General features: G+C 32.2%; 1 protein-coding gene across 1 annotated transcript; it reads right to left on the bottom strand.

Annotated features, from left to right (window-relative positions):
• Nucleotides 1-35,448: 35,448 nt before the first annotated feature.
• LOC129944699 (putative uncharacterized protein DDB_G0291608) lies at nucleotides 35,449-117,955 on the bottom strand. The gene is made up of 3 exons (XM_056054325.1): nucleotides 115,709-117,955; nucleotides 63,807-63,893; nucleotides 35,449-39,252 (listed from the first exon to the last, which is right to left on the bottom strand). The coding sequence occupies exon 3, from the start codon at nucleotides 39,087-39,089 to the stop codon at nucleotides 37,104-37,106; it is 1,986 nt and encodes a 661-aa protein (XP_055910300.1). The 5' UTR covers nucleotides 39,090-39,252; nucleotides 63,807-63,893; nucleotides 115,709-117,955; the 3' UTR covers nucleotides 35,449-37,103.
• Between the last annotated feature and the right edge of the window lie 26,224 nt (nucleotides 117,956-144,179).

Raw genomic sequence — 144,179 nt, forward strand, 5'->3', positions numbered from 1 at the left:
CGCTGCATAATTAACATAAAAGATAAATAAGACCAACCATATACCAGTAACAACATGGCGCGCACTTTTAAAGCGCATATCTCGAATTCACTTGCTGCTGCTGATGATGGTATATGATTCAAGGAATTCTTCAAAACCTCCATCATGATTTGCATCTCCACTTTGAAGACTCTTCAAGACTCCCGCAGCTGCTTGAACGCCCCACAAATACAAAAAAAAATCACTAAATGTCGGCTTCATCACATCGAAACAATATACAAATACTAAAACTTATGCGGCCACAAAGTAAAGTGCATCTCTCGAGACCATGTCAAGATCATAAGTAAACAGTTCTGACGCTATGGCCGTTCGGCAGCGGCGGGTGGTGGTGGCTGTGGTGCAGCATCGTCATCATTACCAATTCAATCTCAGCTCCAAGAATCCAGGGAGGACCTGCCCATCAGAACACAGGCCACGCACGTAACGTGTAAAAGTGAAACACGTCGCTGGATTTGGAGTGGTTTTCAAACGAATTAGTGTCGTCCGCGCGTACTTGGTGGTCGATGAATGTTCTATGCATGGTGGCAGCGTCGGCGCAGCGGTGTGGGCCGTCGGTTGTCCAATCCAAGAACTACAAACACAAACACACCGATCAGTGAAACAATGCCATTAAAATTATATTTTTTTCTTGTAACTTTGTATCTCGTATCTCAAGAGCTTATACACGGTGTCCCTGCCCAGGTGCACTTCTGCGCTGAGATAATTCTATATCAAACAAAGTACATCCCGGTGCACAGCAACAGTAACAAAATCATCCTCATTCGAATCATGGTGTTAATTTCAATTGGAGCAAATGTATCGCAGTTGAATCTGACTTCTTGCATCTTAGAGAAGACCAGAGACGAGATGCAGACCGCCGCGCCGCCGCCGCACCGGTCAGTGTCAGTGCCGATGAAAATGGATGGCGTAGGCTGGTAGCAGTTATATCAACCGCGAACTGTTTTATTATCATTTCCTTGGATAGCAATAAAAATTTGACGGTCCTATTAAGAAGAATTCCCTAATGAGCAGAGGACACATGAATTACGTCCGTCATCGTCGTGTACATCACATAAAAGAGGGTCACATCCAATCAGGCGCGTCGTCGTCGGTGGCGGCGGGCGGCGGCTGTGTTACATTTATTCAAGAGAACTTTGTGTATTTTGAATCCAAATATAAATCCAAGTTGTCGTGTTAATTTCCACACAAATCTTCAAATGTTGTGTGATGTGATGGTGTTTGTCTAAAAAGTTATATAGTCACTCTACTTGCCTTGATCTCGAGATGGAATTAGCCCTTCGCGCTAATTGCTCCACGAGTATTTACGTCATGTTCATGAGCAAACATATCACAAGTGTAGTCTTCCGGAACTCCCCCAGGTATACGTATAATTTTGCTAGTAAGTGGAGTATGGATATTATGTGGGTATATGTACCATTGAAAAGTACTTGCTTATTGAAGAAACGTGTTACAATGGCAATCAACGTGCGTCGTGTGTGGGATCTCAGGTCGCCATTATATGCCCAACGACAAAAAATAGGATTAAGAGGCTTTTGTTGACTTTCCAATGATAATTATATAATAATTGCATTTTCCAATAAACCTTAGTAATTGTGTACCGCTAAATGAATTGAAAGAAAAAATAACGATGATATAACTCGAAGTTATTTGTGGTATAGTTATCATACTCAAAATGACTTTTAGAAAGATAGTACTAGATTTTAGAACAATAAATATTATTTTGATTAATTACTTTCAAGAAATTCAAGTTAACACTACAAATTTTAATGGATAAGAAAATTAAGGGTGATAAAAGAGCCGAAGTCAAATAACAATTTTAAGCTCATGTTTATCTTCACAAGAAAGAGAATGTTTGCTTGTCAAACAAATTGTGGTGTAGCACATTTCGATTAAAAATGTATACGACAGTTATCGATAGTTTAATGATGGGAATTTTTATTTTATTTTGTATTGGAAAATTGTTTCTACTCAAAAAAACGTAGTGTAAGAACAGTTCTTTAAGGAAAATACTATCATACCAAAAAAACAAAGGGGCTGGAATGCGACCCACACTGATAACTTCCCATCCCGTCTGTCGATTTGTCTTGCTTAAGAGTTTGTCTATATGTACTCGTATCAATTTTTACCAAATGTGCATATTATTTTTTATGAAAAACGGACTGTTGGATTTTTAGATAAAAATTACTGAATATCGAAAACAACATTTTCTGTGAAATAAAATAAGTTTGAAGCCAATATTTTTAATTTTTGAAAAGCTATTTGAGTCAAAAGTAAATTTTTAATAAGTTTTAGTATTGTTTTTTTTTTTGAGTTTTATTTTTTGTAAGAAAAACTGTCTATTCTATTTTTTTCAAAATGTTATCGAATGTTAAAAACAATATTTCTTATAAGATAAAATTAGTTTTAAGATAATATTTAAAATTTTTGAAAAGATATTTGAGTCGAAAATGAATTTTTACCAACTTTTGTTAATTTTTTGTACAAAAACTAACAATTCGATTTTTTTCAAAATTTTACTGAATGTTAACAACAATATTTTTTTGAAAATAAAAGTAGTTTTAAGCCAATATCTACAATTTTTGAAAAAATATTTGAGTCGACAATCAATTTTTACCAACTTTTGTTATATTTTGTTTGCTTTTCAAAAATTAAAAATAATGTCTTCAAACTTCTTTATTTCACTGACAATATTTTTTTCGATATTCATTAGTTTTTTTTTTATAAATATCCAAAAGTCCGTTTTTTCATTAAAAAAAATAAATCTTCAAAAAATATTACTCAAATTTGGTAAAAATTGATGTTCGGTTCTTGATATCTCTCAAATTAATTTCATTCATCCAACTTGTGAAAATTAAAGAAATTGTACTAAAATTGGTAAACATTTGATTTCGACTAAAAATCTATTTAACAAAACTAGATTTTCAAACTAAACTATTTCCTTATATGAAAAATATTTTTGGTAATTTTAAAATTTTTAAAAATAATTTAACTGACAATGTCTTTAATCCAACACGAAAACCAACAAACTTTTAAGCAAGACAAATCTACAGACGAGATGGGAAGTTATCAGTGTGGGTCGCATTCCAGCCTCTTTTTTTAAAAATTGCGCCAAACTTTAAATAGTATTGAATGTCTTGAATGTTTTGAAGATATTGATGTCTATGTTGATTATTTTGAAATACCAAATTTTAGTCCCAAAAACATTCCTGCTGGGGTTCCTCACGGATCATAGTTATCCCCAACTTTGTTTAATATCTTTATCTCCGATTTCCCAGGCTTTCCAAATTGTGAATTTGGTATGTATGCAGATGACATTGATATTTTCTCTTCCGATGAAGATTTGACAATATAATAAATATTATTCAAACTGATTTAGAAATTATTTTCGAGTATTAAAAACTGAAGCTATCTCTTTCACCAAGGATTTTTTTTTAATTTTTACCCAGACGTAATATTAACTTAAATAACTGTGATATACTCTGTCAAGTATTTAGGTATTTACTAAGATAAGAAGCTGACCTTCAAGGAACACACACAAACGACAGCAAATAAAAATGACACAACTCATATGGCCTTCAGTGCACCTAAAGCACTCTAAAGACTTGTTATCTCAAAGCAGACTTCATATTAGCTCCCTAGTAGGTGTCCTTACGGGACACTGTCTTATAGGCGGACATGCAATACGACTTGGTGTAGCCTCAAGTTACTTCTGCAGGAACTGTATGGACGAAGAAGAAGAGGACACAATCTCTCACCTTCTCTGCACTTGCCCTGCTCTTTCACTGAGACGCAAACTTCATCTTCATCAAAACTTTTTTGATAATCCAAAAGCTCAAAATGGTTCGACTAGTAAGAAGTAATTCTCCAGATCCATGTGGTATCACAATGGGCCTTTTCTTTTGGCCTAAAAATTTACAAATATTAAGATATACACATGTGGTTTAAAAACTAATTATTATTTTTCAGTAGTAAGATAAAATTTGATATCAAATCTCTATGCTGTGCAATGACTTAAAAATATTGTAAACACTGTAACTTTATCTTTGCAAATAAAATAAACTGACACTGACAACTTTCCATCTTCGCCCGTCGCTTTCTTATAAAATAATCTTTGAATTAGATTGCTGGGACATGAAACGTCAATAAATGTCAACATTTTTAACTCTACAAATCGGAGCGATTACAATAACTTTTTTATGGAAAGTTAATAAAACATAGGTATTAAACTTTTGTATGAGTTTTTTTGACTGAATGTTGCTAAATTTAAAATCACTTTATGTTTTTCTATAGTTTTAATTACATGCCAGTAGTTGGACAGACTTTTGAAAGATAGTGCCTCTAGTGTTGACGTGTGAGCTCTGCACTATTCTTTCAAGCACGATGTTAAAAAATCACATGAAAGCGCATTACCTTGTCTAAAACCTCTTTTGACATCAAAAGGTTCTGTTAAGTTGTTTCCAACCATTATGGAACAGCGTGAATTCTCCATGGTCATCCTGCACAAAGGGACTAGTTTGGCAGGGATGCCAAAATTATTATTATTATTATTAAAATTATGCTGCCATATGCGGCCTTGAAATCAATGAAAAGATGGTGGGTGTCGATTTGTTGTTCTTTATTTTTCTTTTTCAGGATCTGCCGTAATGTGAATATTTGATCAACTGTGGACTTTCCTGGTCTAAAACCAAACTGATAAGGACCTATCAGGTTGTTGACGATGGGCTTTAGACGTTCACATATTAAGGCAGAGAAGATTTTATAGGCGAGTCTGAGTCGGGAGGACGGAATTGTTGGCTTTTGTCGTCTATGTTGAATGGATCATCCTGCCTGACAGCGGAATTCAGTTCAGTTCGTCGTCGCCGTTATACAGTCTGCAGAAGTGGTCCTTCCATATCCTCAGCATTGATTGCGGTTCCACTATGATGTTTCCACTTTCGTCTTTTCAGCCTTCGGTTCAAGGTTTCTGTACCTGTGAATTTCGTTTCACCTGTTCATAAAACTTTCGAACTTCCTTCCTGCTTTTAAACCTCTCAACATCTTCGACAGCACGCTTCGCATGCCCTCTCTATTTCCTTCTGAAAAGTCGGCGTTCCTCTCGCCTCTTCTGCTTATAGAGCTCATGAGCAGCTCTCGTCCTTTTATGCAGACGATGGCTGCATTTGCCTGCCGACATTCCTCATCAAACCAGGGGTTCCTTGTTAGTGGCTGTTTGAAACCCAGCACATCAGAGGCGGCTTCTCTGATTGCATCTTGGCAATGTTGCCACTGGTTTTCGATACATTGTGTTGACGGCAGAGAACTTCGAGAGAGGTTACTTGTAACTCGGTCGGAAAAGGATTTGGCGATCTGTGGCGATTTTAGTTCGACGTTGTACCTTCTGCCAGCATCTTCCTGTTTTGCCTTGGGTCTTTGAATCCGAAGTGCTACCTTTGCTACAACGAAGTAGTGGTCCGAGTCCATAATGCTGGAAGCGTGTCTGGCGTCGATCGCAATATGGTCAATCTGGTTGACGGTAGATTGATCTGGAGAAGTCAAAGTTCCTTTGTGGATGTTGAGGTGTGGAAAACGCGTACTGGCTACAATGACGTTTCGGCCCGCAGCAAAATCTATCTTGCAGGCTGTTCTTCCCTATCATTCCACCAAAGAAGTCTTCCCTTCCTAGCTTTGCATTAAAATCGTCTAATACTATTTTAATATCGTAGCTAGGGCACTGCTCATATGTTTTGTCTAGGAGCTCGAAGAACATATCTTTGGTGTTGTCGTCTTTCTCTTCTCTGGGGGCGTGCGCGCATATCAGGCTAATGCTGCCGAAATTAGCCTTGATACGTATGGTCATAAGGCGCTCATTGGTACACCTATAGCTCAAGACTTCTTGCCTAAGTCTGGGCTCCAATGACGAAGCCGCATCCAAATAAGCGCTGTTAGTTTTTGTGGTAGCAGTCACCATAGTAAATTTCATCCTCTTTTTGCCCGGCCCATCCCATTTATAGTGCTCTAGGGCCTCCGCTAATTCTTCGACCGCACGTGGTCTGTTAAGGGACCTAACATTCCACGTGCATATCCGAAGTTCGTTGTCCTTAATTCGTTTGCGTTGGTTGTCAACAGTTAATCCGTCCGTATCCGAAACTTGTTGGTGCTTCGCAACTATGAAAGCTATTACAACGACGGCACAACCCCCAACCTGGAGGGCCAGATCCTAAGTATAACTCTAAGGATGGGGAGCCGGATAAACCGTTCCTTATAGGCCTGGGCTCCGAATAAGTCGAAGAAGGATAAGGAGAGGTGCCTTAGTGGAAACACCTCTCTCGTTTGCTGCCCCAACAATTTTCCACTGGGGTTGGAACCCAATCTTCAGTTCAGGTACTAGGCACCCTATGTTCATCACGGGGAGGTGAGAGCAGGAGTTGATAGACAGAGGTTGGTTTTGAGAAAAACCAGAGGACGCTTTTGTCCTCTTAAATGTACATGTCTACTATTTGATACCCTTAAATTAAACGCAAAACTAATAATGTTAAAATTATACTCACCGGTTTTAAGGACAACTTAACACATACATATGTACTTTACTTTGTTAAGTACAGCCAGATACATCGGTTGATTTAAATTAGAGTTCAAATTGGTTTCCCAACTGCATTATGAACCATATTTTTAAAATTATGAAAATAAAACACAAAATTTATGATTTAATTTGTTGATTTGTTTTATTATATTTATAATTTCGTTCGTATCTTACATTTAAATAAAATTGAATCTAATAAAAATAGTTTATATTTTTTAAAAATATACTATTTATAATTTTCTACCAACTCAACAAACATAAAACACAAATTTATAAAATGATAAAATCAAAACGTTGCTTATTATTTCATGTTTATTTAGCAAGAATAAAAATTCATTGTTCGATTCTTATTGAATATTTTGTAGTTAAAGTCAAGATTTTCAAAATATTTAAATTTTATTTATTTTAACAATTTATTAATAGAGAAATATATTTCTTATTTGCATTTTTTCTATTGAGCTGAGTTTCAATTACTTAATGCTTTTGCGATTATGTATTTTTGTAAGTTGTTAACTATTTTGAAAAGTTTTTAATCTTGTTATATTATTAGTTTCATAAAGGACGAGAAAGATTTTAAATTTAATTTGCTTGTTGTATTCTTAACTTCTTTTCAAAATTTTTACATATGGTATTTTTAACTTATGTATTATCAAAAAAATATAAATTTTTGAAGCTTTTACAAAACACAAACAATTTATTTTTAAAATAGTAAAACATTAATTTAAATATTTATATATTTTCTTGCAATTAATTTTCATTTTGCTTAAGATTGTCTAAAAATTTTATTGGATTTTATTTTATCTATTAAATTTAATTTAATTAAATTCTTGTTTAATAAAAAGTTACATAATATAAATATTCTTTTAATGATATTGTGTTAATTTAAAACAATAATCAAAGAATTTTTTTGTTTAACTGTACATAAAATGATTGTGCTAACAAAGGTTTTTAAATAGTTTCATCAAATAAACGAATTGAAAAATAATTTTTGCTAAGTCTGTACTTAATATCACAATTTGTTTTTGGTTTTTATAATTAATTATTTTGTATTGCTTAATTTTACATACTTACAAAATATTATTTCAAGGCATTTTCGTAATGTTTTTATTTGAATTTAAAGAAACAAACTAACTAAATTTATATTGCTTTAGATAATTATTATTTACAATTCACTCTTATTGTTAATATAAGTATTATATTAATTTTATAAAAAGCTGTATAAAAATACGGAAGCTATGTATGTTATAAGATTTCCTTTGAGGAAGTTAGAATTCATTAAAGTTTTTATTTATATTTAAAGTTTAAAAATTTCTGGAAGCATTTTCTTTCATATTTAACTGGATTTAGAAAAAATCTTTTAGTTTTTTAATATCATTTATTTAAGATTAGGAAAAAGTGTATATTAAATTGCTTTAAAATGTTATTATTGAATAATAATTTATTTCTTAGCTACAAGATTTTAAATTTGATTTAAAATGTATGTTAATTATTAAATATATAGAAATATTTTTGTAAGGCACCTCCGTGTGACGGAAAGTTTTTTTTATATTTTACAAGTTTTTGTTTGCATTATTGCGCAGTTTTTTCCTTATTTTAATAATATTGCTAGTAAAGTTTTATTTTATTTTTAGTACCACTCAAATGTGTAAAAAGTCAGAAACATGTTTGGTCACATTACTTCTATCAAAAAAAATAGTGTTTCTTTTATATATTCAAAATTGTTAAGCTGTTTTAATGCATCTTTGCGTGAATTAAATTTTTATTTAATATATCACTAGTGATAACCGGAATATCCATCACTCTAAGATCTTAATCAGCATTAAATAAAATCAACAAAAAAGTTAAGCATGTCCTTGTAGGAAATTAGCAAATATCAACCTTTTGCGTCATAAAATAAAAATACATCCTTTGCTTCTACTTCAATAACCATCACGTTCGGTCCTCATAAAAATTATCCTCATCGTATATCTTACCTATATGCTATACCTTTATAAATCTCACATCACAATAACGTGAGTGAGTGGCTTTGCAAGAAAACCCAAAAACAAGGTAAAATATGTATACCTAGCTATAAGGCTTCGTTAATAAATTCCACTAAATCCTTAAATACACACAAAAAATATTGTAGGTAGGTACATTTCCGCTTTAAAATACAAAAAAAAATCAAAGGAACTTAAAAAAAATCTTATTAAACTAAGCCAATCATAAAAACCAGGGTAGCAGAAAACTGAAAAAGCTTATTTTGGGAGCACGTCCTTTGCACCATTAAAGCCAAACAAAAAGCAGAGAAGAATACGTGTGGTATACAGCAACTTTCATATGTTTTAGGAAGGATTCTGCTTGTTATTCGTGTTTTTCTTTTGCAAGGATATGCATGCAAAACATTAAAAGCAACAAAAACAAAAACGAAATAAACTGCATGATGCAGAGATGCTCTTGCCGACAAACGGGGGCGCATGTAAACTACCATGTTCGCTGGAAATCATCAAATCAACAAAAAAAAGTATAGGCACCCAAACCTCTTGGTCCTAACGTCTATGCACATGAGAGTCTACGATTGTTTCAAGGAGGGATAGTGAAGGCGAAAAAAATCTACAAAGGCTTCTATCTCAACAAATGCAAAATGAAAAATTTGATTTCCAGGAGCGCATTTCTGACAAATGACAAGGGCTACAATATACGACCTTATGAAAAAAAACCCTCCGTATCTCAACCTTACCTTTGGTGGGTGACAGTAAAGTTTGATATATGTGTTTTATTAATTTTTATGGGAAAAATGTAAACGGTATTAAGGTAAGATTCTTGGTCATAATGTCTAATTGTTTTGATAGAATCGATTTTGCAATGATTTTATAATTAAACTTCACTCTTGTCGGTAACTTACTATTATACACTCACTTTTCTGGTAGTTCTCTTACCGAAACTTGCAACAGTTATATACGTTCAAGTTCAAATACAACATATCCACAAGGTCTGATCGCAAAGGATTAGCTACAATGGGCTCTCAACAGCTTTAAACCAGATGGAAAAATACCAGCCGAATTACAAAAGACTTCTGATGTAATTGCACCAATCCTTGAGGAAATTTTTACCAGCAGTCTTTACCTGTTCCATGTTCCCTTGGCATTCAGAGAAGATAAAAAGTTGTTTTTATACCTAAAGCAGGTAAATGCTCTCAAGTCAATCCTAAAGATCTACGACCTATTAGTCTATCATCATTCCTTCTTAAGGCCTTGGAAAGATTGATTGATATCCACGTATCGATACAAGACAACATGCCTACTGTAAAGGTAAATCGGTGGAAACAGCTTTACACACTTTAGTATGCACCATCGAATATTCCCTCCATCATAAAGAGTTCACTAAGGTCACTTTCCTTGACATTGAAGGTGCCTTTAACAACGTGGGCACATCTGCACTAACATTTCTAAATGTAGAGAGTTCACTTCAGGAGTTAATTCATTTAATGCTTACTAGCAAAATAATTAACTCAACACTGGGCAACTCTTCTAGTAGATGATTCGTTAGTAGAGGGACACCGCAAGGTGGTGTTCTATCCCCTCTCCTCTGGAACCTAGTGGTGAATGAAATCCTAACTAGTCTGGATGCGGAGGGTTTAAGAGTGATAGCCTATGCGGACGACGGTGCTATAGCAGTTTCAGGAAAGTATCTTAAATCCTAAAAGAACTCTTACAAAATGCCTTGGACAGACTAATACTTTGGGCTGATCGGTGTGGAATAGGTGTTAACCCACATAAAACCGATTTGGTCTTATTTTCAAGGAGATACAAAATTCCATTTGTCAAATCCCCCTATATTAATGGAATCCAAATAAAATTCTCAGACGAGGCTAAATACCTGGGTCTTGTCTTAGACAATAAACTAAATTGGAAACGCAACGTACAGGAAAGAAAACTATTGTTGCTCTCTTTTCTTGCAAAAAAGCTATTGGTAAATAATGGGGTAATCAGACCGATTTTAACGTACGGTATGGTGGACTGCTTTAGAGAAAGGTATAAACAGGGATAAGCTTAATAAAGTCTAGCGGATCGCTTCGCACGACCCCGTCCGCGGCACTGGACACCTTGCTCTACCTTACACCTCTTGACATATTTAGCAAACAAATAGCTGCAAGCTCTGCTATTGGTCTCAATGCTTCGTCGCAGTGAACTAACAACAACATTGGCCACTCCGTAATTCTAAGGTACTTAGAATCAATTCCAAAGCACACAGACTTTTTGGAAGGATTAGTCAATCCATTTACATGGATGGGTCAAAAACAAAAGAACGGGTTGGTGGAGGTGTGTACTCTGAAAGAGTGAAATTAAGTCTCTCATTCCGAGTTCCCAAACATTGTAGTGCGTTCCAGGCGGAACTTTTGGTGATAAAGGAAGTCCTGTCCTGGCTTAAAGAAAACGTGATATATCAACATGTGGCCAACACTGGATTTAAAACGTTCAAGGTGCTAGCTCTCTCTAAGCAGATCGCATATAAGCTCGATAATAGGTGTCATAACCAGACACTGGCTAATAGGAAAGTACGCCACGAGCTAGGCTTATTCCTAAATGACTTTTGCAGATGCTGTATGGACGAGGAAGAGGATTAAACGGGTCTTCATCTTCTGTGCACATGCCCTGCTCTAGCTCGAAAACGCCAGAATTACCTAGGAGAATTCTTCTTTAACGATCCGCAGACTATGCGAAATGTATTTTATTGAATATTAATAAAAAATTTGTTGAAAAAACTTAATTTTGAAATACTCGGATAATATTATGTTAAGGGAAATGGTTTCTGTATTTGAATGAACTTATCAAATGCACTATTTTTTGTCGGTAAGCTAGTTTTATCCTAAGACACGACTCATCCTAGGACAACTCATCCCGGAAATGAAAAATATTTCAAGCATACTTAACGAAAACAATTGTTTGTGTTTTCAACTAGTTCGTTGAAAGCTTTTTTCCTTTGGATAGCTTTATTTTAATTTCATATGAGGAGAACCAGGATGGAAAATAAATTATCTGAAGAGAAGAAAGAGGCAGAAAATGCATTTTTAAATTTTAAAGCGATCGCCTATTGGTTGTGTAGTTAGGTAGGTGTCTAAAACGGATAAAGAATAGTTCATTGGCGTTCTCAGTTTTTTGCAGATAGATAGATAAAGACATGTTCATGATGATAATGAAGGAATTTTATTGGTAGCTTGAAGGTGCTTTCTACAATCCAATCACATTCCTCCTTTTCTTCAAGTTTTCAGTGCTAACATGGAGTTATTACGTTAAGCTTACTTTTTCGTTAAAGTTTAAAAAGAAAAAGAAGCATATGAATAGGTATAAGAAATTGCTATTCATGTGTTGTTTACTGTCAGGATCTTGTGCGTTTTAGATTTTAGTTATGAAATGACACGTAAGCAGTAGTTGAAGAGGTATATAGTATAATGTGTATACGTTAAAAAAAAAAGATCCCAAAAGAAAATACATATACTCTTTCTAAATTAATTTTGTATATATAAAATTTTTCAATTTTGGTTTAAAAATAATTTTGGTATGTATTTGTTTAGTGATTGTTGAAATGTTTAATCGTTTTTGAGATACAGAATTTTGAAAAAAAATCAATGTTTTTTTTCAAATCCAAACAAACAAAATTTTCAATTTTGGTTAAGGCATTATACGAGCTTGTTCAAAAAAATTATTAAAATTGATTTATAAGTTGCTGAGAAAATAAAAAAAAAATACAAAAAACGGTTCTGTAAGCGGTACCTTTCGGTTGCAATACAAAAATATATTTTTCTTACTTCATTTTTAGAAAAAATCTATCGGTTTGTTTTTGAGAAAATTCGAATTTTCGTTTTTGGATCAACTGTTAGTTTTGATCTTTAAATCTTAAATGAAAAATCTTAACTTCCAAGTTTGAACTCAACTTACCCAATGGTTTAGGTTGAGCGTGGACAGGCGGACGGCATCGGGGAACCCACTTTTTTCGACTTTTCTACCATCGTAATATCATGTTTGATGAAAATCTCGAGTTCGAAATTTTGCACGAATGCAAAAATTTCCATATAGTTCCTATATGTAGCAAGTAAAAAGAGTAAGGAACATGCAAAGAAGATTAAGTGTAATGAGAAAGGCATGAACCTTAACTTTCGGTGGAACAAATACGTCCCTGTAAATTGTTCCTGTTAGGTATATGACCTAAAGGACTTTAATATAGGCTCCTCTGGCCTCTGACTTTAGTCACCGACAATGAATCTGTTATTGTCCACCCTCGTCGTTGTTGGCACAACCTAACGCCATCGCCCGCCATCTCATTGTTGACTGCATTATAAAGTCAAACTACCAACCTAACATATGTACATATATATACAGCACACAGAAGGAAGACACACTCAACTGTGAAGTTGGGTCTAGCAGGATAGCAAACAAGGCAAATACTAACATATTCCCACGTTCCTTCCGCGTCAACACCACCGAGCGGCAACGCCAAGGAGCAAAGACGTCGACCAGCACCACCCTCTCGCACCCACTTATCTACGTACCTTTATATGGAGAGGGTGGTTACTGGTTATAGTGATGGTGATGGTGATAGTGATGGTGATTGTGACGGTGGTGACGATGACGGTATAGTGACGACGACGGCGACAGCGGTGGTGGTGCATTGCAGGTTGCGGCTAATGTTTGACCCTGTTTCATCGACTGTTTTATATTCATGGGCAATCTGCATGTAGAATGGAGCATATATAGGATATCCTTAGTTTGTTTGTAGTCTTCCTGTTTACTGTTTTAGAGAAAACGACCGGACCGACTATGACTACAACTAACACGATAGACACACAGAGTCACCCAGTAGATATATGAGTACGAGGACGAGAATATCCTGGAATATTATAGGTATGAAGAGAATCCTGTTGTTTTGTTTGTTCATGCATACATTAGCAGACAGATGGTTTCAGCTTTAGCACATTTTTACTTCATTTTTTTTTTGTTCTTCCTCCTTTCAAGTTATATTTGTTGCTGTTTTGTCATCCTAAGTCTAGAAGAGGTGCAAGGATGTTGAATATACGAATATGTAGACATTGAGGCTAGCTAAAGAAAGCTATCTACGTGCTGGCATGCTATAAGGCTCATTGAATTTTATGCACAAGTTGTATAATATAACAACCTTCCTAAAACAGACCGAGCGAACGTATATGGAAAACTTCAAATTCCCTAATCACGAAAGGATTTTTTGTGCTCGGACATTTTTTATATCTTTTTGAGGAAGATCCAGACGAATACATATTTATAGTTTTTGGAGAGAATCTTTTTGGCAAAAATAACAAAACATAAAAAAGGACGAAAAGGGAATAAAACTAAACTCAGTAAACTGTGTCCATCACCTTTAAGGATAAGAATTTTATAGTTTTTTGATTAATTTATTAAGGAATTCTTAAACTCGTGTCTGACGTGTCCGATTGCGGAATGTTGTTGAATCTAGATGTGTCATATATCAAACTAGCATGTCTTTTTTTAAGTAAAACTTTAAATGTTAAATTTCTGCCCTGGAAAAGGAACTTCTACAACGACAAAAATTGCGGAATCTGAGACGCTCCTAGTCAATACTTGTTTCAACAAATTAGAAAGTTTGTGTTTGTCATGGATTTTTTTTAAACTATCAATTTTTAGCGTCACTAAGCAAGAGTTGGAGGAAGCTGAAACACATCTCCGGAAACCGTAAACGGTGGCACGTAGTCGTAGTAGAGGCCCTATGTCCCTTAAGCTTTTTCCAACTGACTTAACAGGTCTAAGTACCTAAGAAAGTAATGTATTTTTTTTTAACTATCAAATTTGAATCAAAGCTTAATTTTTTATATGAAGTAAAATAAAGTAAATTGATCAAAATTCTAAAATTCATCTTAGTTTTCGAGCTATATGCGAAAAAACTTTAAACTAGAATGGTGATCAATGAGAAAACGATTCCTACAAGTGTGTTTAGATTCATGTTGGTAAACAAAAGTTCAATTTAAATTGTCTTTCTTTCCGATAACCTACTTTTTGTTTAGTTGCATAATTTACGGTCGCATCTTAAATTTTAACCTTTTGTTACAACAATTATGTGACATGCTCCTACATCGTCTTCAAGAAAAGAAAACAAACAAAATTACAACAAAAGCCCAACCTGGCTACCTATGTCTTAACTTGTGTTCAATTTATCGTCGGCAATTAAAAACTCTTAAGCATCTGCAATCAGTCAAGAGAATTCTCGGAGTTTACACCCATAACACTTGTGGTCGATTAGTAACTGCCGTTTAAAGTCGTCGTCGTTGTTGTCGTCGTCGTCGCCTTCATCTGCCACCACCGCCGCCACCATCACCCATCATCTGTGTCAGTTAAGTCGGTTGTTTTTGGACCGGCCCGCGGCAGCTAGTCGGAACATAGTAAAGCGCAAAACGCTCAACCAAACACACCATGCTCCCGAGACGCTGTCATCAATATTGTCATCATATCATTGTCACTGTGGCGTTTGTTTGTCACTTGGCTCTTTGCTGTTTGGCTCGTGCGACCACATCGTGTTGCCCCCAAAATAATGATGCGCCCTAGCAGTCACCAGATAAAATGGAAACTAAGTTGGACTTTGTGCTGATGATGGTGCCCGATTGTATCGTGTCGTATGTATGAAGCGCACCCTTTGATTTGTCGCCCATCTGACATAATAATGCAGTTGAACGGGAGCATACTGCGCGGTGCAGAGCGGCACGGCGACGATGGCCATTTGTCATCTGCGAAGCACAAATCATCCTGCCATTGTTTGTACTTGGTTTATGTGTGTATACAATATATTGCTGATGATGTTCTTTGGTGCATTGTCTCCTACAAGCTCCGATAAATTTATTAACAGAGATTTTTGCACAACAAAATAATAACACAACAATTTCTATGAAGAAAACAATGCGACATGCCGTCGTCGTCGTGTCGACTGCCGGCCGGCGGACCGCTAGCTGCCGCCAAAGTGACGGACAAAAAAATCAACAACCGTTTTGTGGTATGCGACAATGCCTGGCCCCCAATTTAGATTGCTTGATTGTGATAAGTGAAAACGATCACCCTTTGAGAATTCTACCCTCAACACGCTACACCCTCAAAATTATTACAATAAAAAAGGTTGCCACATATACTGAGTTTTACTGATGACTATTTATAGACAAGAAGACACAGTTTGACAAATTAATAAACAAATATCACAAAACGAGAAGTTTAAGGATGTTTTTAATAGTTGACATAACGAGACGTCAAATCAATTATGGTTTATCTGATTTTTTTGAAAACCCAACAACCAACCAATAAGTGTCTGTCTCTTTTCATCTCAGTGACATCCTTCAACGTAATTTGACAGTTCATAATATGACAGATAGACAAAAAACTGTTTTTTGACACTATATTTCGTACCAAATGTCACCCAGAATTTCTAAGATCACTTCTTTAAGGATCAACTATTGGAATTTTGGTAACTTAATCCCCACCATGACAAAATTTTGTTGTCATTCCATCTCCTATGGCAACCCTATTCATCGGCAATCAAAAACTCGTGCAATATTGTTTGGATACTTTATATAGGTACCAGTGCTGTCAGCTTCAAAAGTAGATAAATAAAACAACTCTTTTGCTTTATGGTCTCATCGGAAAAATGAGATTACCTCGTGCTATCATCACCACTTGTCTTGTTCGTCCTTATTCTGTTGTTATAGGATTCGTCCCATTCCCCTCTCCCTAGAAATTTGCTACTGTGTTGTATTCATCACCAACAGGAGAATTTACGTTCAACATACTATATACGACCGAATTCAACTCAATTGTAATGTGATGGCGGGCGTTCGCTGGGGCAAGCAACATAAACCATAACCAACAACAACAACAAATAACAATAGTATTCAAGGAGCACACTATGGGCCACTTCTCATTGTTGTCGGGTGTCGTTGTCGTCGCAGTCGTCGTCGTATAGTCGTTCCTTTGATAGAGCATCCAATCCATTGTGTAAAGCATGATGCCATTCTGCAACAAAAGCATGATGTATGATACAGCATGGGCTTATGGTCTGCCCCAACACCAAATGAATTAGTTACCGAGTGACGGTAAAATGTCTTGATTTTTGTATTTAGGTTTTTTTTATATATAAATATAAAGCAATAAGTACGACCAAATGATTAATTGAAACCAGCTCGGGACCATAACAATTAGTTGTGGTATTTTGAGAGATATTTAAATCACATTGAATAGGCTCTGATAGATAATAATGCCTTCACAAGAGGAAGATATGTATGTTTTGCATACATAATTCATCGATGAAGATGAAGATGCTTCGAACTTATAAGTTTTAAGTTAAGTCAGTTGATGGGATATTTGTACGAATTCAGGAATTTAATACATGCATATCTATGTACTTGTTTCATGTTAGTAGGATAGAACATTAAATAGGTCATTTAAGATTGAGGGTAGAAAATGTCCTGAAAATGAATATTAATATTCATTGACATATAATTTTTGTCAAACATAAAATTTAATATTAGTCAAAGAAATACTTTGTGACAAACGAATATAATTAAACAAATGTGCGAAACTGCGAAAGTGACCCTATAAAAGTTGAGGAGCTCATTAATTAATACAAAATTGAGGGCTATCATTTACTGCACTTTATTGCAAAACTAAGGCAAACTCTCAAGTTACTTGCTAAGGTCCCCAAAACTGTTAAGTTCGTTGGGAACTTCTTAAAGGGCATAGGGTCTCTAGCACGTCTATGCACCATCGTGTGCTGTTTCCGGAGATGTGTTTCAGCTCCCTCCAGCTCTTGCCATAGTGACTCTGATTCCTCCTTGACTGTCCTGCGCCATGTGCTCCTCGGTCTTCCAGCTCTTCTTCCTTCTTGTGTGAACGGATTCCAATGCATTGCTTGGCCTGCCACTTACGCCTTTGTTTAATAGAGTTTATAGGTTTCAGGCCTGTCGCTCTATGAAGGACCTCATTGGATATTGCTTTCTTGTAATGGCTGAAGTAACCTTTAAGGTGCTGCGCCCATAAATAAGCACAGATTCGACTTTTGTACGAAACAGTCATAGCTTTGTTCTTAAGGTAATAGAATTATTCCTCCAAATTTTCGACAGCGTACCATGCGCCGCTTTTGCTTTGCTGATGCGACAGATGACTACTTCTTCGGTTCCGCCTTCCATGGAGACGATACTTTCAAGGTATTAAAAGCTCTCCACTTTTTCCACCAATTGCGAGGAAACATTTATTTGAGAGGATGATCTGGTTCCGAGGCTGATCATTTTTGTTTTGCCGGAATTAATGTTCAGCCGAACGACTTCTGCTTCTCCCACCACACTTATTGCCATTTGATATTGGCGACAGAAAAGGGCCCTGTCTGATACCGCTACGGATTTCAAAATCCTCTTACAATCTACAATCGTTCAGAACGTGACATTTTTATCCATCGTATGTTGCTTTTATAACAGCAATTAGTGTTTCTGGAATGCCTCTCTTCCGCGAAGCTAACCCGATGTAATCCCTGTTGACGTTATCAAAGGCCTTCTCGAAGTCGATGAACAGCAGGTGAAGTGGTGCTCGATATTCACCGCACTGCTCAATAATGATCCGCAGGGTGTTGTTCGGCATCGAGTGTGGCCTCAAGGTGCTCTGTGATGCGAACGCAAATTCCTCTCCAGTTTTCGCACTTTGTAAGATCTCCTTTTTTGGGAGCTTGACGATCATTCTTCTTCATTTATGAACGGATGAAGCAGTTCGCTTGATGACGTTGGCACTGCTTGTAAAAGTCCGCTGGAATTTTATCAAGACCTACCGATTTGTCGTTCTTAATGCTTGTGTAGTGTACAAATTATTTGTGGCTTATCAGCAGCTAGTTGTTTTTAAGATAATTGATTACAAATTTAAAAAAAAATCGTATACGACCCGAGGTCACTCTAAGGAAATTTGTAATTTATACAAATTTCCCATACAACAATGGCGATCAATGCTCAATATTTAATATAATATTTTGAAATTAATTATTTAAAGAGGTGAGGGCTAATTTACGTTTTACTTTTACTAAATTTAGAGTAAAAATAAGAAACCTGAATAAGTACATTTTTACTTGCGACCTGTAGGAACTATGTATAAGTATTGCATTCCTAAAAAATGTTTAACTCGAGATTTTGATCAAACATTATATTACGACGGTAAAGAAGTCGAAAAAGTGGGTACCTCGATTTCTACCGTCTGTCTGTCCTCGCCCCTGCACCCTAAACATTTAACGTTTTTTAAGGCTAAAAATAACAGTCATTGAACAACGACGTCTTGGATAAAACGTCACCATGGACAGCTACAATTTTGAGGTAGTAGGACTTTGTTTACCTAGGCGCCGCTATAAGGTCAGAAAACGACACTAACGCTGAAATCACACTAACTCTTGCAAATCGCTGCTTCTTTGGACTTACGAGAAGTCAATTGAGTAGTAATGTCTATAAGCCTTCATCACCCCGGTTCTCTTTATGGCCTGGACCCTGTCAAGTAAAGATGAGAGGGTCTTAGAATGCTTCGAGAGAAAAATTCTTCGGGGACTTTTGGGCCCGCACGCAAATATGAAGAATGAAGGAGAAGATATAACGACGAACTGTACGGGCTGTACAGCGACACTGACCTAGTTAACAGAATTAAAGTCCAACATCTAAGATGGCTGTATCATGTAGAGCGAATGGACATCATTCCAGCCCGGAAGGTCTTCGAACACAATCCCGAGGGACGGCCGCGTAGTAGAGGAAGCCCGCGACTCAGGTGGCGCGCGCAGGTGGGTGAAGACCTAAACCAACTTGGCATGCGAAACTGGAGACAGCTAGCTAGGGACCGAGCTGGCTGGAGACGCATGATGGTTGAGACCCAGGTCCGCCTCGGAAGTAAGAAGTAAGTAAGTAAGATTGTCTATAAAAAAAAAAAAACTGTTTATTTGAATTTTCTCAAAATTTTACCAGAAGATGGGAAAGTACATTTGATAAGTGTAAAGCGCGTGTTCAATATTAAATTTAACTTAATTTACTTTAAATTTGGCATCACCTAGCATCTATTACTTTCTTCAAAACTCCCAAAGGCTTTATATCCCAATTATAACTATTATTGTCATTTGTCTGTATGTTTCATATTGTAAACATTTTTCACTTCCCATAGTAAGTTATTATAATGGGTCCGATTTGTAAAATTGAAAATTTTGACATTTCTCGACGTTTCAACGTCCCTATAGTCGAAATAAAAGATTTTTAGAAAGATGCCAGTGCGTGCGTGTATACGTATGTTAGCACCAGAAGAGATATGGACTTCAAATAAACTTTGATATACAGATAAGAAGACAGAAAGATGCAGAAAGGGCTCTCAAGAAAATTGCGTTTGTGGTTTTTTTTACCATAGCAGTTTGAAAAAAGGTGAACATTTTGGTTAACCCTAAATATCTTACGAACCAAAAACGCTAGGGACTTGAATTAAATTTTATACAATATATTGTAACGTGATATCAAAAAATTATATTTTTTAAAAAAAATTTGTCACCTCTTAAATTTTACGACTAAAATATATTTTCATGTCCAAAACAATTTTTTATATTTTATCTTTTAAAAAATATTTTTTTTCAACATTCTGAAAAATGTTGAGAAAAATCGAATTGACAGTTTTTTTTACAAAAAATAAAAACCTAAAAAAAAAAATTGATAAAAGTTGGTAAAAATTGATTTTCGACTCAAATATCTTTTCAAAAATTTGAGATATTCAAACTACTTTTATCTTTCAAAAAATATTGTTGTTACCATTAAATAAAATTTTGAAATAAATCGAATTGACAGTTTTTGTACAAAAAATTCAAAAACCTAAACAAAATTTAACAAAAGTTGGTAAAAATAGATTTTCGACTCAAATATCATCTCAAAAATCTGAAATATTTTCTTCAAACTATGAAATGACTCAAATATCATTTTAAAAATTTGAAATATTTTCTTCAAACTAATTTTTTCTTATACCTAACATATATTGTTTTCAACATTCGATAAAATTTTGAAAAAAATCAAATCAAAAAAATTTACTTTCAAATCAAATAGCTTTTCAAAAATTGAAAATATTAGCTTTTTATATAAAAATCCAACAGTCCGTTTTTTCATAAAAAATAAAATCTGCAATGAATAGTACGCAAATTTGGTAAAAATTGATACGGGTACACATAGACAAATTTTGAGCAAGTCAAATCGACAGACGGGATGGGAAGTTATCAGTGTGGGTCGCATCCCAGCCTCTTTTTTTAAATTTTATATGTCGAAAACGGGTCAATCTTAACAAAAATGAAATTTAAAATTTATGTTACAAAATTCTTAGAAACTGTATACTAAAAATATTGTTAAGATAAAATTGACATTTTTTCATATATACAAAATTAATTCTAAAAAATAACCGCTTTAACGATTTTCGAAAAAAAAAAATGAAATTTTTTGATTTATTAAATGGCATTTAAATTTTTAAAAACAAACTAATTTTAAAAGTAAATATTAAAATATAATTTGTTTTTATAAGAGAGAGTCTTTGAAGTTCGTCCAATTGTTTTGTATTGATTTACTTGAATTTTGAACCACAACTGAATGGTTTTATTCAAATGTATGTATGCTTGCCAATGACAGATTGTATGTTAGATCACTGTTTGTGACATTTCGGGAAATCAATACCTTTTATATTTGTGACCAAATATACCTACAAAAGCTTATTTTTTGTCAAAATTAACCCAAAAGTCTTTAAAGAACATAGCAGCCAGTTAGTTAAAAACTACATCAAAGATAATAATGTTCAATCTATTGCGATCAACCACCACTAAAGAGAAAATGGATCGAATGGAAAATATACCTACCATAGTTTGTCTTCTTGTCGACATCCACTAAATGTCCAAATGGTTTGGATTTTATGCAACAGTATTGTGCATTCAACATGTATTTTATGGAACTTTGCTTTAAAATGTTCTTTTCTTTGTCTCCTATCCTACTTGTTTAATTTTTATTTTAAGAACTTATGGGCCTATTACTTATTTTCCTTCAATGTAAATCATTTTGACACACTTACAAAACAAAAAAGACACAAATACTTTAAGAACAACAACAAAAAATAATCGAACCAAATAGTTAAGTACTATGATAAGCTCACAAATGTTTGGTTATGTATGTATATGCACAGAATAACCATCACAATTTCATCGGGCATTAAGGGCCATTAATATTAAAATCTGTTATTCAGAAAATTGTAATAAAAAAGTCGCTACAATTTTATAATAAACGAGTGTAAATGCACATTAATCTGTTTTTGGTTGGTATCATTTGGACTTTTTTATGCCGACAACGAGCTACGACTACACAAAGCAACAACACAACACACACCCCTTAAACTACAATAATTTTGTTTTTCAATAATAAAAACCTCAAATACACGCCATTGTTTGGTTAACACCTTAGTGCTCATTAAAAGCGTTACAGCAGTCAAATTATGCCACCGAACATATTTTTTTCTTCACCTTTTTATTTCCGATTCTATTTGTTTTTGGTTTATTGTTGAGTGTGTTTTTTTTTAAATTAAATATTTTTGTTTAATTTATGTGAATTGCATGCATATTAAAATCAAAAAGAGTGACGACTCCTAGTAGTATTTTGTATTTCGTTGTTTTGGGCCTCAGGGCTTTGAGTAAAAAAGATTTATGGATTTCTTTAGACACACGACTTTTTCAAGTTTTTTATTATTATGTATGTCCTTAATGGACAACGACGAAGACGCGGTGCTGTTGTCGACTGAATATAAGTTTCTTTTGTTTAAATTTTTTATGATTTATTTCGGAAATATTATACTGGACATGGAGAGCGCGGTTTTTTTTTCGAGAAAGAGACACTAGACACGCCTTTCAGTTAGAAGGGCGGGATTTTTACAAGACAATGAGGAACTTTTAAAAAAATGTATTTAATTTGCTTTTCCATTATATACTCTTTATTAGTAAAAGTTGAATATAACTTTATTATGTTGAATCTATTAAAGTTGAACTATTTTGTGATTAACTAATTTCATTCCTGGAGACATTTTCTTACTACTTTCTTAAATCATTTTAATTAAATTCTTTCATCAATATACGTACAGATCTTATTATTATTGATCAATTTATGTAACAATGGTAGAGTAGTCCATCCATCCATTAAGGTTTTAAGCAGATTTGCATTAAGCGAACATTTTTTTTAACAACATAACCAACAGTCTAAAAATCAAATTTTCTCAAAAACCGCCGAATTGATTTTATAAAATGTTCTGCATATTTTTTTTTGTTTGGCTTTTTCAGTAATATAAATATGTTTTTGTATTGCTTTAAAAGGGTACCATTATTTGGTCTTTATATTTTCTCAGGAACAAGGTAATGAATGGAAGTTGGCTTCTTTCGAATAGATTTCGCTGACTAAAAAACCGATTCAAAAAAGTTTCTAAACAAGCTCTTTTATTGTTCATATAATATTTGTTATTCTAAATATGTTTAATTTTTTGACTTTCTAAATTTTTCAAAATGCAATGTTTTAAAAACCGGTCTTCATTTTTTAACGAAATTCAAACACCAAACGTAAATTTGTATACACAATTAATTTAACAAAAATCCACACATTTAATATACATTTGTAATAATTAATTATAGGAAGTTATTGGAAACGGACCGATTCGTTGAATTGAACATTTTGACATTTCTCGAAGTTTCAAGATCCCTAGTTCGGGAAGTTCTTTTGTGTTAATAGCTTCAAAACCAGTAGAGATATCGACTTCAAATAAATACTCTCGCATAAAGATGCAGAAAGAACTCTCACAAAAATGTTCGTGTGGTTTTTTCTACCAAAGAAATTAAAAAAAAATCCTGGGGTGCACCCCACACCAATAACTTCCCATACGGTCTGTCGATTTGTTTTGCTTAAAAGTTTGCATGTTTTCGTGTTCGGTTAAAAAAGATGTTAGTTGAATTATTCTTAAAAAATTCAAAACTACCAATAATATTTTATATAAAGAAATATTTCATATAAAGAAAAAGCCTAGTTTAAAAATCTAGTTTTGTTAAAAAGATTTTTAGTCGAAAACGAATTTTTTAAAATCTAAGTAGCATTTCTTAATTTTTTTACAAATTGCATGAATGAAATTAATTTGAGAGATATCAAGAACCTATCATCAATTTTTAATAAATTTTTGTACTATTTCTTGTAGGTTTTATTTTTTTATGATTTTGTTGGATTTTAATAAATAAAAAAAACACTATTTTCTGTGAAATAAAAAAGTTTGAAGACAAAGGTTTTAATTTTTGAAAAGCTATTTGAGTCGAAAGTAAATTTTTACCAAGTTTTAGAATTGTTTTTTTTAGGTTTTCATTTTTTGTAAAAAAACGGTCAATTAGATTTTTCTCAAAATTTAACCGAATGTTGACAACAATATTCTGTAAAATAAAAAAGTAGTTTAAAGCCAATATCTCAAAGTTTTGAAAAGATATTTGAGCCGAAATCGATTTTTACCAACTTTTATTAAATTTTTTGTTTAGGTTTTTATTTTTTGTAAAAAAAACTGTCTATATTTTGCTAAAAATCTTAACAAATGTTGAAAACAATATTTTTATAAGTTAAAATTACTTAAAAGCCATAATCTCAAATTTTTGAAGAGATATTTGAGTCGAAATTGAATTTTTAGCAACTTTAAGTAATGTTTTTTTAGGTTTTTATTTTTTATAAAAAAAAAACTATCAATTCGATTTTTCTCAACATCTTGCCAGATGTTCAAAACGTTATTTTTTGTTGCCCAAAATTATTTTGGAGATGAAATCAATTTTTATCCGTAAAATTTTGGAGATGACTTTTTTTTTCAGTTTTTTTGATTTATAAAAATTGGATTTTTTTCAAAAATATACTTGTTTGGTATCACGTTACAATATATTCTATCAAATTTAATTCAATTCTCTAGCATTTTTGGTTCATGAGATATTTAGGGTTAATCAAATTTGTATTTAAATTGTCACCTTTTTTTAAACTGCTATGGTAAGAAAACCAACCTCTCGATTTTCTTGATAGCCTTTCTGCATCTTTCTGCCTTATTATCTAAATAACTAAATTTATTTTAAGCCGATATCTCTTCTGGTTCTTGAGCCGTGGTCGACGAGAAAAATGTCGGAAAAAATCGGACCCATTACAATTAACTCTAGAGACTTAAAAAAAACTTTAAAAAAAAGACATTTGTCACCTCGAAAACTGTACAAACAAAAAATGATTTTGTCTCCAAAACAATTTTGTGCAACGAAAAATAACGTTTTTAACATCTGGTAAAATGTTTAGAAAAATAAAATTGAATTTTTTTATAAAAAATAAAAACCTAAAAAAATTTCTCCTGGTCTGATGTTATATTGTGTGGAAACATTAACAGTAATTTTTAGTTGATACTAGTCTTCCTGAAGGGTTGAGTATTTTTGGTTTGCAATCAGTAAATACTACCACGCCAACACATTTCTCAGGAAGCAGTTCAACGTTGCTCGATCTGTTCTGGTTAAGTGATATTCAAAAATTTGCACTTTATGACCAACTTTCTGCACCAGGTTTTTCAAGACATGACCTGATATTTCTTGCATTCGATTTTCATATTTCTTCATATTTAAGAACATTCCGTTACAGGGACTTACAAAATATTAATTTAAATGCATTGGAACACCAAGCTAGAAATGTAAATTGGGAAGCTTTGTATTATATGCATTCAACAACGGAACAAGTACAATTCCTTAACGAAAATATTAAAATCTTGTACGATGCTCATGTTCCTTTAAAAACAGTAAGAACTGACGTTTATAGGCCTCCTTGGTTCACTTCCAAAATACGATTTCTTATACAGAAACGTGATGAAGTGGTGGAAACGATATAGACTACTGGAAATAAGACAAGTTTATTGCTCCCCAAGGAATAAAGTGATACAACAGATAAAAGCTGCTAAGGCCAAGGTTTTTTTTTTCTACACGTTAAGGTTCATCTTTGAACAAGCGTTAGCTGTGGAAGAATTTAAGAGAAATAGGCATTGGTAAAACAAAAGGTGACGCTGTTGACAATATCGATGGCAACGTCTTAAATCGTAAATTTGTTTTGTTACCATAAATATCCGTTTCCATCAACGTTGAAAACTCAAACAATGTAAGACTGGGCGAGAGGGCCATTACTTCAGCATTAAGTTTTGGTTTCACCACCATAAATAAATATAGTAGAGAGCCTTTTATCTTTAAAATCTAATGTTTCTGGCGTTGATGAGATTCACCCCATATTTTTAAAAGTTATTTTGCCGATTCTCTTACCATACATAACTCATATTTTGAATTACATTCTTACAACAAGTGAATATCCTCCTCAATGGAAACTTGCAAAAGTCATCCCTATCCCAAAAAATTCAAAAATGGACGATTTTAGGCCCATATCCATTTTGCCTTACATCTCAAAAGTTTTGAAAAATTGGTACAAAGACAAATGAATGCGTAGTTTAGTCGTACGAATCTATTAACGCCAAGCTGTATTACCTCGCTCATAAATGTGACAGAAGATTTGCGACAATCGATGGATGAAGACAAAACCTTTACTAACCTTTTCCAAGGCATTCGATTCCGTAGACTTCTTTGTTCTGTGCAACAAACTTCATAATTAGTTTAGTTTCTCATCCAATGCTGTAGATTTAATAAAATCTTACTTGAGTGGAAGAATAGTTGATATAAATAACAATTTATCTGAGTTTTTGTCAACTACTAGGGGAGTTCCACAAGGGTCAATTTTGGGTCCACTCTTGTTTTCATTGTACATTAACGCACTTCCTAGTATTGTAAAGTACTGTACAATCTGTATGTACGCCGACGATGTGCAGTTGTACCTAAGTTGCAGAGTCGGTCTCATTGAACATCATATAGCTTGTATAAACGAAGATTTGGTTGGTCTCAATCTCATAGCCTCCTATTAAACCCTTTGAAATCAAACTGTCTCATTATTTCACGGAAACCATTAGACTTATCCTACTTTCCATTGGTGTTCCTTAAAAATACTCCAATTATCTACTCTGAGACAGCTAGAAATCTGGGTATTGCTTTTAATCGCTGCTTGACGTTGGATAATCATATACATTCAGTCATAGGAAAAACGTATGGTGCTTTACGTTCCCTTAAATTCTGTCAATCTTTTACCCCTATCAAAACTCGAATTGTGCTGGTGAAAACATTAATAGTGCCAATTCTTATTAATTTATGGGTGTGAAATATATAGTTCGTGCAGTTTTGAAAGCAAGCGTAAATTAAATGTAGCTTTTAACAGCGCAGTTCGTTATATATATGGTTTACGAAGATATGAGCATGTTTCAGCGTTTTCAGTTAAGCTTTTCAACATGACATTTAACAGTTTCCTAGAGCTTCGTACTCTACTTTTGTTTTTGACATTTTACTAACGCATGAACCCGGCTATTTGTTTGAAAGAATACGAACACCTACTTCGAGTAGATCCGGACAACTCATTCATCCGCGGTACTCATCCTTAACATCGGAGCTCCAATTTTTATAAATAGTATTCGTCTTTGGAATAGTCTTCCACGCGATATTAGGAGTTTTGAAGATCCGCGAAGGATGAAGATAGAAATTAAAAAGCATCTATCGTCTTTAGATGTTTGAGCATTAATTATGATTAGAATTAATGTAATTAGTTTTCTTCTTATTTTTCTTTGTTTTAGAATAAATTGAAACTACTTTGAATTATCTTTTATACTATTTATAAAAATACTTATTTGTAATAATAGCTTTTCACTACCTTATAAGATATTGTATCGTACTGTGTTAAGCAAACGATAATAAATTGTTAATTGTTGTTAAAATTGATTTTTAACTCAAATATCTTTTTAAAAATTTACGATAAGGCCTTCCAAATAATTTTATCTTATAAGGAATACTGTTTTCAACATTCAGGAAAATTTTGAGAAAAATAAAATAAGCAAAATTGACAAAAAAATTAATAAAAGTTGGTAAAAATTTACTTTCGACTCAAATATCTTTTCAAAAATTAAAAATATTTTCTTTAAACTAATTTTATCTTAAAGAAAATGTTGTTTTCAACATTTATTACATTTTTTATAAAAATTTAAAAGTCCGTTATTTTTAGTAAAAAAATTAAATCTACAAAATTTGATCAAAATTTATGTTCGGTTCTCGATTTCTCGTGAACAATAGAAGACAGAAATTAGTTTCATTCATCCAAAATATTGTTGGTAATTTTTAAATTTTTAAGAATAATCGAACTGACAATTTTGTTAACAAAACACGAAAACCTTCAAATTTGTAAGCAAGACAAATCGACAGACGGGATGTTCAGCTATCAGTGTGGGTCGCATCACAGCCTCTTTTTTAAATTCAGATACATTTCAACCTTCGTGCAATTTTAAAGGTTTAGAGTCCTGGCAGGGGCATTTATCATTCGGGTTTAACATGCTTGCATGCGAATTTTTATTTAGAAAGTATTCGAATGCTTTCCGGATAAATTTCTAAAACTAAGTTTATTGAATATTTGAATACAATATCTTGACTTCATTTTGTCAAAAAAACACATTTGAGTTTAATCTCAAAAAGCCAATAACCTGATTTAGAATAAAATATACAACGATGAAGAACAATCACAAGCTCTTTTAAATCAATAAATTTAGACTAAGATAATTTTTAAATGAAAAGATTGAGTCGTTAAAAGTTTCTGACAACAAGATAAAAGTTTCTGACAACAAGATCTTTATCTAAATTGTTATCTATCCACCAATCGCAAATGGCTAAAAATGTTAGCAGATTCAATAATGTCGTTAAAAGTATCGTATGTAATTTACATTATAACACGATATTTCTTTTTTTCTAACTTTGGTCATCTTCTGATGATGGCTCTCATCTTACGCACAACCAAGCCTCTTTATAAGCTCCAAAGTATAGCTATATGAATATGCGTTGTTTTGGTTGTCACCGTCATGGTTGTCAATAAACATTTAGCCATTTGTAGTTCGTGAATATTCATCTATATAGCTATAATCTATATAGACAGGCTTTTTCTATAGCCAAATGACAGCCATTATTAGAGTTTAATTGGATTTGCCAATGGAATAAAATTGGTCAAGTAATTTTATTCAGGTGTCGTGTATAAAAGTAGTACATATGAACATAGATACACATTATATTTTTATATATTTATATAATAACGGTCAATAAAGTGCCAATTTAAATGGAAAAATTATCTGCTTATAGATTAACACTGGTACACACTAATACTTGACATATATCGTAATAAAAACGAGTAATTTTATTTTTATTATAGAAATTTAGTTATTTAATTTATTTACAAAACTAACGTTTAGGCTTAAGTCATTCAAACTAAAAATGAAAAGAAAAACTGTTTCTTAACAAGTTAATGATTTTACACGATGGCTGCTGTCGTCATGAATAAGTAATGTTCACGTCAATTTATGCTATAAGATTATTTTTTATTGATTCTAGTTCATAAAGGTCCTAAAAGTACACGTTTGCATAATTTGAATATAATTTAAGTCACTTTTCTTTATATTTGTCACACACGCTTGTCCCTTTGCAGATTTTAACTGAATTTTGTTTCGTCCTTAGTCTTGTTTTTTTTCTCCAGACAATTTGAGAACTTTAATTTTTAGTTTTCAAATAAGAAACCATAATTTTTGTATACTTAAAATGTCACCTATTTTTTAGAGCTTCTTTAAAATCGCCTTAAGCATAAAATCATAAAATTTCCAAAAATCTTCTAAAAAATGGCATCAAAAAGGCAATAGTCGCTTTCAAACGAAATCAATTTTTGGTGTAAATTTCTATAGAGTTATCAGACGCTTACAGAAATTCTAGAACATTTCTTAGTTTTCTTTGCTTAAATTCGAGAAAAAAACATTCTTTTGATCTGGATAGCTTACTGTTTTCGAAGGGCAGAAGAAAAAGTAGGTGTAACATTAAAAAGAAGTGAATTAGGTCCTTGGAACAATATTAAACCGAGTTTATTCGTCTATCATTGACCATCGAAAGAATGCTTTAACGAATCAGCAAAAAAAACAAAGTTAACAATTAATATGAACTATAAGGTTAGGTTAAAGTGGCTGTTGGTTGGGAAGTCCAACACACTTAGACCAAAGTATGGTCCGTTGTGATACCACATGGACTAGTTGATCGGCTTAACTCCTCGAACCAATTGGAGCTCCGAATGAAGCGTAGGAGACAAATAATGTCAGAATTTTTTAGATCGCAGGTACCGTTGAATATGAACTATTACAGAACAAAAAATAATATAAAGACCTTTACGATAGTAAAGCACTGGTTCTAAAACAAGCATTTTTATCCCACCTTATTTACATTTAAAACTATCGATGGAAGTCAATATTTATAAAATCAAATGTACACAGGTTATTATATCAGCCTGGGTAATTTAATTTTTGTTTATAATTTACAGGCATCAAAGGGTTATTAGTACCCTTTATATTTAAACACAGTGCGAGCATTAGGAAAATAGGGAAGGATTTAAGAGGAAATACCAGTCACATTGGTCTTAAAGTTCTGAACATCAAAATTGGAGGGAAATACAAAGTTTACCAATGCATTCCACATTCTCGATGTGCGATTTAAGAAAGAATCTCTATACTTCACAGTACGCCCGAAATTGAAATTGGCTAATTTGACAGAACATTGTTTGTAAAAATATCGATAAATAACGAAAGGGGGTTTTCTAGCGACATAAAAGTTTCGATTACAGTTCTATCGCCTATCATTTTAAAGCCCCTTTTTGTGTTCTATCCAAGAGATTTAAACTTCTTTAGGTGCAACTGCCCAAAAATGCGAATCATATTCAAGCTTTGGACGGATGAAGGCTCTGTAAATTGCAGCCAGATCAGAAGGGGTGGAAATTCTAAGAACCTGGCAGCATTTTTGACTATATCAAATATATGATAATTCCATAAAAGGTGATCTGTGATACACATACCGAATACAGACAGATGATTAGTTTCCTGGATGCAAGTGCCCCATATAGATAATGGTATCGATATGGTGTGTAACGCTTTAACGACAGGAGACAGCTTTAAGTTTTTGGAGCTTTGAATTCTACACGGTTTCTGACTCCCCTGTCAAGATCAGAATTTAATGAGCTTATCATGCGCTGCCGTTTAAGTTCCACATCCGAAGAACAAGGATGTGAATCTAGACACGAGTATGAAAAGCTGAGGGTACTGTCGTCAGCGAAACAGTTGAATGGATTAGAAGTGGCAGACATAAGATCATTTATGAATATAAGGAAGAGAGTCGGTGACAAAACGGAGCCCTGGCGCACACCAGCGTTTATTTTAAATGTTCAGAAGAAAGCAAATAAGGTGCATCACGGTCTACCACAATATCTAGAAATTAATTATCTAGAAAGTAAAAATCTCGAATATGAAAATCTCGAAAAATAAAAATCTGGAATGAAAAAAATCTCGAAAACAAAAATCTAGAAAAAAAAATCTCGAATGCAAAAATTCAAACATACATTCTGGATAACTTACTTCTCCTTAACAAACTTAAAGTTGACAAGTAAAGTTATCAATCATACAATTGCACATTTTACACAAATGCACCTGTCTTATTGTTTGCAAAAATTTTGTTTCTTGCTCAGAAAATAAAATATAGGGTAAGCTGATGTATTTGTGTTTTATTGACTTTTAACTGTTAAAAATACAAAAAAAAAATCTCGAATTTAAATTTTTTTTGAGATTTTTTTCTAGATAGAGTCTTTCGAGATTTTTGTTAGTTCTGGATTTTTGTGGATTCGAGATTTTTGCGTTCTAGATAATTTTTTTTTTATTTTCGAGATTTTCGGCATTCGAGATTTTTGGCATTCTAGATTTCGTCATGATCCCGGTGCATCACTTTCGCGATTAACGTTTTGATCAAGAAATATTAAGTCATTATTAACACGTCTTTGAGAGATTGCATTTGAAGAAGCAGAATAAGATATTCATAGTGAGGCAGATCATAAGGATCATCACAACGAAGAGCCTTTAGGGCAAAAGCTAATGGAATAATGTTCAATTGATTCAATATGTGTTCTCCTCCGAAGCTTATGCAAGATGAATACGAACATGGCAATTGCACAAAGAAAGAGTCCATAGGGATCATTGAACTCCTTTGCCCAGCGTTTTATAAAACCAAGCATAGAACTTGCCTTATCGACAGTAAAATTAATGTGATGTGTAAATTCTAAGTTGGAACAGAAATGAACACCTACATCTATAAATGTGAAGACGCGATAGAGTTTTTGCTGTGATATACAATAATCAAATACACTACCGATACGTTTTTTATTAAAAGGTATCGTCTGGCATTTTAAAGGGTTTTTTTCCCCACACAAAAATGTGAAACTTTCAATGTCGGCTTGTAAAAGAAAACTATCATGGGTGGACTTTATTATTATAAAAATTTCAAGTCATCATCAAAAATTAGAACTTCACTTAAGCGTGAATACATCGTTAATAGACAAGATAAACAAAAAAGGACCAAGATGGCTTCCCTGGGGAACACCTGATTGTGCAACAAAAGGTTTTGAATGAAAATTTCTAAATTTTACCTCATAGGATCTGGATAAAGGTTTGATTTGATCCAAGATAAGCAAAATGATGGAAAAAGAGCTTTAAGTTTAAATAAGATAATTTCGTGGCTATAAGCTGTTCATAAAACTTTAGTTTATGTTTAAGAATGTGAGGAGATTTGTAAATATTGATCTTTTTTTCACAAAACCATGTTGCTGTTCGCAAATGAATTTCTTTCTTAAAATTGCTACACTTTCACAAACAACTTGTACAAACAATTAAGGTATGCAAGCAAGCTTGGCAATAGGCCTGTTTGTAATATCCACCTTGTTACCTTTCATAATAATTGGTGGTAGAAATAACATCTTCTATATAAAAAATTATCTGTTGTTAAAGAAAGTTTGAATATCAGCGTAAGGGGTTCAACGTAATACATTACTACACTTTTTTAATACTATGGGGGAATACCATCGGATAAAAGATCTAGGACCGTACTTTGTAGCACAGGGATTTGACTACAGCTATTTTGCGAAAAGAAGTGAGTTATGAAAATATACTTTATCAACTACTTCTTGGCTATTAACAAATGATTCACAGAAATTGGTTGTAACAGATTTACAGATATCAACAGTTTTATCTAAAGAAAGGTTCTTGTAAGTGAAAATCCAGTAGTTTTTAATTTCTGCGGCAAGAAGGATGTGGAATCGCACTACGCGCAATACAATATAAATTACTCAAATATTTATGTAAAAAGAGGCAGGGTTGCGACACACATTCATAACTTCCCATCCCGTCTGTCAATTTGTCTTGCTTAAAATTTGTCTAAATGTACTCGTATCAATTTTTACCAAAACTGCGTACTATTTTTTGTAGATTTTATTTTTTATGGAAACAACGGACTGTTGGATTTTTATTTAAAAATGACTGAATATCGAAAACAATATTTTCTGTGAAATAAAATAAGTTTGAAGCCAATATCTTTAATTTTTGAAAATCAATTGGAGTCGAAAGTAAATTTTTACTAAGTTTAAGTATTGCTTTTTTTAAAGTTTTATTTTTTGTAAAAAAACCTGTCAATTCGATTTTTATTCAAAATTTTATCGAATGTTGAAAACAATATTTCTTATAAGAAAAAATTAGTCTAAAGCCAATATTTCAAACTTTTGAGTCGAAAATCAATTTTTCGGTTTTTAATTTTTTGTTTCGGTTTTCGATTTTTTTCAAAATTTTACTAAATGTTGACAACAATATTTTTTGAAAGATAAAATTAGTTTAAAGCCGATATCTACAATTTTTGAAAAGATATTTGAGTCGAAAATCAATGTTTACCGACTTTTATTAATTTTTTTTAGGTTTTTATTTTTTGTAAAAAAAAACTGTCAATTCGATTTTTATTTGTTCGCCCCAAGTATCGAACCAATTTTTACCAACTTTGAGTAATATTTTTTTTAGATTTTTATTTTTTGTAAAAAAAACTGCCAATTCGATTTTTCTGAAAATTTTATCAGATGTCAAAAACATTATTTTTCGTTGCCAAAAATTGGTTTGGAGATGAAATCATATTTTAGTCGTAAATATTTTATAGGTGACACCTTTTTTTTTCAGTTTTTTTGATTTATAAAAAAAATGTTAAATAGATTTTTTTTCAAAAAATATACTTCTTTGATATCACGTTACAATATTATATAAAGTTTAAATCAAGTCTCTAACGTTTCTAGATATTTAGGGTTAACCAAAAAAATTTTCACCTTTTTTTCAAACTGCTATGGTAAAAAAACCACCCACTCAATTTTTTTGAGAGCCCTTTCTCCATCTTTCTGCCTTATTATCTGTAGAACAAAATTTATTTGAAATCGATATCTTTTCTTGTTCTTGAGCTATGGACAATGAAAAAACGTCGCGAACGTACGGACGTACGAACGTATGTACACAGGCACGCACAGACATCTTTCTAAAAATCTTTTATTTCAATTCTAGGGACCTTGAAACGTCGAGAAATGTCAAAATCTTCAATTTGACAAATCGGACCCATTACAATAACTTCCTATGGGAAGTTAAAATTTTGAAATATTGGCCCTAAACTAATTATATCTTATACAAATTATTGTTCTCAGTATTCAGTCAAATTTTGGGAAAAATCGAATTAACAGTTTTTTCATAAAAATGAAAACTATAAAAAATAGTACGCAAACGCAACTTACATTCTTAAAAATTGGTTTCCACTAAAAGTCACTTTAACTAACACGGAAACCTACAAACCTTTTAAGTAAGACGAATCGGCAGACAAATTTGGATGTTATCAGTGTTGGTCGCAACACCTAAGAGGCTGGGATAAAAACATAATCTGAGAAATAAAATACATAAATAAATAGTTGAAGGCAATATTTGACGTTTCATTTTTTTTTTTTTTCAATGAAATAATGTTGGTACCATTGATATTTAAAGCGAATGGCTAAGTTTAAAAATAAATTCGCTTTTACATTCGAACTTTAGCGAAAGTTCCCTTCGCTACTCATAATGAGGGCATTTACATTAGTCACGAAACGTTTTTAATCTTATTTTAGCTCTGATCTTAGTTAAAAATAAGTTTAAGAAGACATTTTGACCTTTTTTATCCCAAATAATCGTTTATACGTTTTATCCCTTTGAATAAATGGCATATGTTTTGTGCAGCATTGATTAAGAGTACTGAATACAAAACAATTTCACTCAGATAAAATTTTGTAAAAAACAAAAACTTTAAAAAGCTCATATTAAAAAGTTAGTGACGTTAGATAATTTTGTACTCACAAAATTCTTTCCAATTTTTTCTCAAAAACCAAATTTCATCAAATAAAATATTAAAGGTCTAAAAAACATGTGCAATTTTATTACACCTCAAAATTATTTTCCGTTTTTCAATGTCTCGAACAAATCATACGAAAAGAAACAGCAAAACGAAAAATGAATCCAACTGTAAATAAGATGAAAAGAAATCAAAGCAAGAACAAAAATCCAAATAATAACACAAAATATATTTTTTTATAAAAAAAGAATTAATTATTTTATTTTTGAAATTAAGCATATTGTTCGTTTTTTTTTTAAATACTAATCATAACCAAAAACATTTTGTCTTTTTTTTATTCAAATATTTTATCATTTAAAAAATGAAAATTATAAATATAACTTAATACCATTAATTAAACAACTTAAAGTTTATTACAAAATTAAAATTAAAGAGAACTCAAAATTCTACATTCACACATTATGTCTTTTTTGTTTGTTTTATTTTAAAATCATAAATTTGTTTGTTTTGCTTTTTATATAGGTGATAATTATAAATAATAAAACAGGAAATAAAATAAAAATAAATAATAAATTAAATACTTAAAAATGAATAAAAATTTAATTTTTCTTTTCTTTTTCTCTTCATCATGAACTTCATCTTCGTCCTCAAACAATTTAGAATTTTTCTTCTTTTATTTAATTTTTTCCAAAAACTTAATCCAACAAAATCAACCGAAACATTAACAAAACAAAAGAGAAACTTAACTGGTTTCGAAACAATTTCCAAATTTTTCACACTAAAGATAATAATTAACAAAAATTTAATTTTTTTTTTAATTTTTAATTCATTTGATGAACAAACAGATTTTGTTTTTTAAATTTTTTTAAATTCTGACTTTTGAAGAATGAAGGTTTTTAGTATTTTTTTTATAATTTTTGCAAAAAAAATTAGGTTTAATAATTTAAATTAAATAACTTAAAAAACTAAGAGAAATTTTATTTTGTTTTTGTTCAAACTTAAAATAGTATAACTGTATGTGTGTCTGTTGTATTATTTTGTTTGTTTGTATGCAATTATAAATTTGTGCTACTACACGCTAAGGATTCACAACCTTCGTTTAATAATTAATTAGTTTAGGTGTTTTTTGTATTTAAATTTCATTTAGGGAATGATTTTTGTATTTGAAAAAAAAAAAGAATTAATCTTCAAGATTAACAGTAAGAAACAAAAATTGCATACTTTTAGATGTTGTCTGCTTTAAATTTTGGAATAAACTTAGGAAATAGAGATGGAAATTTTAATTAATAAATAAATAAATATAAATATCGAGTATAAGCGTTAAGAGGGAATATAATTTAAATATAAACTGGGGTGGGAAACAAATTTATTTATATTAAATTTTATACATATAAAATATATATTTTTAATTGAAATCAAATGAGAAACCAGAAGCAAATTTGTTAATCGAGACGAAACGAGACGGGAATTTGGTACAAGGGGGACGAACAAAATTCTATAAATTGTCTTAATACGTATATGTTTGAATGTGTCAAATTTATTTGTGTTTATGTGTGTCCAACTTATAAATAGAACTAAATTACTGTTACTGTTTTTTGTTTTTCTTTTTTTTATACATAAAAAAAATAATATTCTCAGTCTTGGCAGAGATTATCTTCAATTCGTGACTCCTACTCCAAATGTTTCAACCTTTTTTTTAGTAAAAACAAACTCAAACACTATCGAGCTCTCGGGCTGAAGATCTGTTCGATTTGTTTACTTAAGCAAGTGACCATAACGTTTCTGACTTATTAGTGTGTTTTTCTTGTTTGTTATAATTTTAATTTAAAATATCTGGCCATTTATAAGAAAATATATTATATATTATATTCTAAATACTAATCTCCTAATTAGGAATCTCAATTTTTGTTTTTCGTTTTTTTTTTTTGTAATTTTATCTCAAAATAAAACTTAAATAAAATTAAATTAAAAATTATCTCTCCATAGGAGAATTTTGTATCATGCAGCTGTCACTGTCTGTGATCGAAGTGACATTTGACATTTAAGTGTCAAAATATTTAGAATAAAATGTTGATTTTTTTTTAGAATTTTAAGCACTTTCTGTTTTAACAACCAATGGCATACTTAGCCCAGCCAAATGCATTGGCGACGATTTGTGGTGTCCTTTGGCGAGATCATTTTCACTTTTAACCAGCAGAGGGATGTTCATTTTGACGTCTGTCAAAATAGGTGAATCCATCATGCCGCTGCCGTTGTTGTTGTTGTTATTATTGTTATTCAAATTACTGCTGTTGTTGTTATTATTATTGTTGTTGTTATTGTTGTTGTTATTATTATTATTACTACCACGCTGTTGAGCCTCATATCGGGTGTGGGTGCGCATGTGCCTGGTAATCATATCACGACGACATGCCGCATACGGACACTGTGGACACTTGTAGGGTTTCTCGCCAGTGTGTGTGCGCTGATGCGTTGACAAATGGTCGGAGCGGGAGAAGACTTGGCCGCAGACTTTACACGTGTAGGGCTTGACGCCCGTATGCAATCGCATGTGACGCGTCAGCATATCAGAGCGAGCAAACGACCGATTACACACTTCGCAGCAATAGGCTTTAGCTATGTCTGTGGACGGGTTGCGGGATTTGTGACGTGATGCCATGTGCTTGGCCAGACGATCGTGCAGTGAGAACATTTGACCGCAGACTGGACAGACGTAGGCGACATCGGATCCTGGAGGCATCTCTTCGACCACAGGTGAGACGTCGAGATTGTAACGCCATGCGACGGATTCCTTGGTGGTGGGTGATGCAACGTCACCTTTGACAACAGGTACTCCAACATGACCACCGTGTTGCATGTGCAGGGTGGGTGGTGCTGATGCTCCACTTGGGATCTCGCATTTAATCATGCCAGGATGCGGTTGCATGGGATAGTGAGCTTGATGCGGACTGTGTGGCATGACCATGGGTGAGGGCGGAAGTGGGGGCAGTGGCGAGGGTGGGGTATAGAGTTTCTTGCCCCGTGTTGAGAGATCAAGCGGACGCTCCTGTGGTGGTGGCATTTCTTGTTTGATAGGTTGCCTTTCCTGATGCTGTTGCTGATGCTGCTGCTGTTGTTGATGTTGCTGTTGTTGCTGTTGTTGCTGTTGTTGCTGTTGCTGATGTTGCTGTGACTGTTGCTGTTGTTTTGGACTCTGGCGACTATCACTACTGCGAGGCGATGGAATGGGTGGTGTAGAGGCTTGGGTAGGTGCTGGCGGAGGATGGTCTTGGTGGCCACTCAGGGCCTTTTGTGGCGGAGAATCTTGCATCGAACTGGGGGTAGATGGCGCTGCACTACCGGCATAGAGATCATTGCGACGTCGAAACACCTCATTGAGATACTTCGTATGCAAGTAATAGCCAAACAATGGCGACGGAATCGGGAAGTACCTATCATAAGGACTTGGCAGTTGTTCAGTCTTAATGTCAACATGTAGCTGATTGTCCACATCATTCACTTCGGCCAACTGAAGCGGACTCACACTGATTCGAGGACTCTCCGAATTTGACAGATCTTCCCCGGACTCCTCCTCACCACTACTGGCCCGTTTGGCAACATAACCATCTTCATCAACATTATTGTTGTTGTTATTGTTATTCAAATGATTGGCAACATTGTTGTTATGCAATTTATCTAGCACAGCCGACAAACGTTTTCGCTTCCTCTGCTTCCATGGCATATTATTGTTCGTCACATAGGGTTGATTGTTATTGATATTTTCTGTTGTTGCTGCTATCGCTGCCGCAGCTGCGGCTGGCGACGTTGTCGTTGTCATCGATGTCACTCCTGATGATGTCAAATTTTGATGAACCATCGACAGAGCAGCCATTGTGTGTAATTCTTGTTGGTGTTGCTGTTGCAATTGATGTTGTTGCTGATGATGGTGTTGTTGTTGTTGCTGTTGTTGGTGTTGCAACTGTTGCTGTTGCAACCGATGATGATAATGATTGTAATGATGATTGTGATGGTGATGATGATGATGGGAAGCAGCGTTGTGATGCCCCATAGGGTCAGTACCTTCTGCCATAGTCATTAGGTCGTCGATTATTGATTGATTTGGTGATGAATGATGAAAGGGAGGAATGTTGATGGATTTCTATTTAAACGTTATTGGAGAATTGTGTATGATTTTCAGGATTACACACTAATGTTGATAGTGCTAGTAGAAGTGACATTTGTAGAACTTCAGCAGAGATCTGTAATGAAAAGAAAAAAAAAAAGAAAAAGTTAGAAACTGAGTTAAAGTGAAAGTTCTAAAAAAATACTGATTGTTTAATAAAGAAGTATTCAAAGTGAGCTTTTTTGTAATAGTACACAACGATCAGTATTGGTAAACAGTATATCTAAATAATAAGCTGTAGTTTTAGAATCGATAAGTTATATTTTGAACCAAGGCTTCTGTCGAAATATCCAGGACTTTAATGATATCGAATTTCTTTGAAATTTAATGGAAACAGAAATTTCATCAAAACTTTTTAATGAAGTTCAGAAAATTGTTGAACATTTTTCGAAATAAAAGAAGCAACAGTGCGCTTTCACAGCAAAAGGTGAAACAAAGGTGAGTACTAGATAGTTTTTTCTCACACCTAAACTTTCGAAATGAAATTTCATTTCCTAAACCCATTTATCTTACTATACTCTATACGCAGAGCATAGAACTAAACTGTATCCTCTTGATGTTACCGCGTTACCTATATTGCATAATATTTTGGCTGCTTTTATGTCCATTTATTGTGGGTCCAGTAAATTGGAGGAAAATTGTTCAAAATTTGTCTCTGCAAAAATTCATGCATAAGACTATAAGTATATGTTTTCTACCTAAGCCTCCTTCTGCAAAACAAACAAACAAACAAAACGAAAATAGCTTGAAAGTATAGCGTTAGCGTAAAATTTCGCCAATAAATTTACTTTTGCCTCAGTGCGCACAAGGCTATCATCCAAAGATCTACGTATATGACCAGATATATAGCCCCCCGCTCGCGCTATCTACTTTGGTATACTATACTGGCCACTATAGGTACCTACATTATGCCACCAACACACCGCATATGCCTGGCGAGAAGGGCTGGATAGCTGGCTAACTGCTTGGCTGATGCTGCAAGGCATATCTTTGCTGCTTCTCTGTTATGGTACAACAAAAGATATAGTTTTTGGTTTTATGGGGCGCAAATTTATTGCATTTTATCCCCTCTAGAGAAATGGTAAAGGATATTCTGCCCGGCTGTTATATAGCCTCATATCCGATGGGTTATAGTTCTTGTCTGTTGTGTTCTGTTCTTTTTTTTCTGTCCTCATCTTATTCTACGGTAAGGCACACTTTCTGCCCAGTTAGAGAAGAATTTTTGTTGCTTCGTTTTGTATTGTAGAAAATCTATTTGCTCGGAAAAAAGGATTTTTGTGTTAACTCTACCATTCATTCCTTGACCTGTGATGAGAGAGAAGTTAGTAACACAAGCCAAAAATAAAGAAAAACAAGGGTGAGAATGAGGGAGAAACTGAGTGTGTTTACAAGAGGATCGATGCAAACACACGTACCTACAAAAAAGTGTCCTTACTTCAAATGGATTTTACAGAAGACTCGCCACAGAACTTATTTATGGCTTACACTCGCTCATGTTTGTTGTTAATTTTATTGCGTTCTCCTCCACACTGTCGCCGAAGATGACCCCACCGACATTTTTATAGCCTATGTTTCTTTCTATCACAATAATCAAACCCTCTACAGCAAAAGTTGGTAGGATATTTTAGAGTCATGGCCTAGAAGGGTCCCACATACTCTTCGTTGCCGTTTTGATTCAGGACATCACCTTCACCGTCTCTGATTCTCACTCCTTTTTCTCACATATCACACTCTTATACCTCCCCCATATCTCACTCTCTCTTCCTCGCTGTGTGTCTATGCACGGTTGGTTTTCTGCTGCATTGCGCTTATCCTTGATGTATGCGATGGTATGTGGCAACGAAAAAAAAAAAAGAAAACTCTCCACTAAAAAGGAGAATCCAAAGTTAAACATATGAAATCCTTCTACACCCCTTCTGAAGCCAACCACTGGAACCAACCAAAACCAACTAAATAACCCACCAACCAAACACCCCCATCACCATCGTCGTTGCACTCTGTATATCCGACTATTTATCCATCCTCCTAGATACGAGTATATCCTATGTGACCTGACCTGGTAAGTTGGCTCGAAATGACGACGCGCGGCATGACATAGCAAGGCGAGTCGGTGCGGTGCGGTGCGGTGGCAGCAGCGGTAGCGACAATAGCAGCAGCAGTGGAAACGATGATGATGACAACGGAAATGACTGGGCAGTAAAACGATATATAAATATGTACGGTAAGTTGTACGTGTGCCCTGGCTGCCTTGATATACTGCCACACAATACTGCCTTTAGGTGGAGTAGGTTTAATCTGGATGTGGAGCATGCCGTGTCCTTGTTACTGTAGAAAAAGGCGCGTATACAATTAAAAAGTTCCTCTGTTAATTTTTCGGAATTTATTTTGTTGTTGTGTTTTTTTTTGTTATTTTTGGAAGGTTGTTTTATTGTTTCAGCAAAAAAAAAAGAAAAGAAAGAAAATAATGAAGTGAAAAGGGCAGAGACGCCAAAATAAATAAAGAAGGTTAACTATGGGTTTAACAAAAAATGCAAAAACCAACAAAAAAAATATTCACACAGTTCAGTCGTAAATTTTTTCTGCCGGGGTTCGTTTTGTATACTGCATTAAATGGGGTGTTTAATCTACCCCCAACCATGAATTAACAGAAACAAAAAGAAATAAACTCCCACCATCATCACACTGCCCTATAAAAATGGGGATGGAGATGCAATTCATTATCTTAATTGGTGGTAATTATACATTGCACGCTGACAACTATGTCAAGTTACACAAGCCCTGGCTTCGTCGTTTGGTTGGTTGGCCGGTTCGGTTGGTCTTTGGTCGTAGCGGGCCGAGTCGAAACGATGAAAAAAATTGCACCAAAAAGTTTTTTGTTCGCTTTTTTGAGATTTCTGTTTTTGAACCAAAACAATTTATGGCTGTCTCGGGGCAGTTAATTCTCTTCAACTATATATACAAAAGAGGGGGTGGTGTTGTATGCAGAGATTCAACAACAACAAATATAAAACTGTGTACGTATATTAGCGAAACAAAAAATCGCGTGATTTTTAAGTTTTGCAGGCAGACGACTACGACGACGATGAACGAGGACGACGATGAAATTTATAAAACAACACTTACAGCAGCAGCAACAAAATGGCCATGAATAAGGACCGCGTCGTTTGTTGTCGTCGTCGTCGTCGTGTTTATACAAAATACCCTCAAGTGATATTAACATGATATATTGAAATCAGCAGCGCTAAGTAACTGCTGAGAGGCTATAAGTTTTCATTTCATGTACATCAGCTACCTACACTAAAAACGTGCATGTGGATGATATTTGAAGAAAAAGAAAGATGAGGGCGCATCATCAGAAACAAGGGTGTTGAGAATATAGACTTTTAGATACAAAAATATCTTTAAGATACACGAGAAAACGATTGAAAAACCATAAAAGATAGGAAAAAAATAATTAAGAAAAATAGAGATACTTTTAGAAAATAGATTTGTACGATTTTGACAAATTTGATACACAACTATTTCAAAGGTACTCGTGTATTTAAAGGCATCTTTCAAGAATTTATTAGACCTAGATATTTGGTCTCTTTTTTTTATTTTTGCGAAAATACTCTTTTCTTCGGTTTATATAAAATTTTATATGCCACGAGTTAACAATTAAATATTTTTGTTTGTATCAAAAATGCAAATGAAGTGATTTAATTTTGTTTTGTTTGTTTTGAGTTTGATTAGCATGAACACAAAAAACTCTTTATTTAAAAAAAAATAAAATATAATATCAGTTAAATTTTATCGCATCGTGATCGCAGTTAGTTCGACAAATTATCGATTCAAATTTTGGACAAAAAAAATAAAGAATTATTTGAATTTTATGTAAATCATTTTTTATAAACTTTAAGGCAGAGACAAAAAATGTATTGTTGGCAAACTCGTAATTATAACATCTAAGTTGTGAGTTGAGTATTTTTATAAGTTGAAAACTAAGTGAAAGACATGTTCTTTTAGAATATGTATCTTTTATATTATTTTTCTTTTAAATCGATCTTTTTTCACATCTGTTGGTTTACTCTACAAAAATGAACATGATCATTTTTTAAAAACATACAAATGTATCTCTATCTAGTGAAGGAGAAAATTGTGATCACTGAATATGTTTATAAACAAAGCATAGTTGTTAACACACTTAAGTCTAATTTAGAAACATTTTTCATAAGATATCTTCTCAAATCATCATTGACCAAATTTTCACACAATAAAAACAAACAAAAATGTAACAAAAAAAAGCTACTTTATTCTTCATCGTCATATGCCTAATGCAGGTCTTATAACGGGGTTAAATTATTGATAAGTTAAACTTAAACTTAAAAATAAAAAAAAGGAAAAGAGATGCTAATCAAGAAAAATTTATTTTAATGAAGATTAAAGCTCAGAAGTCCATACCACATATATTATTACTCTTCACTTCATCTTTTTTTTTAGTTTTTTGTTAATCGGTTTACCCAAAAAAGATCGAATCAGGGATTGGTCTTATAGTTAGGTTCAATCTATTTAAATCGAATAAAAAATTAAGATATTTTCTCTTAATGGTGTCACACATCTTTTTTTTCAAAAAAATAAAAAAAAAACAACCTACAAATATAATCTTTTATAAGATAAATGATGATGCACCTATTTACATAACACTAAGAATGTGATACAAATAGTATCGAAAAGTTTTGTTTTTTAGTTTTGTTTTGTTAAAAGTTTCCCACGATAAGAAATGCTATGCATTGGCTTAAAGATTGAAATATATATGCAAATAACGGAGAAGCAGGTGGAAATTTTTGTTAGTTCTTGATGAGACTAGGGAAATTTATTAGAAGCATATTGGTAGCAAATGGATAAGGTATGAAGATGAGAGAAAATTTCACAGAATCAGTCTTCTTGTTTTATATAGAAAACAAAAATGAATGTTTAATCTTAAAGCAATTTGTAGACATTGAAAAAATAAGATGACAACCTATCGATTAATTTTCTTTGAGTTATCGTTTTAAGCTGTGTCTATGTATTCCGTACGAAGTATTTTGATACTGTTTTGTTTTTTAGCAAGTGTTGGGTCACTGAGATAATGTGGCGCGTGAGGCGTGAAATTGTAGTTTTGATAGATCTATCAGCGCTTATTTGGGGGAACATATTTTTTTTTCTAAAAGAAAGGTTGGTTTTATAATCAATAAGTCAGGAGTTCATTATTCATTCAACGTTTTTATGGGTTTAAGCCGCAAAATATTAAATCGGAAACATTTATGATTCAATAAATTAGTTAGCGCAACAGTCCTTTAAGAACTAGAGCCTAGTGACTTACAATTATCAACCATTCCTGTGTGCGAGTTATGTTGTCAAAAATGGAGGAGACCTATAGTTTCAAGCTGAATCCGAACGGCTAGTTTGAGAAAGCACTTTTTAAGACAAGAATTACTTTTAGAGGATTTGTGAATTCCTTGCAAGGTGCAGTACTCGTGAAAAAACTTAAGAGGGGCAGGGTTTGAACCCAAGACCTCTGGCATTGCAGCTCAGAGTACTAACCATCACGCCACGGGTGATTCATCTGACAGAAATTTTACTTCATATTATAAATAAGAATATTTCGTCTAGAATCCAGAAAAAATTGTAAAACAAGTAGAAGAAAACTAAATTTCCCAAAGTCAAGTTCCAATAAATAAATCTTCAATAGCGCCACCTGTTACACCAAGAATGTTTATCCTTATGAAAAACCAAATGTGCCAAAAACTGTGTTAAAATATTCGAATTTTATGCTCGTTTCACTTAACTAGTCACCCTGTGTATTTTTTTTTATATCTCTTTCTAACTCCATTGACCATTTGGCCAATAGGGTAAGATGTATTTTTCTCTCCAAAAAAATATAAATTTGCACCAACAAAATAAATTGAAAAAAAAAATGTGGGTGTATTTGTTGGGGCGGCCATTCGCTATGCACTACCGCCGCGCCGACAACGACGTGTGTCGTTGTCGATCTCTCTTTTAACAGTCGCGAATGAAACTATGATCACAGCAAAATAAAATAAAGAAAAAACGTGTTGAGTATTAATAACCAACACGCTTATACCCCATAACCAAACGATCACCGTACCGTCAATCTTTTTGTTGTTGTTGTTGTTGTTGTTGTTGTTGATGTTATATTATTCCTACCTCCATTGGGATACAAAACAGTGAAACAAAAAAGATTGGAGCGGGGATTTAGAGTGGGGGTATGAATTGGCGGAATTAATTGAAAAGATAAATACATCAACAGACAAACCAAAGTGAGCAAAATAAAAAAAATAAAAAAAATGGAATAAATAAATAAATAGCCCAACCATTCATCGCTGACTGTTTTGTGTGGATTGTGACTGGTTGAATGTTTATTCTTTTGTATTTTTGCTCCAAGTTTGTTTTCTTTTTTTTATAAAGTGAGGAGTGTGAGTATATTGGTGTGGTGGATAAAAAAAAAAACAACAACACATAAAATAAAACTATCTCTCTTGGTCAGTTGCGATTGAATTATGAATAACTTAAAAGAGACAAAAAACATCATAAAATAGAAATGGTGGATATTTCAACAGCCATTTTATGAAGGTGACAGTTTTTTTTTTTAATCTCCTCTCTCTTATGCGAATATCATTTTATCCTTAACGGAACCTCACCACTCAACACACATCACTTGCATATCATAAAAACGGGGGTATTCAATTAAATATTTACTAAAGGGGTGGGCCAGTGCTGCCACCCAGGTACTGAAAGGTAGGTCGGTCGGAGTATTCATATCACTTCATCAATGTCGATTGATGAACAGCAAGCATAAAGTTTTGTATGATTGTCGTCATGTCGAGAAAGTTGTTGATAAGCAACCCACTTCAGTGTCATTCAAATAAAATACAACAACAAACAAAAAAGCCTGAAAAACTCGAGACCAGACAGTGTGGGAGAATTTAAAACGCATTGAGTGTGGTTAAAAGTTAAACAAGAGTAAAAAAATGTTTCTTAAAAAAAAGATTGGAAAAAACATACAGACATGGGGCAGACAAGATACGACCAACGCAAATTTTGCGCCGATATTTTTTTTTATTATTTATCTTTTTTTGCAATTCCTACACTAGATGACTCTATTTTTATTTTTTGTTTGCTTTTATCACGTTTTCTTTTTTTATATTTTGCGTGGACAAATGTGCGGATAAATCATGAACATATATATATTTAAAGTGTGGAGTATTAAAATGTCACCATTTGAGGAGGAGGAAGGGTGAGAGTGAGAAGTTGTGGTTAAGCAAATATGATGAATGCATAATTCTGTCACTTTTATGATGTTCTTGGTTGTCTGGTAGATTCTGAGTTTGTCAATTTCCTTGGCTTTTTTTCTATTTTTGAATGATTGCTTCATGAATTATTAAGAATATTGTTTTCTTAATGCACTTGGCCTTAGGGGATTATAAGATTGAGAGGTTTTTTTGTTTACTTTTAAAGTGGCTTAATTTGCTTCTTAAATCAAAAGCATGCAATAACTTCTTTTGAAATATTTTTTGTTTGAAGTAAGTATACGCCACAGTGTCCTTCATTGTAATTTTTAAGAATAGGATATTTGTAAGAGTGTGGAGGCTCGATGAAGTGAACCAGAGGCCAATACAAATACAGTAGCTCGAGGCTATGTCAAAGAATTGATTTAAAAAAATAGTATGTTTATGTATAGTCCACTCATCTTTCTTTTGGATTTTAATTACATCCCATAAAATATTTAACTATTTTACATATTAATTCAAAAATTGGATACAATTTAATATAATTTATTTGTATGCGCAGCTTAATTAAGTTCAAATTAACATTTTAGTTTTTTTTATTGGCTTTGGTTATTGCTTATTTTAAAACTAAGTTAATTGTTTGATTAATTTATGCAGTAGGAGTGGTTCTTTGAGTTTTGTTTTGCTCTGTCATTAATTTATTATATTTATCATGATTTATAGCATAATTTATAAGAATAAATTAATATTTTTGTTTATATTATAAATTAACTAGTGATAAATCTTTTGTTTTACAAATAAAACAAAAAAATTAAAGAAAAACTAAAAGAAATTTACATCTTGATCAGCTAATAATAGTTTGTTAAGGTGATATATTGTTTATGATATGTTTTAAACATTTGTTTGTTACTATTTTTAAACATAATTTTTCTTAAACAAATAAAAGGATATGCCTTTAATCAATTTTCAATAGAATTTATTTGAAAGGGGTTTTATTATAGATTCTATTTTGCCAAATTTGAATTTAATAATTTAATCAAAATAATATCTTTTATGATTTATCACAAGTTCAAGAGGTTTAAATAATTTTGTATATGTACAAATGTATCACGTGATGTTATCATAAATTATTAAAAAATTATACTTTATAGATAATCCAATTGGAATTTTAAATTTGGTTTAAAACAATATGTCAAATAGTAAAATCATTTGGTTTCAAACTCTGCGGGATACTTTTGTTTTTCTAAATTGGAAGGAATTTGAAATCATATTCTCTATTTCTTGATTTTTATTTGACTTTTCAAAGAAATGAATGTACATTTTTGTGATTTTTTTAAACTATTTTTATAATCTATTTTTATTTATTAATAAACTACAATTTTTAATTAAACTTGGAGTAAAAACCTTGGGATATCGTTTTTTTGGTTACTCTTAATATTCGATCTTATTTTCAATCCCTTGTAAGACAAATAGTTTGCAATGCTGTTTTTAAATGCATATTTATATAAATTTTCGATAAGATTAGGGCTCGTCTTAATTTTTATTGTATGTAAAAATAAATAAAATTAAAGTTTTAGCCTTAAATTATGCAATACGCCTTACACTACCAACGATAATAAATTTCAATATCATAACTAAACGGTGATTTTTTAAGAGCTTGAGAACTTTTTTTAAAAAAAAAACGCATAATATTGCAAAATCTCATCGATTCTTTATTTGAAACGTTAGATTGGTCCATGACATTTACTTTTTGAAGATAATTTCATTTAAATGTTGACCGCGGCTGCGTCTTAGGTGGTCCATTCGGAAAGTCCAATTTTGGGTAACTTTTTCGAGCATTTCGGCCGGAATAGCCCGAATTTCTTCGGAAATGTTGTCTTCCAAAGAAATGTTGTTGAAACCACATGTCAACCAAGTTCAGTTCTTCCATTTTTGGCAACAAAAAGTTTGTTAGCATTGAACGATAGCGATCGCCATTCACCGTAACTTTGCGTCCAACAGCATCTTTGAAAAAATACGGTCCAATGATTCCACCAGCGTACAAACCACACCAAACAGTGCATTTTTCGGGATGCATGGCAGTTCTTGAACGGCTTCTGGTTGCTCTTCACTCCAAATGCGGCAATTTTGCTTATTTACGTAGCCATTCAACCAGAAATGAGCCTCATCGCTGAACAAAATTTGTCGATAAAAAAAAGGATTTTCTGCCAACTTTTCTAGGGCCCATTCACTGAAAATTCGACGTTGTGGCAGATCGTTCGGCTTCAGTTCTTGCACGAGCTGTATTTTATACGGTTTTACACCAAGATCTTTGCGTAAAATCTTCCATGTGGTCGAATAACACAAACCCAATTGCTACGAACGGCGACGAATCGACATTTCACGGTCTTCAGCAACACTCTCAGAAACAGACGCAATATTCTCTTCTGTACGCACTGTACGCATTCGTGTGGTTGGTTTAATGTCCAATAAAGTAAACTGAGTGCGAAACTTGGTCACAATCGCATTAATTGTTTGCTCACTTGGTCGATTATGTAGACCATAAATCGGACGTAAAGCGCGAAACACATTTCGAACCGAACACTGATTTTGGTAATAAAATTCAATGATTTGTCTATTCATGATGAAATGTCAAAGCATACTGAGCATCTTTCTCTTTGACACCATGTCTGAAATCCCGCGTGATCTGTCAAATACTAATGCATGAAAATCCTAACCTCAAAAAAATCACCCTTTACTTCTTAAAGCCTTCTTTGTTTCCTTAAGGCTGTTTGTTATTTACTTACAACAATAAACGTATGTCCTTAAAAAAGCTGATACCTTCCTCCTTTAAACATTTTCATTCCACTTCATCAAATATCAAGTTCACTAAAAAAAAAATTATTTAAAAATATAAATATCCGCCTCATTCTACTTTCTCTCCCACAACACAACACTAAAACCAAAATACTGGTATTCTGATGTGAAGGAAATATGTGTGGTTGCAAAAAGATACAAATGCATCTGGTCTCAATATATCATCATTATTACGATGATCCTTATCATCACCCAACCAAGCACCATGCATATAATATGTAGGAACCAATCTTCTCAAGGAATATTTTTATTTCGAATCAAAAAAACTGCTTTCAACATCATCATCATCATCCCACGAAACTGCAAATATACACAAAAAAAAGTATCTCAGGCCCTCCCGCTCGGCTCTCATGAGAAATGATAAATCCAACAGATTTTTACAGTTTTAATGGCTTCTGTGATATATGTTGGCGTGTTCATTATGGGAAAATGTGCTCACTACATTATGTAAAAATATACCTTCATAGTATAGATATAGATAAGTTCTGCGCGATTTATTTGCTGTGTAGAAATGTTCTTTTTGCTTCTCAGATACATTTTTTTTTTTTTTTGATATTTTTATTTTTGTATGGCGATGATCCTGATAAAGATCACCACTTGCACATACATGAATTTTAAAAGGCACAAAACCAGCAATGTAATAATTTTGTTTTATTCCTCAGCTCCACACATGTTGTAATAACAATCTATCTATCTAAATTGCTTTCTTTTGCCAAAACTTAAGAGAAAAAGAAAAGATACAACTCAAAATTATTTTTTTTTTTGAAAGCGAAGGAGGTGGCGCGAGGTAGTTATTTTGTTGTGCTGAAAATTTTTTATGAAAAAAAAACAAGATACGCGATCATTAGCGTGCCTTAAAAGTTGAAGTATTTCATTTCGTTAAAACAAAAAAAAAAAAATATGCTGCCTGGAGAAAGAGAGAAAACACTTTAATGATCTGGGTTAAGGATAAGTTCGTTCTCTGTGCTTATACCTAAGTGAGGGTATCTTATACAGTACTTTTTCTGTCTTTTTATAAAAGGCCATGGATCGGTCTTGATATTGATTCCACATTATAATTTTCATTGAGAAATTTCCGATCGCAAAGAGATGATAATTTGATCTTTTTTTACTTCGTCCTCCCAGTTTTTTTTTAGGAAGAAAAATACAAAACATAAATTGATGGATGTTTATACTCATTTTCGGTTGAAGGTGGAATAATGCATCCATAAGAATTTCAAAAAAAAATTAAAAAAAAAAACTGGACGGCAGGAAAAGACTCATTTGTAATGTAAAACAACAAAACAAAATCACCAAACAGCCAAGGCAATTTCTGTATTTGGTTCCGAACTACAACAACGACCATGATGACGACGACGACGGACGACGATGATGACGATGATGATGATGCTGGTGCTACTGATGCTTGCTGCAGCAACAAAACCCTTGGGGGCACAAAATCATCGTCATTACAATGAAGTGCAGCCGTATAGCAGCAGCAACCGTTCTTGCAGCACGTCAGCATCCCAACACAGCCCCACAAAACAGAACTCTCTGAGCAAACTAATTCCATACTGTTGTTTTGAATCTGAACTGAGCTGAACTGATGGGAAATTATTAAATTCCAATGCAAGTAGGAGGATAACAAAAAGAGCGGCAGCAAGGAAGTTGGTATTAAAAACAGCAACAAAAACTACAACAAAAAAAAACACAGGCAATTTACTGCTCCTCCTCCACTCCAGTGTTGCCATCAGAGAGAAAAAATCATAACGAAAAAAAAAAAAACATCATCGATGCCTCCATCATCAACCACAGTCGCCCCGCAGCCTCACTTCCGCCGCCAATTTTGCTACTGCAATGCTTCAATGCAGTAAACTTCTATACTTTGCTATGCTTTGCTGTGTTGGGTGTAATCACAATGTAATTCTGAAAATTACCCTGCACCACCACCAATAATCAACTTGTAATTTCTCATTCTTAGTTTTTAATTTCTCTGGTGATTAATCCCGGCTTTTATTTTGCCATTTTTTTTGCTGTTGTTGTTGCTGTAGATGTTGATGTTCTTCCTGCGCGATTTGCTGTTGTAACTTTGGTGTATAACTTAAACAGGATTCCCTAGATACATCTTTCATAAAATGTTTCTTTAAGCTGATGTACATATGTATATTCAAGAAAAACTTCACTTGGGGGAGGAGGTGGAGCGAAAATAAAGCTATTCCCTATACAAACAAGCCAAAAGTTACTTTGGTCTATAGGAAGATATAGATAGATATTATGTGCAGATGTTCGAAGATAGTTTAAAGAGAAGATTTATATATGCGCTAGGAGACCGAGAAGGCGGAGGAGGAGGGGCAAAAGAAGAAAAACCAACAAACACCTTGTCTACATGTAATTTCACTTAATGCGCGCCACCTTTGACAGAGAGATAGTTAGCTAGAAAAGATGCATGTTTAAGATACATCCATAGTGATATGCATTTTTTTGTTGCTATATTTTCCATCAGATATATCTACATGCTAAGTTATTTTTTTCCGCTTCAAAAAAAAAAAAAAAAAAAAACATATAAAAGCGCTAAAAATTTCATCTCATCTCTGATGTTATGTTTCTCATATACAAAGTTTCATATACATGTATCTCCTAAGGCAAAGTTGTCATCTTCTCTACTTATGAACCTATAGCAACGCGACGAACGACGACGAAGCTACATGTCGGTCTTCAGTGTTGTCGCGTATAGTTACGAGTTGTTGTCAGAGCGTCACCTAACTTCATTATCAAAACTAAAATACATATCTATATCTACAAAACGACCGACATACCCCTTTTCCATTGGTCTTTTGTAAAATAAAAAAAAATAGTAATGTTTATATGACCAGCAACAACAAAAACAACAACAACGTGCGTATGCACAATCTTAAACTGTGTGTTGAAAGTGTAATAATAATTATTGTTATTTCTCACTTTTGTGTTGTTAGTTTTGTTTTTCTTCATTTTTTAATTGCTTTTTTATGGCATTAAAACATTTAAGCCAATTTAGTTAACTTGTTTTTAGCATAACACAATTTAAAATAAAAACAAAAGCCAAACACTATACGAGTAAATTTAAAATTAAATTACATAATAGCTTTTAGGCTTTTAGAGAAGGCAAGGTTGAGGTAATGTTATGGTTGCAGGTATATATTTTAATATGAATGCTAACAGCTGAGATTGCATGCTTATCAAGGAAAAGCCACTTGTTTTCTAACTGATTTTGAATTATGTCACAAAGAATTTGTAGGTATTGTGATGCATCTTTTTTCAGAATGATATCCTAAAATTTCACATGAAAATTTTGATTGTTTCTTCAACAAATTTCAATTTTGAAATTATCACAATTAGAACTATTAAAAAAGCTTTGAACTTCTCTGACAGCTTTATAAGTTTTTTTTTATTTAATGCAAACATGCCTTACACATCGCAAATAAACATTGCCAATCGACTTTGTGTGGTACCTATTTTCCTATCGTCAACATTGTTTCAATCTGCACAAATTGGGATTCTCAATATTGTATAAGATAGGTTAGTTTAGGTTTGAGTGGCTGTCCAGATGTCATTGACACACGTAGACCTCAAGGGTCCATTGTGATACCACTAATGAGGTTACTCATGGGAGAGTAATGAATTTAAACAAACCATTTTGTACTTTTAATAAAGTTAGAGAGACGTTTTGTGTCAATCGTTGCCAGTTCACTGGTGTTATCGAAGAAGGGATTACCGAGAAAGTAATTCCTTTTAATGGAGAGTGCTGGACATGTACATAGAAGGTGTTGGACTGTTTCCTCTTCCTCCTCGTCCATGCAGCTTCTACAGAAGTCATTTGTGTAGACCCCTTGCCTCAGAGCATGTCTTCCTATGAGGCAGTGTCCCGTTATTACTCCAATTGTAGAGCTTATACTTTGTCTGCTCAGTGATATCAAGCTTTTTGACCGTTTTAAGTCAATACTTGGCCATATTTGCTTGGTTGCTAGGCAGGTGGTACTTTGTGACCATCTAGCATTTGTTGTTTCTAGAGCATATTGCTTGAGAAGATATTTGCATGTAGCAAGTGGTGTTCCTATGTTATGTTTTTGTCTAACATAAGGCAGAAGTGTTCCGTTTTTGGCGAGCTCATCGGCTTTGCAATTTCCCGGAATGTCTCTGTGGCCCGGCACCCAAATGAGGTGAATGTTAAACTGTTCCGTCATCTCATTCAGAGATGATTCACAATCGTGGACTGTTCGAGAGTTTGTGGAGACAGACGCGAGAGATTTAAGAGCGGCTTGGCTGTCTGAGAAGATTCGTATATCCTTACAAGATATAACGTTTTCTTTGAGCCAGGATAGTGCTTCTTTAATCGCCATTACTTCTGCCTGGAATACACTACATTGATTGGCAAGTCTATAGGATAGACTTGCCAATCAATGATAGACAGTTGTTCTGAAAAGATACCACTTCCAACTCCGTGATCGGTCTTTGAACCGTCAGTATAGGGGTCCTTCTTCTTCCCAGGAGGATCTTGAAGGGATGGACACATGGAATCTTTTACCAAATACCATTTTTGGGGTGGTATAGTCTAAGCGATCTGGGATAGATCTGAAATTGTCTAGAATAGTAGTATGTCCAGTATTGTTACTGGTGCATTGACATATGGCTCTAAGCCTTACACATGAGTTGGCAGCCACCTTTTTAGAGAAGATGTCAAGTGGTGTTAGGTTTAAAAGCACTTCCAGTGCTGCGGTTGGTGTTGTGCGAAGTGCTCCTGTGATGCACATACCTGCTGACCGCTGGACTTTAATGAGCTTATTTAGATTTACCATCTTGTCCAGTGCGGACCACCATACGACGGCTCCATAAATGAGTATCGGCCTGATTACCGAAGTGTATAGCCAGTGGTACCCGTGGCATGATGGTTAGTGCGTTGGACTGTCATGCCAGAGGTCTTGGGTTCGATCCCTGCCTGTGCCATCCAAAGTCTTTTCACGGATACTGCCTCTTGCGAGGAATTGACAAATTCTCCAAGAGTAATTCTTGTCATGAAAAAGTGCTTTCTCAAACTAGCCGTTCGGATTCGGCCTTAAATTGTAGGTCCCTTCCATTCCTGACAACAGTACTCGCACACAGGAATGGTTGAGAGTTGTAAGTCACTAGGCCCTGGTTCACAACGGACTGTTGCGCCACCCCATTTGATTTGATATTTGATTTGATAGCCAGTGGGTTATTTTTGGGGAGAGGCCCCATTTTGATCCTATGGCTTTTTTACAAGTAAAATGCGCTACAGTAGCCTTTTTGACTCTTTCATCAATATTTGCCTTCCAATTTAGTTTTTTGTCTAAAATGAGGCCCAAATATTTAGCTTGATCGGAAAAGCTTAATGGTATTCCTTTAATCTTGGGTGGGCTAATCTGAGGAATTTTATTATTGTATAAGATAAAATGTATAGATTCAAATTGAAAGAATGGTTGTTTTATTCCACCAATGATAGGTTTTTTATCAGAGTTAAGCCCAAATTAATCACAGGTTTTAACTTCTTAAAAATAGTTGCTGTCATTACAAATATTATTTCGAATTGAGTATGGAAACTTCATGTTCAATTTTCTTTGCAACATGAAAATGTACATATAAACATCACAAAATGTTGGTATGCTATTCCGATGTACAACAACTGTACATATATTTTTTTGGATTCTAAAGACATAATTTTTTGAGTCATTAGACTGCGTTTAAATGCGGAAATAGCATTTAACACCCCATCCCCTACACGTGAAAATTGGTTATAGATACATGTTGCGTATAATGTTTTGTATCTTAAAAGGTACTTACGTATAAATAAATGTATATCTACTATTAACTATGCGTTTTTCTTTGATTACAATTTTCTGCATATGTACAGTTTATAGCTATATATTCACTTGTGTGTTATGTTGTGTTGACTATCCATGACCATTTGAGGAAGTAAGATACTTGTTTATTCGACATCTAAATAAGAGAGAATGGTGGGGTGATGGGTGTGATGGCGAAAAAAAAAATACAAAAAAAAACCAAACGAAAAGATGGACAGATGCTGTTTTAGCTCCTACAACATCCTGGCAAAAAGTTAAACGTATATTTATACTTCTCTCCTATACCTACTGCAATTCTCCCCCTCATTACTTTGGAAAAAAAACAAAAAAAACATTAAACAACAACAACATCAACATATCCAATCCGACCAAAGTGTGTATGTTTCGATTGTAATTTTCTCGTAATTATCTTTGTGCGCCGCCCGGTTGCATTTTGCATCAGCTCAGCTCAACAGCGTCAGCTTCAGCTTCAGCTCAGCAACGCCACACCATACCGTCGCCGCCGCCTCGCCGTGCCGTCACTGCCGCGCTGCACTCTCGCAAACTCAGGTGTAGAGGATAAAAATGATTGCGTGATCAAAGTCAATTTAGTATCCCAAAAGGCAAAAACGATCCTGTCATCGGTCGTACTACCAACCTCAACAGCAGCAGCAGCATTAACAGCAACAGAAACAGAAAAAGCCTCTCTTGCAGCGGCAACACTAAAACTTTTACAGAGTGCATATATTTTGGTTTGGTGCTTTAGGTTGCTGAGCTGATGCGGCTCCCGGTTGTATAGTAAGTTAATACCTAGTGTAGGGGGAAACACATGGAAATGCATAAAATTACACTTAAGGAAATTGGATAAGAAATAAAACAACTACCTCTCAACACAAGAGAAAAGAAGAATTAAATGTAAGAAAAAAAGGACTAAATGTGTTGAAGAAGAAGGATATTCCAATTTCTCAAGATTAAGACTTCTGTTTTACTCAAGAGATTGAGAACGTATAAAATAAATAACCGCAAATTTCGATGAGTTTAATTTAGTTTTTTTGTTTCTTTAATCAAAATATTATTCGACGAGTTAAGATTGATAATAATAATCTTTAACTGTATTTCTTTGTGTGATAAATCTTTGTGTTTTTGTGAATGGATTTGGGTAAAACCACCTTTCTTTAGCCTTAGGGATGCTAAGGGAATACAAAATATTTAAAATTGCGTGGTAATAATGAAATTTGTGGTGATGACTAGTATAGTGATGGTTGGTGATGGTGGTGCTGCTTAGTGGTAGCTTAACAAAACTATAGTCATTCATCAAAAGTGATTAATTTTACACACAAAATAGGGTCTTAGGCTCATAGGTGAAGCTTGTAATTAACTTGTGCTTGTTTTATTTTTTATTTTTAGCCAAAACAAAAAAAAACTTAACAAAAACAGCTAATTATAATAGAAGACATAAAGCTAAAAACCTAAAAGGGTTACCTTGAGGGCAGATTTAGTTATTAAAACTTCATGGTTTGTTATGAAATTCACGCATATTAGCTGTTAAGAGGTCTATTTTTAGACTTATCTCCTTATATAACAAGTGGAAGTAAAACTGGTATTAATTCTATCACAGACCGTCTAGGAAGTTACAAAATTACAGCAGCAGAAAATGAGACACAAACATTTACTTGAACTTGTGTGAGTTTAACGAGAAATATGACGAAAAATAAACTTCCAAATAAATGTAAAAATCTTATATTGAAAAGGATATCAAAAGGCACAATGTTTAAAATGTTTGTGGTATGTTAAAAAACTGTGACCTTTAGTTGTTGGGAGATATTGAAATAATAGTAAGTAATATGACAATTACTCTGTAATATCTTGAGATATAAAAACTTTTCGAAGTAGGTACATACAAAAATATCATAATTTTTGTTTTAAGACTCTTCAAAAATACCTCGTGATATAGAATATTTTGTTGATCAAGTGCATCAGAACTATCTGAACAAGAAAAGAAGAAACTTCCAATAAATTTCCTTGACCTGCTTTAATCTCAAATTTCAAATGGTTACGACTACCAATAGAATTAACAATATCCGCTAACTAAATAACTCTGAGTTTCTATTTCTTTATGATTATATTCTTTTTTTGTGGTTTTGTTTTTTTTTTTTTAATATTTATTGAAGGCGTTTAAATTTTCGCAGCTGTTTAGATTCCCACACTTCCACTATTTCTGTTTATGAGTTTAATATTTTGTTTGCTTTTTTTCCTGTCATATTTTATACCTGCCAAACTAACCGCTAAATATTGTAGCCTCTACCACCATCGAAGTGGTTTCTATCGATTGCCCCGTCTGTGCATTGCACTGGATAAAGTATAAGTGGGAAAGAGGAGATGAATACCATCAGACTCTTTAGATAGAGTCTATCCCAACTTTTTACCAGCATATATTTAAATATGGGCCTAAACTAAACCGATTCATATATAATGTTGCATCTATTTTGGTCTCACTAATCACTCGACACTATAAAGTCTTGGTACATTGAAGACCTAAAAGGAGTTGTTCATCTGCAGAAACTCTATTTATCTGTGTGTTCAAGTTTAAATTCATTTCGCCACAGCAGAAAGACATCCCCCTCAAATGTGCATCTTTTCTTTACCGCAGAAAAAAAATTAAAATTAAAACAAAACAGATAAAGAAACGACAAACTATAAAAACAAAATAAAAAATAAAAACAATTTCAAAAACCTCAAGGCTCAAGCTCCCGCATTTTCAGATCCAGCAAAAAAAAAAAAAAAAAACAGAAAATATAAATAAAGAAAAAAAAATCAGCGCGCCACTCGACTTGATCCTGAAACTAGATGTGCTGCATATATGACTTCGCTGTCGTAGTCGATGATCTCGGAACGAGAGAGACTAGCCAGCCAGCCAGCTAGCTAGGCTCAGTGGAGGCGGCTGACAACGACTACGAATGCGACGACGCACGATGATGAGGACGAACGGGCCGGGCGGCGGCTCTGAACGACGACGACGGCTGTATGGTAGAGCAACACCCGCATTTCAACGAAAAACCGCATTTGTAATGCGAGGAAATCAACCTATAGTATCTTTTATATCTGCTTGTGTATCTTAAGCGCTGCTGGCACTGTGTATAATGTCTCTGTGGTGTATCTACAGATATACAGCAGCCAAAGCCAAAGATATAGAAACACAAGGTTGACTGAACTAAACCAAGTTCTCGTCTTCTTTTTCACCACAAAACTAAAACAATCAGTCAGTTGGAAGCATAATGCGTATATCATCGAGTTTTGTAACAGTAGATACTCGCATACTATTCGCCTCCTCCCTATATAAAGGTAGCCCAGTAGGTTGCAAAAATAAGAAGAAAAAAAAACACTCAATATGTATCTCAAAAATTCCAATCCGTGTCTTTTAGATATCTACGCGAAGACAAGTTTAAAGTGTTTTCGCAGGAAAATAGTTGCAAAATTGAAAAAGCTACAAAAAGCAAAATGATTCTATAGGTACATTCCTACCTATGTTTTCATTTGTATTTAACCGCGTTTAAATGTACAATTTAAGATACTTTGTATCTTTTTCTGTCTTAAGAGAATAAACACAAAATTCCTTCAAAATGCAGAAAGAAATTAAAAACCTATAAATCTTGGCGTAATTAGTTAAAACATGCCAATCATTATAATATACAAACAAATAAAAACACTGTTGTGGTTCGCCGTACACTATCCTAATTTTATTTGTGTTAGCATTGGCGAGTTATTACAATTATTAATGAAGCTGCCAGATAATTTACAATCAAATTAATGAATTTAAAATATTTCTTTAGCTCTATTATGAGGACAGGTTTTTGACTAACGAGGTGGTAGATATATTTACGAAAAGTAGACCACGTTCTTGAGATAACTACGAGTGCAAGTACTATATGAGCTTTTTTGATTGAGATTGTTTTACTGTTAATAATAGACTTAAATTACTGCAGGCTAAAATAAATATTATCAAATCAAAGTGTAATTTGATTGAGATAGAATTTGAAAAAGTAAACAAACAAAAAATACAAGAAATCCGGCTCGAAGGACCAAATCATTAAATTTTTTGAGTATTTGTTTATTGCCACTACAAAATAGTGTGTAATTGTGTGATAGTTCCATTAGTTTTGTTGATCAAACACAGAAAAGTATAGGTCAGTTGAAACGTTAAATTAAATAACGTTAGTAAAATCGATTTTTAAAGGCACAAGAATCATCACAGTAAAAAAAAAAATGCTTGTATCGATGATTCAGCCAAAAATTAACTGAAGCTGAATAAAGCCACTCTAAAGTCAACCATTGCGATTTCTCTTTAAGCCCTTGGTTACTTCAAAGAAAAATAAATATGGATTCATTTTGATATGCAAAAACCGAAAAATACTTCTTAGTTTCATAGCTCGAAGGACCATTCAAATTAATTTGAACTCTTCCTTTCACACTGAAACACACTTCTTCTAATTACTTTATTATTAATTTAACTGTACTTAATTACACATCGTGTCTAAAAAAGTGTAGGCACATAATAAATTTCATTCAACACAATAACAAAAATTAAAAATAACAGTAATTATAATAATCAACTAATCAAATCAAAATACTTATCGCTTTCGTTCTCTTTTTTTACAAAAAAAAGCAACAACAAATAAAAATAATAAGATCTTATGCAACGATTCACAGTTTGTATAATTCGCAATTTTATTTATTTTTGTTATTAGCTCTTTTTCATGCATATATAGGTACTTGTATATATAGTTGTCTAAAATTGGTATCTGCAAGGTGGTACAATCACTCTCCACTTCTATACAACACAAAACTTCATTGATATAAATTACACAACAAGAGTATTATAATGCAAACACGTTTTTCTATCAATTTTGTTGTTGTATCTATTGGTAGGTATATCTTTAACTATTGTTAATTACTCTTTTTTCAGTTTAATATCTAAAATGTATGAACAAACTCTTGGTACATTTCAATCATCTCGTCTGTCATTCATAATATATACACACTCCATACATAAAGATACTTAAAAATATACAATAACAACGATGACAGGTAGAAAGAGAAAAAGAAACAGACATGACGAGAGATCAAAAATGTTAAAATAATAATAATAATATGTCAAGATTAGCAAATTTGAAACGCAGTTCATATGTTCATATATCTACACATGTAGGCATTACAGATTATATTATTATAAATTATTACGTTCGGCCTTAATAGCACAAACTTAGATTTTGTATCTATATGTATCTTCGTGTATCTTAAAAGGATAGAAATACCATAAATGGTTTAAAAAAATCATTTTATTTAATTCTAATTTTACGTTTTGACAGTAAAATAAACAAAAATTACTACAAAAAGTACATACATAATATCTTATAGATACAAAGTATCTTTTTTGTTGAATTTTGATTTGAAAATCACTATAGTCAGTAATGCGTACAAATTCATTGATCGCATCTAAATGCATTCGCATTTATATTCGCATTCGAATCATCATCATCATCATAGCATAGAAGCATAGTAATGTGATTTATGTATAGGTATGTATATAGATACAAGTGAGTGGTATAAACAAAACGAAGTGTTTTGTTCACGCAACGTGCAAGACGCAATCTCTGCAAAACACACGACAAACGATGACAAGAAGAGAGACATTCGTATAACGTTGCCGTCTGTCGTCGTTGTCGTTGGTTGGTTAGTTGTTCTACGAGATGTGATGTTTGTTGTCGTCTATTACCAGTTGAGCGTGCACCATCAACAGCCAGTAAGTATATAGAATAGATGGATAGATACATTTGCAATAAGTATCTATCTATTTGTAGGAACGAATCTCCAACGAAAATCGGCAACAATTCAAAACTTTGACAAGATAGATGATTTTTTTATGAGAAATGCCTAATAAAAATACCTCGCAGGCATTGCAAGTATATGCCCCCAACTCACGCCCCAACATCAACCATCAAGCCAGTTACCAATATCGTTTGCTGAAGTAACTGCTTGACGACTGACTTGACCATCATCAATCCATCTATCGCAGAGCTAGTAATCATCTATCCATGTTTCTATGTATCTATCCACCTGTGGAATGGATTCCGAGTACTAGTAAGTAGGTAGGTATTTTTGTATAGTTGTTGGCGGCGGTGGTGGTGCTGGTGGTGATGCCGATATGGCGATATGGCGGCATTCGTCGCCAACTTGGTTGAGAATTTTTCTCGAGAGATTCTTTTTAGGAAAAAATCACTTAAAGAGGCCTGAGACCTCGCCATGTCGCATGACACAAGATTTTCAATAAGTGAAGGCGGCGATCTGACGATCTGTTGATGATGATGATGCTTGAATCTGACTTTCTGTTGCTATGTGGAGGAGGATGAATGCGCAGAGTGCGAGAGGAATCACAACCAAGCGAGTGAAGTAGTTTTTGTTTTGTTTTTTGTTAAAAATATTTTTGAACAAATTCCAAAAACAAAAAATTGGACAGACACTTCAATGCTCAGACAACCATATATGATTGATCTTGTCGTTCGACGACTAAGACGACGAGCAACGACGGCGATGTTGGTTGCACACTGCAGTCTGTTGGTAGATATAAGATATATCTTCAAGAATCGAGAGTCGGCAGCTTTTTTGGGCACTTGCCATCATGTCGAAGGAGGACAGCTTATCTTATCGTCTGACCATAATAACAGGGCATCCACCCCTTCCTTCTCACCTTCAAAAAAAATTAAAATAAAAAACATCTTGATACTTTTTCTTCAATTTGCACACCATGTAGATACTTTCAGTGCTCCCTGTGTGTATATAAATTGTTACCTTTAAAAACAACACAACCTATATAAAATATCAGCATTAAGGAGACCAAAACGTTGATTATTGTAAAAGTGCACAAATTGGTTTTGTTACAATTTTGGATTATCACGTATAAAGATCGATCTTTGGTTAGGTTCTTCATCAAATATAGGGTTGTTAAGTAAGGTTGCTATATGACATGCTAGCACAAAACTTACAGAGCCTTTTATATCCGATATAGGTGCATATATACAATACATGTATGATACCCGTAACTACCTATGGTGCGTAAGATATTGTATCTTTAGGTATAGCGAAACTGTCAAATGAGAATAATATACGAATTGACAGTAGTGTAGGCATAGGTACGCAACGCAGCATAAAAGTCAATAGATCAACGTGCGTGATGTCTGCGTGATAAAAAAATGTATATATTTTATTCACCTTAACCATAAAGTTTTGTCGATTTTTCTCGGTTTTTTATTTTTCGTTTTTTATATAAAGTTTTAAAAATGGTATTTGTATTTTATTTATATGGCGAAATGAAACAAATGACAAACTCACTGATTAGAATCGTCTTTGGGCATAAAAGTGAAGTTTGTTTGTTTTTTTTTTTTTGTATTTTATCAAACCCAAAGTAATGGTTTTTCTTCCATAAACTCTCCATAAAGTATCTACACTGCCTGGAGATAGTTGTCAGATACTTTTATACTATACAAAGAATCACCATGAAGAAGTTGATAGAAGTTTTAGATAGATTTATGAAGTTAACGTTAAATGATGACTATTTGACTAGGTGAGTCTGCAAAAATGATTGTGTTGAAACCAAATTTGGTTGAAAGTTTTAGTCATGCACGGTTGATGAAAAAGAAGATCATTTGGAAGAAGGATGTATGGATCTATCTATTTTGGTATAAGAAAAGAATAAGATACAAATTACTATATGATGATGAGGCAACTGATTGATGGTAAAATGTTGATAATTTAACAGAACGTTTTGTTTTTCTTGAATTTATTTTTTTTAATTTTTCAAATTCAATATAAATTTAGAAAAATAAGAAAATGACTTTGAGTGATTTAATGACTCCTTAGACAATTTTTTGTATACCAACCATAAGTCGTTGAATGAATATTTCAATCAAATTTGGTTTGGGAGTGTGCAATAAATTTCGACTGATAGGTTGTCATTGTTTGGCAGGTGGGTTGTTGTTTTTGAAAGTTACAGACTGACAGACTGTAACGTTGATTAGATTGAAAGATAAATACAAAATAAATTGCGAAAATAGCCATAAGAAGAAATATTTGTTTGGATAGGTTAGGAGAGTTTATGGAAATTTAACGCATTCAATCAGTCAAAATTAACATAAGTTTTAGAAAATTGCAGTCATTTGAGCTGCTTTTGTAAATCATTTTGGGTAATTCGTATTGTTAGCGACATCCTTTTATGAATCCAGGTCGAGGCACCAAAAAAATAATCAAAACTCATACAAATTAAATCAGAAACTTTAATTTCAGGCGTATACGAAAAAAACATTAAATTAATTCCATATTGGTACCTTAAAAACTGTCAAGAAATGTGAATTTCCAAAAATCATAAGAAAAGTTCTTCAACTTAAACAAATAACAAACTATTTTAGCAACAAAATAATCAGCTCTAAGAATGGACTGATTGTTTATGTTCTTTTTAAAGTTTGAACGGAAAAGTTTCAAATTGAAATCATAAAAATATCAATTAACTATCAAACCTTCTAATCGTTAACTTTATGAACCATTAGACTAAGCTCAAGTCCAAAACCGCTTTTTTAATTGTATGATATAAACTTATTACTAAAAATATAAATGTCCAAGTATTATGAATGTAAAATACTCACCATAAATTGAGTGATTTAATTCTTTGTAAAGTTGTTTCCCACATCAATATTTAACTTGCATTCAATCCAGGGATAGGCAGGTTCTTTCTAAAAAAAAAAACAAAAAAAAAATCATGTTAAACTAAATAATCTTGAAAATTATATGAAAAATAAAATCTATTTAATTTACAAAAATCATAAAACCATCACAACATCTTTACAAAATATTCTAACTTATAACGGATAATCCCGACTCATAAAAAGTTTCGATCATAAAATTATTTTCTTTAGTCAATAAATTTTCTATTCTTTAAATTTTAATTCTTTCTTTGTTTGTTGTTTTTTTTCTTGTACATTCAAACTTATTATTAAACAAAATTTTCCACTCACTCAGAAATTTAAACAAATAGATTAAAAGATACTTTTTCAAAATATTTGACCTATCTCAATAATTTATATACAACAAAAAAAAATAATTGGAATTTTTTCTTCATCATCAAACTCAAATAATTATTATGATGATGTATTCATCTGTTGACTTTAGTAATAAATTTTGTATCTTCTTTCTTTGAGAACAGGTTAACTGGAAAAGGAGTTATACATCGAATTTTGTTGTTGAAACCCAGCCCCAAAGATAAAAGATTTATTGACAGCGATTGGGATAATAAATAATAATTGATATCTATAAGCTTCTATACCACAGCACAGTTACAATGAACTTTCTGACATTTTTGAACAAATTTTTTTGTTAACTATTTATTTCAAGTACTGATCATAGATACAGAATTAACCTATGGTCACACACGACGATCTACAAGAATAACTTCAACACAGCGAGCTTGTGAGCGGCGCGCGAGTTCTATCTTTCGTTGCAGAGAAAAGATACTTTATACCACTTTGTATCTTTTTGTTCTATTCTTTTTTATCTTCAGATTTGTTTCTTTTATAATTTTGCACAGCACTTTGTATAGACAATGTTTGGTTGTTTGGTCTTGGAGCGACGACGACGGATCTCTAAAGGTAAAGCTATAATGATAATATTGTGTTGCGCACGCGCAGCAAGTGTTCTCAATGACACAGTAGGTAGGCTAGTTATACATCACAGATACTCTACAACACTATACACGTATCAGATGGCATAATCGTTTTGTATGTTCTGAAAAAGTGTCAGACACGCTTTACCTTCGGTCGGGCATTAGTTTTTGATCTTCTTGCACCTTTTGGTCTCATTCAAACTGTATATAGATACAAATGCCTCGCCTCTCTGGTGTAGCTGTCATCGAAAGTTGTGTAAATCGATCGAAATATAAACAAATTAAATTGAACCCACTGTCACGACAAAGGTAGGTTTATAGTGGAGAATAGGAAAAATCACCACCTTAAGATTTTTTTCTTATTTCTTTTAATTGTTTAAGCTTTATTTCATCATCATTCAATGAGTTCGTTAATTTAATAAAATCTCAACAAATATAATTTATCAACAAAAAAAGTTCTATGGTTTTTTTTATTTTGTCACCAAAGGTGAGAAAGGTATTTATGGATCATTATTGATTTTCACAGACAATGACATTAACATATCTAAGTCGAGCTTAAAACGAGACCTTTCTCTTAAAACGAACAAAACAAAAAAAAAAGGTGAAATCGTCATGTTTTGTTGTTAAATTTTATCTCATTAAAAAAATAAATAACTATAAGACATTACTGATTAAACTATAAATACGAAAAATGTCATTTAAAGTTATTAAATTCACAGCTGGAAAGGGGTTTTTATTAGAAATGAAATGAGTTTTAGTTGGTATAAAGTATAAACAGTATTGTTTCCATTATTTGGGTTTGACTTTAGGCACCTATAACTGCTATGAGAAATGAGAAGTAAACTATGGAATTTTTGAAAAAATTTAACTTTTTTTTATGAAAGCTTTCGAAAGTGAGGTTTTACACAATGTGGGAGGAGTTTTTAATTAAAAAAAAAAACATATGAAGTGCTTTACTCGTTTTTTTTTCATCGTCAATATTTTTTTTTAAATGAGATCTGATTAAAAAATCAAATTAGGAATGTAATATTTTCGTCACCTAGGGTGTTAGATATTACCGTGACGATATTTTGTTTTTTCGAAAACAAGATAAAAAACAAAAGACACTTAATATAAACGATATAGATTTGGTATCTTAGTGATTTTTGACATAATCAAGTATTTTAAAATGTACAAAAATAAAATATTCATAGATTACGATGATTATTATCAAGAAGGTGATGAAAGATGAAGATCTGTTTAAAAGATAAGATTATTTAATTGAATAGATATTGATTGAAGAGGCGTTAGAAAAAGTTACTTTTATTATTATTTTGAGATAAGATGTTTCAAATTTAATAAATGGTACTGTGGCATAAAACAACACACCTTGCATATAAAATTTAAATTCAATTTAAAAAGTGATTTTTATGTTGAATTTGGATTCAATTTGATGCTGATTTTAGTCAAAGTCATAAGATTGAGTATTGGGCAGAAAAATCAGGCTGGTTTCACAACGGTACCGATCTTTCTTTTTATTCAGTTAAAAACATGATTAACATTTTAATGCTTCTTTATTAAGCTCCTATATGAAGTTATTGTAATGGGTCCGATTTGTCAACTTGAAAATTTTGACATTTCCCGACGTTTCAAGGTCCTTAGAGTCGAATAAAAGATTTCTGGAAAGATGTCTATGCGTGCGTGTGTACACTGTACGTACGTTCGCGACGTTTTTTCGGCGTTCAGAGCTCAAGAACGAGATATCGACTGAAAATAACTGTTGTAATACAGATACTAAGGCAGAAAGAGCTCTCAAGAAAATTGCGTGGGTGTTTTTTTACCATAGCATCTTAAAAGAGGTGAACATTTAGGTAAACCCTAAATATCTTACGAACCAATGAGGCTAGAGACTTAAATTAAATTTTATATTATATATTGTAGCGTGATACCAAACAAATATATTTTTGGAAAAAATCCAATTTACGGTACAAAATGATTTTGTCTCAAAAACAATTTTGTAAAACGAAAAATGACGTTTTTGATATCTGCTAAAATTTTGAGAAAAATGGAATTATAAGGTTTTTTACACAAAAAAAAAAAAACATAAACCAAAAACTTAATATAATTTGGTAAAAATTGAATTTCAACTCAAATATCTTTTCAAAAATTTGAGATTATGGCTTTCATCTAATTTTTACTTATAAGAAATGTTGTTTTCAATATTGAAAATAATTTTGAGAAAAATCGAATTGACAAATTTTTTTACAGAAAAATAAAAACCTAAACAAAAAAATTAATAAAAATTGCTACAAATTGTTTCTTGACTCAAATATCTTTTCAAATCTTCGAGAGATTGGGTTTAAACTACTTTTATCTTTTAAACAATATTCTTGTCAACATTCAGTTAAATTTTGAGAAAAATCGAATTGACAGCTTTTTACAAAAAATAAAAACTTAAAAGAAATTTTTACAAAAGTTGGTAAAAATTGAATTTCGACTCAAATATATTTTCAAAATTTTAAGGTTTTGGCTTCCAACTAATTTTTGCTTATAAGAAATATTGTTTTCAATATTCAAATCGAAAAAATCGAATTGACAGTTTTTTTCCAGAAAAATAAAAACCGAAACAAAAAAATTAATAAAAGTTGGTAAAAATTGATTTTTGGTTTAAAAATCTTTTCAAACTTTGAGATATTGGCTTTAAACTACTTTTATCTTTTAAAAAATATTGTTGTCAACGTTCAGTAACATTTTGAGAAAAATCGAATCGAAGAAATTTTTACAAAAGTTGGTAAAAATTGAATTTCGACTCAAATATCTTTTGAAAAATTTAAGATTATGGCTTCCAACTAATTTTTGCTCATAAGAAATATTGTTTTCAATACTCAAAACAATTTTGAGAAAAATCGAATGGATACTTTTTTTTACAAAAAATAAAAACCGAAACAAAAAAATTAACAAAAGTTGGTAAAAATTGATTTTTAAAATCTTTTCAAACTTTGAGATATTGGCTTTAAGCTACTTTTATCTTCTAAAAAATACAGTTGCTTATATTCAGTAAAATTGAGAAAAATCGATTTAGCTATTTTTTAAAACAAAAATAAAAACTTAAAATAAATTTTAACAAAAAGTTGGTAAAAATTGAACTTGGACTCAAATATCTTTTCAAAAATATCAGGCTTCAAAAGAATTTTATCTTATTAGAAATATTGTTTTTAACATTCGTGCAAATTTTGAGAAAAATCGAATAGACAGGTTTTTTTACAAAAAATAATAACCTAAACAAAAACATTAATAAATGTTGGTAAATTTTGATTTTTAGTTTAAAAATCTTTTCAAACTTTTAGATATTGGCTTTAAATTTCTTTAAGCTTTTGAAAAATAATGTTAACATTCAACAAAATTTTGAGAAAAATCGAATTGAGTTTTTTTCTAACAAAAATTAAAACCTGAATTAATTAAAATTGGTGAAAATGTACTTTCGACTCAAATAACTTTTTAAAAATTTAAAATATTGTCTTGAAACTTTTTTTACTTCACAGAAAATATTGTTTTGTTATTCAGTTTTTTTTTTTTTTTCTAACAATCCACAAGTCTGTTTTTCATAAAAAAATAAAAACTACAAGAAGAATTTGGTAAAAATTCATGTTTGGTCCTTCATTTCTTTCAAATTAATTTCATTCATCATTGAAGAAATGAGACTTAAATTGGTAAAAATTTGTTTTCGACTAGAAATCTATTTAACAAAACTAGATTTTCATATGAAAAATGTTGTTGGTAGTTTTAAAATTTTGAAAAATAACTTAACTGACAACTTTTTTAACCTAACACGAAAACCTTCAAACTTTTAAGCAAGACAAATCGACAGACGGGATGGGAAGTTATCAGTGTGGGTTGCACCTCAGTCTCTTTTTTGGTTTTGATTTTTAATAACTTGACTGTTGTGGTACGTACTTGAAATTTAATTTATTTTTGGTACAAAAAGCTGTGGAAATATGATTTGTTCTAATTCTAATATCGAAATTTCGGTTTGATGGTTAAGATTTGTGAAATAATTAAAAAGAAACTAAACCAAATTCGAAACATTCTTCGCCTCTAAGCTTTTTATATCAATCAGCTTCTTTTCATTTCAAAAACAAATACCTTCTTGAAATACAATACTGCACAAAACATAAGCTTCCATTTTAATTTCCTTTCATAACAAAATATAACGCCTTCACGCACAGCTGGTTTCCACTCATAACCTATCATCGTTATTGTTTGCACAAGTTAAAGAAGATACAATGTAAGTTAACCTTTTTACAACTTCCATATGATATGATAGTTTGCAGTTAAAAAATTATTATTTTTATTCCATAAACAATTCCATGCTGATATATATTTAAAGAGCACAGGAGTGGCTCCTCATTAATCATTGCTTGCAATTTGTAGAGTCGACGACGCATGCTCGAAAACGACTGATTTTTATCATTTAAAAAATGATTTTCTGTTTTCTGCTCGTTTGTATCTTTTGTTGCTTTTTTTTGTATGAAATTCAATATCTTTAGGGGCAATTTAAATTATTATAAAAATATGTGTTGCATGTTGTAATAATTTTCTCATTTTTTTTTTCATTCTTTCTTTTGAACTCATTTCATTCGCATCATGCAATTAAAAAAAGTTGCGTGCATAGATCATAAATGCAACAAACCACACACAATGATTGATTAGATTAGATCTCATCGCCATGAAATAAACAACTCGGTTCTACTTTGTTAATTCGATGGCCTATAATTTTCAAATAAACATCTATGAGATAATAGATACCACCCTCGAGATACGAGTACACTTATTATAGAGGAATTTAAAAAATGTCAATGATTTACAAGACAGAAAAAAAAACAACTGATTGACAAGTTGTCAGAAATTATCGTCAGGTGTGGTTTAAAGGTTGTTGAGAAATTGAAATTCTGTGTGGGAACCCAACTAAGTTGTTTTTTTTAAAGGTCCATATCAATTTTTTTTTTGTTAATTTATAATTTGATTTCTGTCTCCACTCTGTCATCATAAATCAATAAAAATCGTGCTTGCAGTTACACTGAAACCCCCAACATACTAGGTGCACAATGCACAGTTGCTAACTCGGTGATTAAACAATTTTCTAATTAAAATAATTTTATAATTGAAAAAAGTATCTTTGTTAGAATAAACAAAAAATTAGATATTTTTATTCAAAAATAAAAAAAAAATCCACACACAAATTTAAATAAAATACAATACAACTGTCAATCTTTGTTTAGATGATTGTTATACCCGATCGTGATATTACCTTTTTTGGGCTACTTGTTTTCCTCCATTATAGTTTTGATATGCCTGGTATTTGTATATATTTATCTAAATAAATCGCATCAAGGAGAGAATCAATGAGGTTTTATCATTTATATAGATACAATTGCAGTTCTGTTGCAATTTTTATGACCACCTATCTATCTACTAAAATCGATCTACCAAAGCGTCAAATAGAATAAATCATTGGAATTCTATAAAACAAAGCAGCTAAAGTATGTATGGGTAGTACGATAGGAGAGTTCACATACAACATATAAAAGTATAGCAACAACATTCCGACACTTTTCTGTGAAAACGCACCACCAAAGTCAAATCAAAAAACAACATGCAACCTGTTGCTAGCTTTTCATGTTGATTTGTTTGGTTTAGTACTTGCTCTGAAAGATACTTTAAGTATCTATGCGTGCACCTTTAGTACGAGTATTTTGCTGGGAGTGCGAGAGGCTGCAATATGTGGTGTGCTGCTGCTGCTGCTGCTACTGCACTACCTCTTAGCTGTCTTTAAAAAGATAATAGGCATCGAAATTCGAAAATTCCTCTGATTAATTTTAGTAGCATGGATTGGATATATCGTTCAGTTTTTCACTAGTTCTGTCTGTCTGTCTTTCTATCCGTCTGTGTTTTTTTTTTTTTAACATTATTCGTGTGTACAATCCGTCTGTGGCCATTTGGGAGCCCCCATAATTACAACGTCGAACATGATTTAGGCTGCTGTCATGCCTCCACTCTCCTGTTCGACCAGCACACACCTGTTGCAGCCACCTAAGCCCACAACAACACAAAAGTATCTACACACAAAGTATAATTTTGTGTGTATATCGAGTTATAGGTACAGATAAATTGTAAATTCCGACGGGCCGAAAATAATGCCATTTCCTTTCGAATTCGTATTTTTTTCCTCCCGTCCATCATGTCCTGCCACCACCACCCCCTCTTCTGTGCTCATATAGAATCAGAAATTGAAGTCGAAGTCAGTAGATTGTAAGCCTGTACGTCTCGGCGGCGAGTTGTGGAAAATGCTTCTGGCATCATGTTGCAGATACTATAGTAGGTATAGGTATAGTGATTTTTTTCCCTACTCAACAAAACATAATAATATTATGCACGCAATCCAAACGAAACAATCGCTTTTTTTATGATTTCAGTTGATTTGGGGCTTGAGAGTTTAAGTAGATATATAAGTGAACTGAGCACCAGACGCACCATCAGCAAGTAAATCAAACCGCCCGCCACCATCAGACAGGTTAAGCACAGAAGCAAGTTTGCACCAACAATCGCCATATGAACCAGCACCGGTGTGGCTGCTGTTACTGCTAAAGCTGGTGTTGGTGCTGGTGCTGGGCTGGCTGTTGCTGCTTGCTAACCACGATTGTGATTATTCTAGATGATAGCATTGTCCGAGGCTAAGTCCAGTCTAAAAAGATACAAAAGTATCTTTGTATCTGTTCGGCTATACGAACGTATTTGTATATAACTCGATTTGATATAGCGGGTGAACGACGAACACGACGACGACTTCAACGACGACGACGTAAACGACCTTAAGAAAAATGCTGTTTTTGGGTTTCTGTTCTCATAACCTAAACCTGACAATTTACATTGACTTATACGAGTCTCCACATAAGATTAGGTTCTTTGTGATGGCGATTAGCTGATGGAAAACTCATAAACATCTTCATCTCAAAATATACACCACTCTATAAGCTCTTTAAGAGCCAATTGATCATACATTATTATATTAGATGTGTGTCGTTATTCGTGTCATCCATTGGCAATATAGCTATGGGTTTTTGATAAAATACCTTTTTTTTTAACCATAAAATACTGACTTATAAGTTGCCCGCACCTCTGAGTTAAGATAAATATTTTGAATACCATATATAAGTATACCTATAAGTGGAGAGTCGATTAAGACGTGCGGGCTTAAACGTTTTAACACAGAAAAAAAACGACTTAAAAGAATTAGAAAAGTCAACAAATATTTATATATTTATCTTATGGCTTCAAGAGAGAAAGAGATAGAAGAACATATTTAGAGAGTCAGTATAAGAGATTAGCAGCGGCTGCGGGAGAGATTTATTATAAAATCGGTTTAAGGTAGGTAAAAGGCTAAAGTTTATGTTAATTAGCAACAAAATAGATGACAAGTTACTCTCGCATAAGATGAGATTTTTATAATATTTATAGGTTAAGCATTGTAGCTTTATGGTCAAAAGAACCCGGGTGAAGTTATATTTAAGGAATTTGTTGAGATTGATTTGAAAAATTGTTTTATGTTTATTTCTTTTTTTTCAAAAAGATTAGAAAAAGTGTTTTGATGAATAACTGTGAACGAGATTAAGTTTGTGTAATTCGAATTAATTTCAGGAACATTTTGTTTGTTTGGGGATTTTCTTTTGGGAAGGGTTTTTTATTCAGCAGCTGAATAGAATTTTTTCGGGGATTTACCCAAATTTTATATCTCATGCCTATATAAAAGAAAAGTTACAACTTTATTACCTTGTTACACGAGGAGGTTTTAAATGGACGCATTTTTTCTGTGCTTTTGAGAACAATTAAACTAAAATTGATAAAACAAGATTAGAATAAGAAAGCGTATGTTGTTGTGGTGTTTGAACAGCTGTCCATGATCATAACAAAATATATTTCTACAACAAATGTCAAACAATATCGCTTAATTTTTCAATTTCGCCTGTATGGCACATATTCAGCTTCATAGCTGAATTGTATTTTCTAGGGAGACAAAAAGATGAAACCAAATTTTTTAGGAATTGCTTTCAGGTTTAAGACAATCAGCATAAATTAAGGTAAACAATTAATTTGATAAATTTTATAACACTGATTACAAATCGGCAAAGAGTAAAATAGTCAATTTTTAAGTATAATTCTAATAAACAAGTAGCTGAATGGAGCAAAACGCATTCAGCTCTTAAATTGAATACATAGCTTAACACACCTTTATTAAAATGACATTTAATAGCATGGAATGTATCCTTTCAAGTCAATTTTTTAAGTATAATTCTAATAAACAGTGTGCTGAATGAGCCAAAACGCATTCAGCTACATTAAAATGAAATTTAATAGAATGGAATGTATGCTTTCAAGTCAATTTTCAAGTATAATTCTAATAAACAGTGTGCTGAATGAGGCAAAACGCATTCAGCACTTAAATTGAATACATAGCTTAACACACCTTCATTAAAATGACATTTAAAAGTATGGAATGAATGTCTTCAAGTCAATTTTTTAAGTATAATTCTAATAAACAGTGTGCTGAATGAGGCAAAACGCATTCATCACTTAAATTGAATACATAGCTTAACACACCTACATTCGAACGACATTTAATAGAATGGAATGTATGCTTTCAAGTCAATTTTTTAAGTATAATTCTAATAAACAGTGTGCTGAATGAGCCAAAACGCATTCAGCTCTTAAATTGAATGCATAACTTAACAAACCTACATTAAAATGAATTTTTTTAGTATGGAATGTATGCTTTCAAGTCAATTTTGTAGGTATAATTGTAATAAACAGTGTGCAAAACGCATTCAGCTCTTAAATTGAATACATAGCTTAACACACCTACATCAAAATTACATTTAATAGCATGGAATGTAGCCACAAGGCATTCAGCACTTAAATTGAACACATAGCTTAACACACCTACATTAAAATGATATTTTCTAGTATGAAATGTATCCTTTCAAGTCAATTTTTTAAGTATAATTCTAAAATACAGTGTGCTGAATGAGCCAAAACGCATTCAGCACTTAAATTGAATGCATAACTTAACAAACCAACATTAAAATGACATTTAATAGTATGGAATGTATGCTTTAGCCATAAAGACAACATATTAATGAACCAATATTTTAAGGTTTTTTTCTTTATTTTTATTGAAGTAGTCTATAAACTAATATTTCAATAAGCCTCTACTCTTAAGATAATGCAAATATTTGCTTAAATCTTGACATACACAACGAAACAACATTGATGTGGGAAGAATTTTCCCTAAGGATTTTCACGCTGTTCCCTAAAAATTTAAATCGTCCACTCAAAATATACAAGACAAACAAATCAGCAACAAAAAAAGAACCCAGAACCAGCAGCACCTTAAAACTGATATCGATTACGCTCCCACGGTTTTCGTGCCCATATATACCTACCTCAGTAAACAAAATGAGGACGGACAGAATTGCGTTGAGTGTGTCCCTTAAAATCAAAACAACAACAACAATGAAAATGAAAAAAATCCAAACAATCTACAACCGCAACACTGTGGCATGCAAATCTATGGGTCAGCTGTGTTGCTGTTGCTGATAGTTTGTGGTTGCAACTTTGCCACTGGCTACTATGCCACCACCACCTCCGCCAACAATTCTTTCTATATCCCAAAAAACAAATTCACACAAAACATAAGAACTTTTTTTTATTTTTTGAAAGACACAAAAACCGAAAAAAATTACAGTGGTAACAAGTTACAAGTGTCCACCGCAAATTTTATTTATTTTGTTCTCTTTTGGGTCGGTGTGGTGGTCGGCGTGATTTTTTTGTTCGAACGGACAAAAAATTGGTGTGCATCGACAGACCACATCCGTCCTCAATTGCCGGTGCGGTCGGTGGTTGACTTGGCTAAGCTGTAAGCATTTGTTGATAGCATTTTATTTAATCCATCCATTGACTATGGCATTACAATATACAGAAGAACAAAAACGAAGCAAAAATCAGGGGGGAAAAACTAAAACAAAAAAACAACGGCCTTGTTCAGTCGTGTGCGGTTATACGCCCTACTGTGCCGGCACAACTAGCCAAAAGAAAGTCAAAAAAGCACACCGACTCGACACTGCATATGAACTGCAGCAGTGGCACAGCAGCAAAAACCAACAATAACACAACAAAAAAGTAGTTCACAATCCTTTTCTTCTTTTTGTTGTTGTTGTTGCTTTTGTTGGTTTGAGGAGGGGTGGCGAGTGAGAGACTCAGTGTAGTCGGTGGGTCGATGCAATATATTTTTCAAAACCAACTCGGACACCTTTCGCATGGCAAAGTAGTTTAAGGTCAGTTCACGAACAAGGTAGGCATCCAAAAAAAAAACAGAAGAAGTGAAGTGGTTTCAAAGCCCCTCCACTCCACAACGCATATACTCGAATAACTCCCCTCTTATCAGCACAGCCACCTCCATCACCATCGTCATCATCATCAAATAAGCACATTTATCCATAAAATGCATTCCACAAAAGCAAACTCTATCGAAAGGCGAATCCGAATCACTACACTGCACTACCTACAACTTGTTAGAAGCGCTAGACCATGTAATGAATGTAATTACTAGGGTTACCATGTCCGTTCATATATGCGCACCACGTTCCACGTTCATAATATGCGGGAGGGGCAGTTAAAAAATAAATGTAATAAAAATAAAACAAAAATGAAGGAACCTATCTAAGACAGCATAGATATAATAATTTGCTTGTTAAAAGCGTTCTGGCGTGTAGATACAACTCAAACAAAATAACAAAAAAAAAACACAAATAATGCAACATCTGATCGCAGAGGCGTGTGAGCAAAATTTATAAGCAAAACAATGCATTTTTTCTAGCTTGTTAGGTATGGCGACCGACGCGAGCGGCGCGGACGGTCGGTAGGTAGTGGCACGGTGGCGTATGAGACTCGCGGAGCACATCCAGAACATACAGAAGTTGTGTTCTCGTTGTTATTTTGTTTTTTTAAGGGTGTTAGATTCAAAAGGTTTAAATTTCTAAGTTTTCTATATAGAAGTTATAGGCATAGTTAAGTGAATTTTGAAGTGGGCTTTATTGTAATAAGTCTGCTCACTGAATGGAATGAGAGGTTTATACCTATACTCGTGCTTTTTATATACAACATGATGCTGAATGCAAGTTTGTTTGGTGTTTGATCCAATCAGTGAACAGCAGAGATTTGAGGGAAGCAGAAAAAACGAAAAAAAAAACAAAATGGAAAAAGTTTTAGAAAAAAAACCTACTTCGTATTCATGTTGAAAGGAAAAACTTAACTTTTGATGTAATTGAATTCAATACAAAACCTATTAGGTCAAGGCCTGTCGATGCAACTTTATTTGGAAAGGTTGCTTATCAAACGTGGACAAACATTTAACTTATGGTAGCTTTGCACTGGGAAATTCACGACAAAATTTAAAATTATAATTGGAATCACATTTTTTAAAGGGAAAATAAAGTTGAGTCGACTTTACATAGTAAAATTATTGCAGCAAAACCTTTTAAAGGAAAAAATACAGCTTACTCGAAGCAGTTGCTTCATCTTCTATTTTTGTTGAAAAATAAAATTCATTCCAAATATTTCACTTAATAGAAATTCATTTAAGTGGATACCAGACAAATCCTTAAGACAAATCGTTTGAGCGAACCATCCCCATTCTCTTAAGTGGCATTTGATACAGTTTGGCATCAAGCTCTCTTATCAAAAATCCGTGCTTTTGGTATTGATGAATCCCTTCTTTGTTGTGTTAGAAATTACCTTTCGGACCGTTTAATTCAAGTAGTATTGGACGGGTTTGAATCTGATATCCACAATATAAACGCTGGTGTGCCTCAGGGCTCCGTTTTGTCTCCAACTCTCTTCATTCTTCTTATATTCATAAATGATCTTTTGTCTAAAACTTCTAACCCAATACATTGTTTCGCTGATGACAGTACCCTCTGCTTTTCATATTCGTTTTTAGATTCTCATCCTTGTTCTTCGGATGTGGACTACCAACGGCAGCGTATGATAAGCTCATTAAATTCTGATCTTGACAGCATTGTCTAATGAGGAATCAAAAACCGTGCAGAATTTAATGCTTCGAAAACTCAATGCTGTCTACTGTCACAAAAGCATAACCCTAGAGCCCAATTTCGGATATACTGTTAAGTACAGAGATTTTTTCTTTAGCCGAACTACACGAATGTTGAATGCTTTACCAGGGTCAATATTTCCCACTCATTACGGTGTGCAGACATTCAAAACCAATGTACATCGGTTTCTCCTTTCTAATCCTATCCTCCTTTCCTAACTGCTCGCTCTGTGTTTTATCATTATAAGGGTATTCATAACCCCTTTAGTGCGCGCATAATATAAAAAAAGTGGGTTTCAATGTGGATGGCACAACCCAGAAAAGACGAATTGACCAAACTAAACAATATGAAGATTTATTACAACCCCGAACTCTGCACTTAAGCACTAAAGCACTTTTGAGTTTTTGTTATCAGTAAATATTTTGTTTCCATAACACTTTTAATTTTTATTAGCACTCTACATACTTGGATACTCCTCATAAACGCCCACACTTGAACTTTTGAAATGTCAAAATCAAAAAAAAATCAAATGGGGTGGCGCAACAGTCCATTGTGAACCAGGGCCTAGTGACTTACAACTCTCAACCATTCCTGTGTGCGAGTACTGTTGTCAGGAATGAAATGTCAATCAACTTTTATTGTAATACAATTATTTATTTTTGTGTCGTACACGAGTTTGAAGAGTATTGCCGATGAAAGTCTACATTTTACAAGTACGAGCGTTCTAAATTTGATATCAATTACTTTCTTCTTCTTTATTTTATCGACAATCTTTTGCTATTGACGTCATTTAAGTTAAAACAATCAACACATCTTTTTTAAAAATAGTATACGAGTACCTATCTGATTGATTCATCATCAATTTATTTTTATTGTTTACATCGTAAAATTTGATAGCGAATGATATGTGCTCTACTCCTACTGCATGTTTAAATATGTGTTGGTATTTTAATTATTTTTTGCTCCGATAACGATATTTTATCAGTGTGAAGTACAATTGTATTATTTATATTGTAAAATGTGAAATGAGTGTTGCCACTTTATGTTTTTCTTAAGTTTATTTTTGTTTTTATTGAGACGGATATTCAAATATCTCCCTAAAAAAAAAACCATTTGGTCCCGGTTCTGTTTTCCAGAACCCATAACTCAAAAACGCTCGTAGAAATGTCAACTAAAACCATTTATCTAACCCAAACATCTTTGGCCAATCAAATTTCTACTCTCAAAAACCCATAATTCCAAGAACCAAAACATCCAGATGTTCACATCGTGATTTCTAACATTAGTTAATAGGTGCAGAACTCATAAAATCTTCTATTATATCCTTCAACATGTCCACAATCTAAGCCAAACATCCTTCTCTGAAAAGGATGGAAGTGAAAGAGCAAAAGTTAAAAGAAAATAAAGTACCCTCTTAGGAAAATAGGTATATGTGCTTTGCTCTATGAGAGGGAGAGAGCAAAAAATAAAAAACCAAGAGTGTTTGATGAAGGTGTAGTTATTACCCCGTAAAAAAGGTTAAAAACTTCTGCACTTTATAATCCACTTTTAAGCACTTCTTTCATGTTGTCCCGAAGAACCCGAAGGCATTCTTCAAGACACAAGAAAAGAAAAGGAAGAGGGCTTTTTTTTCTTGTAGCGTGATACACACACCTTTATAACATGAAATGGAAAAACTTTGTCCTCGAGAAACTTCATCTCTCAAGACGAAGAATTATGCCAAAACACTATAAGACTATACCTACTTGAAAGTGGGGGAGACTGAACACGATGTAGACGCGCGCCGCATTACCTGTTGGAATCAAGGGAGTTAGCCGTAGTCGTTTTCAGAGTCAGGGAAGAGTGTATGCAACCGCACGAAGAAGACATCGTTTGAATGAAAGAAAACTTGTCCGTTTCGTTTGTCCCGCCACACCACTCTGACAGTCTCGCCCGAGTCCCAAGTCCCAAGTCCCGACTCCCGACCCTGGTGGTTCGTTTTTGACTGCGTAGACTTGTATTCTTAGGTTTGTTTTCTGTTCCTTTTTTTCCTGGAAGATTTTTTGTTGTTCGATGTGTGCTGGAGAAGGAGATTCATCGATGGTCTTTGGGCTAAGCGATGTTCCACAAGATGATGATGATGATGATGAGGCTGGATGCTGCTGCTGCTGTTGCTGCTGCTGATGCTATTGATGTTGTTGATGCTGTTGCTGCAACAGGTGTTTGGGTAATTATTTTTCCTTTTCGCCAAAGGAGAGTGTGTGTTTTCTCTGTTTTCTGATTCTCTTGGATGCAATGTGTGTTCGTTGTTCGAATGGTTATGGAGTGTCATGGAGTGGTTAAGTGTTCACATCGGTTTTTCGGGATTCACTTTTCTGGCAATCTATCCACCAAGCCAAGCCTGTGTGCCAGCCGTATCCATACGTATGTATATATTTTTACCTATTTTCTCCCTGATGATGATGGGATTGTGTTCGATGTGTGTTTTCCTTTCATTCTAAATTCTCAATTCTTTGTGCTAAATCTTGTTCCTAACGGAGAGTTTTTCTATTTTTTTTTTTTTAATTTTGTTGCATCAATTCGTTTTGGTCTTTTGCTATCTGTCTGTCTGTCTATGTTTGTCTGATAGTTTTGATGATGCTGGTAGAGTTATAAAGTTGGGTGGAGATGCCAGGAAATTCAATTTTCCGTTTTTTTTTATTTTTGAGTCTCGTCGTGTAAACGAGTATTTAAAAAAGAATCAATTTGAATTTGAACTTTGTACAGAACCAATCAAGCACCTGTTGTGGAGATTGAATGTTTGATGTGTATTTAGGAAGCCTAAATGAAGTAGTAATTAGAGAGAAAACAGAATAGGCATTTGACATAGAAATATGTATGGTGTGCGTGTGGCCTTGAGTTTTCCGCAATAATTGATGGGGTGTGTTTTTGATGGGAACTCACTATGAACATGGGTCATGTATGGCATAGAATCGCTGTTGTATTTCAACTTTTGTCAATTTTCTGAAACCTGCACACTTATCAGATGTGAATGACTTCCACATTAGGAACACTTTTAGTAGTTGGAATCTTCTTCAAAGAAGGTGTTTCATGGCTAAGAAAATAAAAAATACTTTAAGTTGTACAAGATTTTAAGAAAATCATTTAAAAAAAATAGTGGCCATAAAAGCCAACCTTGAGGTACACCTTCAAATTTCGTAAATCTATAGAATTTGCCTGATTTTTTCTTTAAACTTTGATCTTTAATGCAACAAAGTAAAGATTATTAACTGGTGGAACGTATTTCAATGAAAAATAATGGACTTAGATAGATTTATCATATCACTGTAATCTAAATGGACATTAATTTAATTCCAAATTAATTTTTAACAACACATCATCATATAATAATATATCAACTTCATTTTGCTGTATATATAATATATTTATTCAATTTTTTTATTTTGCATTTTTCTTTTATAAGAACAAGTTTATTTTTATGAATTATAAATTCATATGGGCACATGTGCAGACGTTTTACAACAAATCATCACCTTGCGTACGATTGATGGCGGCTCTTGTATGGTATAAATCATGTAATTTACAATCATGGTTGCCACTTCAATTAAATTCTAGTGCTATTTTTAAAACAACTAAATTTGCACACAAAAATGTTTGAAAGAATGTGTGTATTAAAGTATGTATTACAAAAATATTTCAAAGAATATGTGTATGTATGTTTCATTAAGCAAATACAAAATATTATACAACAAATTTAGATTTTTTAGCTTGATCCGCCTGTTTTCATCTTTTAATAGAAATAAATAATCAATACATTTTTAGAAATATGTAAAATAAATCTTTTAAAAATTTAAACTTCCCAAAGTGGCAACCACGTTTGATATATACTCCAAGAATTGCATTATAAATTTGCCTCATCTTAGTTTATTTTATTAAAAATGCATGAGACACACAATACGGCGTGAATAATATAATAATATTCTTGTATAGAGAGCAGTAAGTCAGAAGATATTTTTGTATCTTATATAAACACAACCAGAAAGCTGGAAGGAACAATCTGTTGTACAACACGCGTGCGCACCTCACATATATGTAGGTACCAACAAACGAACAGCAGTCAACCAGTCAAGACAGCAATTTAAGCTCTGTGACTAGTTCCAAAGACCATCATGCACAAGTTGTTGCACTTTTATCATACACATAAAATAAAAATGTATCTTTTCAGCTTTAGGGGTAAAATAAAATTGAGGACTACACCAAGGAAAAACTGAAAGATGTATAGGTAGCTACCTACTTCGAACGTCCAGCCAGACACCACAGACGTCTATTTTGCTCCGTTTCGTATTCATCGTCATAGTCTTCGTTTTCGTCGTCTTCGTTTTCGTCGTTGTATCGTCAGTCGTTGATCGTCTCGTCTAAATGTGCACCGATTTGTTGTTGTTATTGTTTGCTGTCATTTTTGTTGAGATACAGATACTATGTGTATCTTTGGCGACATATTGAGAAATGTGCAATAGTTTAATGACCATATTTGGTATAGTTTTATGGCAAGTTCCATTTATCAACATCACATCACATACAAATGAATTTCAAATTCGGAGAGTGTGCGATGTTTTATAGAGAGATATCTAGATACGCTACGTTACGCAGTGGTTAGGTTAGGTTTAGGTGATCTGCTCTTGCTATCTAGCTACTGAATTGGCAGGTTTTAAAAATGTTTTATCTATAAGAGAGGGCAATATCTATATAAAAATTGTATCTAGTACATTATTGTTTTTGAACAAAATAACAGACAAACAGAAATACAAAAAAAACTAACAATTTTTGACATGATGGGTGACCTGTTAAATAAAATATTTCTGTATTTTTTGTTTTACTTTTATTTATATTGATTGATTGATGTTGTTGATGTGACAAAAGTCAATAGATGAAATATTTATTTATGCATGAGGAGGAGATTTTTTTAGTGTTAACCATGTGTGTATGCAGCATAAAGGTGTCTTTCTTGATTTTTAATAGAAAAAAAAGAAAAGTAGTGGCCTTAGAAGTCAACCTTGTGGTACTCTTTCAAACTCCGTTGATTGTCAGAATTTGATTGATTTTATTTTTTAAACTTGTTTGGTAGTACAAAATGGATCATTTATTATAAATATTCAATATTTAATTTGAACCTAGTCAAATATTTTGACATTCTAATTATTATAATTTAAAGTTGCACTTTTGTGTACTCCACCTCCCAATCGATCAATCTCAATTTAAACTTTGGTAGTTGTAATTTACACCACTTTAGTAAATTTATTTTATATTTACCAACTAGTTTGGAACATTAAGTTGCAGAAAATTTGGTTGCAATAGTAATAAGTTTATTTTTTATGAAATTTTGATGGAATACTAATGTTCAGGTCAAATCTAACAACATCAATTCATTAATCTATACATGAAGTAGCTGGTAACTGGTTAATCTGGTTGAAGTTAAAAGTTTTTGACACCTTTTTCGAAATTAGGCAGCCATTTAAGATTTTACATAATTCTTTTAGAAAAAATTTAAAAATTGTTTTTTCATTACATAGCATGATTGTGGTAATATTGAATTGGATAAAGAAGGAATTAGATATAATAGAAATTAACTGTCAATTTATGTAGATACTGACATTTTCTATTTCTATAATTAAAATAAAAATAAAAGTAGTGGTTCAAAATAACACTCTAGTGGAATGCCATATATTTGTATATCTCTTTTCATATCATGGATAAGGTTAAAACCATTACATTTTAAGTCTTGATTTATGTTCGAGAGCGAGATTTAACTTAAATATTCCACCTCCACATTCTACAATTTTGGTTTGAAAACCCTTTTTTTTTTTGTTTCGATAATGATCTTCTAAATCAATCGAAAATATTTTTTGGGTGCACGAAAAATAAACTCAACTGCTTATTCTTATAGCCGTCTAAAAAAGTGTGGGAACCAATTTATTTCGATTTCCGTGATATCAATTCAATTTCATGTTCTTTCTCAAGAAAATATCCGAAATCCAACACTCCACCATCACCTTCATGGAGCCACGGCTATTGTTAACCTTAACTTGTTTTTGAGTGTGTGTAGATATTTTTAAGGTATTCCTTCAAAAGTCCTTCAAAATATGTTGAAATCTTCCTTTTCTGGCTTAGTTTCTTTTTTTTTACTGATTTTCTACCTTTAAAGAGAACTACTTGTATCGCTCGCGCCATGTGCTCTCGGATGAATTGAATTGACTTCTTCTTATTTTTTGTATCTTCTTCTCTTTTTTGAATGTATCTCACCTATATAGTGTATCATTTTGTAATAAGGTGCCTTTAAATCTATTTCAATCTCACCAAAAGATACATAAATATACAACATCCCAACAACCACAACATCAAACCAGACCAGATCACAACAACAACAAAAACTAAAGGGTTAAACTGATGGTCAATACATATTGTATATGTTGTTTGTTGTTAATATGGCGGGTGGTGTGGTGGCGGGAATTTCCTTAGCAACTTGTTGTTATTTGTTTTTTCCCCCCATCATTCTGCATTATTTTATGCAAGAAGATGTGTTCTCCATTGCATTGAACACGGTCATCGATACCGTCTGTCCATCTATCTACCTTCACGTATATAAATTCTCATGTCCAAGCCAATGCCACAACCAAAGACCCAACACCACCGATTTTTCTCATCATGGTCGAATTTAGCTTTGACGTTGTCGTCTTTGGCTCGGATGGCAGTGGTGTTCGTCCTGCACTCCATTCAGACTCAGACTCCATCAGTCGATCCGAATCGACCTTCTATATCTGCACACAATCATTTCACAAGACACAGGTGAATTCTTAAACGATGTGCGGGTGATGTTTTTGTATATAACCATTCTTCTTCCTTTCGTAAGCGTTCGGGCTCAGAGTACACTTCAGGATCAGGATACCAACCACCACAATACAGTGTCGCGTCGTTTGTCGTCCGTCGTCTGGATCTGGCTCTGGTGAACAAAAAAAAAACATCAAAAACAAACCAAAAAAGAAAACAGGAAAACCACAGAATGTGCAAAAAAGGAAATTCCGACAGAACATCCAAACGACTACTCTGCAATGGTAATGAGATTTTGATGGTGCTGTTGAGGGCACACAAAAAAAGTATCTACAGGAAGTACATCTACCTTTGAATACATTTTTGTTTTAAATAAAAATACCAAAAAAACATCCCCCAAATTGTAAAAAACGAAAGAAAAAAAATACTCCACTTTAACACCTCCACATGGCTTAACACTCACTCAGCTTAAGTGCCGAACTAAAGTTCCCAATTCGACACCCACGAGTCGTTTCGACTTGATCGCTCTTCTGGGATCCAAACAAAAATAAACCTTCAAAAATCGACATCCTTTCCCTTTTTTTCACTCGGGAATAATATACAAATACCTACAGATATATATTTGTATGCACACGCATCCACTCATGTAGGACGAAATTACGACAAAACCAATTAATTTCACGTATGATTTTAATTTGACCGCCCATATGACATCAAAGGTAAAATACAAACACATATGTACATAATACATATCCTCGGCTATAAGCAGTTATAGGCATAAGATCTGAAGGCAGAAAGTCTGGAAATATAAGGACCATTCGTATAGACATCACAAAGTCAGAAGGATTGCAAAGAAGATAAACTCGAAAAAGGGCCTTAAAACAGTCCACGATTTAAAAAGACGATGTTTGTCGAAGAAAAAAATTTGTCTACACTGAAAAAAAAAACTGTCTTGGATACGAAAAAAAATACGAAACGTATTTTCACCACACTTAGCTTGGAAGAATTTGTGAAACACAATGTGTTTTTATTTGTTTCACAAAAGAGGTGAAAAGTTCGAGTAATAATGAAATACATTTTCCCGACGCAAAATTCATAACTTTGGACTCAAAATTTCACTAGGAATTTTTCTCACGACGAAATTTGGAAATTGAAATAATTTTATTTCTAAGCTCAATAATAATTTTACATTAAAATAATCAATAGAATAAATAAATTCTAAAAGATACGATTTTATGCAAGTTCACATTTTTCGAAGACAGGAAACATTTAAAGGACTATGTCCCCATTACCTCAATCAAACAAAATATTCAACATATGATTTTTCCTTGTTAATATTTTACGAAAGATACAAACTAAAACGTTTACTTGTCTCGAGTGGAACGAATGGATTTAACATACGATCCACATGTGAAAAAAAATTTCACATAAACCAATTTATTTAAATACATTATGACACCTCTGCATTGCAAGGACTTAATTGTCATAAAAAACCTTGAAATTTATCAATGAAAATTCATAAATGTTGTGAAACTTAAATTATGAAATTTTATTTTAATATTCTTTAAGTGTAGGAACTTAGTTATGCAAATCCTTACAAAGCCCATCAACAACTTCTTATTCCCATCGCCATCATCCTCTTTCGGCGGTGCGGAATTTAAAAAACCAAAAATAAAAATACGCAAAAAGTAAGCGAAACACGAAAAACAAGAAAATTTCACCCGCGACTTACAGCATGTTGCAACGCATGTGAGATGAGATGTGTTGTGATGCTGTGTGCGGGAGGAGGATATTTTTTGTTCGCAAAGTAGCCCTTTTATCCTACCTCTCACTCTAACAAACATACATATTATATTTTCTGTCTCTGTTGATGGCTGAATGCACTGTGATCGGAATGTTTGTATTTCTTATAGGTTTTTTTTTGTTTCGCTGGTACCTTTTTTCAGATACACATTTTATATGAAGGATGCTTTTTATTTTGCCGCCCAGGAGAGAAACAAAAAGTGATACAACAATAAAAAAAAAATACCAAACAGGAAACTGAAATCTGATTAAAGTCGCCTAAAGCCACAGTGAAGAGAGTAAAACAGAAAAATGAACTGATACCAGCAATATACCGCATGGTAAAGGCAACAACGCAATAGTGGTGGTGGTGGATCTGGATGGTCATAAAAATAATTTCCACCATCATTCACATCATCATCAGCCGATGCAGGAGCACGAGCAGCAGCTTTTATAAAAAAAAGTAACAAAAAAAACAACAACTTGTATACGCAATGGTCTGGTCAGTGGAACACCATCCATATCCCTGAACTGAAGTGATAACCGAACCGAAATCAGGTCAAATCATCCGTAACTGAAGTTCAACTGACATCCAACAGAAGAATGGAATTTGCTGAGCGGATTTATTCGTGTTTTTTCTGGTAATTTTTTTTATGTTGGTCTTTTCGTATCTCTGATGAAGTACATTTGTAATTAAATTTGATTCGAAAGAGAAAAAAAAAGTTATGTGAAATGACACATCCATGCGAGATACATCGCAAAGATACACACAACAGATACAAATACAGAATTGCATGCCTTTTTGATGGATCACCAGCGATAAGAGTTCAGAGTCATCATCGTCGTCATCATCATCATCAACATCATGGTGATCATACAGTTCCAGTGGATTTGGTCAAGAAAAAAGTGATAGATAGAGATGTTCGTATAGATATTGTATCTTTTTGAATAAAATACACATTTTTGTATATATCCTGACCCTGATGGGTAATGGTGGTGGTTATTATTGATTCTACTGAGGTGAAGTAGGAGTATCTTTCTCTCAGCATGTAACTTCAACTTTTTTTTGTTCGTCTGCATTAATTGTGTGATGTCCATCTAGTTAAACTGGTCATACTTGTTGTGTTCCAGCAACAAGTCCAGCTTATCCAATGCCATAGTTCGCCTGCTGCTCCTTCTTCATATGTTCGAAAGATGATGAAGTTGATGTTGATATAGATGGGGTGGGTGATGTTAGTTGGCTTGGTTGTTCATTTTTTTTTTGGATCTCTGTTGTAACACACAAAGATGATGCACGTGCTTTTCGATAATTTTTCATTCGATTTGCTATATTTCGCGTTGCCACATCTCCTCTTCCTACTTTTTTTTTTGTTCATAGAATGAACCCAACGAATAGGTAAACCTTCTGTAATAATAATAAATTGATTTCAAAGAAAAAAGGCTACACAACTGGTTAGCGTTAGTACTTAGTAAGTTATGTTTGATTATAAATCCACAGCATGCCAGCAAGGTGTTGAGTGTAGGATGAGGCTTTTTGTAATTATTCGTTATGTGATCTGAACACGATATTTAATTTTCGATGGCTAGAAGTATGCTGAGGCTTTTCTTCGAACTCAACTGCTGATAGATCTGCAAAAGGTTAACATAATAACCTGCAGAAGGTCTTGAAAGTATGCTAACCCAGTAATCTGGAATGTGGGGGATTCTATATTTGTTTTCACCTTTAAAATTGAAATCAAATAAATCATGACTACGTAAATCAAGAGTCAATTACACGTTACTAAAAAGCAAAAGAAAAATTTGAAAAGAACTGGTCCAATATGGCAGCCTTGTGGGACTGCGTGTAAAATCGTTTCCCACTGATTTTTACTATAACTTCTGTTGATCTGCTATCACTTCTTCAACTTCTTAACACGATATAACAATTTAAAGACAAAAAACTCAAAATACGTATAAGGTATACAACAACAACAGTAAAAACACCCATACATAACTACTTTGTAAATATTAATCGTCATAAACCAGTCAGTATTGAAATTAATTACTATTTGCACACCCATATGTCAAGTACGTATGTAATACCTACAAAAAAAAATTTAAAGGAAAAATTATTTCCCACCAGAAACACACACACAAAACCTCAACTTTATGCCAGAGAAGATGTGTATGTACAGAGACTACAAATCAAAATATTTTAATCATTTCCGTTGATTAAGCATGACGCGCTAAAGAACATTGCTGATGCGCAGCAACACCACCACCTCTGTTAAACTAACCAACCAACTAACCAACCGACCGATTTTGCTCAAATCCATATAGATACGAGTAGGTATACCTCACACGACTCTTAAAGCTGATGTTTTATGCTGTGTTAACAACGAATAAGCCAACTTAAAAAAAAAAACATGAAAACAACAACAATTTTAGCATCTAAACAAATCTTCTACGGATGTTTAAGCGATGAGACTTTTGTGCTATGAGACTCCAAGTCTATTTCATACTCTCTGGCCGGTCTTATACAAATGTATAGCCTTCACTCTACCGCGCAAATCACTCAGCAAATCAATTACACATGGAGTTTTTTTTTTTTGAATGACGTATAGAAATTCCAATGAAGTTTCACATACATATATTTTGCATGTGATAATAAATTTTCTTCGCGGCGGACAGGTTGTATAGCTTGTATAACAATAAAAAATATAATAAAACAAAAAAAGATACAGATACACCCTCGTACAATAGGACCAGGAGTTATCAAGACTTTTTAATCTTTTGACTCCGATTTTATTTTCTTTATTATTTTGTTTTTTATTTTCCTTCGTTTAATTTAATGACGATCATAACAATAAAAACCATGTTTTTGTGTTCCCTGTTTGCCTGGCGCCATATTTATTTCATCTTAAAATCTCAATGACTTTCATTTCCAAGGTAATCCATAATTTCCCTATATATACCTAAACTATATCGTAGTCATCGCTATCGCCACCGTCACAGCCACTGCATGCTGTCGCCATCTCGCCACCGATCGGCCACCATCGCGCCAGCCGGGATGACATTGATGATTCCCTATATCTTTAACTGATATTAGTTGGTAAAGGTATCCAAAGTATCTATGAGAAGTATCTGGACGGAAAACTTGTTCAACCTATCCATTGATTGATAGCTGCTTGGGTGGCAGATCTATCTCCACCGCATCATCATCATCATCATCATCTTCATCATCCACAACATCAACATTTTCAATACCTTTATAGATACACATCAACTTACAAACATTCATTATACTAAAAGATACATGTTGCAGAGAGGATGCATTTGTGACGGAGCACTGCTTCTCGTCGCGTCGGCGATCTTTTGCGTGTGACATGATGAACTAAAATATACATACACGTGTAAAAATTAATTGCTGAGTGATTTATCAATATACTTTGAATGATAAATGAATATACACAACGGAAAAATACTATATTATCTTGAACTTTTGATACTATCTAAAAATGTACACGCAGAGTTGGTTTAGATACTTTTTCTATTTTCTATGTTTATGTTGATATTCAAACAAGAAACAAAAAGGTGCTAATCGGTTTCTAATTGCTATCGATATATGATGTTGGTGGGATATGAACTATTGAAGAAAAATAGCCAAAGGCTCCATGTTAAACATTGGTCAAGAAGAAAGATATACATAGATAAGTCATAGATACAAGATACACACACGGAAGGTTGAATGTTTAATAATAATTGTGCAAATTGGAAGCTCCCCATAATCGAATATCTAATCCGCCCGCAATGCACGACTTTATTTAGCACCCCCAGTAAGGCGTGAAGTTTTGAAAAAATTTAGCAAATTATCGTAGGAAAATTGCACTGATCACGACAAGAAACAAACAAAAAAAAAAACAATCTTATAGATACAAATCTCCAAACTTATCTACTATCTTCTTGTAGCTATGCATATGCCCAAGCTTCAAGATCACGAGCATGATCAGATGGAGTATCTTATAGTTGTTGCATGGTTGGTTGACTGAATAACAAATACAGACCCCTTCTCTCCACCCCTCCACCCTCATCTTGCCACCTTTATAGGGTTTCCCCCCAAAATAGAATAAATATAGTATGATGGGGAAGAGTAAAAGTGAATCGTGTTATTCTGTACTTATGTAGATATAGCTCTATATATACAGGACTTAACTCTAGAATAGATATTGCCTGGCTTGCAAAGTTTGTGCAAGAAGCGTGCCACACGTGTGTGTGGCAGCATGCAGAAGCAGTAACAATCTCTTGGTAATTAGTCTTTAGGTTCTTTTTCTTTGGAGTTCATGGGAATTGTATATAGAAGAGCCCTCTTTGAGCATAAAGATGATGCTATATGTAAAGTCTAAGTTATAGACCTATAGATAGGTTTATGTATATTGTGGGAGTAGGCAATGGGTTTCTTTTTTTTTTTTAAAGTAAGAACATCACAGCGCCATCACAACATGCAATGTATCTTTTTTTTTCTTTTATTTTGTAAAGAAAATGTATATCTTTACGTGCCCCACCCCCTTCTTCGCCTGCCTTGTTGGTTTGTTTGGACGTTCCACATGGGAAACTCTTTATTTAGTCATCATTATATGCAACCGTGGTAAAGGCAAATATAAATATTTAATGGTTTTGCCTCTTTTGCCATACCAAACAGCATTTATATATATTTATTTTTTGTAACAAAAAACCTACAGTGAAGATCAAGACGAAGACTCTAAAGAAGATGATGTATCTAGAAAATAATGTATGTGTAGGTATAAAATGGGGGAGAAGTGCGTTTTGCAAAGCGAATGAATAATTACAGCGCAGGTGCAGAGTTTTTGCGTTTTCATCATCTTCTTTTTTTTTCTTCTAACTTTAGACTTTTGAAAGAAAAAAAAAAAAAAAACGAATCATATGTGATCTTTTATATAGCTATCAAACTATAGAATGTTGTATCATCATAATATATAGGTAACCGTCATCATCATTTTCATTCGAAACACGAATAAACCGATAGTTGTTATAAGTAAGTTGCAAAGAGTCTAGCAAGTTACAAAGATCAGCTTATGTGTATGAAATGATGAACACTAATTGGTGTTGCAAAGGATAAGGTTCAACACATTGGAGTCTTGTTTTTTTTTTAAATCATTATGGCCTTGTTGAAGACTTAAAAATTGCACTTTTATAAATTATGATGGCATATAAGTCGTATATGGTTAAATTATGATAAATGTGAATTCTTAATTTTGTATGTTTAACGCACATTTTGTACTAGGTAAGTTATGTATATATATTTTTGGATATAGGTAATAATTTATTTTGCCTTTCAACAACGAAATTTTTAAATATCAACAACTCAAATGATGAGTTAATGTGCTAAAAAGAATTATCTTCATTTTTGCTTAATTGGTTGCGGTGGCTGTGGTGGCAAGACGAAAAACGACGACACTATGTTCGGACTTATAAACCAAACGACATAAATTTGCTAATTTGATGTCTTTATGTCTTAACTATGCTTCAGTGTGGTTTTAATTTCGAAAGAAAAAATTAATGAAGATTTTGTTGAATTGCAGGGTTTTTCTTGTGACCTGAAAGTCTAAATTACACTTTGAGAAGTTTAAAATGGTTAGCTTTATGGATTTGTTGATTTTGAGACCATTATTACTAAATACGGTGTAATTTGTTTAGTTAACGATAATGGTAAAAAAAAATTAACTTTTATAGAAGCAAAAGTAGAGTTTCGAGTGTACATTCGTTTAACATTCAAAACATTTCAGACATTAAAAACACAAAAAAAAGTACTATACTGAAGAAAATAGCAAATGTCACAAACGTAACACAAATATTTCCTACTGAAGTAATGATCGTTACACTTTTTTTTTGTTTACATTTTTTTCAATAAGTCATTTAAAGACAAATAACCATTGTAACGTCGCACTTGTAACATTTTTGATTTTTGTAGCCATCAAAAAATTGATTCGAAGACAAATTGTCAAATAAAAATTGGCTCTTCGTGATACAGCTATCTTAGCCGTTGGACTTTTACCCTTCTGGGTAATTTTTTTTTTAAAAGTAAGTCATCAAAAAATAGTTCTTAAGAAAACGAACAAACATTTGAAGTAATGTTGATTGTTAAAGAAATTCTTATGAACACAATAAAAATGTCACAAACGTAACAATATTTTTTACTTCTGTCACGCAGTAACATTTTTTTATTTTTGTTCATGTTATTTTTCTGAGTAATTATCAAAAATAAGCTTTGAAGAGAAATTGCGGGGAAAAAAACAGAGTTCACAAACAAAATAATAATTCAAAAGACACAAATTTAACATTTATAACCTATTTTTCTTTACTTTAAGAATCTTCTCAATATTTTGAAAATAAATTAAGCACATTCATCACACCCACAATAATAACTTCCCATCCCATCTGTCGATTTGTCTTGCTTAAAAGTTTGTCTATATGTATTTTTACCAAATTTGCGCACTATTTTTTGTAGATTTTATTTTTTATGAAAAAACGGACTGTTGGATTTTTATATAAAAATTACTGAATATTAAAAACAATATTTTCTCTGAAATAAAATAAGTTTGAAGCCAATATTTTTAATTTTTGAAAAGCTATTTGAGCCGAAAGTAAATTTTTACCAAGTCTTAGTAGGTATTGTTTTTTTTAGAGTTTTATTTTTTGTAAAAAAACTGTCAATTCGAATTTTTTAAAAATTTTACCAAATGTTGAAAACAATATTTCTTATAAGATAAAATTAATTTGAAGCCAATAATTAAAATTTTTGAAGAGATATTTGAGTCGAAAATCAATTTTTACCAACTTTTATACATTTTTTTCAGGTTTTTATTTTTTGTAAAAAAAACTGTCAAATCGATTTTTCTCAAAATTTGTCCTAATGTTGAAAACAATATTTCTTATAAGAAAAAATTAGTTAGAACCTATTATCTCAAAGTTTTTAAAAGATATTTGAGTCGAAAATCATTTTTTACGAACTTTTGTTAATTTTTTTTCCGTTTTTAATTTTTTGTACAAAAACTGTCAAATCGATTTTTTTCAAACTTTGACTGAATGTTGACAACAAGATGTTTTGAAAGATAAAAGTAAATTAAAGCCAATATCTTAAAGTTTTGAAAAGATATTTGCGTCGAAAATCAATTTTTACCAACTTTTATACATTTTTTTTTAGGTTTTTATTTTTTGTAAAAAATAACTGTCAATTAGATTTTTCTCAAAATTTTATCAGATGTCAAAAACATTATTCTTCGTTGCACAAAATTGTTTTAGAGATGAAATCATATTTCAGTCGTAAAATTTTGGAGGTGACAATTTTTTTTTTTTCAGTTTTATTGATTTATAAAAAAAACCGTTATATTGATTTTTTTTCAAAAAATATACCTGTTTGGTATTACGTTACAATATATTATATTAAATTTAATTCAAGTCTCTAGCGTTTTTGGTTCGTAAGATATTTAGGGTTAACTAAAATTTTCACCTTTTTTTCAAACTGCTATGGTAAAAAAACCACCCACGCAATTTTCTTGAGAGCCCTTTCTGCATCTTTCTGCCTTATTATCTGTATAACAAAATTTATTTGAAGTCGATATCTCTTCTGGTTCTTGAGCTATGGACGACGAAAAAAAACCTCGCGAACGTACGGACGTACAAATCTACGTACACACACACGCACAGACATCTTTCTAAAAATCTTTTATTTCGACTCTAGGGACCTGGAAACGTCGAGAAATGTCAAAATTTTCAATTTGACAAAGCGGACACATTACAATAACTTCCTATGGGAAGTTAAAAAGGAGCTCTTCACAAGAATATAAATAAAAAAGTACAAGTCTAACAACAGAACCATATGGGACACCATTTGTTCAAAGACTCAATACAAGATTCCAGCGTTGCATAAGCCTAATTTTTTTTTATTTATATCCACCTGTTGTCAAGTTATTTTTACGCCATCACAGATGTACAAATAAGTGTATAATTATTATTGTTTCTCCCACAAAAATTATTAGAAAACACCAACTTTATAATAACTATAATTGATTTACACGAAGGATCCCACCACAATATAATTATTTTTTTTTGTTTTTTTTTCTTATATTTCTCTTTATGGGGGAGAGAAAAATTTAATAAAAAAAAAATCAAATTATTAAAATACAACTCCATTGAGAGTGACACGGAGATGGGGAGAAGAAACGGATGTATCGACGACGACGATAGGAATCCATCGAGAAGATGAAGGTATCATTTCCCCCCATGAATCGAAATTGAATGAAAATCCAGAAGTACATGATGTTACTTCAACTTCACTCTCATCACGAGAGGTCTTATAGAAGCGATAGTGATAATCCTTCAACCACACAACACGTATATAACGATCCATGAATGTGGTAATTGGCCATTGATTACCATCTTCCGTACGATTGTGGATATGATGATGGCAACAAACCCACAATTTATTCAAAAAAAAAAGACAGACAAAAATCACCCGAATGATACCTACTTCAAATCGAATGAAGCCAAAAACACGAAGATATAGATATGTATATATTTACACCGGACCATCATCTCTTATATAAGGTTAAACCCATTATCGGCTAACAGCAAACGAAGAACAGAAAATTAACACACAAATTTATTTATTATTTATTGACCGACACCACAATCAGAGAGAGACATAGAGGGACGGAGGGGGAGAGAAAGAGGGAGATTTTGAAGTATCTCGCGCGCGCTCAAGTGACAAACTTATTAAAAACTTTGTCAATGGCCACATTATGGCATGTTGTAGATACAAGCTATAGAGGCATCGCGTCCTAATACACGAACCCAAAAAAAACAACAACAATGCAATAAGGACCGAAAACCGAGAGGTGATCTTTTCTGATGGTTTTTGGATTTGTATGTAAACACAAATAACGAGTTAAAGATACACTCATTCAAATTCATTCGTTCGCGCACTGCACCAAGATGAAGAAGGAGTTCGCATTGCATTAAAATATGCGGCCACAGAAATGGTCTCCCAAGTTTCATTTCCAACTTGCCATCAATATCTTTCTTGCATATCTTCTTTTTTTAGGCTATTCGACGATTCGTGCTGGACTTTTGAATCTTTTTTGTTTTGTGATGTGTATTTTTTCTCTTAAGATGGAAATTTATCTGAGCGATTTGTGTGTGATCTCCGAAAGGTCTGTCGGCATTATTTTTTTAAGATTTTATTTTTCTTCATCTGAGCATGGAATATAAGGCTTAAACTTTTCAACTACATGTACACATATAGCATCAACAACATCTTGAAGATGAAGATGATGATGAAAAAGACGATGACGATGAAAACAACGACGATAGAGAAGAAGAAGGTGTCCCCAAAGTTAATCCTAAAAAGATTTGTTAAGTTTAACAAATATTTGACAGTTCTTATAGTTTTTTCTTCAGTCCTCTTCTTCTTGTTTTTTTTTTTTTTTTTTTTTTTTGATGGACCATCGTCCATCGTTAAAGCGGGAGTATACCTATATCTTAAAAGTCGTTTATTTTATCTCATATAACGCGCAACGCGCAGATAAAAAGAAGATCAAAGAAAACAATAGAAATTTCGTTTGTTTGGTAGCTAATGGTTCTATATACCTATAGCTCTGATGTCGTACCGCGACTTGACTGTAGTGCACATCATACTACCATCGCACTGTCATGTATTTGCCTTTTGACAGTTTTTCTTTTTATTTGTTTTAAGTATTGGTCAATTGTTGTTAAAAATTTGTTTAAATATTTAAGGAGTGGGCTATGCTTATGTGTACAAAACAAAACACCTTTTAACATGAAATTTAAAAGGTTTTACTTATTTCATTAACTTTAATCGATTAGGAGTCAAGCAAAGATCTTTTTTCTAATGTCTGTCCTAAAAAATCTCAGTAAATTATGAATCTTAATTCATATTTTTTTAAAGAAAATTACTTGAAATTTTTCTTTTTGTATTTAAAAATAAATCAATTAAAAAGTATAGGTCCAAGATTGGAACCTTATGGAACTCCTTTTTTGTTTTATATTTTAAAACAGCAATTAAACCAGATTTCCTAATTTAAACTTAAGATAAGTACAGACGATGGTCAGATCGTTAAACAGAGCTGATAATGGCCAATAAACCAAATAACCTTTCCATGAAGTATTTTTTGTTCAAACGATTCCAAAATGTCGGAAATTTCTGAAATTTTATTGTACAATAGCAAAAAATTCAACAATTGTAAGATGTCTTGAAAAACATCATCTGAAAGTTTCCAAAGGCATCTGATAATATTGGATAATGACGTTTCTGACAATATTAAAAGGTATTGAGGGCAATTTTGTGTACTGGCAAAATTGTAAGATCTGACATTCGTCGGAACTTAGAGCTTAAGTCCCAAATAAGCGAATATAATAGATAGCATTTTAAACAAGGACTACCAATAAATTATTATTTAGAGAGAAAGGTGCGAACTTAAAAAAAATATTCCAACATTCGCCCAAAAAATAAATAAAACAAAAAAAATAAAAAATCTCATAAAACATCTATCTTAGTTGATAAATATTTAAACTGAACATAAATTTAAATCTAAAACATAAAACCATAAATAATAATTTATGCCAGCCAATTTTTCTCCCAAAAAAAAAAATATTCAATTCACACCTGTTTTTATACTAATTTACACACTTTCCACTTTACCATAATAATATCTATCCTACTACGAGACAACAAGCCATCAAATTGGCAATGCAAATAATATACAACTATCATCATTATCATTATCATCAACATCAAAATCATTATGAGTTTAAAATCAGATACAGAAACCACATATTCGATACTCCCTGGATACATACGACTTATTTGTTTTCCATATTAAATTATAAACTTTATTACATTTTCAAAAAAAAAAAAAAAAAAAAAAAAAAACGAATCACACTATCAACATTCGCATGGATATATTTTAGCATGTTCATGCCATGTCACCATCATATCCACCAGATGTGACATTCTCTTCATCTCTCTCGATTTTAGCTCACAAAAGATACATAATCCAACATCGAGTCTATACACCACACCACTTGTATTTGCTACCACCTTTTGAATTTATTTATTTTTTTAACAGAAAAAACAGCAACAACAATATCTAAAATACTAGAAAAACTGTATTTTGATTGGATTATAATTTCAAATGATTGACTCGGTTATAGTGTGTAAGATACGTATCTTTTGGATACATATATGTAGGTACCAACGAGAGAGATTATACTAAATTTATCTAAAATATCTTGCTCCTCGTTTTCAAGTCGAAGTAATTGAATTGAAATTTGTGTGTATTATTAACCATATTTGGTTTTTTGTATAAAAAATCAGATATACATTTTTTCAAATCAAACAAACGAAAAAAAAAATATAATCATTTAGATATGCAATCTATCTTTATATGGATATATGTGTGTTAGATTTCGTTTTACGATGAAAAATTTATGAGATACAAAAATTGAATTAAACTATCACGAAACAATTTATATTTATATTTTTTTCATAAAAAAGCCTAAAGCAATAAATTAATTTTAAACAATAACAGAGAAAAAATAAACATAATAATAAATAATTTTCTCAAAAGAATTTCACTTCAAAATTATCATTGAAAGGTGTTGAATGAATAATTAAATACCTTTATTTTTTATAATCTATTAATTGCAAAGAGATACTAAATTTAAAAAAAAAACTCACACAAAAGATACATCATCGATTGCGATCAGTATCGATCGATCTTCTATAAAAAAAAAATACAACAACAACAGAAGAAGAAAAAGTCAACAAACAAAATAAACAATAAATTCTCGAAAACAATCTGCCAATATTAAATGGAATTGATCAAAAGACAAACAAATAAAAAGAAAAGCACAAGAGAAACATTATTGAGATTGTATCTTTGAGATGAAGAATTATCTCGCGATGAAGATTTATTGAAGTAAAGTCCCAAAACAAGATCACCTGTTAAAGAGATATACACACTCACAATCACAAACGAAAAAATTAAGATACACCAGCGACAAGTCAAAAAAATACAAAAACCAGATTAACAGCAGAAATGAATTCGGTAAAAATATAAGATACAAAATAAACCCAAATGACATAGCCGATGAAAATAAATTTGTCATTTTGTGAACACTAAACAACTCGATCGATTGCAATCCGATTATCAAAGATACTTAAAAAATACACAACGGAGAAAGAGATCTACATAGGTACTAATAAATTAATTTGAATATAAAGGAAAACACTTAAAAAGAGCTTAAGTGTATGTTGGGTTAAAGAAGTCATCATTTCTTTTAACGATCTAGTAAAAGCTTAAAAAGCTTAAGCATGAGCTGGTTTTCCTTCCATGATTATACACTTTTTTTGATGAAATTAATGTTACACAAAAAAGGGATCTATACTATTTCAAAAAAAAAACTGCTTGCATCGCCTTAGAAAACCCAAACATCTTGGCGACATCGGTATGTGATCGTTCCACAAGAGATGGTTGGTGGTACACATACCGAGAATATCAAGATGTTCAATCTCCTCGATGCAAATGCCATCCAGGGATTAATGGCAAGGGGGGTATATCTCGCTTTAATGATACAAGACATCATTGAGTTTTCGAAGCATTCAATTCCACACTGTTTTTTTATTTCCCATTGTACATTGCTGAATCGTCAGCGAAACAATGTATTGGATTAGAAGTTGCAGACAGGAGATCGTTAGTAAAAATGAGAAAGAATGTTGGAGATAAAACGGAGCCCTGGGGCACACCATTTTTTGTGGTTTTTAGACTTGAATCCATCCAATAAAACTTGTATTGGACGATTCGAAAGGTAACTAATCCAATGAAGCAGGGATTCGTGGAAACCGAAAGCACGCATTTGCGATAAGAGAGTCTGATGCCAAACCCTATCAAATGCTCTTGATATATCAAGTGTAATAATCTTACTTTCTCCAAAACAATGTAAAGATTTGCTCCACTGTTCGGTGAGATGAACCATGAGATCACCAGTGGACCTATTGCTACGAAAGCCATATTGTCGGTCATAAAGAAGCTTTCGAGATATTTCTTGAGCTGATAATTAATCAGCGTTTTCATGACCTTGGAAAGAAGGGATGAAGTGCAATCGGTCGGTCATTAGACGGTGAAGATACGATTTTTTTGAGAGTAGGCTGGATAAATCCGCTAGGAACGAGACCTGAGGAATAGAAAATGGTTTTGTCAGCGTTGAAGAACACCTCTTCAGAACAATAGCGGGGATACCATCCGGACCAGCGGATTTATGAATGTTGAGATCTTTAAGAACTCTTGCCACAGTACGAGTTCAAAAAAAGATTGGTCCCATAGAATCCCTAACTCGCTCTAGTACAGGCGGAGTCATAACACTCGCTGCCAGCGTTGAATTGGCGGCGAACTGTCTAGCAAAGAGATTAGCTTTCTCTAAAGAGCTTACATTGACAACGAACGTAGGAACCGAGGAAGAGGAAGAATTCCTGATATTTTTTACAAATAAACAACAATTTTGACTGCCTTTGGGACATTGCAGTATTTTTTGCCGTAATTTTTGGTCTTGTAAAAATTTGGTCCATCGAATATGGGCGTTGAAGGCCTTCCTGGCTTGCTTGAACTTATTCCGGTTTTCCTTACTTGGCTTTAAAACAACGGAAACTTAATTTCTTTGGTAATGGATATTTTTTAACAGCTTCGGTTGGTTTAAATAGGAATTTCTAGTACTAAATATAACCTATGTTACTCAGTGATAATGTTTTAAGTTATACAAGTGTGCATGTATGTATATTAGTTTTTATTTCATTAGATATTCATATTCTATAAGATACACTTATCATTTTTACATTCTTTGACCTACTACCAACTTCTTTGGCTTACGATTTAATCGAATATTTTTTTAAAACGCTGTCTCTTAAGAGCTATTTTAATAGCAGCATCTGACACTAGTCACACGCCAAAAACTTAAAATACACTTTTTTATCTAAACCCAAAAAAACACTAAATTAAAATAAACAAGAATAAAAAAAGAAGCCAACCAGCAGCTGCAGCAACGCATCAACCTACTTTAACGCGGTTCTTGCCTAAAAGAACTTTTAAGATAGTTAAATTACTTATTTGATAAACAATACACTTTAAGGCGAGAACACATTATCAAGTAGATATGCAATTATCATTCTATGTTATGTGTTTTTTTTTCCTTACCGAATTTCTTTTTACTCATATATCATTGGTTCTTCTAAAAGATACATTTTTATCTTTATTTGATTACCATATTCCATGCATATGTAGGTACGAGTAATCCTGTTGTAAATCTTTTGATTAAGAAGAATCTATTTATCGACTTTTTTTTTATTTCATATACTGATGCTGTCAATAATAAAAAACCAATATTATGAAGCGGTCTACCTCAAACTAATCTACATCTTTCGTTTTCAAATCAATTTTTTTTGTTCTTCTTATTGTTTTTTTTTTCGTATGTTAAAATGTGAACGAACTCATGTTTGCTGCCAAAAAAAGTTAGATTTTGTATGCGAACAAAAATAAAGATACATTCATAATATAATATTTTGTATCTATTTTCTTAATTGGTTTCGATCAAATATGCAAAAAAAAATTAAATATGATTTTCAATATCTGTGAGAATACGCTTTTTGTCGTATTTTGTATCTATCAAAATTGAAATTAACAAAAGAAAAAGATAAAGATACTCAGCGGGAGATAGTTTAGTCGTGTGTGATTGAAGGTTATCATCATCACCAATGATTATATTTTTTTGTTGTATTTTCACTTGATGCAAATTTGTTGCATAATTATACTTTTTTTTTGGCAAAATTTCTACTTTAACAAAAAAAAACACTCAAAAAAATAATAATAACAACACACAAATAGAAATAATAAACATTTATATCTAATTGACATGATGCACAGCACAAACAATATATATTTTATCATAAAGTGCATGTATCGTGAGATATTGAAATTTTGTTCTTAAACAATTAAATGTTAATTAGATTAAAAAGATATTTTATTTTTTTTTGTCTTGGCTTTTGCACATCACAAAAGAATGAAGGGGGGGTTTGAGAATGCACAATAACAACAACAAAAATTACTTGGGGGTGATGTATGGTTTAATTGGTGTTTTGGCATATTAAATATGGACCAAAGGGGAGAAGGGTTTTCTTTGTTGTTTTGTTAGTGGAAGAAATTATTTTAATTAGACATGAGATGTTATTTATTGTGTTTCTTTTGAAATTCATATTTAATTACAAGATGTTTAATAAATTCTGAGATTTTATTTTTGATAACAGACAACAAAAAACATTAAAATAAAATTTGTTTTTGAGAAGTGGTATTTTTTACATATAGTTATAAATATTTATGAATTGCGACCTGTTTTTATTTTTTGGGTTGGCGGATTATATTTTAAATTTTAACAAACAAGAAAAGTAAAATGTCAAAACATTAAATCTCTTAGCGCCCCTTGACACTAATTTGTTTCTGATTTTTTTTTTTTTTTGATCGCGTGCAAACTTTTACTTTTTGTTTGTATCTCTAACCGAGTGAAGTTTGTTTTGGTTGTATCTTGGGGGTTTATTCAATTTAACCAACACGATATCGTCTAATTAAAAATGTATAAGTTTACGGCCAGTTGAAGACGTATCCAAGTCAGGAATTCATTGACATATTTCCATAAACCGAAGGAAAACAAATTGGAAACATTCATTGGGTTCCTTAGCAACTATTTCAAACAATTGGGAAGTTTTTTTTAGAACTTTGAGTTTTCGATGTTGTATTTTAAAAATATAAAGGGATTTGTTATTTTTTTTCAAAAATCCTAAAAAAATAAAATATATTTCAGAACTATGTACGCTTAAACTTTATTTCTAAGTAGATTTCATATATTTTATAGAAATATCTTTGAACATATTTTTAAAGTTTTTAATGTTATTTTAGAAAAGATTTTCTTTTAACTTTTTTTATACAAATTAAAAATAAATACATTTAAATTAGATTTCTTTCGAAGTTTCAATTACCAATAAGAAAGCTCAACCCGGAAAGATTTTTGTATTAATCAGAAAAATTATCAAGATTTTGATTTATTCGTCCTTGAGTATAACTTTTTACTTATTTTAAAGTTCTATTCCGAAAAGAGTAGATATTCATTAAATTTAATCTCATTGAGGTTTAATTATAGCGGGTACAATTATAGCAAATTATAATAAAATTAATTTTCAATACATCGAATGATATGACGAAGATTACATTCAAGCAAAAATCTTTATCTTAACTAAAACTATTTTGGTAAAACTATAATTTGATCAAAAAAATATTGTCAATTAAAATAAACTTGAGATAACAATTTAGGTACGTTTTATCTTATGAAAAATAATAATAAATTATTTCAATTTTCTCACCCACTCAAAGCCTATGATGTAAAATTTTGATAATTTTTTTTTTTACTATTTCTGTTGATAAATTTATGTCACAAAATCCATGAAAATACTTAAATAAACGATAAAAATCTAGTTTATGTCCACTTGATATATGTAGGTACATTAAACGATAACATATATTATATACATGAATGAGTACGAGTGAGAATCCTATTAAATAGTCATTCATCTAGAATTCAACCATAGTTATTACCCTACTCATACTCACTCGTTTTGTTTTGTCGAAATGAAGATATAAAATCTATGAAATTCTTAAATAATCATAAATCATATAAAGATTTACTTCATACGATAGTGATATACGAATGAAGTATATTTTTTATTGTTTCGGTTTTTTTTAACATATTTGTCTTCGCAGAAGAAATAAAAAGTGATTCGTCTTCGATCAGATAGGTAGTTGTTGAGATACAATGTGTGATGAGATGTAAAAGTATCTTTTAGCTCACAGTAGGAAGGTATTATATATGAAGCGCAAGAGAGGGTGAGAGAGATTGACGAAAGATGGTTTCACTACTTTACAAGGAGTATCTGATGACAATTTTTCGAAAAGAATATAATTTGTATTTTATATGTGACTAGACTATATTTTATATTTTGTAAGGTTTCGTTCTCCCGTAAAAAAAAGTGTTGATCATTTTTTTGTTCAGAAAAAGATAAGATTTTTCCATACCGCAACTATTGTTTATTTCATAATGTTTGTATACACAATGTTTGATGTTGATGAAACACGAGTGTTTTATTGTTTGAAGGGTTTTGAGTTTCAAAACTAAAAAACCCGTTGATAACAACATTTCATCGAATCAATAACCAATTTAATTCTATACAAAATCAATAAAGTAACAAACAACTCGATATGATATCCTAAAATTCTCAATAAAGATTTTAAGATAAAATATTGGTGATGTTTATGAAATTAATGTTTGTAAACGTCTTTCAGGTGCGTGTGAAATGATTAAGGTATATTTTCTTAGCAATAATGTAGTACTTTTAGAACTTAGTACTAAGAAACATTTCAAATAGTCCTGCAACATTTATAACCAAGTACCCATAGATACAAATTTATTCCTGTAGCAACATGTATAAGAAACACATTTGTAAGATTCAAGACATTTTTAAGATATATTTTAAATAAAATAAACAAGTACAATCGTTTTAGGAACATTAACGAAAAACTTATAAAAACACAATACATTCATTTTAAATTGATCTTAAAAATTAAAACTTTATAAACAGACTTTTTAGCAACATAAGATTTTGGATATTTTTTCTGATGTGATTTAATTCGTTTAAAAATCAACTCTAATTACTCTTTCTTTTTGTTTCTATTTTATCTATTTTTGAATTACCAAAAACCAAAACAAATCACCCACTTTTTTCCTTTCAGTTTTCAATGACACACAAAATTAACTTTCAAATCAAATAAAGATGCAAATAAAAAAAATTAAAAAGACAAGAGTAACCTTGATATGCAATAAATCAGGCACACGCATAAATGTCCAGCATTTATTTACCAATCTAATTATCATTATAGCTAAATCTAACCTTGTAATTAAAAAAAAAAACAATAATCAAACGTCATAATTATCAACACACTACACTTATAGCTTAAGGTTTTCAAGGTTTTTTTATAAGCGAATTTTTAGTTAAAGTTTTTTGTTCGTAGTTAAAAAGTTTTATTTAGCCATAATAATATCCCCCGCATAAGTAATTGAAACTATATTTTTTAATTAGTTTAACAATTTAGAGAACGTGTTAACTTTTAATGAGTATGCTACATATGCAGACATAATAATTTATATACCGTATAAACATAAAGGAAATATAGTAGTTTTTAACTATTTTTATACAAATGTAGTGTTAATACAGTGCTGTCATTATGAAAATATGAGTATTATTAAAAAAAAAGTTTTAAAATTTGCTAAATACGTTTCTCATATTCCCATTGTTTATAAAAATTTTAATTTTCGTATCAAAAATCTTACTAAATTAGTATACATTCCTATATGACTACACTGACATAACTACTATTTTTAAGCTCAATTCATGTTAACGACGGAATGTTAGTGTCAAATTTATTGCAATTATAAATTATAGTTACCGAATAATAAACAAGAAATCTTAGGTCACTTTCAGAGCGCGAGTTTTGAGAGCGAAAGTATTAAATTGTATGAGTGAAGTCGAGGGTTGTTGCACAGCATTTCTTGATTTTTTATTAAAAATGTGTACAAAAATATGTTCTCATGTTCCCATTGTTTATAAAAATTTAAATGTTTGTATCAAAAATCCTACTAAATTAGTGTATACTCCTATATGACTACACTGATATAACTACTAATTTAAATTACTAAATTAGTATCCATTCCTATATGACTACACTGATATAAGTACTATTTTTAAGCTAAATTCACGTAAACAAAACGAAATGTTAGTGTTAAATTTATTGCAATTAAAAATTATAGTTACAGAATAATAAACAAAAAAACTTACAAAAAAAATAATAACTAGGTCAATTTTAGAGCGGAAGTTAAAGAGTGAAAGTATTAAATTTTATGAGTAAAGTCGATGGTTGTTGCACAGTATATCTGGATTTTGTATAAAAAATGTGTACAATTTTCTCATACTCCCATTGTTTATAGAAATTTGAATTTTTGTATCAAAAATCCTACTAAATTAGTATCCATTCCTATATGACTACACTGATATAAGTACTATTTTTAAGCTAAATTTACGTAAACAAAACGAAATGTTAGTGTTAAATTTATTGCAATTAAAAATTATAGTTACAGAATAATAAACAAAAAAACTTACAAAAAAAATAATAACTGGGTCAATTTTAGAGCGGAAGTTAAAGAGTGAAAGTATTAAATTTTATGAGTGAAGTTGAGGGTTGTTGTACAGTGTATCTGGATTTAAGCGGTTTTAATTCGTTGCTAAATAAAAAATCATAGATGTTGTCGTTTATAGTGTAGTAAAAATGTTGATGGTTTTAAAGGTTTTGAATCAAAGATTTTAAACTAGAGCTTGTCTCTGTGATTTGAACTCACTATATTAACCCTACAATTGGTAATTGAAAAAATATAACAGTTCATTAACTGATCATAAAATCAGCATTGTGCGGGGGTTCAATATCGAATTATAAGTGTGGTACAAACTGTTGTCACCTTATCAAATATGGCGCTCTTGATTGAGTTTGATTGAGTATATCTTCAACGTTGTGGTCGGTCCCTTCGTCGTCGTCGTTGTTGTCGTTGTCAATATCAAAAACCATTGTTTTCTTATCGTTATGTTCTCTGTTTTACGTCAAATTATAAATATTATTATATTTGTTAAATTAAATTTTTTTTTTTTGTTATTTCCAAATAAAAAGCAAACAAAACCAATATTTTTATCGAAGTTCTATATATTTCTGTGGTATCTGTTTGGTTTGTGTGTTCTGATTAAAAATGGTTCGAGGCATAAGAAACAAATAAACAAATATAATCTAGTACTGGACGCCACCACACCACCGTCATGTCGTTATCTTCTGACCGATTCAAGTGTTTTTTTAGTATTATTTTTAACTTTACCACCCACTGCAGTGGGAAATAAAAAATATTATTTCAACAACAAAAAAAGGCTCGCATGTAGAACCACAAATATTTTTAATTTTTTTTTTTGTGTGGACAAGCTTCGAGGGTGAGAAGGTCAAGTCCATATCGCGCGCACACATGGTCCGATAATATAATTTTATTTTTTATACTATAAACATTCACTAAATCGAATGCCTTATTTTTGTTCATAGCTGCAATAAGCTGATCCGAAAAATCGATAACGTATATAAGGTATCAACACTCGTACGTACATACATACGCGATAGAAAGTGATCTCGATATACGTTCGTTCTAACTTTGACGTAGTGTTGTTGAAAGCCCAAGTTATAATAAAGCAAGAAATACTGATAAGGCAATTCATTGGGGGGTTTGTCTCAAAATAATTAAAATATTGTTTGCTTCTTTTTAAATTTTATTAATTTTTATTTTTTTGTTGTCGTTTTGTTTTGTTTTATAAAATCAGGGAAGACCTTTCTGATCCCAATTAAATCCAATAGACGTACTTAGCCCTTTTTTCTTGTGTAAGGGATTCTGATAGCTGGGAATGACGGCGAAGCATGAGATGTTTTTTTTTTGTTTTGTTTCTGTGCTGTCCACCCTCACCATATCAGTTGAGCAGTGCTTACGTACAAGGCCTGTTTTGCACTCCCTTCCTTAACAATATTTTATGGAGACTCGTCAATCAGTTTAGTAGTTTTAATGACGAGGGAGCTGATCAGGGTAGTTGGGGTTGATATTGCGATTGCTATATTAAAGTTCGATCCCCCTTCGCAGCCACCTACAACAACGACCACGACGACGACGACAAGCAAACGTCAGTTTTGTTTTTTGGTTTGCTGACTTTTGTTTCGCACTGTTTTCTCTCTCCTTTAGGCTGTGTTCACACATATTCATATTTTTTGTTGATCGTCAGTATAGTTGATCGTATGTTTATAATTAACATTGTTCTTATTTTTTTTTAATATAATTTTTTGTTTGTTTGGTGTGCGTCAGTTTTGGTGTCATTGCGGTGATTGACGTCAAACTTAATAATCATCCGAGTGGGGGAACTAAGTAAACACATGAGGCCTCCACACATAGACCAATCAGCAACATTTATTGAAATCCGTATATTCAAGTCATTGTTTATGAAAATAAATGAATGAAGATTATACTGTAGGTGCTTCAAGCTTAATAATTCATATTTTGATAGAAATACGAAGTATAAACGAAGAAGCACAGAAGTGGAGTGGCATTGATATGGCAGCGTTATGAAGATGATTTTGATAGAGGAGTATGGGACACACGTTGCTGGAATATTGACAATTTGGATGCTGATCGGATGTTTGTAAAAATATTTCTGCAGTTGACTTGTTTTTATTTTTTTTATTAAAAATATGTATGATATGCTTAGTACCCGTGGCATGCCAGAGGTCTTGGGTTTGATCCCTGCCTATGCCATCTAAAGTTTGTTTCACGGGTACTGCCTCTTGCGGGGAATTGACAAATTCTCCAAGAGTAATTCTTGTCATGAAAAGTGCTTTCTCAAATTAGCCGTTCGGATTCGGCTTGAAAACTGTAGGTCCCCTCCATTCCTGACAACATTTCTGGCACACAGGAATGTTTGAGAGTTGTAAGTCACTAGACCCTGGTTCTCTACGGATTGTTGCGCCACGTAATTTTTAAAACATTTTTTAGCAAACATTGATTTCGGAAAAGTAGTTATTTAGAATTGTGCTGATACCTTAAAAAGATGAGCAAAATGAATATCGCAGTCTTTGCTCAAATGTAAAATGTTCTTTATTCCTTTCTTGAGAGCGACATTTTTAACTAAAAGTAACTAAGATAAAATGATCTGAAAGCCTATTTTTATGTAGATACGTTTGAAACCCAGAAAAGCAAAAGTGTCAAGGCTTTTATAACCCGAACTAAATATGAGTTCCTTTCCATTGATCCGTTCTGCTAAGTTTCATGAGCTCTGCAATTTTTTAATATCACTAATTTTTAAGTCAAAACTTAAAGCAATCACATAAAACCTTTACTTTAGCGCCACTTAAATAAATGTTGTTCTCATTTGTTTGCTTTATTTTTTTGTATTAAAGGTCACATTACTTAAATTGGAGTAAATTGTCAAATGCACAAATAAAAATAAATACCTACCTAAATGAAATGCAATTAAAATTCAACTTTTTTTTCGAATTGAAAGAAAAAATTAAAAAAAAAAAAAATAAATAAGACTTTGCACTGAAAAGCGTAGCGCACTAAAGGTAAATATTATTTAGGAAACATAACTCCACACGTTCCTGTAATTGGATCTGCGCACCGCGTCGCTTCAACTTTGTCCGCCACCCTCTGCCACCGTCGCGCCGTCGGCCAAATTCATTCCCGTTTTAATTTGTGGGGTAAGGTCATTCAGGGCGGCCACCGCACCGCTGATGATAATTATTTATTATACATTATAAAAGTACGGTGACCATCGGAAGGGTTTTTATAAGCAACATAAATATGTGCCTTAAAAATCAACACAATTTTTAAGATTGTTCTATGCAAATTATTAATAAAAAATAAATTAGGTGGCGCAACAGTCCATGAAGAACCAGGGCCTAGTGACTTACAACTGTCAACCATTCCTGTGTGGGAGTAATTTTGTCAGAGATGGAATTCATGCAAATTAGAAATATTTCAATTGAAGAATATCGATAGTATTTGTTCTGCAGTTCTGTTAGTGGTTGAAATTGGGGGGTTTAAAATTGAATACACATTTTCCTTTAGTTTCCCGAAATATGGTCACTCTAAATTGATGAGTTACGACTCGACTACAAGTTCATCATCTTTTAAGTATATTGTTTCTATTGTGCGAGGCGATATTAGATACTTTGCGCGAAAGTTTCGCTGATTTTGTAAAATGATAAACTGATATAAAATGCTTCCCTCAAACTGACACCCTCTTGCGTTCGGTCGGTCGGTCAGTTGTATCGTTTTTTTTTTGGCTTCTTTCTTTTATTATTGAATAAAAGTAAACGTTATAGTTATTAAACACCACCTGATATCGAAGAATGCGAAAGACACAAATCAACAAAAAAAATATTAAAAATTAAAGAAGCTACGTATTGTAAGAAAAAAATTAAAATATAATAAACTATTATATGAATTGCATTACACACAATTTTGAACGCGCGAAATGACCCAATTTATATATTTATATACTTCTGATCGGGCTGTGTCTTCGTCTTCGTCTTCGTTGTCGTCGTCGATACCTCGATGCCGATATACGATTGCAATATTATTTCCTTTATTTGTTGTTGTTGATGTTGCTGATGTTTTGTGTATCAATTTTACTTTTATTTTATTTTTGATCATTTTTTTATTATATGCTTACTTCTTATTACGTGGTTTTCTTTTTATTGGTGATTTAATCTTATTTCGCACATTTTTTTATTTAATATTGGTTTGGTGTAAAAGGTTCTGGCAACACGCGTTCCAATCCACGGTTCTTTTTCTTTTTTTGATATTGGTGTTAAATAAAAATAATAAAAGAAATACAACAAAAATAATTAAGAGGAGACTGCTAGCTGTTTTATCTCGCTGTCCAATTACAATGCCAATTATACTTATATTGCCAATTTATATACTTCAATATAAAATGCGAAGACAGTTTTTGTAGTGTGGATGTTGCGATGTTGATAACGACAATAATGATGCTGTTGATGATGATGATAATGATGAAAATAAGGAATTTATTTTAATTTGGAGGAAAATTAAGTTGCTAGATGATGGGGTTTTTATTGATAATTTGGTGGGGAATTCGAAGTATTTACATACCTATACCCATAAAGGGTATAATATACATTATGACAATTTAAAGACTTAAAAATATTTGTTTTTTAACAATTTGGGTGAATTTGGGTATAAGGGTATCAACATAAAGTTAAGAAATGATCAAATACATTAGTATGAGGGTAAAATAATACCCAAATACCTTTCTAAAATACCCAATTGCTGGTTAAACCTCGACAACCAAATAGTCAGGAATTTTAGGTAAAAAATACTTATTTAAATTTGTATGCTCTCAGTTTTGTTCTTTTTTGTTTTCTTATTTAAACAAAAGTAGGGAACATTAGTGTATTTGTGTTTTCATTTACGCACCGTTGATAACTTCTGTTCGCTTACGTATGTTTTCCCTTAACTAAGCAGGTCAATAGTACAAAAATACAAGCAACAAAAAAATGTTAAATTAAGGTCAGTTGTAGGTATGTAAAGTTATACCAATTAACACATGTAATTCACGCAAAAAATTTTGATTTTTTATTTATTTTAGCCTACGCAAAATTTTTCTGTTAAGCATTGAAGATTGTGTAGGTAAATGGTGCGGAAGTAAAGTACAAGTTTAAGCTTACATATTTTTTTTTTAATTTTAGGCGAAAAAAATGTAGCAGTTTATGAAGCAATACAGTTCTTAGGGTACAATTTTGTAATGTTTTAAAGTGTATTGCACTTTTTACAAGTTTATTCTGGATTTTAATTGTTTGACTATCTGGAGCAGTGCGTCGTTACTTATGAAAAATTCTCAAGAGTTTGCACTTATCTTTTTTTGTTCTAAAAATAGTTATTAATAATTTATTGTTATGCAGGAAAATTATTCCAATTTAATAGTTCAAAAGTTTTTATAGTAAGTATAATGTTTGAACCTTAAATTGATCTTATTTTCCGAATGATTATTACATTACTTGCTCATTTTTATTAAAAACATCTAATCTGAAATAAAACAAACAGTACTGGCAGTCTTTTTTATAAACATGCAACTGAAGCCTTTAAAATTAGAAACCATAGTCTTGTTTCATTTAAGAGTTGCATCAGATATCAACATACATTTATGATTTCTTGAGAATATCCTAAGATATTAAGTTTTTTACTAGGGATCTTCTGAAAATTCCTGATGATGTATTCTAAATTTTTGGAGCCATCTAGGGCCTCTGTATGGGATGGGATTAGAGTTTTCGGATGTTCCAGAAGGCTGCATTTTGAGCCCAATAATGTTTGCTTTGTTTATCGACGAAATCTGTGATGAACTTCCAGGAGGAATACTCTTTGCCGATATCCAAGTGAAAGTTTTTCTATACGCGGACGATTTAGTTGTACTAGCTGAAAATTCTTTCACTCTGCAGCTACAAATAAACAGATTGAAATTCCTTCTGCGAGAGGTGGGGCCTGCATGTTAACACGAAAATAATAATTTTTGAAGCGCCGGAAGAGAATTGGTCACTCAATAATGAACTCAATAATATTGAAGTAGTACCAGAGTTTAAATATATTGGAGTTTTGCTTACTTATAATTTAAATTTTTCTAAGCATGTTAAACAAAAAAGTAAAGAGGCTAAAATTACGTTGAGTTTATAATGGCCAAGTTTTTTGCCAATCCAAAAATCGATCTTCTATCAAAATATCGGGTTTTCGAAGCAACTGTCAACACTTGCATGTGCTAGTTGGTGCTCACGTTTTTGGATACTTGGCTTTCGAGCAGTTTGAAGCAATTCAAAGACATTTTTTCAAACGCTTGTTTAAATTACCTAATTCAAAACCAAATTATGCTATTTACATGGAGTCTGGCGTAACACCAATATATACTCAAAACCTCAAAACGAGCTCAGATTATTTAATAAGAGTGATGAAAGGAGTCTTCATAAAACCATCTTGCTAAGACTACTGCAATCTAATGACAGCCCTTTCAAAGAATGGAGGCAGCTAGCTATCTCACATGAAGCTAACTTAACTTTATTGGAGTTAAATGTCGATGAATGGAGCACTATGTTTGCAAATGTTACTGCTAAAATTGATGAAAGAAATTACAATCACCATCTCTCTAAAGCTTCGTCAACATCCTCCAGGAACACCTATAGGAACATCAAACACCAATTACCACAAGATACTAACTATTTCAATAATGAATTACCGACCTTAGCTGTAAGTTATATCTTTAGAGCACGAGTTGAAATTTTAAATCTTAACTATGTGCCTCATTGTGCTGATCTTACAGAAATTTCTAATTTATGTAACAGAAGAGAAATAGAAGATATACATCATTTCATTCGTAGAAATTAAATGGTTCGCTAGGATGGTCTACCCTATATAATTTCTGTAAGCACACCCTACATTTCCGAAATAGTTTCCCAACGTAAAATCTAATCATTGGGCCAGTTTCCATTATTTAAAACTTTTTAATTTTGTGTTCCAAATCACTTTAAAATCGATTTTTGTTTATGTTTCAAATCATATTAAAATTGTTATTATTTTTGTGTTTCAAATCATACCAAAATTGTTAATGTTTACCTATCAGGCTACCATGATTTAAAATATTCTAATTTTGTTTTTCAAATCACTTTAAAATTGTTAACTTTTTATGTTTCAAATGATATCAAAATTATTAATGATTGTTTATCAAGTTTTTTCTATTGCTTAACTAATTTATTTAAGTATACGTATTGTTATTGTTTTTTTTTAATTTTTAACATTATAAATTAATTATTTAGTTCAATTATTTTACTTTTATATTTTTCTTTTATTATGAAATGTCAAATCAGGTAGACGGCAGAATTGCCAAGTTATTTTTAAGTAAGAATTATTGTTTAAATTTAATAAGAACAAAATAAAGAATTTATGTATCTATCTCTATCTTTCCTTTTTCAATACAATTTCTAAGCAAACTTTCAGATCACTTAATTTTTTCAATTTCTTAAAAAACTACAGCAGTTTTACTTAACATCTGATATTAGATTAATGTGGTTCAGTGTTTTCGAAGCATTTGATATTGAATTAGGTCCATATAGAAGTTTTATTTGCTGTTTAAACCAGAACAAGCGGTTAGACATTTACCGACGGTATTTTCATGTACCTTGCAACTAAATTTTTTGTTAACAAATTAATAGATTTTTATTAAGGTTTCTTGTCCTAATGCTGGGGACTGGAATATATGTAATTTGTTTGGGTCATGAATTGTGGAGAATCAAACAAAACTAGTGTGAATATCTTTTTGTAAAAAAGGAAAACGAAAATGAGCCTTTTGTTAAAAATTAAAGACAACATTAAAATTAAGTGTGAATTTTTCATCTCTTTTTTGAGTCTTACAAGAAATATCTTACCAGGGAAAATTTAATTTCAGTATTTTCTCCATTCGTTCCATTACTGATCTTCGATAACTTTTTTCACGACTGAAAAGGATTATTTTTTTGGAGACTGTTCGATATACATTAGGCATGTAATCTTATTTCTAATTGAAAGTGGAATTTCGTTCAAATGAAACTTATAAAAGGTACGTGCGTTGATTTTAAAATTCCGAGCGATACAATAAATAAGATTGATATGAACAGTGTATGATTTTTACGAATCGCTTTTGTTATCTATTATGAAGTCTAGTCAATTTCGAATTTCTCCACTATAATTTAATAAGGCCGTGTTTCCATTTGCAAAAGAAAAATTCTGCAATAAATGTCCGATAGTCTGTCCGACAGTGAATTGCAAGTGGAAACTACCAAGCAAGTTCTATCGCGACAGTACTTTCATAGCTTCTTGCGAGTTTTTGCAAGTGCAATTAATTGCTAGTTTAAACACTATCGACTTGCGACAGTTCTTGCAACTTATCGAAACAGTTTCGTATAACTCGCGCAAGTGGCTGGTTGACGTTTTCTTTATACAAAATGAGTAAAATAAAAGGTCAACAGGAGTCTTTCCTTCGGTGATATTGACTGACGGAATCGAGTGTCTTGTTTTTTTATAATAGGAATAGGACCCTCTTTCAATATCAAAACTTCCAAATCAATTGCGGCCATGCGAGTGAAATTGAAGCATCTTCTATATTTAGTTCGTTTAATAAATTATAGATTGCACCAGCTTACCGTCTTCTCAAAATCCAATATCGAACCCAAGTTGATCTTTTTTTCTTTTTTAATAATAAAATTATCATCGCAGCTGCTAATCGTTGACGTTTTCTCGCCATGACTTCACAATTTTAAGTAAACAACCAGATTTCTTGAATCTTGAGACATTAATTGCTCTCCAGGTGTAAATACATTAGCAAAAAATTGCGACAGTATGATGCGCTAGCTTCTTGCAAGACATTTAATGCAGAAGAAATTGCAAGAATTCACATGACAATGTAAACGCGTCTTCGGGGAGTTAACTTGCAAATGGAGACTGCCTAAGGTAACTAAAATACCCTTAACTTATGAAAATAGATAAATATAAGTATCTATCCACACAATAGAAAGCAATGTTTCATACCTACAAATAAATATTATAGAATTTCTAAAAAAATGCTTAAGCGGATAACAATTTATAAAAATATAGAAGGGAGATAAAAAGCAACCTTGAGGTATACCAAAAACCTTCGTTAGCAAAACGTACATAGGCAATGTATATCTATTATTTTCATGTTGTCATAGTTTATTGTTGATTAAAAACAATCTGTAAGACACGCATAGACATACTGCTTACTAAGTATAAAAATAATTTTTTGTAGAAATTGCAAATATCAAATTCTAAGAATTGTTTGTACTTTTGTGCATAGAAAAACATGAAGATATGTTCATAAGAACGAGTTATAAGAAGAATGCCAACACTATAGATATTAAATCTTATTTCAACTCCCATGTTTAAGATTAAAAAAAATCATGGATTAAACATTTCTTGGATTGGACATGGTTTGTTACTGAGGATCTTTGCGTTATCATTGCATTATTGCAATCGAAATAAACACTGAAGAAATGGCAGTGATTGTCGCTCGCAATGTTCCACTAATTAATGAAGAACAAAGAACAATTTATGACCACATCATGTTGGCAGTTTTTGCAGAACAAGGTGGAATCTATTTTTTGGACGCAAAAGGTGAAAATGGCAAAACACTAATTATTTCGGTAATTCTTGCTAAAATACGATCAAATAAAGGTATCGCAGTGGATGTTGCATCTTCTGAGATTGCGGCAACTTTATAAGATGAAAGCAGAACAGTTCATTCAGTATTTAAACTGCCACTAAATATTCAAAGTACATGGCCACAGTGCTGAAAGTGTTAAATTATCGTATCGGATGAATGCACTACGGCACACAAACATTCACTTGAGGCGTTGAACAGGAAACTGAAAGATATAAAAAACAACGACATACTATTTGGCGGCACCCTATTACTCTTTAAAGGTGATTTCATGCAAACACTTCCCGTTATTCTGCGTTCAACGTACGCTGATGAGATCAACGCGTGCTTAAAATCATCTCTAGAAATTATTTTTATTACAAAACAACGTGTGTCGGGTCAGCTAGTAAGTAAATACATAGGTAGACTTTTAGTTATTTTATTTTAAATAAATCAAGCCTTTAAAATACTTTAAAACTATTGAAATATTAAAGATTTTATAACGTCTATCATAAGCTTGTCATTAAAAAGTTAAGTTAAGCTAAGTTACTTTGTTGCATCCATAAAAACGATCTTCTATTTCGGACCCTAAACATTATGCCATAGTCTGATTTTCTGTTCCAAATATTAAATTGTAAATCAGGACTAAAGAAGGGAAAGACATAAAGTTAAATTGCAAACTTAATTGTCAGCTTGCAAAAACCTTAAGAGAAAATCAAATTTTCTTAATTTAAGTACAAATGTTAAATACTGTTGAAAACAGTAATAGTAATTTACCGTTATACCTAGAAGACACAAATGTTTACGATAAGTGGATCACAAATAAGTTAATTCTAATCTCACGTGAATGCCATTCTTTTCACTATTTTTACACCCGTAACGTCGCAATTACTATTAAATCTCATGATACATCCATGCATCGCCTAAAGGTATGTTTATGCCTTAAAATATGCTCGCAAATTACAGATCAATTTACATGATCAAGCCATAAATTGTAAATTATTACTACTTGCCTGTCATGTTAATCATGCGTAAGTACCTAACCAGTTAACACAGCTTTAAACCAAGTAATTTAATAGTTACGTTACACTTATTATAAATAAGTACAACATGTAAATAAAATCTTAAAACAAAAAATAATAAGTCGGTTTTAAAATATTTAGCTAAACTTACCTTGTAGAGGATCTTGAAGTGAAATATTATTATCCAAATTTGATATAGGTATAAATCGCCTATAAATAAGTCAACAACATAATTAAATATGTTCACTTATTCACTTAAATTTTGCTTTCACCAAGAAAATTTCACACGTGAGACACTTTAAACTTTGCAAAATTTTTAAAACACAAAAAGTTAAAAATTAAATTAAAAAACTTTTTTTTTTCAGAAGAAGTTTCTTTCAATAAAATCTTCTTAAGTTGCTTTTTGACGGATTTCACTAAAACTTTAATTTTTATTTATTAGAGTTAATAATATCCATTTGCTGTATAAAAAATATCACACTATATTTTATTTTATGTATAATTTAGTTTTTTGTTTAAGCTTTTATTCGATTGAGTTTAGTAAAAAATATTTTTACATTCAAATAGAGTATGAGTTTTTTTTATTTGTATTAATAAATTGGCTATCTATTATTTTTGTATTAAAGTTTATTATTCACTATTTAAAAAGATTTAAATATTTTTTTTTTTTAAATTGGCAAGCGATTTTTTACTATAGTTAAGTATTGTTAAAAATATTTTTTTATCGATTAAGACACTTTAATTGCGGCATTCACTTTGTTTTTAATATTTTTTTTCTTAGTTGTTATTGTAGGCATTTATTTATATTTAAGAAAAAATGTATATATTGCTTAGTTAAGTTTTGTAATAATTTGTTGTTGTTTGTATAAAAATACGGTTTGTTAATTTGAAGTAGTTTTCTTTTTTAAAAAGTTACGTTTTATTAATTTATTATGTAAAAAGGTACACTTTTGTAGTAAAAAAACACAAAACAAAACAAAATTGTTTGTTAAGTTTTTTAAATATTTATGTTTGTAGATTTTTATTTAAGAAGACAAATTGGAGAGCAGAGATTTCTTTAAAAATTCAGCACAAAGCGATTGTTATAAAAATTGGTTAAAATGTTTGATTTCTTTTTTTTTGTTTTTGTTTGGTAAATTCTTATTTGAAGAGAAAAGCCGAAGGCAGATTGATTGTTGTTAAGAATGGAGAGAATAAAATTATATATCTTAGATTTTGTATTAGAGGATTTTGTTTATAATAAATTTTGTTGCATTATAGGAAAAAATTTGTAGGTTTAAGTATAATTAATTATCCTTGATGGTGATTTTATATGAAACAATAAAATGACGTGTTGTCGCGACGACCGACGGTTTGAGACAAAACAAAATAATTTCCTTGTCGTAAGAGAGTGTGACTACCAGATGATGATCTCCAGTACCAAAAGTTATCGTGCTGTGGTATCGAGTGTTTTTTTTAATCCTTTCACATTAATTCACTTTGGAGAGTTACACTATCCATGCTATTCATAGAATATAGGGTATATGCACTTTTATTTTGATAATACAACATTTGATAGGTTGTTGTTTGGTTGGTAGGTATCAAGCGGCGTAGGTGGTGATGGTGTGATTGTCAATAAAAAAATAAACAAACCATTTTAAACCGATATGACAAATCAAATAATATCCAGTTACATTCACATTTATTTAGTTAGGTACAAAACAGAAGAACACTAAACTGTCGTCTACTGTTAACAAAATGTGCAAAAAAAACGTTTCTTTTTTTCTTGTAAGTTTATTAAATTTCGTTTCACTGACCCGATCGGCTCTGACGTTGAACCGACACTACCCTACGAGATACTGGCAACGGATTCTTGTCTTTCCATGCAACAGAGCTGAAGCTGAGCTCAAAACTCCAACATAGTTGTCTCGTTTTGATGCATTTGTTAGAAGAGAGCTCGTTGCCAACACACAACGAGAACAAGGCACATGGATAATGTTTGATGGTGTTTGTATTTTGTGTGGAGGAATTTTTCTTTCGTTTTTTGTTTTGTTTTTGTTCTGTATTTTGTTAGTAATGTAACATGGAGAGAGTGAGAGAGAGAGAGGCGCCAGAGTTTACAGTTAGTGTATTTGTATTGTGTTGTGTTGTGTTGTACACAAACGAACGCCTCTCACTGTCTCACTTCGTGTGTTTTTTATTTTGTTTGGGGTGGTCATTTTAGGGTGATGCGATGGTGTAGTGTTGGTTTTAGTGAGGATTGAGGATTAGAAAAACGTGTTTTTCTTTCATCGTGTCGTGTGTCGCTCACGTCGTCGGGTATGCAGTGCGACTGGCTGTGCAGAGTGCAGATGCAATAATAATTTTTGCATTATTTTCAGTTGTTGTTGTTTTGTTTGTGTTTATCATCACAAGCGAATAAAATTTACAATTGCATGATCGAATTGGAGATTTAAATAATGTTGGAAAATGACATTTTGATTGACACGGGCGGGGGCTGCATAAAATAGATAGGTAACTTGCTTGTTACGTAGGAGATACTTTTTTCAATTAAATTTTGTGCAGACTGGTAGGAGTATTACAGTAGCTTTAGGTGTGATTAATTTTTAAACTATAATGATCGACAGATATCAAATATTTTAGATATTATTCAATCGAAAACTAAAAAAGGATTATACATATTTAAATATATCTTTAGTATGAAGTACAAATAAATAGATACATAGGTATAATAATAATTAAGGGAAATTTGAATGAATCTAAACCCACAAGCGAGAATATCTATATTAGGGAGAGATGCGAAGTTTTGTGTACAGCTGTAGGTATCGACGCAATAATGTATTAAAACTTATCCAGATTCAATTCAGAAACACATTTCTTCTTGAGTTGCGTAAATGTTGACTTTTGTTGCCGCCAGGCGTTTTGATTTACCTAGATAGGTATCCTGGATTTTAAACAAAAAGGTAACCACAACTGCCCTGAAAAGTTTTTTTCCGAATTTTTAGACTTAAACTCAAATCAATAGAAGGAAAAATATCTTATTTTTACTTGCAAAATAATCCTCGGTTTAACCTTTGTGAATTGTCTCAAATGCATATGTATCTAATCTACATATATGTGTATAGTATTTTCAGCCTGACAGCTGTCATACAAATTTATTCTAATTATAAATTTGTGCCGCGTCTCGGATTTAGAAGGAAACGCTTATAAAAACACTCATTTACCGGGTAGCATTTTAATTTCTAGATAGGTACCTTTTAATCCATTCATTGGAATTGATAAAAATTGTATTTATTTTTGCATACCTACCTAACCTACATAACCAATTTGTATGTATTACTTAACCTCTATGGCTAGTTATGCCAAAATTATATGCATCTTAACATTTTTCCATTTGTAGGCAAAATCTAGAAGTTCTTATAAAGATACAAACATTTTTAAATAATATTTTTTTTACAGGTTAGGACAAAAATGTCGGGAAATATTTTTCTTCTCCAATAAAATAAAATAGATTCTATAGATAAATGTTTATGTATTTTATCAAAGAATTGTCATATGCTGAACATCAAGCTCTTATAAATTACATTTGTGAGATATTTAGTATTCAATAGAATTCTTCATGTTTTCAATTAATTTTTAAATATGCAGAAGTTTGGAATAGGTTATTTCAGGTATCTGGGTAGTGTTCTGTGGAATTATCCAATTTTCTGTAAATAAAAATGGCAGCATACCACCAGCATAACACGCTTCAGGTTCGTCTGCGTTACGGTAGGACTGCTTTGAGTTTGCTTTGAATGACATTTCTATATTATTTCATCTCACCAAACAGAAAATATTTTGTTTTTTTTTTGACATTTTTTTACAGCTGTTGAGCTGTAAAACAAAGCAAATGTTCAGATAATTGAACTAGAGCTTCAGTTTGGAGTCACATTACGTTACATAACGTTCTTTTCCTTACCATTGTTAAACAAAATGTGAGGTCGAAGGTCCAATTTGATAGCATGCATTGAATTCCTATGGCTGAACTCGTAAACGTCAGGTGAAGCGTGTTTGTGATTCAGCCATTAAGCGTTTCTATTTTCAAAAACAAGAACAATAACGAGATGGTTTAGAATTGCAGCAAGGGGCGTGCTCAAAAATGAATTCCGGAATACCTAATGCTCATTACAATTTAATTTTTCTGCAACTACAGCACGGGCCACATCTATTTTTCCATTTTAAGTACATAATTTATATCATTTTTGGAATTGATTCCAGCCCTATATCTGAAGTTATAAATTATGCCGTTGCCATTATTGTACTTATTTATAGACACGGAAAATTTTAGAGCTTACACAATTGAAAGAGAACGTCCTTTTTTCATATTAATTAATTTTAATTAATTCTTTTTTTTATATTAATTTAATTTTCAAAAAATTGTTCAACTTCTTTATCTTCGCTATGAAACTATATTGATTAAATAATAAAACTGTTGATACAATAATTTCATAAATTAATTGAATGCTTGAAAATTTTGGTAAATTTGTTGAATAGACTGGACCTATAGAAACGGAGATAATAACGAAAAAGTAGTTTTCGCGACTTTTGGCAATCCAAAACTCATTCTCATTCCACAGTGAAAACCTTATTTTACTCTGCTAAATTTATTAAAGTTTCTCAGCAAAAAATACTACTTTTTGAAAAACGTTATTTGTTAATTTGCATAGAATTAAAATTTCAATAAACTAATAAGTGTTCTTCAATGGTTCGAGGCAATTGTTACTTTTTGCAGATTTACGTATATATTTGGTCCAAAACCTATTATTTAAACTTCTCTCGTAGATTTAAAATAAGAAAAATATATCCAATTTTTTGAGTGTATTTCCGACAGGAGATTGGAAGCAGGCCCGGATTAATAGGGAGGCTAGGGAGACTGCGGCTCGGGCCCGCGGCGCGGAAACGAGAGCCCCATCCCCATCCAAATTAGTTGACCCCACAAAATTCAAACTCGAACGCTATATACCCAAAAACGTTAAACCCATATAGCCCAACTTTAATCCCATAAACCTTAAACCTTAAACCCACATAGCTCAACTCGCTAGTATCTCCAAAAAGTCAAACCCACATAGCCTAAGTATTGAATCGTATTTATTGATACAACGTAAGTAAAATTGAACTTTCATTAACCCTTCCGTGTGCAAAATTTAACTTTACGCGAATTACATCGAGTGTCGATGCTTTAATAAGACTCGAGATGAAAAAAAAAAAAAACAAAAATGCACAAGAGGGTTGAAGCTTACACTTACATCACTGATATCTTCAGATTCCTTTGCAAAATTTGGAGTAAACTTACGAACTAGAGCAGCTTATTCAAGTTCAAAAAGAAAAAAGTGAACTTATTTCACCATTTAAAATAATTAACTGGATCGTTGAAAAACAAATGATTGACGTTTTTCCAAATGTTTATATAGCCCTTAGTATATTGGTAATTTGTGTTTACGATGTTTTATTTGCGAGTGCCCAATGAACACACTCAATTTTTTAAAAACGTTAAAAAGAGCCTCTGGCTCTGATGAATAATTGGCCCCAAGTATCAAAAATTAATAATCTTATCGATGGTTGGAGCACTTGGGGGATAGCTTCTTGGATTTTGGATGCGTCAACTCCTCGGCGCATTGTCTCTTAGATCGTGGACTCCTAGCGCCCTGGGTTATTGGGTTGGCTCGTTTGGGGTTTTGAACGCTTTGGGATATTGGGTTGGCTCGCTTGGGGTTAAGGACGCTTTGGGTTATGAGGGATTGGCTTGCTTGGGTCTTATATCTTTTTAGGGGACCTCAAATTTGAAATAGCCCTGGGTCCCTATTTCCTTTAATCCGGGCCTGATTGGAAGTGAACAATTATTAAGTCTCAAGAGTTGTTGCCTTTTGAGCAATGTTACCTAAAGATATAAGATCTAAAGGCCCAACAATAACAGACTTAACCGAGCTTAAGCCAGCTTAGGGGATCGAACCAATATGCAACTTTATATGTCACTAACCATAATAGACGTTCTGCTCAGTTTTGTTAAATTTCGCTAACTTTCGCGCAATTGCGCAAGAGCCATTTAAATGGTTCGAGCTTAAGTAAATATCAAATTTGCTTAAGTGACTTGAATCCATTATGGTTACTTTTCGTTTTCGGATAACTTCTGATAACATTTCGTTCGATTTTGACATTAGCTTACTTTCGATTAAGTCTATTATAGTTGGACCATAATTCTTTATACCTACTATACATACTTTTGGCTGCTCGCAACATTGGATTTATGCATCTACATATTTGCCTTGATTTTTTTAACTTTCGCACAAAACTGCGATGAGAATTAGTTGTTAAAAATCTTACTGCAACCCTTATTCTGGCGGCATTTGTTACTTTCCTTTTTAACATGAATAAAAAAGACATTGAATTCTCTATTTAACTTTACAAAATATGTACCTAATTCATTTCTATTTGCTCATATCAAAATGCAACGTCTTATTGGAAAACTAAACAAAATAAATTAGGTAATTCTAAAACACTATTAACATTAAAATCATAAAATGGTAGTTTTCTGATATCTGAATCTACTTTTAAAAATGAATAGCAACTTATTTTGTATAAATTTCATCTTCAATTGCTTATAATAATGATAATAATACTTTGTTAATTTTTAATTCAAACAAACACAATGTTAACAAATAGGGTAACGACATACATACCTATGCAAACAAATCATTTTTTCATATTTGAGGGACCAAGTTATTTTTTACGTTTCAAAAATGCAAAAAAAAAGAAGAAAACTGCAAAATCTAACAAAAAAGGTTACAACTGTTTGTTTTAAATTCTATGAATTTGAGAGCTTTTAAAGGTTCCGTTACAATTTATTTTCCGTTATTATTATTTTCCATCATGTAGGTTACATAATCATAAGTATATAGATAATATATTGTCATTTCTCTAGATATTAAGTTAATGTTTTCACTTGGTGCTTATTGTCAAATAATTAACAATCATAGGTACCAGAAGTTATAAGCAGACCAAAATTTGAAAAGCATTTCAGTTCTTCCCTACCGAACAAACATGTGGTTATTTTAACTGAACCCTTATTTCAATTCTTACCAAAAACTACCTTTGCACGTAGGAGTATAGCTAGAACATCACTATTAGTTTTTCAAATTTGTCTGAATAAATACAATCAGAGCTTTGAAAAACCATACTAAAAATTAAAAACCAAAAAAGGTAAAAGGATGATTGACCATGACAGCGTCTCATCACATTACAACACAACGATTTATTTTTCAAAAACACAGTAGGCATTAAATTATGGAATTAAATTTGAAAAAAGCCGGCTGTTGCGGTATTCGGATAAAATTATTATCCGAAATCAGAGAGTCACGCTGGCTGCAAAGAAAAATCCTCTCACAAAATATCTTACTCTTCTCTCTCTCAATCTAAAATCTCAGCTAAATCAAACGCAAACACACTACCATATCCAAACACATTTACACTACTCATTTGTTTGTATGCGATTGTTTACATTTTTGTTATTCTCTCTCTCAAACGTTAGAATAGAAGAAAACATTAATGTGCTCTAGTGTGTGTTAGTGGGCAGGGTAGAATATGAAAACAAAAGAAAACAACAAAAAAGTATAAAGTAAAAAGAAAACATCTAAAAACGAACAAAAAATCAACCCAACTATGTATGTTCCAATGAAATCGCCGCGTTATGGTCTTTCAGCAGTGAAGTGGGCGAATAGAAGTGCAAACAAAACAACAACACCAAAGATGGGGAACCAAAGCAAAGCGGTAAAATAATACAAAAAAAAACTACCTAAATGAAATGAGAAAAAAAAAGAAAAATGGTGTAGGCATGTGGAGGTGGGAACAAACTGTTGCTTTTCCTTCACGTTTTATTGCGGTTTGAGCCGTAGTTTGCTTTGCTTTGAATGGAGTGGGCGCATAAAATGAGAGAGTGCACATAGAATGAGATGCAAGTAGATTATGCGAGAAGGACTAGAGCAAATAGGTAGGTTCGGTATCGGTAATACAGTATAGTTAAGTTGGGTTTGTGTTTGCTATTTTTGTTGTTGTTGTTATTATCAGAAAATAGATGTTAGAATAAAATTAGGTATTAGAGGGGTAAAATAATGAAGGAGGTTATTTTTATTGGATAGAGAACAGTTTTTCTTGCATTTAAATCAATTTGTTTAACTATTAGAATTAATTAATACCTGTGATAAAAAAAAAAACATTTTAACGAATAACGAGAACAATCCTTTTTTTGTATCAAGCTATAAGCAAATAGGTTGGCAAGTACCTAGAAGAGAAACAAAAAACTAGAATTTATTGCAAATAACGGGTTAAATTAATTATTGTTGGGAGCGTTTGACTTTTTTGCTTGGAAATTATAACACAAAAATATGAATGTACAGTCAAAGGTAGTTAAAAAAAGGACTTCAAAAGTGTTTTTATATGTTTTTGTTTCATAAAATTACTTACCAATTAAATTTTAACTTACGAAACATGACTTTATAGAAAATTTGTATTACTAGGTAAACCTATACCTTATACCTGAATCTACGATGTAAATATATATACCTATGTATATAATTACATTGTTGGCCTAAAATCATCAAGGTGTAGAATTGGCTTTGCCTGCAATTTAATGTCTTAAATCTGGACTTAATTGAGAAAAAATAAATACATAAATACTAAAATACTAAAACTCTTTTGTTTGTCCATCAAACAATATAATTTATTAATAAAGTTAATTTTAAATGAAATCAATAAACATGCATAGAAAATCATTTCGAGAACGCGTCCTAATGTACAATCTTCAACAACATGTCAAAAATATGATTGACAAATTTAGGGTTTTTAAACCCGGTCATTACTTAATACACAAATCTAGTTTTAGAAAGGATACTAACAGATTATTTATTTTTAACAATAAAAATGCAAAAATAATTTGTACGAAACCGCACAAGTCATTTGAGTGAACATATCGATAATCGATGAAAAATAATTTTAAGTAAACGCAGCCATTCGTTGTCAAACGTCAGTCGAGGAAGACAAAAATAACAAAGCCGGCTGTCAAAGTATTTATCGCAAAATAAATTATTTTCTATTCATTATTCGTAGAGCGTGTGAAACGTATTTATTACATTTAATTATTGATGAAATCCTTTTTTACGACAGAAAATAACAAAGTAACCTCAAATATTTTCCAATTAACAAAGTCAGATTGCATTTAAGATGAACGCCGCATAATCAAAGTGCTCGCTTATTTCAAATCGTCATTCCGCGAACGGCCATTGCTGGAACATTTCCGGACATTTGACGTAATTTCGTATTATTTTCGTATTGTTGAAATTATTGCTTTGTTTTGTTCTTCTTGATTTTATCAAATATAGAAAAACGTTCCCGAATTGATGATTTCTGTAAGATATTCAATACTATATATATACAATTTTGAAAACGGTGTTAGCTAAAACTCATCAATATACATAGCTTGCAATTTTTTGTCATAAAACTGCTACCTTGGTGATTTTGAGCCAATTGCATTAGTGTACTGATTAGCTACACAAGTAGGTATATAACTTTTAAGTTGATATACCTATTTAAATAAGATTGTTTTAAATTACATATGTGATGATATTAAAATTTTACAATTAACCACAACAAACATTTTTATACCTAAGGGTTTTTAGTTACATTTTTCACAGCCTTCAGCAAAATACGGAATTTCAAAATAAAAAACCAATCGAGGGATTCAATTGTTTTGCAAGTAATGCAACGTTAGAGAAGGTTACCTACTTATCTTCCTTGGAGTCCAGAAGCCTAAATAAGGAAGTATCTAGTAGGAAAACCATTTAGATATTTCATCAATTTGAATGACAGCTGTTATCAGATAATACAAAACAACGATTAATGTTTTTTCCAATAAGTTAGATCTATTTGCTAAAGATGTCAAAAGCATTTCTTTAAATCTTAATGATTCCTTTGTCGATAATAGTAAAAGAGTTCCGTTTGGTTCTTTTACATTTCCCTAATTATTTTTGTAAATCCCAATTGAGAAAGAGCTTACCGAAAACACACGACGCTACTCTTCTAGTCTCAATTACCTATGAGAACTTCATAGTTCTCTGATATACAGAAGTGCTTGTCTCAGAAGCCATTGTCCTAATTAACAGGATTAAATAATTGCTGTTAAAACACATGTGAGAAACACATGTTTCTCAAATTCTCGAACAGAAGAAATTATAAAAAAGAAACAAATATTTACAATCTTCAAACATTTTTTCAAGTCCAATAACTTTGGAGTCGACTTTTTCGCGGAATCAAACAATTTTAAACTCAGAATCCGTAGCTACTTATTTGAAAACTACTTTGTTACGTAAACCAAAAATATAATTTTCCGCTACACATAGTTTTGTCTCCTTTTTTTATCGGTGTAGGTACTGTTAAAAATAACTTGTTAAGCTAAAATTTTAGGGTTCGTTTAATTCGGAATGATTACAATTTCATGTTTTTTTGCTTTTAGAAACTAGATTTTGAGCGAAACTCTTAAAGCTACAAATTTTCTTTACAAAAGATTTAATTTCTGGAGAAAAAGCCCAAATTTAAATTTTTCTTCATTATCCTTATCGAACTGGAAGTGCACTCAATGGCGGATCCAGGGGGGGGTTTCGTAGGGGGCACGACCCTCCCCTGGGAGATAATTTGTTTTTTTTTTTTTTTTTATAGGAAATCCCTTCAATTTAAAACTAATCACATTACGTTAATGGATATGACCCCCACAATATTTTGAGTTATTTATTTTTTATATGAAAACAAAATTTGTATTTTACTTCCTTACACTTTGTTGAAAAAAGTACTACTTTTAACTGAGGACTTGACCAAGAACATAATATGAATCGGAAATTGAGCCCTGTTTCAAAAACACAGCACAAATTCATCAACTCAACTTTGGAGGCATATGAGTAATAAAGTTTATACAGTTAAGTTGTATAAGTAAAGATTTCAACTAAAGATTTGTTATTAATTTAACGACATTCACTATATAAAAAGTGGTTTGCTGTCAAAAACAACTAAAATTTTAGTTTTCATGCAATTTAGAATTTGTAAAAACTTTAGTCATGCTTTAAATTATTTTCATAAAATTGGTATCTAAGAAAAAGAGCAAATATTCAGGTTCTTAAGAAGAAACTTTGAATAAGAGATCGTCAATTTTATATTAAGTAGCCTTTAAATTCTCGAAACTAGCCTTCAATTACATCTTATTTTTTTGAAGCACGTAGTGAACATTGAAGTGATTTTTACTTGTGAGGAAAAAGTGGGTCCCCCGATTCCATCCGTCTGTTGTGTTGACCCGTGCAGTACAAACCATCCTGTCGATTGAAATAAAGGTTTTCAACCGACGAGCGTAAGTGTTTTTTAATACGAATCATAACAGCTGTCAACATACAAATTTGTTGGTTAAAAATAGAAAATTCCATTTTTTTTTTCAAAAATGAACCGATAGATTTTTTTAAAACATTCTCTAAATTTTGTGTTTTTAATATGGGTTCTTTCTACACGAAAAAACATATTTTGGTAGTGTTACAGAAGCGTACCCATCATAAAATACATTTTTTTTTTACAAAACTCGATATCTCAGAAAGGGGTCAACATTTTTTAACGAAATTTAAATGTAAAATGTATGTCAAACTAATGCTAATCGAAAAACACAACGAACGTTTCATATTTATTAGAATATAATATCTTGAGAAATAAATAAATAAATTAGATGGCGCAACAGTCTTTTGAGAACCAGGGCCTAGTGACTTACAACTCTCAACCAATCCTGTGTGCGAGTTTTGTCAAGGATGGAGGGGACTTACCGTTTTAATGTCGCATCCAAGCGGCTAACTTGAGAAAGCACTTTTCGTGACAGCAACTACTTTTGGAGGATTTGTCAATTCCTCGCAAGATGTAGTACCCGTGAAAAAAAAACTTTTTGGGTTGCACAGACATTGATTGATCCAAGAGAACTGAAGTGTAAAGAGATTCTGAAACATGTAATTTGTGAGTGCCACACAAAAGTTTTTTTCCCAACTTATTTGTTTACTTTAATTTAATTTATTTTTTCATTAATTTTTTAGAAAAATTATGTACTTAAATGCACTTGTTTCAATTTTCTCTCTACAATTTTTAAGTTTTGTTGACTCCTTTAAGATTCAAATATTTTCTAGAATCAGTTCAAAAAAAATATAACTACAAAAACTCTTTAAACTATTATGTTTTAGCTCTTCATTGTGGCATATTTAGAAAACTGTTTGAATCTGGGAATGCTTTCATATGTAGCCCAAAATAAATAGTTAGATTATACCTTGATAAACAACAGCGTTCTAAAATAATTTAGTAACTAAAGTTGTCACTTTACTATTGAAATGTGTAAATTTAAGGTTATACATATTATATTATTTTAATTTTGTTAGCCTCATTTACAAAACATTAAAGAACATTTTTAAGCGGTGAGTAATAACTCGTCTATGTTAAGTGTGTGACCCCCCACCCCCCTGATAAAAAGTCTGGATTCGCCCTTGAGTGCACTTTTAAGACCTTGTAATGGAATTAAAAATAATATAAAATTGACGTCTTTCTGCTCGGAACAGAGTCGAAACAAACATTTTTATGAAATGGGAATTTCAAATGTAAGACAATTAGACCTATTTTTATTGGACATATTAATATATAAGTATAAAGCTAAATAATTATTTAATGTGTTCTTAGTTTAAATAAATGTTCTTCTTTTCATTTAAGTATATAGGTTTATTAACTTCCCATAGGAAGTTATTGACGTACGTTCGTACGTCCGATCGTTTCGTCATCCATAGCTCAAGAACCAGTAGAGATATCGACTTCAAATAAGTTTTGTTATAAAGATAATAATGCAGAAAGATGCAGAAAATGCTCTCAATAAAATTGCGTCTGTGGTTTTTTACAATAGCTGTTTTGGTTAACCCAAAATATCTCACGAACCAAAAGCGCTCGCTTTTAATATTATATCGTGTTACCAAACAAGTATATTTTTGGAAAAAAAAAATCCAAGCAACAGTTTTTTATAAATCAAAAAAACTGACAAAAAATATTGTCACTTCGATAATTTTACAAGTAAAAAATGATTTTATCTTCAAAACAATTTTGTGCAACGAAAAATAACGTTTTCAATATCTGGTAAAACTTTGAGTAAAATCGAATTGACAGTTGTTTTTTAATAAAAAATAAAAACCTAAAAAAAAACATTATACTCTTCAAAAATTAAAGATTCTGACCTCCAACCTATTTCATCTTATAAAAAATATTATTTTCAACATTCGGTAAAATTTTGAGAAAATTTGAATTGACAGTTTTTAACAAAATAAATACTTCCTAAAAAAATTAATAGTAGTCGGTAAAAATTGATTTTCGGCTCAAATGTCTTTTCAAAAGTCGGTTTTTTTATTAAAAAAAAATCAAAATTGGTAAAAATTGATTTTCGGTTCAAATTAATTTCATTCGTACAATTAGTATTTGTTTGTATAAGAAATAAAAACTTGTAAAAACGACTAAAAGTCTCTTTATAAAAAATGGATTTCGAAATCAAACTATTTTATTATATGCAAAATTTTCCTGGTAATTTTTAATTTTTTAAAAATAATTCAACTGACAACTTTTTACAAAAACATGAAAGCCTAAAGTCATCAGTGTGGGTCGCATCCCAGTCTCTTTTTAATTTATAAGAACATTAATTTTCGTATAGTAATGAAAAAGCAACCCCGATGCTTTCGGACGGTTGACTAAATGACTTTCATTTTTAGCTTATATTTTTATAGAAATATTGATCCGCTTTTTTATTAAGCATATGTGCAGGCAGTTCGACAAATTCCTTGCACTCATTAAAGCATTCTAAATCAAGTTGCCTTAAATTTAGAATATAATACCTTTACATATTTCACGCGAGAGCTTAAAAGGTTTTTTTTTATTGTAAAATAACTGTTCTATATCTAACTTGGATATTGAAAAATATTTAAAATAGGTAGATATGTTTGAATATACATATTTATAAGTCAGGAAACTGACTTACATACGTCGTTAAATAAATAAATAACTGTAAAGTTGCTTTTACTTTGAAAGACGACTGTTGTCTTAAATCCGTATCGTTTGCTTGAATGTTTTCTAAAAATCTACAAAAAATATACATAAATTCCAATGCAGCACAAATTTGATGCATATTTATATATAATTGCTAAAATGTTTATACAAAATAAGGATACATAAAAATACACTGAATGACTTAAACATAGATGTTTAATAAGATTTTCTAAAGTGAATTTTGCATTCCCCATAAATCGTTGTTGTTACGGCTGGCACCGGTCCTATTTCAATACTGGAATGATTGATTATGAAGTATGAAACCCTGATTTATCTGTCATTCTAATTATAGAAAAGAGTATGGTTTCTCAAATCTTGACCTTAAAAAAAAACTTATCGCACATAGACTTCATTGGTAAAATTGTATTTTAAGAAAAACTAAACAAGATTTCTCAAATCATAAAAAATGAGTTTTTTTAAAAGCGAATTTGTGTTGCAATCAATGTTTATAAATGGTCTAGGTTCAAGAAGGCAACACCATTCCAATACAATGCTGTAAAAATTAAAGTGCAGATGCATTGCAACGCATTTAAGGTACGATCTTATAGAAATAGAAATGCCAAAAACAAAATTAATCACAAACTCAAATGCGCATTATTATTTTTTTTCCTCTTGAAGCATCAAAATTTCGTCTTAAAAACTCCCAAAATCTTGATTGTAGTGTTAAAATCTTCCCACGGTTTTCAAATCGCATATACTACCGCACCGAAATGTTTACCGTCACCCTCTTCTCGAAGAGAACCCGGTGAGTCGACCCAATCTCTGCGAACAAAAGAATCTCAACCCCCTAGAATTTGGCGGGAAATATTTACTTAATTTTACAGTGAGCTAAAACATAAAAGCAACAACAACACCAACAACAAATAAAGCGGCACACAAATAAGAAAATAAGCTGTTTTTGTTATGGGAGGCAGAGGGATGGTATATAGGTAGGTAACACAAATCAAACTTCACGCATAACAATGACGCGCAACCAAATAACTGATTTAATTTACCTTTTATTCTTTTTTCTTCTCTTTGATGATGCTATATAGGACGAAAAAACATAATATGAGGAACGATGAGAGAAGGACGACTAAAAATCTTGATCGGGTGGTAGTAGGAATAGGCATAGGTAGAGAGGTATTCCGGGAACAATAGCCAAGACAATAACGCGCTAACTGCGTCTACCCCACGTCAATTCCATATGAAGTATACACAGTCTTAAGGTATTTCCTCCCTTTAAAATACTTGGACATACTTCCTTCCTTTCAAATTCGAAGAACGGAGACTTCTTGTTCTCGTTGGGTAAATAAATCCTTATTAATTTTCTTAGAGTGCCAAGGGCCAAGGGTACCTCTCTATTCCTGCTGATATTTCTTTATGCCATGATCAACAGAGTGCCTATTATGTCCATGTATGTGGCATTTGCCCAGAGGGTGAAACAAGGTAAACGTGATTTGGATTTCTGTTGCTTCACGAATGATTTTCAACCACTACCACTTCCACCCTTCTGCCTTCTTCGTTGTATACCTATATATATGCGTTTGAAGGAGTCCTCTTACATCGTCCTTGTGAGTAGAAAAGAAGAAAGCCGGGTGTATGGCAAGGTTTACTAACAAAGTTTCGAGTTTGACAACGATCCTGCTGTGTGATGATGTCGGGTGATGTTAGTTGCGGCGGAATTTCCATCAACGTATAAATTCGATGATCCTTGAGGTTATTTCACATCGCAATACATAATTTACTAGTATTGTATCAGAATGTGTTTTCATAAGCGCATATAAAATAATAAAAAGGACCTCGATGGTTGATTTTAAAAGTACCAATACGTACTTTTTATGCGTAGATGGGAAGTTGATAAAATAATTCATTTGTTGACCACCCCTTCAGGAAGAGCATAAAAAGAAATGTAAAAAAAGTGAAGTGAACTTTTACGCGTCTTTTTTTTGTTTTGTCGAAAAAGACCACTCGTAATGACACACTACAATTTCAGGATAATAATAGTCCTTAGGACGCCCCGAACAATGCATAAGTAATAATCATCAGTGGAGGCGATTTTTTCACCCTCTTATTAAGGGTACCTACCTAGGTTAGGTAGGGAAGTCAAAAGTCTTTTGAGAAGTGTGGGAAAAGATTTTTGCATCTTATATAGGGTTGAGATTTTTACTATAATACTCGGTAATGATGATGTGTGGCAGAATTTGTTAAAGGTATAAAATAGCGATGGTGATGCTTTGACGTTTATGCATTGTAGGTAGGTAAGATGCAGCTGCAGCTGGGGGTCGAAGATTGAGAGTGGGTAGCCGAGACGTCTATAAGTTTTATTCAAGGGTGAATCTGGATAGGGTTTTCTTTGAAGACATACTAAAGATGCTTCTTGGGAACGAAATTCTCCCACGCTTTAAACAATTGGCAAAAATTGTTGCAATGCAGCTGCGTGTTGGAAATATTTTTGTTAGACAAGCATATAGCTTTGACATTATTTAGATATATAGGACATTGTCCTGACAAAGCTGAGAGCTGACAGTTGATCACGGCCATATTTTAAAAATTACATCAGTCAATTTAGCTGACATTTTTCAAAAACAAAATGTTGGCTCTTACAGTGAGGAACATATACAAAGTGGTTTCATGAACGATTTTCCTAATTTTCATAAAATCAGTTCTGTCTAGAAATACTCAAAAATATCACCGTTCTCCAAGAAAGTGGTACAGAGGAAAATCGAAGATAGCTAACTCCGCAACCGCTGATTGGACTTTCGCAGATCATTAATTCACGAACTTTGCAACGAATGGTGAACGATAATTTCGGACCTTCAATACTTAAAAGTTTCAAGATACGAAAATATTGTAGGGGCAAGTTAGCCAGTGTGTTTCGCATCCTAGTCCCTTTTAAATTTTTATTTTAGGTCTCAATATATTTAATATTCCATCCAATCAATATTTCCTGATTACCGAAACTATTGTCATTCCGTTTTCTTAATCACGAACTCAATGCAATGTATGCAATTGGTGGACCGTCTTTTTATCGTAAGGAGCTTTTCGAGCTCAATTTGGATCCCAACTCAGCATCTAGTGAATGAAGATAACTCTGTATTACTCTGCCAAACAACAACAGCGAAAATTAACTACCACCCCATAAATGTGATTTACACTCGCTACCGGCCGGTCGACCGACGACGAGCAGCGACTATAATATACAGTTGCACCTGTTGGTTTTGAAATTCATGCGCACAACAACTGCATTACCATAAATTCGTGCAACAATTATAATCGCCACACATACCTGCATTAAGACCCTTCACAAGCTCCCCCCCTCCCTCTGATGAAGGCTGGGGACACTACAAACTTATGGACTTCATTTGCGGCAACCAACGGCGGTGGTGGAAGAAGGCGATGGGACTCTGGGATCGCGGCACCAATGTTCCAGATCCAGGAACCATCATCAATAAAGGTCTGAGCAGGCTACCCGCGTCCAAGCACACATGCGGCCTATACCAAACGAAGATGCGATGGTGGCGCAGGAGTGGTTCGTTATGTGGCTTATAATTTTAAAAATCCTGATGGTCAACATTTGTATAAATTATTTGTGTAGGTATGAGCCCGTATAGATGTGGCCAGGGCCAGACCAGAGTTAAGCCACGAGACGAATGCAAGCTCGTGCAATCTTCTTATAAACTCATAACTTTTTGGTTAATTTCCCTTTTAATTTGCTAAAACTATAATTGGCAATTAACGCCGCTTACCGTCGTCATCGTCGTTACGTACGTTCATTGGGTCTGGTCGTGCGTCGGTCGCGTCGTGTCGTTGGAGTTGTTCTTCGTCGTTTTTTTTTTTGGAAGTAACATGAAGTTAGGTAAGTAGTTAGTTTTGGTTCTGCGCAGGACAAAATGGCTTGCAGAAAATACTGAGTAGTTCATATTAATACACTGACAGAAAAAGCTTAATTAATTGAAAAAGAAGTAGGAGTAGAAACAAATTAAGTATAAGAAAATTTAAACATTTTTGACATGTTTTGCTAACATCTAACAATGACCTCAGTGAAGTTACATTAAATTAACTTAAATCGGATGTGGATGTTTCGTTGCATACATATGCAAATTGCACGTTTAAATTGTATGAACAATTCTTAAACTCAGTATGATTTTTTATCTGTGTAAATGCAATGACCAGCGATATGAGGATGATGATGACGACAACGATTTAATTTCGGATGCAAACAAAGATCGTTCGCAAAGACCATTGATGGCACTGAGGAAGAACCCAACGAGCCCCACGTAATGTACACAAACGATTTACGTGTGGAGTAACAAACAGACACGCAAGACGCAGTCATCGTCGAAATATGCGCCCCTTGTGTGCATGTGCAGATACAGCTTAAGATATATTTTTGTTGCAAGATTTTTATTAGATGCGCGGTCTTATAGCTTCTTTAACCTATTCTGCATATAGTTGAGACATGAGGAGAATCAAATCGAAGTCCTTTAAGAACTGGGTCTTTGATTTGATTCACCTTCATGACAATTTAGTTCATTCATTTGCATTTTATAGTTTTGTCTGGTGTACCTTTGAATTTCAAGACAGTAAAAACGCATTGGTGAGGGTGGATGTGGAACACACCTGTGGTGTTTTGCGGTATCGGAGGTGGTAAGTGAAACGATGCATCAGTATGCCATTATCGTCATTGCTTTAACGATTATTGCGCATCGATGTTAATTCAATTTAAAATGTTAAATACTTTTTATATACGTTGTATATTCTCAGTGCTGGCGGCGGCGACACTTGCACTTTGCAGGGGTGATGACTGATGCAAGAAGCAAAGAAGCTGGAAGTTTAATAATTTTAAGTAAAATGAAGCCAATAGAATTTTTTTTTTAATTTTATTTTATTTCAAAGAACTGGTATAAGAGACCAGTGCAATTAAACCTTTTCTAAATTAGTATATAATCAAAGAAAACCGAATATATAAAGGGAGTGTGCGTGCTAATGTGACATCGTGCGTCTAGGTATAAAACAAGAATATTCGAAAATGTAACAAATATCCTTGTTTTATGCCTGGAATCTAAAAAAATGTTGAAATTCTTTTTCACGACTAATTTACAACAAATAATCTTCAACTTATTGCATACTTAGTTTTTCCAAAATCAAAAAGCGTTGTGCTAACTTGATATCAACCTATAGCACTACGTGCCACTTTTTTTAAAATCTTTGAGGTACACATTTTTTTCCACAACTAATTTACAACAAAGAAGCTATAATTAACTGCATACTCAATTATTGAAATTTTGAAAAATGTATTGCCTACTTGAAAGGCGTATTTTAAAAATCCAAGAAACTATTCTAAAATTTTATTTTGAAATAAAGTTGTTTGTGTAAAATTTTTTTAGAAATCACTTTTTTAAATTGAAATTAATAAAAAAAAATGATTTAAAATTTGTATTTAGTTAATTAAAATTTAAAAATGCAATGCTCTTTCATTTTCATTGTTTTAAAAGGGACTGACCTGCTAAGGAAAAAACAAAGCCTACTTATCCTTCAAATCTGCTTTATAGGTCAGGACCTTAGAACAATAAGGTTCTAACTGCACTCAAGTCACTTTTGAGAAAAGAAAGATTGAATTTTAGTTTGGCTATAATTTTTATATTTTTTTTTGGATCTACACGAGTATTGAAAACACAATTTTTTCACTGAATTTAAAAATTTACAATTCATAATTTAGCAATAAAACGTAGTTGAAAAATAGATAGAACATTGGTACTCAATACTTAGGCATTGGAGCATAAATCAATGAGGTTCTAATTACCTGATAGAACTTAGTCTCATGATACAAGAATTTGCTTGTTCAGATAGAACCCTGTTATCTAAAAGAAATACAAATTTTTGTTAAACGAAGTTTTTATTTTCATAAGAGAAAAAATACAAATATATTAAAGAATAGTAAGTAGTTGTTATTGCATTTCATTACCTACTTTAAAACAAAAGGATATTTTAAATAATGTTTTAAATTTTAATATTTAAAAAAAGGAAAAAAGTTTTAGTTTTGTTTTGAATATTAAATTAAAATAACATTTTTATACTTTTGTTATACATACTGAGCTTAAGAATTGTCTTGTAACAAGCGTTATCAGATGAATTCATTTATTCGAGCATTTTTCTCTTTTTCTTTTGAGATACCGCCTCTTTCTGGGACATATTCGATATTATCTATGGGTAAGAAAGTTGGAATTCCTATATAATTTTCATTTTCTACTTAGGTTAATTTTTAAATCTTAAGCTTCGTGAACGGTACGTTCTTATATTCAAAACAGGTTTTGAAACTTTCGCAACATCCTTAAAAACAGTAGATTTCATTTGCAATATCTCAAATGGGTTTCTTCTGTGCACAGTTTCAAGGAGCCGGATAAGTCCCATCGGTGAAAAATACTCATTAACAGACAAATTTTTTTCTATTTGGCTGTGAGCATTGTCAACCTCCTGCAATCCTGAATGACCTGGTAAGGAGTAGGTACATCATGTTTTTTTTTTCGATAATAGGGTGAGTTTTTATAAAATTCTGGACAACGAAGTCATAATGGAATTTTTGTTCTGTGGCACGCAAGAGTTGGACCATTCTATCAAGATTTCCTTTGAAGACCCTTTTCAATATTTTTGTGAAGCCTAAGGCAATGTCTTTTTCACTTCGCCCACTGGTATATATTCGGTGCAAATAGCGCAGTAAACTTTTTTCTGTAGATAAATGAGCTGTTAAGTTGTAAACGTTTAGTTTTCAACAATAAAAAATAGGACCAATTTCAGCTCTTGGCAATTTTGCAAATTGAAAGTTAAACAAGGAATTCCTGAATCTTTGTCAAAAGCTCATCATCTTCTTTAAATTAAAATTCATCTCATGTTCCTTTGTATATTTTTCACTTAACGCATCTTCTTTTCTTGGTGTATTATAGGCCTCACATTGGCCACATTTAACCGACTTGGATGGTGAAAATCATATTTCTTATTGAAAATATCCCTGTAAAATCTTTCGTTTACAGGATTCAGAACGGTATCATTTTATAAGTTAAACATTTTCGTTATATTTAAGTTTGGATCTAAATATTGTTTATTTGGTTTAGCTCACACTAATGCGACGCTATTGATGGAAAAGATCGTATACGCTCTTTAATTTTTAAAAATAAATTTTTAAAAATAAAAAATAGATGGCGCAACAGTTCGTAGAGAACCAAGGCCTAGTGACTTACAACTCTCAACCATTTCTGTGTGCGAGTAATGTTGTCAGAGATAGAAGGGACCTACAGTTTAAATGCCGAATCCGAACGTCTAATTTGAGAAAGCACTTTTTTCATGGCAAGAATTACTCTTGGAAGATTTGTCAAATCTTCGCAAGAGGCAGTACCCGTGCAATAAGTTAGGTGGCACAGGCAGGGATCGAACCCAAGACATCTTAAAGTCTAAAGCACTTTTTTTTAAATTAATTTTTATTAATTCAATCTTGAACTTATCTTAAAGCTAGACAAAAATTTATAAAACTAGCCTAGTTATCCATAACTTACAACTAACTTAATGGTCCCATACGGACACTTTAAGTTAAACAATAATACTTAATACTAATGCCTTTCGGCACTTACCATCACGCTACGGGCACTACTCTTTTATTTCTGCTATCCTATTTTCGCATTTTTTTTTTCGTAGGCATTGTAAATGGAATTTTGGGAAATAAAAAATGTTCCAAACTAAAACGGCTCGCAGACCTGGATCTTGTATCTAATAACTCCAAAAAATAGTCAAAAGTGAAATTTCTTCGAGAAAGAGTCGTTTTTTTTGTTTTTTCGAAAAGTTTCCATTGCAGTTGTCGATTTTAAAATATAGTTAGTTTTCCCATCAAGAACTAACAAATAAAAGGATTCAAAAATTTGTTTACGCTCTGATGTTGTCAATTTCTCCGCACAGTAGAACTTGCACTTAGTTAAACAATTTTTTGTCGTTTTAAGTTCTTTTTTAATTATCGTTTTTCCATGCGAACTTGCCTATATTTTCTTTTCAAGATATTCTTTTTCGAATTTTTTCATTGCTTTTACGCTTACGAGGCTTTTGTTTAACAAGCTCACTTACCATTTCATTAGTTTCAACTTCAACGTTTACGTTTAAATTTTCGGCTTACGTTGAAGAATTATTTTTATCATGCACGTCTGCAACGGATGTACAGCTGTTCTCCATGACTAAGTTTTTTTCTACTCCTGGAGTAACAATTAAAAAATCCTGAATGACAAGTGGAACATTTTCTAAACTTATTGTTTCTCCTTCCAAAAGAAACTGCGAATGCGAAGGCATCTGAATAAAGTTATTGAAAAAGAGGACGTTTTTAATGAGTAGTAGGTATATTTAAAACATTGCACTAATTGATTTACTTTTTACTTTTAAAGTAGAAATACCTAACTTAACTTAGTAAAAATGTATGAATATTTTTAACAAACATTTGGAAAATCACACATCACAAATTATAAAACCGAATTGTACAAAGATTTAATTTAAAATGCATTTCTGACAAAATTCAAATTTATCACAAACTTTATAGCCTACAAAGTTTTAATTACGGCAAACGTTTAAATATTTTCAAGCAACCAAGTTCAATCTGCATCTTGTTGTGTAACAAAGTTCATTAGGTTCTATTTACCAATTAGAACTTTGTGAACTTAGTTTTTTATAAATTAAGGTACTTAGAACTTTGTTTTCTTAATTTGTTTGGACTATATATGAAACTAAAAGAGATAGACAGAGTTGACAGGAATCGAAAGAGCATAGGTACTTGATTTACTTCGAGCACATGTATAATTCAGTTTTGAAAAAAGTGTTAGAACCCTATTGTTCTAAGGTGAAGAGGTAGCATCCCTCATACGTTATTTTTAAATTTTCAACCTTTATGTGTGGTGTTTCCAGCTCGGTGCCAAGTTTTAGGGAAAATAGATTTTTGAACAAAGACGGAATTAGGGCACTAAATTAAAACAAGAAGAGTCCTGAATTCCTGCATGATTAGAACTTTGAAATTCGATTGTACGAGTAGTGTTTCCAACTTGAAGGACCTGAAAATCGAACTCAAAGTGTTGTGTTTTTGTATTTCTTTAATATCTTTCAATAAAATTGGAAAATCATACCACAAAGGAAAACTTTATAAGCCGATTTTTGGCATTTTTCTATGAATATTTAGCATGAAAAAAAAATCTAATTATGCAAAATTTTTGTTGTAAAATTGTGTACAAAGTATTTTTTATACAGTTTCTTATTTAATTTTATTTTGTAAAACATCTGTGTTTATTTTAAATGTTTTCAATTAAAAATAAAATTTGACAAGTACAATAGTTAGCATATTTTTTTTATTTTTAAAACTAAAATAAACAACATTATGGACAACTTTCGTTTCTTATTAGATGTTTGGAACTTTTCTTTTATTAATTTCTTAAATTACAATTTTCTGTCTTACACCCCCAGAGAATATTGATTTTTTTGAGAAAGATTAAAAACTATTATTTCGAACTTTATACATCACTCTCATTATAAAACTCGTTTCTAAAAATGTAATATATGTCTACGTGTAATTCTCTACTTTCTGACTTGTTCTACCTATCCTTCCCCACTTTAAGACCATTATCATATTTGTTTTCAATGATAATAGAGTTCATATGATACCGATCACTATCAATCCCTATAATATTGAATATTAAATTGATTTTCTTTTTCTAAGGTGCCATCATTAATCGAATGCTTTTGTATTTACGTTTGTATATCGAGATGATGGCGCTTCGTATCGTAATAATGCTACTGTCTGTACGTAACGTATATTCGTTAAATTAAGGGCCTATTCTTATATTTTATTTTATTACACAGCATACATTAAGAATGTATTCCTTTTCTTTATACCTATTTTAAACATATTGTCATCTTTGACAATCTCAAATCTAAACAAAATATCCCATAAATGAATTGATATAGAGAATCAATGAAAAGGAAAAAAAAAAGAACTACACACAAGTAATTTGATTCTTTGATAGTTTTTTTATTTTGTTTTTAATTTTAGTTTTTGTTTGTTTTTGATTTCTTTTTGTTTTAGTTTTTTTTGTTTATCTTCATTCTTCAACTTTTGATTGGCATATTCAGTGTGAGTGGAGAACGTGTATGTAGTTCTGCAGGAAGTTGATCGTAAATTTTTAATTAATCTAACGCGTCACATAATGCCGCACTGATGCGAACGACAACGACAACGACCGCGGGGGACAGAATGGGATTTTGTTTGTTTTATTTTTTCCTGAAGATTCTCACATTTATAACTTAAGATAAAAAATACAAAATAAAAATTGATTTGTGTAAGAATAGGTGAAAATCTTACAGAAAACATCATCACCACCGCCCGCTCAAATCACGCAGGGCACAGTGAAACACTTTTCACTGTAATGTTGGAAAAATTTATGAAAAATAAGTTTGTAAATATAAGTAATAAACAAATGAACAATAAAGGGCCTTATGGCAAATAAGCCATATATATATATAAGTATTCACTATTTGGTATAAAAACTTTATCCCAGAAATTTTTCGCACACATGAATTGTTGAGAGTTGTAAGTTATTAGGGCCCTGCTTCTCTACGATTTGTTGTGTTTCCTAATGTATTTTTATTTCTTTAACTTTCCACGTAGATTTCTCTCACTGTACTCATACCATTGGTTCACTTTTGATGATCGTAGGAGATATGTTTTTGTTTCTTAGTTCTGAAAGATTTTAACATATCGATTAATTATTGAAGTTGTATTGTTGTTGTGATTATCATATCTCCGGTCTACTCTGCTGTAAAATTGGGTAACTGTGCTTCTGTGCGAGATGAGATACGAAAGAAAAAAAAAAAGAAAAATTATAAAAAATATATGGAAGATAGTAAAACCTTTTGGGGTTCAGATTTATTATGTCTAGTTTTAGTGATTCACAATGAAAAATAAAATAAAATGAAAAGTCTTTTGGGGCCAAGGAGGGGAATGCCACCTGTACTACCTGATTCGATTAATATCTATATTTATGAGGATGTAATATTGATTTATGTTTGTAGTGTTTTTCGTAGGTTTATCATTTGTTGATTATTTCCAAAAGAACCAGACTTTTATATCACCTTTTTTATTTTGTTTTTAATTTTTGAATTGATTTTTTTTATGACTCCTACACAAAATATATATCTACATAGACAGTAGGTATATCATGAAAGTATAGATAAAGATAAAATGTAGATAGACAGAAGGCAATTTATAGTCTTTAACTGATTATAGATTGATGCGCTGCAAGTTATAAATCTATAGGTATGGTGGTAGCACAAATTATCATCGGGTAAATTAAATAGGAGTGATGTTAAATCAAGAAGTTTTGTATTTAAATCTGTGATAGGGGCTTTGATTTTTATCAAAACACTCGAATATTTTAAAATGGTATTAAAATATGTTTAAAATTTTCAAAAAAAAACTGTGCTTTTTTAATTACTTAATTAAGTTTTCACAATGGACTTTTTTAAAGACCAGCCTTTCTACTTTAACTTGTTTTATCAAAAAAGTTGACTTCGGCTACCCAAATAAGTTTCAGCATGAACATCCGTTCCAATTTCATTGGAATTCTTTACAATCTCTAGATTCAAAAAGAAGATATACACTCAGGTTTCATTAAATACTCAATTTATGCGCAATTACTACTTGTTCGTAAGAAAATGTAACTAAAATGAACAAATTTACGCAAACGAGCATGTTTTGCCAGCTGTTCTGCCTAAACAACTATCTTAAGGGTATTTCTTTCAATAATTGTCTACGAAACTCGCTGTCGAAAAGCGCGTTCAATAAATAACTCCAATTTATAAACGATAAATAATAGCTTGCATATGAAATCATATCACCGCAGCCATTGCAGCGGTCGTCATTGTGTACTCTTAAAGCCTGTCCATTACCATTACCGACATCAACGTAGTCCAATGATCAAATCATCACCGCACCTAGCACCTTGCAAAAAGTAAAAAAAAAAACAAAAAAGCAAGTTTGTACCTCAGGTCTTTTGTTTTAACTAAAAATAAAATGCTAGCATCCTCATTGGAATTGAATCGCATTTTTAAGAATTTCACCACCATATTTATGAGTATAAATAATGACAACAGATCAATATATGTGTATATACAAAGTCTGGAGCACTTATTGAAACAAGCAAAAAGAAGAACAAGAATCCGAACAACAACAACAATATACATGTTGATATTACATTAAAGCTGGCCCTTTACACTCCCATGCAATGTGCAATTTATTTAAATTCGGTCAGCACCTGTTTTATTCACACATGGATGGCATCAATTACGTCTTCGCCGATGGAATTTTGTTGTTGTTGTTGTTGTTTAATTTTTATTTTTTAGTATTGTGTTGTGTTGTATCCAAAGCCATTATTTTATGATCTTCATGCCAATTAAGACGATCACATGCAAATTCGATCCCCGCCGCATCATCTTCATCGGTGGTAATCGCATTTAACATGGTGTCAGTCGATAAATTTTATTAGGCTACTGAAATTCAAAAACAATGGCCTCACAACTTTAACAGCCCCAGCAACAAATGAGTATTTAAATGCATTATAAATTTTGACACTAACAAGGGGTATTCTTCTTATATCTTCCTTTATACATCTACACTGTCGGTCTCAAGCAAATACTGCAAGTCGGCGGATGTGAACAGTTAATTTTGTGATAGCCTTTATTTTATTCGCATTTGTTTTTCTCTAAAATTCTCATGCTCTAAATACAAAATGCGGATGCGGATAAATAGAAAATCTTAAATGCTGACTTACTGCTGACGATTTTGCACTCTTAAAGCGGAAGTAAGAATTCTGATGAGAGGAGATTTAAACTAGAACAAGCTTGCTTAACCGGAGGCAAACTTGTAACGTGAGCAGCCATTTAACCTCTATTATTTCTCTTAGTAGTTGGTTAATTTGCCTCTGTGATACGAAGAGATGCCAAAGAAATGTGCAAATTAAATCAGTAGTTGATTAACAAAGGAAATTAATGCCAATGGCAATGATTTCTACTATTTTAGATACCTATTGAGATTTTTTTATGACATGACAGAGTGGGAAGCTCGAAAAAAAAACTTAAACTAATTAATCAAGATTTAACTAGATCATGGAACAGAAAAAAGACAAGGAAATGCAAAAATCATTGTTTAAATTTATTGGAAAAAATGTCTAACACGTAAAAGGTATTCGGGAAGATAAATTAATTCTATAAAAAAGCTAATAAATATATTTGCAAGACAATCAACCATTAAAATTTCGAATAGATATAAAGAATTTATTTGTGTTAAAAAAGTTTTGTTGAATTCAGAGGACCTAGTTTTTATAGTGTAGATACACAATTATAACTATAGACGTTTTTTTTTAACAGTAAATATCATTGTTCGATTTTTATTCATAAAAAGCTGTTCCGCAGAAAAAAAGATTAAACTTTGACTTTAAGAACCACAATCTATTTTATTCTTAATTAGAAAAACATGGCTGATACTCGTTACAAAGACTTACATACATTCATATGAAAAATATAGCTAAAAGGGCTTAAATGTCTCATATTTAACAACGTAGAGAAGAATTTAAAAAACTAAAGCTTATTTTAAAAAAATTTGAAAAACCCAAATATTTGTTGTTCCAAAAGAAAAACGAAAGAGGCTGGGTGCAACCCACACTGATAACTTATCATTCCGTCTGTCGACTTGTCTTACTTCAAAAGTTTTTAGGTTTTGCGTTTTTTTTTTTTAAGTTGTCAGATCAGTTATTCTATAAAAATTAAAAATGTTTGCATATGATATAATAGTTTGATTCGAAAACCGATTTTTACCAATTTTAGTAGTATTACTTAAATGTTTTTATTTCTTATATAAACAAATACAAATTGAATTAATGAAATAAATTTAAAGCAATATCTTCTATATTCACGAGATATCGAGAACCGAACATCAATTTTTACAAATTTTTCGTACTATTTTTTGCAGATTTTATTTTTTTTTTCTGAAACAAACTAACTGTTGGATTTTTTATAAGAAATGTACCTTATGTCAAAAAGAATATTTTCTGTGAGATAAAACAAGTTTGAAGCCAATATTTGAAAAGATATTTGAGTAGAGAATCAATGTTTAACTTTTAGTATAATGTTTTTTTTTAGGTTTTTATTTTTTGTAAAAAAAAACTTTTAATGGGACGAACTTTTAGTAATGTTTTATAAGGTTTTTATTTTTCGTAAAAAACTGGAAATTCGATTTTTCTTAAAATTGTACCCAATGTTGACAGCAATATTTTTGATTAGATAAAATTTGTTTGAAGCCAATATCTGAAATTTTTGAAAAGGTATTTGAGTCCAAAATCAATTTTTACCAACTTTTAGTGATATTTTTTGTAGGTTCTTATTTTTTTTATAAAAAACTGTCAATTTGATTTTTCTTAAAA

The sequence above is a fragment of the Eupeodes corollae genome, chromosome 2 (assembly GCF_945859685.1).
Source record: "Eupeodes corollae chromosome 2, idEupCoro1.1, whole genome shotgun sequence".
NCBI lineage: Eukaryota > Metazoa > Arthropoda > Insecta > Diptera > Syrphidae > Eupeodes > Eupeodes corollae.

What these genes read in the sequence shown, in the direction of transcription:
- LOC129944699 (XM_056054325.1), bottom strand. Translation starts at nt 39,089, where the DNA reads ATGACTATGGCAGAAGGTACTGACCCTATGGGGCATCACAACGCTGCT.